The sequence below is a fragment of the Centropristis striata genome, chromosome 2 (assembly GCF_030273125.1).
Source record: "Centropristis striata isolate RG_2023a ecotype Rhode Island chromosome 2, C.striata_1.0, whole genome shotgun sequence".
Classification (NCBI taxonomy): Eukaryota; Metazoa; Chordata; class Actinopteri; order Perciformes; family Serranidae; genus Centropristis; species Centropristis striata.
In genome coordinates, this window is record NC_081518.1 from 23,103,545 (window position 1) to 23,247,723 (window position 144,179).

Here is a 144,179-nt window from a genome sequence, read left to right on the forward strand (position 1 = left end):
TAGCCAGAGAAATGGGGAACATGTAGAGGGATCAAGACTTTTCAATATGGTGGCCATTTTTTTAAAAAAATATGAAAATTCAGCTAAAAGCAGTTGTCACTGGCAGGCAATTTGGAAAATAAATTGCCAATTTGATCATTTATGAGGTTCTATATCTGTATTTTTTGTGTGTATTTGGCAATAACGGTACCAAATTTGATGCTTATATTACAAATTATCCATTGTTATTGTGAAATCTATTGGTGGCCATCTTGAAAATTTGTTGTGCCTCCACATCTAATTTTTGTCATATTGAAAAGTCTTGATACCTCCACATGTTCCCCGTGTCTTTGGCTATAACTGTACCAAAATTTGATGCTCCTATCACATATTATCTATTGTTAATGCGGAATTTCATCTAAAAACAGTTGTCACTGGCGGCCATCTTGAAAATTTGTTGTGCCTCCACATCTAATTTTTTTCTATATGCCTTTGGCTACAAGTGTACCAAATTTGACACTTCTAAAATAAAATTCACAATCCTTCTGGTTATCTGCCCCACTATTTGGTTTCCCGACCATCTGGGACAGGTTCAGAGCAGCAAAAGGGGTTAATTCAGCCCCAATTGATGATGAAAAGTAAATGTTAAAGAGTGGAGTTGTTCACACAGGCCAGTCTTGAGCAGGTGACATGAATTAACACAAATGTGATTCTGCGGTCAAACTACAGACCGCCAAATGAAAATGATAGGTCTCTGGCTGCCAGGCATGTCTGCAACTAACTTGCTCTTAGCTTGGTCAGTCGATTGCAGGAAATTAGTTTGCAATGTAACTGAAGCAGTTGTTGATCACTTGCAACCCCTATCGGTAGGAGGAGTCAGCTGTCAATAACATGAAACATTCAAACTGAGTGAAATATGGTCTCAAAACTTATTAAATGCAAGACTCCTGCAAAAACAATCCAAAGCACACTCCAGGATTTGTGCTAAATTATGTTTGAGGTTGTGAAAACAAAACACCTACCTTACCACCCAAATCTACCTTAATCATAATAATAATAAAAATAATAATACTATAGATGTTAATTTTCCTTTTTCTGCTCACTAACAAAGTACATTTTTAGCTACAGACGCCAACTTGTGTTATGCTATTAATATGCTAATCTTTTTAAAAGTGGGCCATGGTCCAAACAAAAATCAGACACTAGCACACAATCTGGTAAAATATCTATTGAAGCATTTTGATTGGGGAGGGATTGAAAAACAAACCAAATAACTGCAACAATTTTAGTTTCGTATCATACTGCTCTACCACAATGCTTCCTGTCTGCAGTTGCACTCTAAACTATCTAATAAAAGTCAAAATGCCCATAAAATACTCTTTAAAACATTTTTTTTTACATTTCAGAACAGGAAAAACACCCCACCTCCAAAATAGGAACTCTGATGTTTATTTTTTGTCAGGAAACCATGTGACTTACAATCAAGTCTGAATTAACCTGCATAAGGACTTTTGAAATGCAATAAATCAAGCTGTATGCCCACTGTACATCTTTCCCAAAAAGTTCAATCCAAAACACATCAAAATCAACAACTTCAGTAAACACAAATAAATAAAAAACATCAGGCTCAAAAAGAGGAGAAAGAAATCAAAGAACTTGTGTGCAGTCAGTGAAAAGTATAATGAGAACAGGAAGCGGACGGCTCGTCAGAACATGTAACACTGATGAATCTTTTTCAGAGTTAATGTTTACAGTAAGGACTCCCTGGACTCTGAGTTTATAAAACGTATGTTTCATGTGGGCTTAAAATGAAACAAACCATTAAATCAAGGATTCATTGTAAAACCTAAGTGTGCCAGAAAAAAAGCTGAAATATTTAATTCTGTTGTAATTTGCATGGTTTTGTAAATATTCAAAGCAGTAAGTGACTGACAGCTTCACCAAAGGCCCAGTGTTAGAAATGCACTTCTAAAAACATCAAACATCTCAATTTAAAACTGACAGTTAAAAGTTAAGAGCCACAGTGTTTTAATGCAAAGGCATCTGAAATAATGTCTATTGAATAGAGAACCATTAAAAGAGGAAACAAAAAAGTTACCCAATTTGAACATGAGATATCTTGTCTTTGTGCTGTATTCAGTTAAATGTAGGTCACCAAGGATTTGCATTATTGCATTTGTTTTTCATAACATCCCAATGTTTTGGAATGGGGTTGTATCTCTCATCTCACCAACAGAAAACAAATCAACTGAAAAATTAACATATTTCTGTTATTTCGGCAACCGCAGGCACGAACAGAAAACATAAATATGGACATCTTTAAGAGAATAATCATGACGGTTGAAGTTAAAGCACTGGATCGACCTGTTCTGTGTTTTCAGGTCACGTCCTTTCAAGAGTGAGTAGTCAAGCTGGTACAGAAAGATTTACAGGATCTGGAAGTTAACAGTTCACCCAGTTGAGGAATAAGGTGACCAGCACTCCAGCATCAGGTCAGTGTGAAGGAAGATGAGAAAAGGCAATTATAGGAAAAGAAAACCGCTTTATCCTGAAGTGGACAGCAGTTAGGGTGCGTGGAAAACAAAAGCGCTGAAGAGTTAGTTGACTTTCCTTTTCCTCGAGCGGTATCGTCTCCTCCTCTGCTTGTACAGGTGGCGGAAATTGATGAAGAGTCCTGGAGAGGAGAGGAGAAAGTGTCAGCATCACACTAGTTCTAATGTTTTGTTCATCTGAGGGCTGTACTACAAAGGGTGTGGTGAGTTAGCAAGGCGCAGTCTAAAGCCTGGTCCAGAGTTTCAGCTTTAACCCAACTTCTTCAACTCCTTTAGAAAAAACATCACTTCATAGTCACCCAGTTTATCTATGAGCAATGCAGATTTCAACTAATGAAAAAATTGTATCTTAACGTTAGCTCTGATGCATCCACATTGATTTTATATTTATTCAGCTTGGGTGCCCCCCCGGAGCTTTATAATGATGGGGAAAACCCTTAAATGCCTCAGAATGAAACTGTGCAATTACAGTAGCACTTACTCAATGTATCACATTGCATTTTTTTGCCATAGGAACTGACGTTAAATTCTGAGCAAAAATACAGTTTTCTTATATTCACAAGGTCGTTACTACTGAATATTTTGTTGCATTTTCTTTTTATTTACCCACACTGGCTCTAAAAAATGCCTTCTATAAAATTGCGAACATACATTATAGTTCACTATAATATCAGAATGAGATTTATTTGCATCTGAAATTAGGTATATTTTCCCTCAAACCATAACCATACCACTTTAGAATATGTTTTTATGCTTGGTCCTGATTTGCTGAAGTCTGTTTGATACTATAGTTTGTTTTACAGTTGACAAAGTCCAAATCAAAATAAATCATCTCCACTCAGCACCATCTAGTGGACTAAAAATTTAATTTGTATTTGCAATATTAATAATTTATATAATTAAAATAACAGTAAGTTGGCATCCATGTATTGATACCTAGTAAAAAATAAATAAATAAAAATAGACCAATTTACGAATTAGACCAGGAGTGGGCAATTAATTTTCCCAAGAGGCCACATGACCAATACCACAATGGTTACGGGGGCCGGACTAAAATTCTGAACTAAATTCTGCTCAGTATTAATTTAATCGCTTTATGAAATACAGTAAATTATCTGGTTTTGAGCTGCTACTGATAACAATACATATTATGATAAGATTAATGTGGAGTAAATTAAATATAGCAGTAAAAAGAAGTAAATACTCCAATCACTATATCACTTTTCCATTTATTTTAAACACAACTGTAAATGACATTTAGCAAGGTTCCTTTTGGTGTTTTTGTGTTGTATAGCTTGTTTTTCATGTTTGTACATTTTCTAGGTGTTTTACAATGTTGTGATGCTTTTATTTTTGAAAAGATGCTGTCCAGTCTGAAACGGGTGCTTCAATTTTGAAAGGTAGTGACAGGAAATAACAGGTGGAACGGTAAAATGAAAAACAAACGGTAAATAATAACGAGTGCGTTGTAATTCATATAAAGTTGACATAAAGTATGAAAAAGGCTTCTATAGTGGCTGGCTGACAGGACACAAGGTTGGTTAAAGTTTTTTTTCTTCTGTCATATATATTCAGGGCTTGAAGCAGAAAAAATTCCTGTGCCTGAATTTTTTTTATGCATGGGGGGGGGGCTCTGATGCATCATGTATGATGAAATATTAGCATTCAGTTAAAAGGAGATCCAGATCAAAGTCATTAATGATATGGTACTGACAATTAAAAGTATCGAACCAAACCATCTAGGGGGGTCCGGGGCCATGCCCCCCTGGGAGAAAATTTGTACATTTTTAAGTAAAATGAATCTATTTTGTGCACTTTGAGAGCTAAATGAGAGCAAACATGTAGAGGGCACCAAATCATTTTTTGCACAGTTTATCACGGGATCTCGCGGTCTTCCGTATGGTCAGGATTATCGCTTGTTCTCGTTATCTCGCGTGTATACGGCTGGCTCGCTACGCTGCTGTTACGCGCCTGGTGGGAACTGACGCCGGGCAGAGGACGGAGCAAACCCGCGGCGGAGCCGCTCTGCGCCCGGTGGAAATGTGGGAGAGCGCACGCACGGACCGTATTGCCGTGTTTCGACTACCACCGGGAAAGTCTCATGCCACACCCTCTCTAATGTCCGCTCACTCTGCGTGTCTCCACAACAAGTTAGCCCCCAGAGCGATTTAGAGACTCTGGACGTGACGTATGGTTTTCGCCGTCGTTAACTGTGCACAGCAAATTATCATAAACAAAGCAGCATGGCTAATTATTATGCACAGTGTCTCCGCTAATCATATAGTGATCGTGAATTAACGGTACGCGCTAACTGCGCACAGAGTGTCCGGTGCTTGTTGTAAACAAACAGATCGCTGTTTCTCCTGCAGCAGCAGCACATACAAACTACTGCTACAGAGCTAACTGCCGCTAACGGCGGCTCTTCTTAACGAGCCGGCCGTTAAAAAGAGAGTAAGAAGGAGTCGCTGGATTTGTCTCCAGTCACTTTCTTGAGAAATAGTAATGACGTGGGTCTAAAGGACGCTCGCCGATGAGCCACCTTCTTCTTCTCCGGCAGGATATACGCTATCCACCGTAATGCCGCCCTCCCCGGTCATACCCAGATCTAACTAACCAAGGGTTTTTTTTATTTTTTAAACATGATTAAAAAAAAAAAAAAAATCCCGAGCCGGATTTCCGGCACCGTGCCGGAGGTCTTCAAGCCCTGATTATATTAGTGGCTATATTTGTTGTCTTAACTATAGTAAAAGTGCTTGTTTGCTCAAGTGCTAATGCTAATGTTTGTTATTGTTTTCCCACCTCGTAGCTCTTACGGTGGATTCACAAGGTGACCAAGGAATTTATTAACTTGTTAATTTATTAACTTTATGCAAAAAGCAATAGGTGTTTTTGACAAGGTACCTCGGTAACTCGGGTAACTCAGTTATACGTAAATCGCCTTCAAAATAAAAGCACTGCGGTTGCATTGATTTTGAATTTCTTGGTAACCTTGGGCCGGACAAGGACAGCCAACGGGCCGGATGTGGCCCGCAGGCCGCCCAATGCCCAGGTCTGAACTAGACTGATCCTCAATCCCAGAGTAACAAAAAGATAAGCTGACTTAAAATGTGAAGTTCTAGTTGGCTGGAGGATGTGCAGTGTCTCACCCAGGAACATGATGACCAGGTAGAGCTGCAGAGTGTAGGAGAAGCTTAAAGAGTGTCCAAGCAGCGCCGGGAGGGGGAAGCTGAACATACGCGTCTCATCAAAGATGGGCAGGGACTGGATCACTGCCACCGCTGCAAACAGAACACAGTCAGGAGCAACTAACATGTGTTGCTTTTACATTATTGTTTATGCCATCATCTCCTCAGTAAACTAATCACTCACCTTCAGCCACGACCCCCAGCGGGTACAGAGGGATCCAGAGGCTGTATCTCAGCCAGGTTAACAGCGTCCACTCTGTGCTTATGCAGGCAAGCATGTAGAAAGGATACCTGATGTGCAGAAGGAAGAGTTGATGTTACAGAAGTTACAACACTACATGTTAACTGCAGAGAGGAGAGGAAGGTGATCTGAGCCGACCTGAAGATCTCGATGGTGCTCCACAGGTAGAACACGAAGAAGACAACAGGTTTGTTCTGCATCTCTTCCAGACAGCCGAAGATAACAAACAGGATGACGTTCCTGCCCGCCACCTGGCACAATAAGAAGACAGCTCAGATTAACCACACTATAGTTCAAATTAGGTTGAAGCAGTGCACAAAGTCCATAAAGAAATGGTTTTAAGACTTGACTGGCCTTCACAGAGCCCAGATCCTCAAACCTCATTCGACACCTTTAAGGGGCCATGAAACTCCATCACAAAGCTTTTTATTTTTGTTAGATAACAATTTCTTATCTGATTAACTTGAATGCTTCCTGGGCAGACAACCCCATATTTCTCTCCATGACGGACAGCATTATCCCACACCTTCAAGTGTAGGACAATACATCCTACACACCACTTTTTTCCCCACATAACAAGAATGAACTGAACAATTGTGTGACTGTGAGCTTGGTCACTAATGCTCTTGTTTCAAAATAGGAGTAAATCCCTGCAGCCAGGTTCCAACATCTGGTGGAAAGACTGAAACCTGAAGAGTTGAGGTTGTTACAACAGCAGATTAAAGGACGGGTCTATTTTTGTTTTTTAAATCATTCTGTAGCCTCCCAGTGCTGTTCTTTATGTATTCAAATCCAAACACTTCCCATCTAAAAACTTTTTCCCCCTGGCATAGGTTTCCGTGTGATCATGTTGCTAAATGTATATCTTTATTCATAGCCAGAGTGTATTATAAAGTTGGTACGTTCCTTATTTGGAGAAGCAGATTACCTGCACAGAAACTAAGCAATGGACTGCTGTGGACACCACGCTAATGCAGGGAAAAAAACTAAAAGATTGAGGCATTGGCAGATCAACAACTCCTGGGTTCTGCCAGGCAAAGGTAGTGTTTGGTGGCTTTAAAGAGAGCAATGTGGGAATTTTAGATGCATTAAAAAGGGCCACATTATAAAAAAAAACATCACTATCACATATGGGTGTAATATTTTGATGTCAACATACTTTTGTCTCATAGTTTGTGTCAATACTCTGTCCCATAATATATTTTTTTGTTTCAGGTATTGCTGGAGTTTTCCTCATCAGCCTTGAAATCACAGTAAAATGGTAAGTGACCGTCTCCCCTGTATTACCTGTATCATAGCAGGAAAAAATCCAGTCTTAACCAGACCCAACAAGGGATTAATGACCTCCAGCACGGCCATCATCTGACAGAAATACATCATATCAGCTGTGGTGTGGAAAGTATCATAGAACGAATCTGCGGAGGGACAGAGAGAAACAAACATAATTAAAGAGCACACTGCATGAGCCACTATCCATAATCCTCATCATTTGCAAAACAAATCCCTGCTGTGTTCCTGTTTCAATTCAAATGAGCTCATCTGAAAAGATCCTCACAAACAAAACACAGACCTCTCTCTCTCTCTCTCTCTTTATTTTACTGCACAATTATGCTAATAACATTACATATAACATCTGTTTTTGTGTCTCATAACACCCCAAAACTGCAGATTTATTTAATAATTTAGTCTGTACAATTAAAAAGCTCCTGTTTTAATCTTTATTTATCCCCTTAAAGGCTGACAATACTACTTTTACTCAAAGGTTTCACATTGAGTGTCTTTGTTTTTCATTTTGACAAACATTCTTGTGATGTCTTGTGTGTACTGAATAAAGCACCAGAACAATGTTACTGACATTAAAGTGACTAAAAATAAACTGATGGATTCACGTGCAGGTCTTATGTCTCTGCAAGCAGCTGTTTATGGCATACTGAGCTGCCTGGAAGGTGGGAAATCATTCCTAAAACATAAATCTAAACAATCTTTGGAAATGGTTTAAAGTAATGTTACACAATTTGAAGACTAAAAAGATACAAAACAACACTTACTGTTCTTAAAATAAATGGTTATAAATGGGATTCAAAATAAGAACTGACTCATTGTTTTGGATCTTGTATTAATAGTTTTGGCCATCTGTTCTCTCAGATATGATAACTCTGTACTCTCTGTACTCTGGGAACATGAAGAAACTAGACGGGTTAATTCGAGCAGTCATCAACCAGACAACTGGTGGTCGCACAAGCTTTAGTGAATCTTTAATTAATATGCACGTTGTATTATTTCCTTTGGCTTGTGAAAATGACTCTCTGTGGGTAGCTGAATGTGGCAAATGAATTGAACATAAACTTCACTTCAACAGTTTTTCTACAAACCTTGACCAAGAATGAAGAGTCGAACTGTCATGTTGACAAAGATCCAGGAGAATCCCAGGAACTGCACCAGGTTGTACATAAACAGGTAGCCTTTCTTCAGCCCGAGGTAGGCTGAGGACACAGGAGACAATAACTCAAACTAGAAAATTTCCTCTGGGGGAAATTTTGAAAGGGCCACGGGGGCTACTGCCGGTGTGTGTACACTATGATGAGATTCTTCAGAGATTTCAAACAATTAATACTAGTAATGTTATGATACTATTCCTCTTCAAGTATTTATTTATACAGCAACCTATGCCCTTTAACCTCAAAATGTGTGAGTGTGTGAAACATTTGTATCTGGAGGAGTGTGCGCGCTTACGCGCGCATATGTGTGTGTGTGTGTGTGTGTGTGTGTGTGTGTGTGTGTGTGTGTGCGTGCGTGCGTGTATCTTTAACTGTTATTACATTAAATGACCAGTGTGTGTGTGCGTGCGTGTATCTTTAACTGTTATTACATTAAATGACCAGTGTGTGTGTGTGTGTGTAACTTTAACTGATATTACATTAAATGACCAGTGTGTGTGTGTGCGTGCGTGTATCTTTAACTGTTATTACATTAAATGACCAGTGTGTGTGTGTGTGTGTGTGTGTGTGTGTGTGTGCGCGTGCGTGTATCTGTAACTGTAATCACATCAAAACATCAAAGCGTGGGTTCGACCAATCAGAGCAGAGCAATCAACGGAATTAACAGCTGTGGAATCTTCTGGCAGAGTGAAAGCAGCCAGAGGTGGGCAGAGTTAAATTTCTGGCCTCGAACAGAAAGCATTTTTGGCAAAACCATAATACCTATCATTGATCCGACTTCACTTTGAGCGTCCTGAGTTCTTCCTGAACCTCTACATATGTTTTTTTTTTTAAGAAAAATGAAAAAATAGCTTTGTTAGAGCGATCTAAAAAAAACAGTTAAATCTCACTTTTTCCGAAATCTTCCTGCGTTTTTAATATGGGACCCAATGAGGCTGTTGGTGGTTTTGGTGGCGCATCTTTGCGTCGTACGCCCAAATTATAACTCTGACAGCTTTACCAGAGGATTGCGAGGGAGAAGACAAATTTTACTACATTTCTATGTATAAATTATTTCTGTAGAGTGGAATTTGCGGCCTGGAGTGCAGTTTTCAAATGTATTTTTTGACAGTTTTACCTCTCCCTCTACACTCTGAGCGATGACATCACACACTCTGACACGAACATTCCGTGCAATACACACCCATTATAATCTCAGAATTTCTCCAAAAATGATCATGGTCATTGAACAGGGATTGATAAAAAACTATATGACCTATCGAAACGCAAAGTAATACACCAATACACAAGACTTGTGTCTACTGTTTAAAGTTTAAATGGAGTCTCTAGGTGAAATTCTGCCGGAGAAGTAGACGTCTGAAAATCTTCAATTAATGTTCTTTTTTGCTCATTTTCTTTCGGCCGTCCCATTCATTTCAATGCAAAATTTTGGGCAGTTTTTCGCGACTTACGTCGCGAAAAATTCGTATTCCGTAGAGAAAAGTAATAGCACACCGATCCCGATCAAACCGCACGTTTTGATATATAATTTGTCTAGTAGCGGGACGAAATTGCGTCCGGAAGAGGAATAAGAAGAAATCCACAGTATAACAGTAGTGCTCGGTGCGATTGCCCCGAGGCCCTAATTAACTCATGCAATCGTTCCTAAAACCCCTCCTACAATGTAGCACACGTCGACATTATGACACATCTGTGAGTCTTTGATGTTTGCAGGTGAAGAGCTCAGTGTGACTCACGGTCTTTACGAATTCTTGACTCTACACTGATCTTGTTTATCCTCTCCTCCTCCTGAAATAAAGCACACCATCAGATTTTCAATTTGCAACAAAAACATGTTCTACAATGGTTTGTATTTGCAATCTTCACTTGGTTTAATATACTGAATTTGAATTATGAACTCTCAAAAGCTCTGGGTGTTTTGAAATTCATTGTGTATTCACAAGCTACTGCAATTTCAGAAGCAGTAAGTGAAATTCACAGTGAAATCAACTACACATTATAAGGTGTTTTTATTTGACTGCAAACTTGAAATGGAAAAACACAATTAGAATCCTCATTGATCTCATGGGAAATTAAAGAAAATGAAAGAGTCTACCAAATAACAAAAACAATACTGTAGGACAGAACAGACTCTTTTGGGTTTTATCAGAAAATTATGAGGCAAAAATAAAACAACTGAGAAACAAAAACACCAAAAAACATTGTTTGAAATAATCAAAGCACAAAGTAGGCTTGGTTAATACTGCAAGCTCAGTTATTTGTACACATATTTTGGCCTGAAAAACATCAGAGTCCACCAACACGACGCATAAATATTGGAGAATTTAGGAAACTTTGCACAGCATTCCCCTAATAGTTGCTAACATCCCAACAACACAGAGCTGCTGATTTAAAAATTACACCTATCCGATGTTGAGTTTTGCCAAAACCACAACGAGCAATGCAAATGTTTTGTTTGTGTTGTTCTGCGGCCCAGAGACGATGATAATCCAATAAAACCTGTTTTCACTGACAAAAATTTGCATTGCATTAACAGTCAAAGCCTTGTCCATTGAAGACAACATTTTACTTTTTCCTACCTTAGCCTGAAGCTCCATCTCTGCGTCCGACTCGTCCAGCCAGCGGTCGAAGTCTGGAGCCAGAAACAGAGGCTTCTTCTCCTGCATGGTCAGCCGGTCCCACCAGCGCTCCTCCTGCTTCTTGATCTTGATGTCCACCTGACGCTGGGTGGACTTGTGGTTGATCTGAAAAACACAGTATTTGAAGAAAAGGTAATGCTATGATGTCACAACTGCAGATCCCACTGTTCTGATTGCTTAAAAAAGTTAATATTTTTACTCAGATTTTGTGTATATAGGTGTGTTTCCTAAAAGTAGATTAAACATGAAATATATTGCCTTGCTTACAGTATTGCACTATGTTAACCCCTGTATCATAATACATTTTGTATCGCCAGATTCTTGCCAAAGTCCTGTTGCCTTCATATCTTGTATTAATATGTAGGTATCTGTTTATAGAGATTAAAAAAACAACTGTGTGAAAAATGCACTGTAGTTGAGGGTGGATTAAAAAGCAGCAGCTGTTTGTGTCAGAAAATTAAATAAAGTGGCTGAAAGTCCCAGGCTACAACGTTAATCAAGAGTCTCTTCAGCAGGGAACCATTTTTCAATCAGAGTTCACCTTGACTTAATGGCAGTAATGCTAGCTTCTAGTACACTCCCTCAATCAGCACCATGACGCATTGTCATGCAGTCATCCTGCATTGCAGTTTTGATAAAAATGATTATTTTTATCTGAACAGCAAGAAGACATGTGCTATGTATTGTGCAACAAGTTTATATTCAAAATAAAATAAAAATATTTCCAGTTATCTGTCAGTAATGCTGGAAGGTGTGGGCTGACCACATTTGCATCTGCCCCTTGGCAGGGTCTGACATTTACACCAATTATACTAATTATTCTCTGGAAAATAACAGTCAGGGATAATAGAATGTACAACTAAAAGTGTGCAAATTAGTAAAACCCAGACATTGGAGGAAAATAAATCAATAACTGCCCTTCTACACACTGGCATTTAATTAAGATTATATTAAATGAAGCAAACACAATACATTTCAAAATAACAATTTTACCACTGATTAGTACAGGATGAATAAAAGATGACTACCTCAGGTCTGACAGGTTCCAGGAACTCCAAACTGAACTCATACTCATTATCTCCTTTAGCTCCGTGGCCCTGTGCTGTGGAAAAATATTAAAATCGTATTTTTAAATCATAACATTAGACTTTATAATGTGTTCCATGCAAAAAAAATACTACAATAACAGATGGCGTACATAATGTGAATGTTTGTTGAATATTTTACAATGTTTCCCTTTGAAATTGTGATCATGTAACTTTGCTTCAATGTTTTTTACATGCACCAATGTAAATACCAACCTCTGAACTGAAGTGTGTTGTTTTCTTGCAGACTGATGTCGAGATTCTGAAAAACACAAAGGCAGAATGGAAATCAAAGGATAAGTCAGGTGATATTCCATATTTTACAAATCCCATAAGAAGACCATAACCAACTGTGTCCTATTATCTACACTTTTCGTAGCACTAAACTCTATCAATTTATTATTAGGAAAATGTAGAATATCCCCAGATGTATCTTTTAAAATAAGTACCAGTTTATTAGATACACCTAGCTAAAAGTAAGGCAGTCTAATACAGTAGCCCTGCAATGAATCTTACCCTCATTAAGGTGTTGTTTCTACTTTATTGGCATTTAAGGGGCTCTAATGTGGTGCAAAATTAATTTTACTGAAGTAGGTTTAGTCTTTTCTCATTAATACATGGGCAGCATGACAGGTGTTTCTTTGTTAGCCTGTTTCAGTTCCCAAAAAGCCATTACCCTGAAGGCAAAACAAGATCCAGAACAACCATTAAGAGTCATGCATCTTTTATAAGACATTTGTCTAACAGATGCAGGATGAGGACGAAGGAGTTACTAATGCAAACAAACAGGCAGCAGAATGAAATTAAAGTTGCCAGTTATAGGCTCAGTCATGAGAAGTCATCACCCACCCAAATTAACCAAAATAATTGTATTATACAGGTTTTGACTGTTTGACAACTCATAATACCCAATAATTTGTATTGAGCTGGGCTTAGTATCTTAAATACTTGCTTCTGATGGCTTTTTTTGTCCACCTGCCACTGCGGCGAACATCTGTTCTACTTCTCTATTTTTTCCCTCCTTTTATCTCTTTAATTTGGCCCCTTCTGTGAGTCTGAATAAGGATAGATAGATGGATTGATATAGCATGTGGAGACCCATTTAAAGTAATTTATCAGAGAAATTCACCTTGCTGTTTTTTTAATGATTTTTGTCATGACTTTTATTCTGCTCAAAAGGCCTTTTTGAGTCCTCCTTACTTCTAGCCATGATTGTGCCGATTCCATAGAGCTGCACAACTTATATATACATATATTTTATATGCTACAGTGAAACACTTGGCCATAATGAGAAAAATGTAAAATGAGCAACAACAAAAAACGCCCTGAAACGGCTTGTTGGTGTTCAGAGGGTTAACAAGGATCAGCTTTATTGATCAAATATATGGGCAAGTTAATATATAATTTAGAGGTAAAGTTACAGAGTGAAGTAGAACTGATGTTTGGGGTTACAGAGTTATTAGCACTATAGCTAGTATTATGTTGACAGTTGGTCAGGGTTATTTGTTTTAAGCAGCTGTAGTAGTTGATAAGTAGTTGTGGAGTACAAGGAAGTAAAACTAAAGCAGTCATTTTCAACCGTTATTCCTCAATTAGAAACCGTTAGTGTTAATCTAAACCAACTTCTTTATGACATTTAAAAAAACGTTGGTGTTGTATAACGACAGACAATAATCTGCTCTAAATGTCCGTTAAATAGTGTTATTTCGAATGGAAACCCCACAAATAGACACTTTATTAGAACATGTGATAAATTAGTTTTAGCATTAGTTGTTTTCTGACCATCACTTATAACCGTTAGAGGTCAATTTAGCCATCTTAACTGAACGCCATCACTCCGGCTAGCTGATCGTTAGACTAGCCGTTAGACTACGGAGAATAAGCCAAACAAGAGTTAGAAACCATTGCATCCACAGCTTTAATATCATATATTTTAGGGGGATTAAAATGTATTATTTGAGCATTAAACGATAAGTGTGTGTGAGTGAAGCTGCTGTGTACTAAGGTTACCTTCGCGTCGCTCAGTTCCACCCGGAGATAGATCTCTCCGTGCCGCTGAGCCCAGTAAACATGCGGGGTGAGGATCTGCATGGTCATTCGGTGTCTTCTGATAGCGACATGCCATAAAAAAGAGGAAGATTTAACTCAAAGTGATGAACACCAAGTCTTCATCTGACAGTCCGCTGACAACCCCCCCACACACAAACCAGATGATGGAGCACACTTCCGGGAGGAGGGCGCTCACGGACTTCAAAATAAGAATCCGAAAGCGCAAAATTGGCAATTTCAAAATAAAAGTCCTCAAACTACGGTATTTCTACAAACATGTCATCAAGGTGATGCAAAACTTTCGCAGGAAACACAAAAAACTTCACCAAAGTGTAACATATGACATTTATTGATCATTTCACTAAAAAATTATTATTATTATTACACATTACACATTACATCCTCAGTTGATCAGATCATGTGATTTTACACCTTTAAGATAATGGCCTATGTCAAGTGTGTGACTTAAGCAGATTTATTATGCCTAAGTCAAAATAAAATGTGACTTAGGCATTTTTTAAACATGCCTTTGTGACTTAAGTAAGATATGGTAACACTTTATTTTGAAGGTGTCTACATGAGAGATTTGATGGAAAGATTTTAGGGCTTCTAATATCTCATTATAATGTATTTTACTATGTTTTATGTATAACCATATTCACTATTTACATGTTATTTTATTGTTTATTATATATTTTAGTTATATTTAATTATTTTGCTGTCAATAATTTGACAGTGACAGAATATTTTATGTCTGTTGTATACTTAAGGTTTTTGAAATTGATTTTATTTGCTTCTTATCATTTTTTAAATTTAATTTTTTTAAATCATTTTTTCTTTTTATATATACTATTTAGTGTTCCCTTTAGTGTGTTTTTTTATGTTATATTTTGTTACTATGTTTCATTTTCTCATGTTTTATATTTATTTTTTATATTTACGGTTGCTTCTTACATTTGGCTATTACATTAAATGTTATTGTATTTTATATGTCTTTTTATATTTACTGTTTTCCTTTAATGGGCATTTATTGCTTCTAATATTTTGTCATTATCTATTTTATACAATCTATGGTTATTATATATAGTTTTTATTAAAACGAGCTGATTAAAGAGGGCTTAAAGAGACAGGCACTTAAAAGTAGCGTTTCAGACAGTAAAAATCCAGTATGAGGATAATAATGTGTTTTTTGAACATCGAAGCATGTAAACATGTTCTAGACCAAACCTAAAATACAAACATGAACCTAAAAAATATATGTCCCCTTTAAATACAATTTAAAAAAAGTGAGGATATATAAACTGCTCTTCACAAAAGCTTGAAAGTACGACCTTAATCAGAGCTCATGAATGCATCAGTGCAGCAACCTTCCATTTCTTCGGTCGGACTTCATTTAAGAGGCGTTTAATTGCACTCAGCTCGTAATTAAGCTACAATAATGTGTAATTGTAATGAAATTAGACAGGCCTAACTGTTTCAGTGAATAATATTGATATTTTGTATACATTTTTGTAACTTTTTATCTAACATGTACTCTGGTAACGCCTCCTTGTCGCTTTCTGTTTGATACCAAAGTCCAAACGTCAGATTAGCTCGTCGAGAGTTCACCGGGTCAAAGTGTCTTTTACCGGACAGCTCACACCTTGATTTAACCACAGTCTGATTCCCACCGACTGTTAACGCATTACGGGATTAACGTAAGAGTAAAAAAAGTGTTTTCTACGGGGAGCAAAATGAGTGGAAGAGGAGAAACAACCGAGGGAACATCCAGAGCTTCAGTTTCCTCCCCGGCTAACGCTACAGATCAACCAAAGAAGATGAAAATCATTAATATAGTTTACCTAATCGCTGCTTTGGATATTACATGGATGTTTTTACAGTTTTCTGTCACACCTGTGAGTATTTCTGTTATGTCAGCAGGAGGAAAGTGAGATTTCCGAGCCTACCGTGAACGTAAAAACACTGCCGGAAATGCTCGAAATGTCTTTATATCACTGTTTGTTTTTTGGCCTGTCATATTTATTATGAGTGTCGGATTGATCATGTGTATTATATGACACAGTAACAGTAGCCTGTCATCCCCAAATCCTCTGTTATAAGCAGGTAGATCCTCCAAAACCACATTAAAAACTAAATTCAAAGTCAAAGTTTGAATTAACCTATATAGGTTATATATGCATTATAAGCAGCATGCACTTCAATTTAAGCGATGTTATCAAAAGTTCTCATTCTTGCAGGCAAATTAGCTTATGTCATTGTTATATAGCCCTAAGTTATACAAAGATCTTCAGTGGTGCAGGAAGTATTCAGGTACTTTACCAAGTAGAAGTACTAATTCTACACGCTTGGAAATACTTGTGTATAATCAGGAAAATCTACTTAAAGTGTTAAAAGTAAAAGAACTTGCCACCCATGTGTTTAAACATACATTTTATAACATGTATACAGTCTTAATTTGTAGCCTTAGCTATGCTTGTATGCAAATAATATGTCAATTTAGTAACTAAAGCTGTCAAAAAATGTAACAAAAAAATAAATAATAGAGTAATAGAGTTAAGTTATAGTGTAACATACCAGGAAACACATAAAGTACAAGTACCTTAAATTTGTATTTAAGTACAGTAACATTTCACCCCTGATAACATTGGATTATGACTTTACTGATGCTTTTATCAATATAGGGCCATAAATGTATATGTACATTAGACCTGAAATGATTAGTCTATTAATCAATTAGTCGATACAAAATAATAAAATACAAAATAATTAGCAACATTTTTAATAATCGATGAAACATTCAAGATTTCTGATAATAAATAGAATATTTATTGTGCAAAACAACACATTTTGAAGATATTATCTTTGACCCTATGAAACTTTGATATTTTGTCGATTGAATGACTAATCAGTTATTAAGAAAATAATCAGCAGGTTTATTAATGATAAAATCTGCCATGTGCACATGTACATCACTGCAGCAGCATCAAAAGGTCCCCCTAAAAGCAATAAAGAAAATAATTACAGTAGTATGATGTTTGGTCTGGAGCAAATTATAAACATGGGAATCTTTTCCATGGCTGATTTATTTCCCTCATGACATAAATAAATGTGGCTTAATGTACATAATATCCAGTGATAACAGGCGTCACCCAAATAAAGTTGAAGCAGAGGTGGTTTTCTTATGTGACCAGGCTATACATTAATTTAATCTGTATTTCCATTATGTTTCTTTACAGTATTTGGCAAAGAAACTTGGCTTCGACACCTTGTGGTTTGGTTATTTACAAACCACGGTCGGTGTAATCCAGCTGATTGGGGGTCCAATGTTTGGAAGGTGAGTGCAACATGATAAAGTTTCTGTTTAGATACTTTTACATACAGGCACAGAGGTTATTCAGAGTCTGCTGTGTTTAATATTAGAAAATATGTGATCTCTGTTGTTGTTGGCAGGTTTGGAGATATCTTCGGAGCGCGAGCAGCTTTATCTCTGGCGTGTTCTGCAACAGTTGTTTTCTTTCTGCTGCTCGCCATCGCAGAGAATCCGGCCATGCTGTTCATCCACAAGCTCCCCACAGTCTTCATGCACGTTTTACCTGGTGAGCAACACTCATCTACAGTCCTCCTCATTCAGGTTAACATTTTAAACCTCAAATCTTGATCTAGATGAATAATTTACTGTTATTCAAGCATTCCTTCTCCCTGTTTTGCTTTGCTGACTTTGTGGCTAAACTATGTGTAATAATTGTTAATTATTACATATCCTAAATTTAACGACATTCCCATCACATCCCAATGGTGAAACAGTAACTATTGTCCATTTAAAACATGCTCCAGCTTTATAAGTAAATTCTACATTGACATAATTTTTTTAAATTTAAAAAGTGACAATTTAACTGTATATTGTAATAAATAACAGGAATTTGTCTGGAACTTACCGAAACATATCAAGTGGTTGTGAATTTTATAAACAATATGCAGAAACTTTGAAATATTAAGGATAGTTAAAGGTTTCACTGCTCTACTTTCTGACCTAAACTCTCTGATCGAACAACATTTGATCCCAACTTTATTTGTATTTATTATCATGAAAATAGATGCAATTTCACTCTTATTTCTGCATCCCTCTTCTGTCTTCAGCGTCTCAGATGGTCGTCGCTGACCTAACAGAACCTGACAAACGGGCAGACGCTTTATCCAAACTTGGTCTGTGTTTTGGCGTCGGTATGATCGTTGGCTCCACGTTGGGCGGCCATCTGAACACACAATATGGGTTAGTTTTACTGTATGTGTGTCATTGGAGAATGAGTTTACACTGTGGCTACATTTTACCACCCTACGAGGTTGACTTAAGATCAGCGGATAAGTTGTTCTGATTTGAATTTTTTCTGTACATGAACATGATGCAGTGAGGACCAGCAGTATGTTTATATCCAGATTAAAGCTGCACTAATCAATTTATTACATGGAGAGTTAGAAAGTTATTTTACCACCTAAAGCTTGGGACATACTACACAACTTCCACAGTATTTACACATTTTGAAAAGACTTGGAGTACACAGTACATGATTGTTTCAGCAGATTACAACTAGTTTTTTCTTATCCATGTTAAGGTTATGATAGTTTTGGATTTATCATTAGTTTTCATTTCGTTGTGAATTTTTGTTTTCAAATTCAGTTAGTTTTTTAGAGTGAGTTTGATAGTTTTTATTTTTTTATTAAATGCTTAGTTTTTGGTTTAGTTTTTATTAGTTTTAGTTTTTCTGTAATGGGGTATTTTTTGGGTGCCAGATTCAAAAAGGTCACAATAAATGTTGCCTTTATTTCCTTTTATTATCCATCTCAGCCCCAATAAGATTATTAACTCGTTAAACCAGATAGATGAAATGGATTCATATCAACCAAAAAGGTTTATGTATGAAAAAAGTTGACTAAGATGAAAACAAAGAACATTTTCACTATAATTTAGTTAGTTTTAGGTTAATTTGTAACCACACCATACAGTTTCAGTTAGTTTTCGTTTTTTTAAAAACTCTAGTTTTTATTTTTATTTCAGTTAACGAAAAAGTTTTTTCAATTCTAGTTTTCGTTATTCCATTAGTTTTTGTTAACTTTAACAAGCTTGGTCCATGTTTGTTTATGTCTTCTTCCTCCTCTTCTTCTTCTTCTTCTTGGAGGTTGGCAAACAACAAATTGGTGCATTATCGGCACCAATTGGTCTGTTTGTTTACCCTGTAAACTGTTGCCCTCATGAGAGTTTGAAGCGTTCAGTTGTTTTAGTCAGTTTGACAGATCATGCAAGCTGTGATCATCAGGCAAAGTTGTTAAGTGTGTGATCCCATGTCTTTCAGTCTTTCGGTCATTATACAAAAATCTGCTGAAACCATCATGAAGTGTGTACTCCAAGTCTTTTCAAAAATCTGTAAAGACTGTAAACGTTGTGTGGTGTGTCCCCAGCTTATGTCAGGTCTGTTCCCCTCATACACTTTCAGATTTTTGACTGTCCCAAACTAGTCCAGACTAGTACAGACTTCAGAATCGTGGGTAAAATCTGGCAAGAAAAATTTTGTAGTGTGTCCTCAGCTTAACACTGCTTTTACTTTGTGTTTCTCAGGGAGAGATTTACTGCATGTTTCGGTGCTGTGGGGAGTGCCTTCAGTCTACTATTGGTTTTAAAGTTTATCCCAAAAACCACCAAAAGTCAAGCCCCAAAAACCAACACAGACAGTAAGACAACCTTCTACACCTAACTGTATTGCTATCTTTTTCTCTTTGAAAAAAATCTGTATAAAATGTTCAGGCTGATGGCATACAGGCACTCTATCTATCTATCTATCTATCTATCTATCTATCTATCTATCTATCTATCTATCTATCTATCTATCTATCTATCTATCTATCTATCTATCTATCTATCCATCTACCCATCTACACATCTATCTATCTATCTATCTATCTATCCATCTATCCATCTATCCATCTATCCATCTACCCATCTATCTATCTATCTATCTATCTATCTATCTATCTATCTATCTATCTATCTATCTATCTATCTATCTATCTATCCATCCATCCATCCATCCAATTTACTGTTTACCAACAATGATGACATATTTTGTGGGTGGAGCCTAACCGTGGGCAGAAAGTTAGCTGCTGGTCCTAGCGGTGCGAGCGGTACAGTTGTCAAAAAATATGAATCGTCCAGATCTTTTTCCTGATTATTTTCATGTTTTATTATCAAATGACAGATTATTTTACATAAGTAAGCTAACCCTTAACAATGCTGTGAGATTTCCTGACCCGTATTCACTGTCTGGATTATAAAGTGCCCAAAATAGCATTAAATGGCCAAAGTTTGAGTGGTTGAACATCAACAACATAGATTTACTGCTATATGTATGTAAATGTTACTTTAAGTCGGCAGAAACTCAAAGGGAAACAACTACTATTAACCACCGATCGATGAAAACAATAAGGAAATAGAGGGAAACAGAGGAGTTTCAGGGGTAACGATGTCTGGCTGTGCCGTTGGATGTCAGAAAAGGAATAGTAAAAAAAAAACTGTCCTTCATTCTTATAAATTACTTTGTCAATCATCTTAAATTCTCAGATATATATATATTAATTGCATATGTGATTGTCTTGAGCTATTGTTGACTTCAGATTCCTGCTCTAATGTCTAATGTCTAATGTAATGTAGCTGATCATCACAGATTGCGGCCGCACTGCTTTTAAATATAGCAGTAAATCTTGATGTTCAACCACTCAAACTTTGGCCATTTAATGCTATTTTGAGTCCTTTACCCGACTCAGAATATCTCACAGCATTGATCAGGGTTAGCTTACTCAAGTCATTTGATAAAAAAATTATGAAAATAATCAGGAAAAATGTCTAGATAGGCCTGTCACGATGATTACTATATCAAAATATCGTTCGATATATAAAAATGGACCTGATAGTTTTTTCTGGACTTAATATATTAACGGTTACATGCGTGACTTTTGTGCTTTTATGTGATGTGTTTAAAGTTATGCTGCAAATGTTTGACAGGAATTGCTGAAAAAAAAACTATATTTCCCAAGCAGCCATTCTAGCTGTTAATTTGTTATATTAATAATAAAATAATATAATACATCATGATTATCTCATTGCACTGTTTAGTGCTGGGACCAGCACCTAACTGTCACTTTCTGCCAACAGTTAAGCTCCGCCCACAAAGTCCCTCATCATTATTGGTAAACAATGGTAAATTGGTCTTGTAGAATAGAATGTTCAGCTGAAGAATGTTGGTGTTCCGCGATGATGTCATTATGGATTGTTGTTCCAACCCTGAGAGTAAAACGTTTCATTTGCAATCTGACTGAGACTCAGACTGGTTGTTAGACTGAAGAAAACAGCAGAAAAAGATGGAGAACTTCCCGTTAGCGACATCAAACACTGATGACAAGAATCCGCACAAGGCAGGCCTGATGTCAGAGTATCATCACTACGTCCTTGCATCAATCCTCCCCAATGCCGAGCAGGAATATCTCAGCATGAAGAAAAACAACAAAGCGCTCGAGAAGGAAAACGAGGTCCTCAAGAAGAAAGTGATGGTTTTGACGACCGACACCGAGCAGTTCAAGGCGGAGCGGCAGAGAATCCACATGGTGATCAAAAACCGAGACCACCAGAGGAACCAGCTGCTGCACTGCAAGAGTGAACTGTCCGTGGCGGGAAAGAAGCTGGGGATCCAGCAAACTGAACTGAGGAGGGGCAATAAGCAGAATGAGGTCCTCAAGGAGGAGCTGGAGTCAGTAAAGAAGGAGCTGCAGACAGTGAAGCAGGGCGCTGTCGGTCAGAGGGCCGAGCAGCTGCACCTGAAGGAGCAACTGGAGCTGTTGATGAAGGAGAGAGACGGCCTCAACGACACGCTGCTGTGCTGTAAAAACGAATGCTCAGAGCTGCAGGACAAGTTCAGCAACCTGCAATCGAGCGTGAACAAGAAGGAGAGTCAGTGCAAAGAGCAGATGAAGCAAATCCACCTGCTGAAGCTGGAGAAGCAGAAGCTGGAGAAGGAGAGAAGCATCATAGAAAGTGATAAAGAGGAGCACAGGCAGGAGCTCCTTAAGTGTGAAGACAAGCTCCACGTGCAGAAGGAGAAGTTCAATGAGAGCAGAAGGATCCGCGCTCTCGAGGATAAAATAGGGAAAAAAATCCTTATCATCCAACAAAGATCTCCCTCGTTCAGAAGACCCTGCCAGGAAGTGCCCCACAGGAAGCTCGAGTCCTTACAGAAAGAGCTGCGGGCTCAGACTGAAGAGCTGAGGAGGACTCAGCAGCAGTGTGAGCAGCTGAAGCAGAAGCTCACACATGTGGCGGTGCAGTTCCAGCAGTGCCAGGTGACCCTCAGAGACCAGAAAGAAAAGCTGAAAGCAGTCACGGCTGAGAGGAACATGTTCAAGAGTCTCACTGAGAAACTGGGGGGTGAATTAGCAGAAGTCAAGAAGAGCCGACGAAGTGAAAAACTGCGCAGTAGAGCCGCCAAGAGGACAAAAAAGGTCACGCTGCAGTCTGGAGACAAAACAAACCAGTCTCAGATCTCACCTGCGTTCCCAAAGCACCACATGAAGACCGGAGACAAGTTAAAGGCATCACATCTCCAACCAACCAGTAAAGTCCAGATGCAGTCTGAGTTAAGGATTGTCGGGACAAAAATTTAAGGAGCTCTTGGATCTCTGTCTCAACGTCTCTTCACAAGTTTTTCCTGCTGGGACATTGTCCTCTGAGACATTTATTATACAAATAAACTGACTTAACTTTATACTGATGTAGTTCTTTGTGGTTTTTGTTGTTAATGTTTGTGGAACAATAACATATTTTATTATGAATAAATGTTTAAATGTTAATATTTTGATTTTAAATGCTGCTAACACACAGCAGGACATACAAAATGTGTGTTTTATTTTGTATTTCTTTAGTTTTCTTCCCTGTATTTCTTCAACTGATTTGGAATCTTAATCTGAACTGGAGATTTGAGATTTTCCACTGACAGTGAAACTAGTACTTGTACGTTTTACTGCTTCTTCTTGATAACTTTGACTTTATTGAAGCTAATAAAAACATTTAATATTTGTTGGTTACAGCTTATCAAATGCTTGGATTTCTTCCATTTCTCCTTTTCATACTAAACAACTATACATTGTGTTTTTTGCTTTTTTTGTTTTGGTCCTAATGTTGTCTGGTTTCATGATGGGGAAAGAGCAATTAAAATGGTGCTTAAAAAATAAAACATGTTGGTTAGAGAATGATGATTTACAGTCAATTTAGTTTCAATTTTCATCTCAGAACCTGAAAACTGAACAGAAATGGAAAATGGTTAATTTGTATTAAAAAACACCGTATTTGATTTTACACTTGTACACTTATTTATGCCTGTGTGCCTTATCCTCAGTTTTCACAGTTCACAAATCTCTTGTCTGTTAGAAATTATGCAGTACGATCAGTAAAAGGCTGTTTGTGGAGTTGTACAATCTGTTTAATACATTTCCTTTGAATTAGCTGCAGGTGACAACCAGAGCAAATCTGTGTTCAACCTGAGAGAAATCACAAGACTGATGAAGTTTCCAGGTGTGACGAGGACTTTTATTGTGAAAATAGTTGCAGGTTTTCCATCAGGTGAGACTGAAAATGATATATTTTTCATTTTATATTTCAAATCATTCCTATATTCATCAACAAAGAGCTGCAATTAAATTAACTGATTAGTTGTCAACTATTAAATTAATTGCTAACTGTTTATTTATAACTGAAAAATAAGTTAAAAGTCTCTGATAAGTGTATTATATTTGAATATTTTCTGGTTTAGTTTCCTCTCTGAAAGTATTTGAATTGTGAGCAAAGACAAAACATTTGAGGACGTCATCTCTGATTGACATTTTTGCACCATTTCAGACATTTTACAGATAGCAACAGAAAACACAGATTCTGTGATTTACAAATATATATATATATATATATATATATATATATATATATATTTATTTATTTTTTTAAAGATTTTTTTTGAGCATTTTGTAGCTTTATTGAGAGAGAGAGAGAGAGAGAGAGAGAGAGAGAGAGAGAGATATTGAGAGTGAAAGGGGAAGACAGAGGGGAAGACATGCGGGAAAGGGCTCCGAGCCGGATTCGAACCCGGGCCGCCCACTTATGAGGACTGGGCCTCTGTGGTACGCCCTCTACCAGGTGTGCCACCAGGAACGCCGACAAATATAATATAATAATTGCAAAATATGGGTTATCAATACTCAGTTTTGCTGTTTTATAATGTTAATAAGTATACTTTATAAAGTGATTTACTGGACTGAAAATACTGTTTTTTTCCCCGCTGCACAGTTGATCATTTATTTATGTTTTTGGAGAACACATTTTTATTAAATTATTATTAAAGCACTAAATCTCTGCAAATCAAACTCTTCTCCTTCTTCAGGAATTTTTCAGGTGATGTTCTCCATCATTGCTTTGGAATTCTTCAAGCTGGAACCGCAGGAGAACGGTTATCTGTTGGCTTACTTTGGCATCGCCTCAATGGTAAACTTTCCTCAGGTTAAACTATAAGACAGGTGGATTTAATGAGCTGCAGATCAGGATGATGTCATGGTGATGTCAGACTGTAACAGACGAAGGCAGTAAACGTCTGGATGTTTGTTCAGGTCATTCAGGGCGGAGTCATCGGGCGTATGACGGCGAGATACTCTGAGAACTCGCTTTTACTTCTGTCCATCGCAGTCTCTTCTTTAGTGGGACTGGCTCAGGTACACACACACACACACACACACAAATTCATTCTCAACCTTTACAGGACTTTCTGTGTTTTTCATTCCTTTTTTTAAACATTTTTTTCCTTAATTTAGTACCATGTTTTATTTAGTTTTTCTTTCTTTTTCTCCCTCATATTTCTTCAAATGATCTGAAAGCTGATCCTGAACTGGAGATTTTTGATTTTCTACTGACAGTGAAACTAGATTACTCTTCACCACGAGTACTTTTACATTTGTATTGTACATTTTCAACAGCTTTTACTTGATTACTTTGACTTTAATGCAGCTATAAAAAAAATATTTATTTTATTCCTCCTTTTCAAACTTATGTCAACACAGATGTTTTTACATGTACAAAATAGATTAGAACTGATCTGTATTCGTTGTTTTTTAGTAAATGAATTACTGTGATGACTGAAAAATGACAATTATTCCTATTTGTGTCCTCTGCTCAGATATTTTTTTCTTAATATATTTCTTTCTCTCTGCAGGCTTACATGCAGAACGTGTTCCAGTTCTGCCTCACTGTCGTCCCGATGATGTTTTCTCTCAGTATGTTCGGAGTCATCACAGACAGCATGCTCACCAAGAGCGTCCCGTCCTCCGACACAGGTGAGCTCATCCTAACATTCACACACAAAACACACAACTTGACAGTTACCAGTAGAGCCCGACCGATGTAGGACTTTTGAGACTGATGCTGATGCTGATTTTAGAGGAGAATATTCATTAATAACCAATATGGTGGCCGATAAGGTCATTTGTTGAGCTGGAATTAAAATCGACCTTTTTTTATGTGGATTGTGCACTGATTTTGCAATAAAGCTACTTTCTCAAACATAAACTTTAAGAAATAATATTTAACATTGTTATATATATTTTTTTTTATTATTATCATTATCATTATCATTATTATTATTTTTATTATTATTATTATTATTATACTGACAATGTTTTACATTGTCAAGGCAAGGCAAGGCAAGGCAAGTTTATTTGTATAGCACAATTCAACACAAGGTAATTCAAAGTGCTTTACATACACATTAAAAACAGCAAGACACAATTGAAAACAGTAAAAACAGTCAATTAAAACAGGGAAGATACAGCAGGATAAAAAAAGAGATAAAATAATAAAAAGCACAAGTCAAACATTGCGTAGTTAAAAAGTAAGGGCAGTAGAGTAGAGCAGATAAGTGTTAAAGTTAAGAGTACGCTGCAGTAAACAATAGTGTTTTTAGTCCTGATTCAAAGGAGCTGACCATTTGGGCAGACCTCAGATCTGCAGGTAGTTTGTTCCACAGGTGAGGAGCATAATAACTGAAAGCTGCCTCACCCCGCTTAGTTCTTGTTTTTGGGACACGCAACAAGCCAGTTCCAGATGACCTAAGGGGTCTGGATGCTTCGTAGAGAGGTAGCAGATCAAGCATGTAATTTGGTCCGAGACCATTCAGTGCTTTGTAGACCAGCAGTAAGATTTTAAAATCTATCCTCTGACTCACAGGAAGCCAGTGTAGTGATTTAAGGACCGGTGTAATATGGTCCAGTTTCCTGGTGTTTGTGAGGACTCTGGCGGCAGCGTTCTGGATCAGCTGCAGCTGCCTGATTGATTTTTTGTTAAGATGAATAGAAGATGCCATTGCAGTAATCCACCCTACTAAAAATAAATGCATGGATAAGTTTTTCCATGTCTTGTTTGGACAGAAGACCCTTAATTCTAGCTATGTTTTTCAGATGGTAATAGGCAGATTTAGTGATAAGCTTTAGATGGCTGTTGAAGTTCAGGTTTGAGTCAATAATTACACCAAGATTTCTGGCTTGATTTGTAGCTGTCAACGACATAGAGCCAAGGTGAGCGCTGATCTTAGATCTTTCATTTTTAGGGCCGAAAATGATCACCTCTGTCTTCTCTGCATTTAGCTGGAGAAAGTTCTGGCACATCCACTCATTGATTTGATGAATACAGTTACTCAATGAGAGTAAGGGACTGTAGTCGTGTGAGGACACTGAAATGTAGAGTTGTGTGTCATCGGCATAAGTATGGTAGGAGATGTTGTGATGTTCCATAATCTGAGCTAGCGGTAGCATATAGATGTTGAATAGAAGCGGCCCGAGAATGGACCCTTGAGGAACCCCACATGTGATATAAGTTCGCTCAGACTCATGGTTTCCAATTGACACAAAAAAGTCCCTATCTTGTAAGTAAGATTTGAACCATTGTAGCACAGTGCCAGTGAGCCCCACCCACTGTTCCAGTCTGCTGACTAGTATGTTATGATCAACTGTGTCAAATGCAGCACTGAGATCCAGTAAAACCAGAGGATTTGCCTGCATCAGTGTTCAGATGAATATCATTTAAGACTTTGATAAGTACAGTCTCAGTGCTGTGGTGTCGCCGAAATCCAGACTGAAATGTGTTAAAAAGATTATTTTGCATCATAAAAGCATGAATTTGCTCAAAAACAACCTTTTCAATGATTTTCCCCAGAAATGGCAGATTTGATATTGGCCTATAGTTACTAATTGTTGTGGAATACAGATTAGATTTTTTTTAGGAGAGGTTTTATTACTGCAGTTTTCAAAGTCTGTGGAAACTGTCCTGCTTGGAGAGAAGAATTTATTATCTGCAGTACATCCGGAGCTATGCAGTTGAAAACAGTTTTTAAAAAGTTTGAAGGCAGAATATCAAGGCAGCAGGTTGTGGGCTTTAATTTTGAAATCGTTTCCGTGAGTGTTGTGTAATCTAGGAGGCTAAAATGTCCTAGCTTGACTAGAGGATGGGAAGGCACCAGTGTTATCATTCCTGAGCTGGAGCTGCACACTGCTTGTCTTATCTGTAATATTTTGTTTGTGAAGAAGGCTGCAAAGTCATTGCATGACTTGTTAGACAGCAGTTCAGGAGGGACTGATGCTGTGGGATTTGTCAGTCTGTCTACTACAGAAAAAAGTGTGCGGGCATTATTACTGTTTCTATTGATAATCTCTGAAAAATATGACTGCCTTGCATTCTTCAGTTCCTGACTATAGTTGCGAAGACCCTCTTTATAAATATCGTAATATACTTGGAGTTTGTTCTTTCGCCACCTGCGTTCAGCTTGTCTACATACTTTTTTCTGCACTTTAACCAGTTTGGCGTTTCTCCAGGGTGACTTTTTCCTCCCCGACAGAATTTTGGTCTTAATTGGGGCGATAGAGTCGATAACAGTCATAACATTGGAACTAAAACTGTTAACAAGGTCATCAACTAGAGCTGAGGGCAGGGTTGGTGATGGTGTAAAATCCTGGGTGTATAATGCACAAGTGTTTTCATTTATATAGCGCTTACTGATTGTCAGCCAGTTCTGTAAATGACAACTGACATAATAAAGAATAAATAGGAATAAAATAAATAGATAAATAAATAATCATCATTACTGTTCAGTTTCAGTCATCATGACTATTTTTTAAAAAATGAATAGCTAACATTACTAAATCATGCAAAGCAACATTTTCTGCATTATATATTATGTAAAAAAATGTTTTTATAACGGCACATTTCAGACAGCATAAACACTGATACTGATATCAAAATCAGCTGATAATATCTGTCAAACGATATGTCTGTCTGACTCTAGTTAGTTACAGACAAAGCCACATTTATGCAAACTTCCAAAACTAAAAAATGTTTCAGTGTCAGGTATTAAAATACTGACAACAAAAAAACTAGGGTAAAACTAAAATAATCTGAAAACTGCAGAATAAAGTGATTTAAGCCACTCTGCTCTCGTACTCAGGCACCATGATGGGTCTGTGTGCATCCGTCCAGTCTCTGCTGCGAACATTCGGGCCTACTGCTGGCGGCTTCCTGTACGTGAACTACGGCATCTCCTCCATCGGTTTAACTCAGTTTGTCGTGAACATCGGCGTGTTTGTGCACCTGCTGCAGCGTCACCTCAGGAGGACGGACGAGCACAAGGAATGAACTCACTTAGTATTCAAAAAAACCTTCTTTTTTCATCTCTAATGTGTCCGGAAACTGACAGACGAGATGGAACTTCAAATGATTTTAAATAATGGGAAAAGGTCTTCATCATTATTCACATGTTGCTTTGTTTTATCTGTGGAGGAGATGCAGGACTGAACCACTAGATGGCAGCAAACCCTCCAGTTTCCAGGGTTCATCATACACATTAATTACACATTAAAAATCAATTCAACTCTAAAAATGATTTTATTAAACATAATCAATGAAAGATTAAATATAAGACCAATCAAAATCACTCCTAATTGCACATAGTTATATCAGAAAAGCTTATTTTCTTAAATGCATTGTTTTTCATTAAATCTTTTAATAAACATTTATATTTTTTTACAAGTTCAATTAAAAGGCAGTGAAGTATTCCAGACTTCACTTTATCTTAAAGAGCTGCTGCTTCAACTCACTCTTAGTGAGTTTTAGTGTCTCATGATGATCTAAATGCTTCTTCAGAAAGTCTTTTTTCTCTCTTTCTATTCTCAGAATATTTCAGCCACTTCAGCACAGTGATACACTGTAGTCCATTAAAAAAAAAAACTCCTGCAGCTTTATTCAGCTCATTAAAACTACTATATTGTACCAGAGTTGTGCAGTTGAGAAGACATACTCCTGTTTTGTCTTTGCTACTTGCAACCAGCAAGGTGGTGGACTTTATTTTGTTATTACGCACAGTAGTAGAAGTAAAAGATGTTGCATTATTGACATTGACAAGGGTTTATATAAGCATGCAAAATTAATAAAAAAAAAAAATGAATGCATTCTGTATCAAAGTAAATTTTACCTGTATGAGCTGTAAATGGTGTCAATGGCCAATAATTCAAAATCTCTTGACTCTTTTTAACAATAAAAAGTCAAAGACTGAGGGACTTGAATATTTTACTGAAACTAATTTATTTACAATCAAAAAACAGCCAGGTCACGTGTTGTTGTTGGAATGTTTGTCTGGGATTAGTGTTTTGTTAAGCCTTATCCTGTTACTTTTACCTAACATTTGTGCCTAACCTGAACCAAAGTGCTTGATCATGTTTGGCGGTCATCACATGCCAATATTTATTATGACAATTTGGTTGAAAATGATCCGGTATTGCACAAGAAAATCTCAAATATTAAGACAATTTTGTGTAGCAGAACTTTCTTTCTTCTTCTTCTTTATTTCCTACCCTCAGATCCCATTTTTGGAACCACTGGAGTACTTATGTAAAGTAGACAAATTACCTTTACAATAGTCAAATTCTGCTTGAGTGCCAATGCTTAATATTTAAATTATGTAATCTATAATAATGTAGCTGTTTCAGGGGGTATTAGTTCTGCAGAATGAGTAAATGCAGGATTTTTACTGTACTGTAGTACTTTTTCATTGTTGTATTGTTACTTTTAGTAAATTAAAGGACTTAATTACTCCCAACGGTCAACAACGCTAATATGTATTAACAAATATTAAATCACCAGCGCAGGAAAACAAATGACGCCATCCTTCAGTGTTAATCACAGTCTCAGTTGTTCTCTCTCATATTTATTTACAGTTTTCTGCTTCCTTTAGTTGCCAAGTCGCAGCGTGAAGTGATGTCACGAAATCTGCAGCAGGTGTCTTCATTGTTTTTTTAAAAATTACTCTGTTTATTTTAATATTATATTCAGCAATCCGGGATAAATATGATCTTTTTTGAACAGTAGGGGGTCCGTGTTGTTCAGTAGTTCAGCAGATGTCACTCTGTGTGGTTTCTTTGCCAGTTTGTTGAGCCAAAATATATCTGATGACAGCAGCCATAAACATTCAGATTACATCTTTAACACTGCAACAAATGAATGTGCTTTGTTTGTTTATTTTCAGAAATGTTCAGTGTTTTTCTTCAGGGTCTTTAGGAGACATCCTGAAGCAAAGAAATCAACATTTTCTTCAAGATTAAGGTACTACAAACTCAATCAACATTTTAAAGCAACTAAAGGAACTTTCATTTGTGTTGATTTTGGCCACCTCTGTGGACAAAAGTGGTACTGTTTCTGTGATAGCTGTGTTTACGTTTGCAAACATAATTCCATTCATTCCTATGAGAAACTCTAAGATCTCCTGTGTGTTTGTGAAACTTCTGGTTATTCTTCTGTCTGGAATTTGCTTCCAGTCTGTTGAAAATGTTCCACACATCTCTTCCCCTCTTCTCATCACATCTGTGCAATAACGTTGGCTCCCGTCATTACTTCTATTAACAACCATCATTTCATATATCTACATCGTGCTTGCCTAATTTCTGCACTGATCTTTAATCTTAAACTTGTTTCTTTGTATTCATTTGAAAGGTGAAAAATTTCTTCAAGGAAATATTTGATTTTTTTCCCAACCATATTATTTTCCTTTCCTTCAAACGTCTTATTTACTCTATTTATTCTAATTTTACAGTCATTAGTTGTGCACTATAAAACATTTGCAGGAATACAAGTTTGAAGAACATGATATATAAACAAATGTAATTTTCTATACCATATTGCAATTTCCTTTTGCAAATAGCATAAAAGTGTATATTTTTCTTTCTGAACAGCCTAAAAGTTAATTCTGTTGAAAAATTTAAAGAGAGCGTATTGAAAGGATATATTTAGTAACTCTTTATCTGCCAGGCTCTGTTTAGACAGACTGCACCTTTTAATGTGATCAGCCGTCTCAGTGACAATCCCATCATCTGAGCCTGATCCCAAACCTGCACTTACTCGTTTCTCACCGTGGTCAGAGTCATCAAACGTTTTCTGCACAAACACACGTTATTCGATGTGAAACACTACAGACAGAAACATCTTTTTTTTCATTCACTGGTCAATTTTGAGGTTTTGAGCTGTTTCTCTCCCATAACCTGTCTTCTTTCAGAATAGTGGGAAGAAAACATCCGATTAGATTTCTCCTAAATTCAGCCTCGAGGCAACTCCCACTCTACTGCACAATATTATGTGTTTTACATGTTCTATATTGTTGTTGCTGTGAATTAGATTTAATATTTTGTCTTCAATTAGTCATTTCCATTAAGAATGTATAAAAACTTATAAAGGCCGTTTGCTCAAAATTAGTTTTTGCTCATAAATCTCAGCTTCACTCACAGACACCAAACTGACCAGTTTTATTCCTGAATATATTCTGAAAATTTTTACAGAGGGGTTTGTCTATATATCATTCATTCTCCTATTTTATAGCACATTTTGTTCTAAAAAGAAAAACATGACCAAAATAGATTTTTTAATGGCTTTTTACAGTGTTTTCTGATGTATGAAATTATAAAAGGAGATATCCCAATATCCTTCTGTAAAACAAAACTTTGAATCTAATATATCAACAAAATAAAATATTAACTTTGAAATTTGCTTCATCCAATGTTCATATTCATGACCTGGAAATCTATGCAAATTAGCACATATTTAAAGCCCCGTATGCATATCTAAACATATAATTTCAGAAAACTTGAAATGCAAAAATAACATTGTGTAATTTATGTAAATTGAAAACTGGGGGAAGATTCATGATGATGTATGAGGTGTATAAGTTGAAAAAAATCACCCTATTCACCTGTCGTGTCTCCCCTTAAAACAAAATAATCCTCTTGCTCTTGAATCTTCTTCTCTGTATCTGACTCCCAGAGACTCAAAAGGAGCTGCAGATGGATTTGAAGGGTGTCACTGTATCTGCGGCCCCAGGGGGGGCGGCCCTGACCACTGGAGGGGGTGCCCTGTTACACTTGGCCCTTTGAGTCAGGGGGAGCCGGGACAATGCTGCTGTTAACACTCCTGACGGGGACCTTTGGGTTCTCTGAAAGTTTAATGTGACTCTGCGAGCGACCTGCGCTCGCTGAGGTCAGAGATGAGCGCGGCCCGGCGTCGCTCCAAGGTTTGCCCTGTGTTGTCGGTGCATTGGAAACTAAACGCCAGCGGCGGGGGGGCCTACCGGGTCCCGGGCTTGTTTTGTCCCCTGTGGCATGGATAATGAGGCATCTGTCTCCACCTGCCGCATGGAGAGATGAGGCTCACTGTCCCACTTAAAAAGAGCACAGGTTACCTATCTGATTTGTCCACGGCAGGCCAGGGACATGATCTGAAGCAGAGGAGCCTTCGGTCTAAATGTTTTATACCGCGGCTTTCTTATTTCTGTGTGTGCTGCACCACACGAAGCTCCTTATCAGAACACTTTGTCCTGTTCGGTGCATCTTGGAAATGAAGATCCGAATCAGACAAACATGAGCCACCAAAATGACTCTTCCCCAAGAAAGTGGGACTTCTTGCATTGATAGCACAGAACTAATATTCTTTTAATCTAAAATTGTGCTGATTCTTCCTCAGAAATAATACCGTGCAGCTCAACATTGCCACTAACCCCCTCCCCCCATCCCGCCATCGTCCTCCTCCTCTCAGGCGGACCTCGTGGAGCTCGTGGAGTTGGCCACAGGAACGAAAGGTGATCTTAGAGAGGTTTTGTCTTGGTGTAATCAGACAGCGACATCATCAATCATGAGAGGGTGAATTACAGGCGGGTTACAATGGGAGATAAGATAATGAGTGGGGCCTCAGCGACCTGCTGAGGGACAGCTCGAGTTCCCGTCCTGATTACATGGCAGCGGCAGGACGCTGCTGCAGAACCTCACTGAGGACGCAGCTGCTGCACAGATCCAAGAGGGAAAAACTGTTTTGTACACTGTAGTGAAAGCAGCAAAGGAGAGCACGTAGGTGGAATGAACTCTTCTGTATTTCATCCTCATGGTTGCAGCTTGTGCCATTTAAAGAGAGAAATATGCACCAACCCGACACGGCAAAGATCAGGGTTCAGACCCAGCAGTGACACTGGTGTCTCAGTCCATAAAACATAATTAAAAGCATCCTGCAAACAAACTACATTTGGCTATTCTTGGAGCGTAACACTTCTTCCAATTGTCATTTATACTACGAGCAATATCCCAACTTAAGGAGAGAATAAGGTTGTCGTTATTTTGGCAATGGTAGCCTACGCTGGATAAGTAAAAAAAGATAAGTTATTTGTTCTTAACTAATGTAAATATAAAAAGGGTGTGGATCTGGACGTTATCAAACTATTAAATGGGTGTTTATCAGCTGTTATCATCGCATAAGTAAGGGAAAGTATGGGCCTGCCCCAACTTTTAGTCTGTACAAAAGGTTGTTATCAGCTCATTCAATGGCCGGTTGCTGTTTTAATTCATTTTACTTTCAGTTTTTTACGTTTAGGCACCAAAAAACGACACTGTTTAGTTCAGTTACGGCTACAAAACCTCTTCTCTAAGGTTAAGGTTAGGTGTTGTAAAAGTTTGAAAATAAAATAAATGCATGTAAATGCATAAAACTTAAGTAGTTACAAGGACAAATTTAATACCCGAGGTGACGTTAGTTATGTGATGCACTGAATTTAAGTGACATTTCTTCAAATAACATTATTTTCTTGTGGTTTCACACAGACCCGATCTCCTGGCTGAACGTCCTGGTGTGCTTGACCTATCCACAATCCCTTCTGCCTGTCTAAACTACATTCCCTTACTTCCCTCTTCACTTTCACACTCTGTAAAGGCCTTTCTACCTTTGGTCACTAGAGGGGCCACAAACAATACATGATTATATAGTCCATTCAATAAGCTAGAATAGGCCCCAAGTTGCCCATACTTATGGTATGGTAACTGTTAATAAATGCCCATTCAATAGTCTGATAACAGCTGAATCGGCTGGACTTGGAATAGAAATTGTGATAATGATATTACAGTGCAAACACAGCTGTAAAGTTACAATAAAATAGGTTGATCATAAGTTACCTCATTTCAAAAACTGGAAAATGTATAGAAATAGGGTTAGACTGTTTGACAAGTTTGTTGGTGATTAACGTCACAGAGTCAATATATCATGAGAAATTTACGTTCACTGTTTTGGCCATTTGATCATTAAGATCTTGGCCAACATTGCCATCTAAATACCAATATGCACTCACTGGCCAATTTTACCTGTGCAACTGCTCGTTAACTAGTATCTAATCAGCCAATCACATGACAGCAACTCAATGCATTTATAATGTAGACATGGTGAAGACTAGCTGATGGAGTTAAAAGTGAGTGTCAGAATGAGGAAGAAAGGTGTGTAACGCCCGCAAATGTAATCATGTCTACAAAAGTAATAAACCACAAACATAATAAAAATCTGCAGCTTTTAAACGAAATACTTTTTCCACAAACGTAATAACCGCTGCCTACTACAAATGTAACACACGATTTCCCTGAAAAGTAATAACTATTAAGTTTGCAGGGACTTATTACGTTTGTGGGGAAGTAAAAAATCTTCAACTTTCAATATTGTAATAACTTCCCACAAATGTAATAACGGAATGAATAATGGTCATTGTGGTTGTTGTTGTTTGTTTGTTTTGGCAGGGTTGATTTTGCACCCGTGGTCAGTATTAGTAGTGTGTGTATAGGCAAACAAACAAACGAACAAACAAAAAAGTTATTACAATATTGATAGTTGAAGATTTTCACTTCCCCACAAACATAATTAGTCCCTGCAAACGTAATAGTTATTACATTTGTGGGAAATCGCATGTTACGTTTGTAGTAGGCAGCGTCTATTACGTTTGTGAGATTATTGCATTAAAAGCTGCAGATTTTTATTACGTTTGTGGTTTATTACGTTTGTGGGCATTATTACATTCGTATGCATTACAAGGTGATTCAACATTGAACGTGGCATGGTTGTTGGTCTGAGTGTTTCACAAACTGATCTACCAACCATCTCTAGGCTTTACAGAGAACGGTCCCAGGAAGAGAAAATATCCAGTGAACCTCGATGCCAGAGGTCAGAGGAGAATGACCAGACTGGTTCGAGATGATAGAAAGTTAACCAAACTCTGCAGAAGAGCATCTCTGAGCGCACAACATGTCCAACCTTGGAGCAGATGGACTACAGCAGCAGAAGACTACATCGCCACTTTATTAGGTACACACTTCACACTACTGGTGCAAACTGATTGAACTTTCTTTACCCTGTTATCAGTTTACGTGTCGCTCGTCTGCAGCTACACGTGTGCAGAAACCACAAGCTGTGTGATGAATCACCAGACATCTTAATACTCGAGCGGCCTCTCCTCTGTGTCTGTGGCTGCCATGAAGCGTGCCTCGGCCGTGTGTCAGCAGCTCTGAGCCCCATGACGCCCGGTCGAGTCCACACTCTCACTCCCTAACATGTGCCACGGCTGGCTAATCCTCCTCTGACGCTCCTCTCAAACAGAACAATAAATGACCACTGCGCTGACCTCAGAGGGATCCTCTGTTGGAAGACCAGACTGGTTTTCTTTACAGTTTGATTTAATACAAAGTCGTGCTGCATGTTAGCCGATTAGCTTACATGTTTCTTTTTAGTGTCCATGCTGCTGCACGGAAGTCAATTGTTCTCTTCAGTTGCAGATTTGAAGATATTATGTTTAAAAAGAGAGGATGTGGATATCATTTTAATTATGCCTGAGCCGATTAGATAACAATATGATGCATTAGTGAAAAGGCGGGAAAACAAGCGAGCCAGACCAGACATCTGTTTGAATTAGCGGCTGTAAGCTCTGCATGTTATTTGCATGACTCATATGGAGCAGCATCTGTGTTCCTCTAAGATAAATCTGACCATTATTGGTCATATTGGTCAGATTAGAGAGGAGCAAGTATAATGCAACCCAAGGGTTCATACTGGAGGGTCTGAGTTATCCATAAAATCAATTACAGAGAGGTTCAGACTGAGCTGGATCATTTATCTGCATCTGGAGAGTTTGAGGTGTTCATTATCAAAACTGTCATGTGGCTTAAGTGTATGTTAATAATGTTTATTATATTTAAGTCTTGCAATATGACATTTTATAGAGTATAAAAATGCACAAAAATAAATTCATTCATTCTCACAAAATCAATTTAGATTTAAAATGTTCCTGAGAAAACTATATAAAGTGAGTATTTTTTAGTAATATAGTGAGATAATTTTCCCATTTTTTTATAGAAATGTATCGGCATGCTGAAACAATGTTTATTCCCAAGAATTCTTGAAAGAAGTTGCTTTGTATTGAAAGCAGGTGAAATACTCTTTATACTCTACAATCATTTAAAGGAACTTTCAAACTGGAATTTGCAATTGGGGGAAAAAAACATGTGTCTCTCTTCACTCAGCAACTCTTTGGACTTCATTTTATTTAAGTATGAAGTATATATTTTTCTGGATATATAACTGCACGGAAATAAAAATGTATTCATTACTAGTTCACAAAACCATTTTAGACTCAAAACTTTATGCTTTTAGCATGTGGAGAGATCATTTCAGAAAGAGTCAAAATCTCACAACAATGTACTACAAAAACTTGTAAGAAAAATGTATACAAAAATATGAAGACAAAACAAGGTACACTTAAAACATATAGAGCAAACTCAATGAACAACATAATTATTAAATTAGTATTTTATTTCTGAAAAGGAGTAGGAAGAAGTGAATACTTTTTTACTTAAGTATTTTTTCAATAAACTATAAATGTTAAACATGAATAACTTTATGCCCCACCATGCACACATTGATGAAATCAATTAAATAAACATGAAATAAAATGTTAAAAACAAAACATAACAGTTCAATCAGAATACAGAGAAAAAACAACACAAATCATGATTATATTTTTTGTGATTAACCTGAATCTGGAAAGTAACTTTTATCTAAAGTTATCAAATAAATGTAGAGGAGTAAAAAGTCAAACATTTAACACTGCTTTGTTGTGAAGAAGAAGTTCAAAAGTTCATACTGAAATATATAATATAAATGACAAAGGAGAACTTAGCGATTGTGATTTTATTTCTACTACTTTTACAGTTTCATGTCATTTTAATATAATTATGTGTACATATGTTATTTTATTACAGCACTTTGGTGAACTCTGGTTGTTTTTAAAATGTTCTTTATAAATTAAATTGATTTGATTTGATCATATTTAGGACAAAAATAACCCAATAACTGAGTGAAAACCTGCTCCTTCAGCTCTCAGAGTAGAGTTAGCTCTTTTATACCTGTGATATTTACTCAGTCAATTGATTTCCTCACTCTGATGATTATTTTGGTGGCAGATGGCGGGTCGGTGGTAATCCCAGCTGCCCATTGGCCTGACCCCGTGCACTCCACCCAACACGCGACTCCCCCTCAGTCCACCCTCCACCCTCCACCCTGCACCCTCCACCCGAAATCTTAACGAACCCGCTGAGCCGCACGGCCAAAGAGCTGCTTTACAGTGTGAGTAATGTGTGCGTCAGCAGTCAGTAGATGAGGCAGAGGGTGAGGGGATGAGCGAGGAATTAGAGCCCCATTAAAGCTGGTTCTATTGTTATGAAATAATGTATTGTAAACACTACAATTACTGTACACTGAGACTCACAATCAGGGAAAATCACATTTTTATTTTTATTTATTTATTTATTTTTTGTTGTTGCTACACACATGGATGATTTTGTGGAGAATACTAACCTAAAGCAACAAATATTTATGTTTGAGCACAATGTTTATAGTAGTAATAAAACTAAAATAAGTAATAAAAATAAAATATATTTTATTTCTATAGCCACTTTCATGGATGACATGCAGCACAAATGCTTTACAATAAGGATATTACATGCATAAATTATGTTAAAAAATGTTTTAACATAAAAACAGAAATAGAATCAAGTAAATAATTCTATGGAAAATAAAACACACTTGAGAAAAATAACAAAATAAGAATTATGATAAAATGCATAACATAAGGAGGAAGAAATGCCACTGAAGAAAAAAAATAAATAAATAAAAATAATAATAATAATAAAAAATATTTTTGTGTCTGTATTTGCAGCATTAGTGGTGGAGATTTACATTTTAGGAGTTTTTTTAAATCTAAAATGTCAAACATTATGACTCAAGCAAATCACATGTCACCAAAATATAAACAGATTATATCATCAAAAAAAATTGAATGAACCAGTTCATCCTGTCTCCATATGACAAAAGACATAAATCAATTTCCCAAATGAAAACTTGCACAAAGTTATCAGATGACCATTTAGAAAGTGTGACGCTCCTCAAACATTTCCTCCATCTGTTAAAATAGAACAGTTTTGAAGCTCTCAATATTGTAACAATGCTCATTTCAGTTAGCTCATTCACTTTAATCTGGTTGCTTCCTCTGTGTTTCCACAGTAATCTAATCTGAAGTCATCTGAGCTAATCCAGCAGCAGCGGCAGCGGCGGTGGTGGTGGTGGTGGTCGAGGTGAGTCAGGCCTTTGACTGACAGCCATCTGCCACACATGTGTCCAATTAGTCTGTTTCACTAAAAAATGAAATTTAGAGGTAAGAAGTGGACGAGGGGTTGTGTAAAATCTGTTAAAATCAGTTTATTTTTGCAGTAAGAACACTAAGTAGTTTGGTGCAGGAAGAAAATGGAAAAATCTTAAATATATTACAACTGAATTGGGCTGAAACTCAAGAAACATTTTCTTATTTTCCATATTTTCTTTCCTGGTGCAGTATTACCTGAATGTTTTAATCCTACTCTTTGATAACTCTTTGACATTCAAAAGGATTATTTAAATCTTCTTAAGTTTTTTGTTTACCTGAACTCTCTGTGTCGTCAGAGACATAATAAGAAATTGTACCTTTTATTTTGTTATTTAACAGCCTCGGTTAGCTGGAAAGCTTAATATAATAATACCAACATTTGCATATTAAACAAAGTTATTCTCCGGGCTTATATGTTGCATCATGTTTATCTGTCAGAGACAGAGATGGACACATTCAGGAGGAAACATGATGTGTGAGCTGTACCAAGTGGGAAATAATTGCCCGTTAGCAGGTAAGAGCTGGGTTAGACGAAATAACTTTTTGTTTTTTTGATTTGATGTCGTTCTGGCCGTGTTTAAGCCACATGCTAAACAGGAACAACTGCAGGAACTAGTAGATATGACCTTTCAAATGGAGCCTCATTTATGTTTTGGCGTCACAGTTAATCTGTTAAATATCTAACTATCTTCATATCTATGAACCAAAAATAGGTTGAATATGGACGTTGGTGACTGCAAATCGCTCTCAATGTGACATGTGACTCCCATCGCTAAAAAACACGTTATTACATGTGAAACTGCTGTTTTAAACACTTAAAATAAGACTTTGACGTCCTGAGTTTATTAGTACTATCCACCTCCCCTCCCACCTGCCTGATGGGGAATGTATATGCTATAATATTTATGTATATGGCTACGTCACCAGACATGAAAAAAAGGTTGCTGTTGCGTAACATATCTATGGTTTCCAGATAAGTTTTGTGGCTACGTTTTTGGCTGGCAAAAGCATTGCAGAATGTTTCTGGTTTTCAGTGAAGTGGAGCTTTAAACCCTGAAATATTTAGATATGGAGACGTTATTTTTACCTAAAGTTTCAAGTAATTTGTCACGTACTCCTAATATCTCTATACAGCACATTGTTAACGAAAGAAAAGTAATTTCCACCAAGTCTTATTAAAATCAAACATGTTTTTTTCCCCTTTAATCCTGAACTGAAAACTTTACCTCCTCGGTGGAGTGAACAAAAGGCTGCAGACAGATCTGAAAGTTGCAAAGATATTGTGCAGAAAGTAAAAGTTGAATCAGTTGGAGGAAACCAGCCAAAACCAAAAAGCTCAGCTGTGTTCAAAATACAACCTAAACAAGTTGTTTGTATGCAGAAACCCAACCAGATCAAAAAATTATTATAGAAATTATGATACAAACAATTAATTTTGCTAATTTTCAGGACTTATTGGATACTCTTTAAATGAAGGATAAAACACCGCAATAAACTTTGAAAGTGTTTTTAATCTCCACCATATATGGAAAACAGGAAATCCTTTATGTTTGATTGTGCAAAGTGCTTGAAAACGTTACTGTATGAACCATTCATTTAAATATTTGTGTTCTGTAAAGCAGCTTAGTGACGACATGATTTCATAGACGACATGATAGATTTCAATCAAATGATTTCTTCTGTTGCCGTCAGTCAGAAACTGGACATTAGACGCTCATTAAAGCAAAAACAAGGTCTCCTTTTTGTATGCTTTCAATGCAAACAGTGTTGATTAAAACAAAAGAAACAAAGCCAGCAACAGCAGCAGTTGGCTGCTTAGTGTCTGTGGCTCTGCTGAACAAACCACGGGGCCCTGAGCTGCATCAAGAGGCTCAGCCCAGCTCCAATCTGACATTTATCTCTCGGGGCCGTTCTGCTGATGGCAGCACGACGTCGCTTTGGGAAGCAGCTGTTTACTGTCAGAGATCTAGGTCAGGACGGGGAGAGCTGGACACACACGGCCGGCCATGCTCCTGACAGCAGTTGACACACACACACACACACACACACACACACACACACACACACACACACACCGCACAGCCTCCGGTACATCTGGAACGACCCTGAACAAGACCTGTTTCACCCTGTTTTTAATCCTTTAATTCTGCCTGTAGATAAACTTAAAAAATGTTTTAACATGCAATTTTGGCATCATTTATTTCAGCACAATCTCACCTATATGACCTGATAATTGTTTTAATTTTTTTCACTTTGACTTACTGGATCAACATTTTGAACACAAAAAAAAAGCACATAAAAAATTGAAAATTTAAAAATTATGGTTTTTTTACTTTAAAAATACATATTCAATGAAGAATGAATTGTTATTTATTAATTGTTATAGATTATTGTTGCAAATGTTGCAACACAGGTTGCAGATATAACATATAAAAGGTAACCACACTGCAGAATTACTCCACTACAGTAAATGTCCTTAATTCAAAACTTAATGGAGTAAAAGTACAAAAGTATCAGCATCAAAATGTACTTAAACCATGAAATGTTAAAGTACTCGTTATGCAGAATGGACCCACTCAAATTGTTTTTTATATTCTAAATATATTATTGGATTATTATTCTTGATGCACATATGTAAACAGCATTTTTATTTTTGCGTCTAAAGTGTAGTGGAGTTGAAGTATAAAGTTGCATAAAATGGAGATACTCAAGTTCAGTACAGGTACCTCAAAAGTGTACTTAAGTACAGTACGTGAGTAAATATACTTAGTTACAATCTGCCACTGCATCTAGTGGTATAATTTAATAAACATCATGGTTTATTAAAGAAGACCTTGAAACTAACAATTGAGAAAACTTAAACATTTTTTTAGTAAGGTAATAAATCTAGTGAGGAGTAGGTTCTCTTCTTTACAAACTGACTTTTTTTTTGCAGCCAGCTGAGTCGCCCACTGCTGAACATTAGAAATAATGCAGGTTTATGGCACTTTTCAGACCAATCACAAACAGATATTCAAACTATTTCAATAAGAATATAAACATTTAAAATAAATATATTCAGTAACCATAAATATACATATAATATTACCTTAACACACAAACAACAAACGTCACCGACTTTCTTTAAAAAAAACTTGTGTGTATCTGTGTGTGAGACAGAGATGAAGCTCTGAGTTTTCCACCTGACACACACACACACACACACACACACAGGTAAGAGGCTCAGCAGCCACAGTCAAATCCCAAAGACAGCTTTATCAAACTGTTATATAACACACACACACACGCGCGCGCACACACACACACTGTGATGCAGGGCTGATTTGAGGACGCAGCCACACTGCCGTCGTCAGCACTGGTCAGATCAGATTTAACAGCCCTCACACACGCACACACACACTCACACACACACACACACACACACACACACACACACACACACACACCTCCTCATCTCCACCCTCCTCCTTGAGTTTCCTTCATGATCCATGGTCCCCCCCCCCCCCCCCCCCCCCCCCCCCCGTGTGTGTGTGTGTGTGTGTGTGTGTTTGTGTGTGTGTGTTCTTATCCTCTCTCATATGTGTGGTCTGTTCAGGCCGCAGAGGTTACTGATTGTGAGGGCGGTGATGATGTAAACAACAACAGATGTGATAATTGACATTTAAACAGAAACATGTTCAAATTTTTTTACATCAAATTAAAAAAAATTTATTCATTTTTTGGTCGTCTGATATTAGAAACAAAGATTTTTTAACAACACCTGATAATGTATGGGAATTATTGTTCAATGTAGCAACAGGTAAATCTATACCTTTAACTTAAATAATCTATAAGGAACTTTGATTTTTTTGTTGATTTTGGTGCCCCCTGTGGACAAAAGTGGTAAACACATTTGAGAAGCTGGAACCATGAAATAATTTTATTATTATTGATAATATTTATTTATTTATTTGTGTGCACTGATTAAGTGACTTATAGTGTCAGTTGCACTTCAGGCTTTTTATGCATATATTAATTAGTGACTGGTAGCTGAAGCTGTCAGATAAATGTAGTGGAGTAAAAGTACAATATTTAAAGAGAAGTAGAAAGTGGCCTAAGATTTAAGAGACTGTATCCCAAATCGGACGTATCTGCAATGCCGCACTTTCCGGTGTTTTCACTGTCATTTGGATATAATTAATTTATACATATTTAACAATCTACATGTGAAATTTAATTTATGTACATGGAGATTTGTATGTCTCATTTCAAAACGAAAGTAACTCTGATGAGAGAAAGCAGTAAGAACGATTGGGCAACACTCAGGCGACGATCTTAAAAGTGCATCTTTATGTTTACTCTACTGTATTTTATTGTGAAGGACAGAAGTACGGTCCGGGTGTGTTGATAACGATGGTTGATAACGGTGATATTTATTTGGTTTACCCAGAAACATCCAATTTCCCCCGAAAAACTCAGCAGCCCCCATTGTTTTACAGCGAGGAGATCCAAGTGTCCGATTTGGGATCCAGTTAGCGCACGGCTAATTCACCGGCGTTAGCGTCCTTTTGCTGACTCTGGTAAACCCGAGCCTAACGTACACGGATAAAACAATATACGGTTCGAAAGATAAGTTAGACTTTAGTTTCACACCATTTAATTAATTGGAAGCATAACATGATCATTTATATTAGTAGTTAATGTGAAATTTTGATGTGTCCGATTTGGGATACAGTCGCGTTAAAATTCTCATGTAGAGTACAATTTGTTGTTGAGTGAATGTACTTAGTTACTTTTCACCTCTGTGTATTGGCGGTGAATATCTGTCTATATGAAGATGCTGCAGCTTGGTCAGACCTGTTGATGGAGTTTGTTCGTGTCGTCTCGAGTTTTCAGAGACTCGTTAGCGTCATTGCATAACTCGGCTCCTCTAATCATTCTTTGAATCCTCATATAAGGAGCTGCTTCCATGCTAATCTAATCTATGGTCTGCTCGTGTCAGCAAGTCTTCTCCTAAAACTTGATGGTGTCACTGTGTACCGAGGCTTATTAATTATTATGTAAACCGTAAACAGGCTGCAGCCGGTCGGAGTCATCGTCTAAACATAGAGAGCAGATCTGATCTGCAGCTCACACTCCTGCAGCAGGCGTCACGTTTATACCACACAGGTCGAGATAACCAAGGGAACAAATGACTGCAGTGGCGGTTCTACACAGGGGCCTACAGGGGCCACTGCCCCTGTGAAGAAGCCCTTACACATTGTGTAATAGTTTAATTGTGCAATAAAAGCTTGTGTAAATAAAAAAAGATCATGCTCACTGTACTGCACTTTAAAAAATAATAATAATAATAATTGTGCACAAAAATTAGAAATGTCATTGTTGTACAAAAATAACTGTTGTTGGTAAGTCTCATTTTTTCAATCAATGTATTTTTATCTTCCAAATAGACTTAAATGAGCCAAAATAAAGGTTTTGAATGCTTAAATATCATCTTTGCTGTTTTTTAAAGTGCCCCTCTGATAAAACACTGGCCCCTCCTTGGCCCCCACAGTAAAATTGGTCTAGAACCGCCACTGAATGACTGATTGATTAGTTTGAAACATCTACTGTGTAATCAGTGTTTCTTTCACTTTTTGTATGTCTTTCATTCATCTTTCTTGGTGAAAACTGAATATTTTCAGTCAATTTCCTTAATTGCTCCCTGTTAGTAAGAAAGTAAGATATCACATTAATTAAAAAAAAAAGAGCAGAATGCAAGTGAAATTTGGTGAAAATTTGGACCAAAAAAAGTGATTTGTTTTAATGAAGACCCCAAAATATAATAAAACCTAATATAAGTGTCAGTACTTGTTTTTGGCACTTCAGTCATGCCAATTTTGTCAGATATTTTTAAAAATATATTCTTAGTTCTGCTTTAAACATCATTGATATTTTTTAAAATCATGTTTACTCAACGTCATCCGGCTTTTTTGTCGTTAAGTTTTAAGTTTTAGCCATAGAAAACTGTATTATTTCAGTCCATTTTAATAAAAATTGTTGAAATTTCAGTCTTTTTTAGTCGTCAGATCACACTGAACATTTCAATCTAGTCTCGCCAAATTTGATCAAAACTTATAGCTTCATATAGGACTTTATCATTTCTTTATTTAATGAAAAATATAAGTTAAATGATCAAAAAATCAGCTTCAGTCAAAAGGCTTACAACACAAACTTACTTCTCTCAGGTTTTGGAAAAACTATTTCAGGGTAGGTAGTTAAAAAAAAGTAAAAGAAATTCACATTAATACCAAAAGTGAGTAAGTATTTCTTTAAGGTCTGGACCAAAAGTTTCTGGTTATGCATTATTTAAGTTAGTTTAAAAAGTAAAATAAATGTAAGTAATTGCAAAACAAGTCAAAGAAATTTACCTGACACGTGACCCTAAACCAAAAATAAAGTTTGCTTATAAAAAATTAAAAAAAATTAAAAAACCTATGGAGATTTAGCAGTTCTAATAAGTACACCCTTTATGTTAGAAATAATAAACTGATCAACAAAACTAGAGGTTGAAAATTGCTGCAGCTGTAAAGTAAAAGAGCAGAAATGTCCTAAAATGTTTCACCCCCTTTCCATCCTCTTTTATTTTTATTTCATGCTTGATGTTAATAATCGAGAGTTTGCAATCGCTGACCCCGACCCTGTTTGCATATGATTTAATTGGATAATACTGGTGATTTCAATAAATAATAAAGCAATAATGCTTTCACTCATGAGGTCCTTTTGCTCATGAGATATTAAAAGGCAGCACCATCACATTATAAGTAAATTAAAGCTGCATAATACATGAAGAAGAGATGAGATGAACTCACATTAGTTGGTTCTGCTCTGAACACGTCTGAGGCCTTTTAACAAGAACGTATCAGTGATAGACTGAGAGCCTGATGGCATCACTGCAGTTTGTTTTAAGTGATTATGCTTAAAACTTAAAGTAAAATAAATAATTCAGAAATTCAAAAAGTAAGTTTTTATATAGTCTTACCAAATGACTGTTGTTATGAGCCTGCCATTGGTCTCATTCTCAAATAAAAACCATGAATGAATAAATGTGACTGTTAAAAAAAATCTGAGATAAATAAATTTGGCAATAAATACAGAAATAAGAATGAGCTATTTCAGGATATTATATAATATGCATGTTTATTTGTTAATATAGTTATGTAATATTGACTTAAATGGCTTGACTTAATACTATAGGACACCTATGTAGGACACAAACAGCAGCAGGATCTTCTGATGTGTTGATGTTGAGATTGAGTTTTGTTGACATTCAATTAGCTGACAAATCCGCTGACTTGTTTCATCATGAAGCCTTCGTCAGAGCATGTATGACAGCAGTGAGCACTCCTTTTTTTATTTCATTTGCTCTTTATGTGTTTGATGATTGTATTTTCTGTCTGTTGTATTTTATTGCTTTTTTTTAACTGTAAATGTTGTGCTGTCTTGGCCAGGTCTCCCTCAGAGAAAAGGGAATTTCCTGGTTAAATAGATACAATTTTTAAAAATAATTTAATTTTAATTAATTATATTAAACATAAATATATAAATACATATGACAAAAAAAATAAATCCTTAAATCAATAAATGAGGCAATAAATCAGGATGAATTATTTCAGTGTTTTTTCCATTATTTCACATTTTCTTCTTCTTCTTCTTGTTCTTTATAATAATAATAATAATAATAGTAATAAGTATTATTATTATTATTATTATTATTATTATTAATAATAATAATAATAATAATAATAATAATAATAATACATATTATTATTATATTTTAATTTATTTATGTTTCTTTTTTAAATGTATTTATTTTTATTTTATTTCTTATTTTTTTAATTTGATATCAACCTAAATTACTCCATATTTTTAAAGGAAACATCATGTAATCACCAAGTTTCATGTCAGGAGTAGCACACCTATTTACTCATGACGTCATGTCATGTTTTTGCATCTTATAATTTTTATAATGAAATAATTTGTCTTCTGATGTTGTTTTTCTTGGTGACAGAGATGGGGGACGACCTGCAACAAGGACCCTGTCCGGACTCAAATCTGTGACGCAGAGGTACCAATCACACTGTTTTTATTCTTTATTTTGTAGGTTTTTACAACTTTTATTAAACTTCAACATTGTTTTTGCAGAAATTAAAATTCTGCATAAAATCAGGTGGATATAAAACTACCCAACATGTTTCAGACTCTTCTCAGAAACATGAATGAGGTATGAGTATTAGGATTAGTAGTCGGTGTGTAATTCGGTGAATCAGGCAGAAATCCTGCAGGAACGATGCCCTCAGAAGACTAATTATCAGTTAAATCTTCCAAAGGTCAACAGTGTGTTGGCAGGGATGAAGAGAGTAGCCACCATATGGCTAAAGATGCCCACAAGAAGTGTGTCTTCACTGCTCTTTTAATCTTTTGAGCTAATTGTGGGTCTTCCCCCCTCGTCTTCACGGAGCCCCGGCAGACAAAATGTGGTCAAACTCTAATCTCCTTAACTGCTTTCCACTTTGTTTTTCCAATTACGGCTGGGGCTTTGTTATCGCGGGGCTCAAAGTCGCTGACATCAACATTAAATTTGCCCTCCAAGGCAAATTTTCTACTTAGAGTTAAACGGACATGAAATGGTTCTCGTTTTGAAGGCAGATGTTTAGATTCTGTTATTCTGTTAAAATATCCAGATTAACACTAAATAACCAATTGTTTTACATAAATCAGTCAACTGTGTAATAAGTGACTTATTGTCAAGATTTAAGCAGGATTTAAAAACTACTGAGGTTAAAAGGTCCACAACCCCATCCCCCAAAAGAAACCTGTCCCCCGTTTACTGAGAATTGGGGCTTGTGGGCAGTGGATTTTTAGGGGGAGATAGCAGGTCAATAATAAATGACACATAGAAATGGTGAACATCATCTGAAAGCTGGGACCTGAAATTGAGAAACTCAGCACTGTGTCAAGTTGTTCTTGTCCTAAATCTTATAAATAAAATAAATATGACTTAGTTAATTCATCAATTAAGCCATATAATGGTTCAGATAATCAATGTTTGGCTCTCTGAAGTTCATTTCCATCTCAACTTGTTTTGAACAATTTTTGGATTGATACCAGAAGGACTAGAAATATTGTTACTTTTAAACATAAACTAAAAACCTTAAAAAATCTGTTTAATCTGTTTTTTATGTAGTGTCATAATAGCAGCGTCATATTATCTTATTAACATTTTTTATTATACTTGTTTTACTTATTAGCTTTGATCTGTTTTACATATATGTTATTGTTTATATAAAAAGTTCATTTAATTCTAATTGTTCAAATTATCTAATATATAATAATAATAACATATACTAATATAATTTTACATACTTGTTTGAAAGGTAATATATAAATACATTTTGATTGATTGATTGATTGATTGATTGATTGATAGATTGATTGTTACACACATTTGGTGCTGAATTAGGCCTTTTTACTCAGGAATGGATAAAAATGGTCACAAATCCCTCCAGAATATTATGATATAAATACACTGAGACCTTTAGAACAACACAGAAAAATCTATGCTGCAGTCATAAACTTTTAACATGAAATTTCTATATTTTGTCATGTTGAGCTTTTCTGTTGTGTTGCCTGCTGAGAAACCCCTTATTGTGTCTATACTGTTGAAAGCCACACATCCTCTGAATGCTCTAGGTCTCTAGTTTGTGGTTGTAAGTTTCATGAGGCTGTGATTATCCTAGAGGTCACAGCAGCTCATTTTATACAGTGAGGTCGAGATTAAAGAAATGCCCTCACTGCAATGAACTGGCTACTACTGATGACTAACATCATCCCACATGAAGAAAACTGGGCTCATTGAATCCACAGGACTCTCAGCTTTCCAGTCAGAGCAGATTTATGTAATTCACACACTGGTTAGTGACCCCAGGATGCAGAAATATTCAAGCACAATAGGCAAAAATAATGCATGAGAAAAACTTTTGCCTTAAACTGTGTCTTATCAACATAGCGGGCATGTCTGTTAAGAGGCCTTGTGGGCCATAGAGCCCATTTTCCTCACTAAAATAGCCTAACTTTAGCGACATGATATCATGGCATGGTTGGTGCCAATGGGTTCCTATCAGTATCTTTTCTATAGCCTTAAATCCTGTTTCAGCCTCTGAAAGGGGAAAAAACGTTAAGGGGGTCCAAGCTGTGATGCCGCCAAAACTCAAATAATGCATACAGTTCATATGTCCAATCTAAGGTCAGTGCAGAATGCATGTTATTAACAAACAGCAAACAGACAAACAAACAGACAACACTACAGATGCACAGATGTCAGAAACGCGGCAGCTTGCGTCCTTTTTCAGGCTGAGATCATTCACTCAACGATGAAACAAACTGAGCAGAAAGTTCATACGGTCATTAACAGCAGAGGGGTTATTTGACAGCTGCTTCAAATTTATGAACTGAAACATTTTGTCCTCTGTTTTCTCCAGTTTTTATTTTCACAGTCAGGTATTTTTTACCCTCTGAACTCAGAGCTGTTTTAGAGAGCTGGGTGGTTTTTTGCTCCTAGAAATCACATTTTACTCACTGTGGCCTCATATTTCACAACAACTATAAGTCCTCTATGAAACCAGCATAATTATGGCTAGAAGAGGGAAGAACTCAGAAATGTCTAGTGTGCAGAATATTTTCAGAATTTGTCTGGCAAAGTATAAATGAGACTTAATAAAGTAATTTTGATGAAATTACAAGCTTAAATTTGGTGAATTTTCCTAATGGAAGTGTTCGACATACATGATTTGTTCAGAACCTTCTGAAATGGGAAAATCTGAAGATAATTTCTGTTTTTACAGCTTATTTTTTATGATAGATGGTGTAATTTTGGCATTTTTTTCCTTGCTTTTCTTAATCATTGTTCATACAAACTGTTTGTTTAAACATTCAAACTAAAGTGAGTTTATTGAAATATCACTATTTTAAGATTAGATTTGATGATTTTTCCCGACAGAAGCCTTTATCACACATAATTTGTTCAAAAATTGTCAGAAATGGGGAAATCTGAAGATAACTTCTGTTTTTACACTTTATTTTAATGATAAACAGTGTAATCTTGGCAATATTTTTCAAAAGAAAACATGCCTTTCAAACTAGTCTTCAGAGAATAATGACTAATTTATCTTTGTATTTAGGTAATTCATGTCTTGAACTTTTTTTTAACAGAAATTAAAGTGATTTTGATGAATCACCTTCAGGAACTGTGCAAAATGGTTTTTATATTTTATTTTTATGATAAATAGCGTAATTTTTGCCATTTGTAAATAGAAAACATGCCCTTTAAACCAAAAATATCACTATTTTTAATTTAGGTTTGGTGATTTTTCCTGAAGGAAGCATTGCTCACATACAATTTGTTCAAGATTTTCTGAAATGTGAAAATTTGACGATAATTTCTCCTTTTACAGTTTATTTTTATGATAAATAATGTAATTTTGGCATTTTTAAAACTCAAAACATGCCTTTAAAACCTGCTTTCATACTTGTTCATCTTCATATTGAGGTTTTTCATTCCTTCATCACACCAGTATCATTAACTTTGCTCCAGACTGTCTGTTATTTTGGTCGTTCTTTGGTCCTCCCGTCTTCCTATGTAAATGCCACATGTATGATGATTCTATCTGTTTAATAATAAATGTGGGACCCTCATGAATGACCTAAATTAGTGTCAGCCAAAACATTCAACCATTCAAAACTCCATTATTCGCTCTGCGACCTTTTTTTTCCTTCTTCTTCTGGCAGGCAGGAGGAAGCGGATGATCTCTAGTTTTGTCAAAAAAAAAAAAGAGAGTGAAATGGGAGTTAATAGGCAGCTCCTCCACAAACACTGGGGGTCATTATGAACGGGAGGCAATCACACAGATCAAATATACAGCAGCAGAGGAAATGGAGCTGGAATTCGGAGGGGAAATACAAATCGAAGAAGCTGGTAAATATAATAATGCGCCTCATGTAATCATCCCTTTAAATGCAGATACCGAAGAGGAGCACTGAGTGATGGATGCCCTGGAGGAGCAGCATGGGAACCGTCTAAAGTTACACCACCGAGCGCAGGAGAGTTTTAGCACTCATCCTTCTGTTTTTCTGCTTTTTTTATGTTTGCACACAACTCTGAGCTGCACCAATGTTCCAGCAATGTGACTGATTGATCCAGTAGATGAACAGTAAAGATTAAGAGGATGACAAATAAGCATGCTGCTTACACAGCGCGTGGGGCTAATCCCCCCCACCACCCCCACCCTCTGACACCCTCCACCCCCAGGAGTCCCTTTTGAGGAGCTGCCACTGAGGAAGCACCCACAGACAGTGACACGGACCCCAGAGCGAGGACCTGTTGACGTGCAACAAGTGTGAAGCTGCAGCTCATGGCAGGACCCCGGCCCATCTGCAACCACACACAGTAGAGGCTCAGCAGCCATCTGGAGGCCCCACTTATCTCATATTTAGCTGTTTTTGTTGCAGCAAACCTAAAGGGAACTTGAACTTTTGGACGCTAAGAGGATTTTGCAGCAGTTTTTTGTTATCTGCATTATCATCACTTCAAGAGGCGTTTTTTTAATAAAGAAATGATGGAGGATCACCTGCTGAAGATCCCCATGATGTCCTCATCGTCCCCCAGCGAGTCTTCAGGCAGCGGCGGGACGGACGACAGCAGAGGAGGTAAGAGTCTCACAGGACCACCAGCAGCCACAGGTGTCCATTCAGGATGCAACTAATGAGCATTTTATTATTTCTGTCAATGTCAATGTGTTTTCTCGATAAATAATGTTTTTTCATGTATAAAATGTCAGAAAATGTTGAAAAAATCTGTGCTTCCCAAAGCCCAAGTTTAAGCCCTGAAATGTCTTATTTTGTCCATAACTCAAATATATTCAGTTTATTATCATAGAGGAGTAAATAAACCAGGAATATTGACATTTAAGAAGCTGGATTCAGTGAATTTTTTCGTCTTTTTTCTTAGAAAAATTAGATCAAAAGTTGGCAGCTTGGTTATTTTCTTGATCAATCAATTAGTTGTTTGGTCTATAAAATGTCCATTTGAGCCCAAGATGAAGCACTTAAATGCCTAATTTTGTCCATAACTCAAAGAGATTCAGTTTATTATCATAGAAGAGTAAATAAACTAGAAATATTAACATTTAAGAAGCTGAATTTGGGGACTTGTCAACTTTTTATTTCTTTGAAAAATCACTCGAATTGATCAAAAGTTGGCAGCTAGGTTATTTTCTTGATTAAGTTGTTTGGTCTATAAAATGTCCATTTGAGACCAAGATGAAATCAATTTACTCTTATAGAGTAGTAAAGAAACTAGAAATATAAACATTTAAGAAGCTGAAAACCTGTTTTTTATCCAAGAAATGACTCAAACTGATTAATCAATTTCCCAAAAAGTTGCTGATTCATTTAACAGTTGACAACTAATTTATTAATCGGTTAAACCTTGCAGCTCTTGTGTTCATGAAGGCTAAAAGATGAGACGCAAACTTGTAGGCATGAAAGAAACAGACTTTTTGAATATACATCAACTTGAGTTATGCATTTTCTGTACTTGAGATTACCAGATTTGACGTCCTGGGTGCGAAAAACAGTTTTGTGCTTTCTATCTGTTCAAATATTTAACTCAGAAATTCTCAAAAGAGTTAATCAATTGATAAATTAAATAACCTTTGCAGCTCTAGAGTCCCCAAACTCTAAACGATGAGACGGAAACTTAGCCTGGAGTCAAAAACAAATTAAGCTTACGTAGGTTTTTTGATTTTTTTTTTTGTGTTTGAGACCTTTTTTCTACATTCTATCTGTTTAAATATTTAACTTAAAAAAACAACAACATCTGTTTAATTAACTGAAACTTACCAGAGTAAAGCAAAACTCAAAGATCAGAAATGTGCACAAAATTTTTACAAAATCTATTTTTATTGCGCATATTTTACAGAACAGGGCCTAAATAAATATACTGTAAGCAATACTGTCTGAGTTAATGTTTAATTAAGAGGTTTATTTGGATTAATATCAGGATCTGTGCATCGTTTATTCTAGCTGTTAATCCGCCTGCAGCCATTTGATTGTTTTTATTTCATAATCGTGCACTAAATGAGATTTTCAGGCCTAAACGTCTGCTGCAGTCCACTGAGCTGACAGTGCAGATGGCAGGCACACGTATGAAACAATACCAGTGTTCATGAATGCTGCTAACCGCCTGGCCCCTCTGTGTGTGTGTGTGTGTGTGTGTGTGTGTGTCTCTGTGTTTTGACTCACAGCCAAGAGTCCGTCCCCGGGTAAAGCCCTGAGCCCAGCTCTGGTCTGCAAAGTGTGCGGGGACACCAGCAGCGGGAAACACTACGGCATCTACGCCTGCAACGGCTGCAGCGGCTTCTTCAAACGCAGCGTGAGGAGGAGGCTCATTTACAGGCAAGAGGAGGCTGCAACTCACACCTACATGTCCCCCATCCCATTAAAACCAGAATAACTTTAATACAGATTAAGTTGCTGTTAAAATTGTGAAAAGAAATATCCAGTGTCCACTTTAAATATTGACGGTTTGTTTGTTTTCATTTAAATCAAACTTGTAGGTTGTGTCTCAGAGTTTTGTTATTTCTGACAAATATTACGATAAAAGTATGAAAGTTTTCGGTCAGAGTGGCTTTCATTTTCGTATAAATAGGAATATTTCACCATAAATCTGTATTTTTGTCAATTTTACATGCAGTGTTTCTGATGTGTGTTTCTTGAGTGGACTGTCCCTTTAATGACCTGTGTGTTACCGTGGTAACAGGTGTCAAGCAGGTACCGGCATGTGTCCCGTGGACAAAGCTCATCGCAACCAGTGTCAGGCGTGTCGGCTGAAGAAGTGTCTGCAGGCGGGAATGAACAAAGACGGTGAGATAAAAATGACACCGTTTATCATAAATAAAAACAGAAAATATCCACAGATGTCACATTTCAGATCGTTCTTGAATGCATCATGTGTGATGAACACCTCTGTCTGGAAAAATAAACAAATTTTAAGTTAAACAATGCTCGTTTTGGTCCCTGCAGCAGTTCAGAACGAGCGGCAGCCGCGCAGCACGGCTCAGGTCCGCCTCGACTCCATCGACGTGGACCCCGACAAGGAGCACCTGGCCACCACACGGGAGCCCACCTGCTCCTCATCATCCTCCTCGTCCTCCTCTTCCTCGTCCTCCTCCGTCATCACTTGGCCCCACATCACCTCCTCCATGACCATCACCTCCTCGGTGGCCCCCCAGCGCTGCATCAGTCCCCAGAATAACCACCGCTTCATGGCCAGCCTCATGACGGCCGAGACCTGCGCCAAGCTGGAGCCTGAGGACGGTGAGCACATCAGACAGGAGGGAAGCTTTAACTTAAACATTTAACACTCAAAAACAACTTCTTTTCTCTCATAAAATGATAGAAAACTGTCTTTATGACAAGGTTAGGGCCTCAAAAACAACATAAAACATCCAGTATGAAAGACACATACAAAAACATTAAAACACAAATAATAAAAACATTAAATAAATTAATGTAATTAATAATAAATAAATACTGTTGTCTCATTACATGAGGCGCATTAAGTGTGCAAAGGTGCATAAAAAAGTAGTAAAAGGTTATTTGACATTGTTTAAAATGGATATTGCAGTGAAAATAATAAAATGTCTGCTTTAACATATTAACATTTGTACATAAACTAGAGTTCTGCATGAGTCTGATCTTGTTTTTTTCTGTATTTCCAGTTGACGAGAACATTGACGTAACGAGTAACGAGCCGGAACGAGCGTCCTCGGAGTACCACATGGCGCTTTACCCATCTAGCTCTGAAAACGTGTACGAGACGTCGGCGCGGCTGCTCTTCATGTCGGTGAAATGGGCGAAGAACCTGCCGGTGTTCTCCAACCTGCCCTTCAGAGACCAGGTCAGACTCACAACCACACTCTAGGGTTACAGTGTTATAGTTTCAAAATAGTTCATTTGAATTTCGAAAGTCAGTTCTAAAACTTAATAAAACAGTTACTGTCAGGCAATTAAACATATTTCATAAAGTTATACAATATATATAAAATAGCTGTGAGAAAAAAAAATCTTTTGATGAAAATATTTATTGCTTTTTGTCAAATTCAAGTCTGTAGTTATTTTTAAGAAGTAATTTGATTAGAAGCGTTAGTATATTTATAGCCAAGAAATATATTCAAAAGATTTTTTTTGTAATTTTAGTTATACATTTTTATTAATTTTTTATATATGTTTGTTTATTTATTTGTTTATTTATTGTATTACAAATGTAACTTTTTTAAAAAACTTTTTGCTTTTCAACTTTTCTTGTCACAAATTTTTGTTATCTGTACTCATTGACAAAAATAATACAAACATCAAAAATTAGAAATAATATTGACTTTTTTTAGATCAAAAAGTATGCATAAAATATAAAAAACAATTCAATTTTACAATAAATCATACCAGCTTGTCTCAAACACATAAATATGAGTCACATTATTGAATTTTTTGTGAAAAATAAGTGAAAATAACTCATAATTTTGAGTTCCTGCTTTTATTTTATAAATTATATATTTTCCAATTATCAGCATGTTACTTTTTGGCAGTAATGAGCTTCCATATAAACAGCTTTGACTGAAAACAAATATCCATCAGCTCCTGAAACAGTTTTATGTTAACGTCTCTCCTCGTGTCCCACCAGGTGATCCTGCTGGAGGAGGCGTGGAGCGAGCTCTTCCTGCTCTGTGCCATCCAGTGGTCTCTCCCTCTGGACAGCTGCCCGCTGCTCTCTCTGCCCGACCTCTGCCCCGGCATGCAGGGCAAGACCAGCTACACCAGCCTGGACCTGCGCCTCCTGCAGGAGGTCTTCAGCCGCTTCAAGGCGCTCGCCGTCGACCCCACAGAGTTCGCCTGCCTCAAGGCCATCGTGCTCTTCAAGCCAGGTGAGTCCAACATCTGGATATTGATGGGGTGGTAGTGTATAAAAACAAATATTTTCTGTGTTTTTACAGTCAGATTATAAGAGTTTAAGGCTCTAAGGGATCAATAAATCTTGACTGTTATTTGTGTGACTCACGCTGTTGTTCTCCTCCACAGAGACTCGAGGTCTGAAAGATCCAGAACAGGTGGAGAATCTGCAGGATCAGTCTCAGGTGATGCTGGGACAACACATCCGCTCACACTACCCGAGTCAACCAGCCAGGTGTGTTACCTGCTTAATGACATCACTGCCTCAGAGCTGCATGGATTAGATCAGATTAGATTCACTTTATTGTCCACCTCAGTGGAAATTTGTCTTCAGATTCATACAAAAAACAATGCATTGTTAAATACATAAAATAAACTTAAAAATAAAACAGCTTTTCAACATTTTTATTGACTTTCGTTTTGGACTCATAACACATGGTAAAATAAAATGTACTCGAAGCTGCAAGAGGAGCCTCCAAAACATGCAAGTTACGAAACCAAAGTCCTGTTTTTTATTTGTCAAAGTAATTTATGTATTTTGTGTAAGTTCTGCCAGTTTGAAGACAAACTCCCCAAATATATTTTCTTTCTTTCACTGATTTATATTCCTTGGTAACTGGTTGTGCAAATTTGCAGGGTTGAATAAAAATCAAGTTTTACTTTCTCAGGTATCACTCATCAGTGTAGCTTCTGGTAGTGATTTGACTATTCCCTTTTTCTTTAAACCTTCAAGTTATTCATAGAATTAATAAAAATGCACCATCAAATAACAAAATATGCCCAGACAGCAGAGCTGTAAACTTAAGATTTTTGTTTAAATAAAGGTTTTCCACTAATGAAAGCACTTTTACAATATTATAAACCATAAATATAAATAAAAATAATCATACACACAGTTAGTGACTGTTTTAACTAATTTGTGTATGAAGAAATGTAATGGGGTTTTTTTCCAATCCCTGCTTGCATTCCAAGTAAACTGTTACTATGGCTGAGCAACTAAAAAAAACAACACTACAGACAATTAAACTTCTAAAACTAGTGAAAGTGAGAACCAACAACACACCTGCAGTTATATGTTATCCCCTGTAGGTGTCATTAAAGAGAACAAAAAAGAGATTGTAGTTTTAAGTCAGATTTCTGTCACAGAGATTGGGAATTAACTTGAATTTAGAGACTTTAAAATGAAAACATTCAATCTCAATCAGTTAAAATAACTTGAGCTAATAATAAGTAAATAAATAAAAGTTAAAGGCAAGCTTTGCATAGCCTCACAGGAGCTTGAAAAACAGTAATAAAACAGTTTTAAAATGATATTCAAATGTTATTATGAGCCAATTGTTAATTCATGCTGCAAAACGTTCTCTTGTATTCAGAAATTGATAATATCTTGTTTTTTTGTGTTTATTCAGGTTTGGAAAGCTGCTTCTTCTTCTCCCCTCGCTGCGTTTTGTGAACTCGGAGCGGATAGAGCTGCTGTTCTTCCACAGGACCATCGGAAACACTCCCATGGAGAAACTGTTGTGTGACATGTTCAAAAACTAAAAAAAAAAAACACAAACCCCCCATGCAGTCATCAGTAACCTCCAGCTGTGGAGGGACGATATCCGACAGATATTCGCTTTGTATTCCTGTACACATATCAGAGATTCTGCGTGCTGTTATTTTTTTAAAGGCCACTTTATTATTCTTTATTGTTGGTTGTTTCCACATTCAGGTCAGTCTGAACATGATTTTCAGATCTTATCATCATGCTTGCTGTCTATTTGTATCATACTTAGATTCGTGTCTGAAGTGACGAACGATCACATTTCATCCTCTAGTGTTTCATTATGTTTTTTTGTGACATTTACAATGCAGATGTTTATTTGTTTGGTGATAGATGGATTGTTTATCCCTGCTGTCATTATTATGACTGTTTTATTCTTGTTGTCATGCCTTGATGAAGTAAAAAATGCTTTAAAATGCTTTTTTTAAATGTCTGTTTTTATAAGTTTCCACAAGCTTATGCAGCCTTTAGACATTTACCAATAAGGATAAATAAACCATAGCTTGATTTTAGAGATACATATTTATAGAGAGAGAAAAAATAAATTTTTACATATAATGTGTCTGCTGTAGCACACTGTAGATGAAAATTGAGTTTACTGAGACCCAGACACACACTTTAATGTGGAGAATAATTGAAACAATGCCCTCTTCTGTTTAGTTTCAAACACAAAACCCTCAACACACAGAGACACACAAATTTTACTCACTGTGGCCTTGTATTTCACTGCAACATATGATCATGCACTTCTATGGAATTGGCACAATCATTTCCCTAATAAATTCTTGTTTAAAAATTTGAATAGAATTGAATTTATGTAGACAACACTTTTCCAAGTGCCAAGAAGTGTCACCAATATTGGATAATATGCTATTTTGCATTTTTACAACCTCTCCTGTCCTCTCCTCTCTGCTCTGTGTAAACCGATTTTCAGTTAATATTTGTCACATTACCGTTCGTCTCATCAGAATAACTTAACAGGATCTAGTTATTCCAAAATGGTTAAATTTATGGTGTGATTTTAACAGAAATATCACAATGTAAAGCTTCGGCTTGGTTACTTTCGTAATCAATGATCCGTCCAAGGACTGTCAGAAAGTTCAAACTCTTATCGTAATGGCTGTTTTAACAGTTTCTTTCTATAATAAACAATGTATTTTTGGCGATCTCATAAAGAAAGCATACTGTTTTAAGGTGGGCTTTATGGGGATTAGAGGGTTAAATATCTTTGTTGACATGTTTATAAAGCCTTGTGTCTACAAAATAGGTGCACAATTTCAAACAACCATAGGAGGTTGTTAACGTTGTGAATAAAATATAAATATCATGAGCAGAGTACCAGCCAATCACAGCACACTCTATAATGTCGTCACGCAGAAGTGGGCGTGGTTGGTTCTAACGGTCCACCTGCAGACCAAGCGACTTGTCTGTTTAACCTGCTTTCCACAGCAATCCACTCTGTTCACTGGCAGAGACAATTTTCTTTAAAGGTTTGTATGGGCTTTTCATAACATTACCTACCAGCTCACTGACGTAGAGACAGTAAAAACACCAGTCTGTAGGCTGACAGTAGCGTTAAGGAGCGCCTGAATGGCTTGTAGCTGTCACCTCATCTAGCTAGCTTTGACTGTGCTACTAGCTAACCTATTAGCCAGCTTTCCTAGTTTATACCACAGACAACCACTGGTTTGTGTAATAAATATTTAAATGTATTCATTTTTAAGATAAAAATCCAATTAAACTTTAACATTCACGCTGCATCGAACAGCTTTCCCCACACAATAGCAACCGCCGGTGTTACGGTTTAACTTGTGACTGTGTTATTTACCGGTAAAACACCGTTTTACCTTTTTATCTTCAAAAAGGTTGAATAGCTCATCTACAACTCCAAAGATCAAAGATGAATTTTAACATTGTAGTAAAAAGCTAAACAAATAGCAGGAGGTCAGGTAGCCTACGTTATTTTTGGCTGAAAGACGCCAGTTAACAGGGTCATCAGTCAAACCGTAACACCATGTCTGTGATTGCCGTAGTTAACGGGATATATCAGATATTTTTAAGTGGGGTTGTATGAGATACTTACCTACAGTCAGTGTATATTACCTGTAGTAAGTGATGGTCTGCGCGTTCCCAGTTTAGAGAACCAGACGCGCGCTCCAGACAGATAACAAATGAATGGTGTGTGACTGTTTTTTATAAGATTTTACAAGATTCCTGATGCTTTGTTTTGTATCTTTATGTCTTCCAGATCATGCAGTGGACTAGGAGAGTTCCCCACTGTCAGATGAGGGGACCATGGATGGTAAAGAGCTGTTATGTTTGTTTTTTGGTCTTGTTACTGTCCAGATTAATAGTAAAAACTCATGTGGATTTAATGTTTAAAATTAATTACAGTTATTTGTAAATTGTATCACCAAATGATAAGTGCATTTTGGATTTGTATCTACTTATGTAGCGTCGATTTTTACAGGTTGTAATGCTTTTCATTTGGAAATGAAAATAATTATGACTTGTGAGGTAAAATGAACCCAGCATTGTCATCAATATGAACCCATCTTTGAGTATAAGTACACACACACACACACACACACACACACACATTCATCATAATCTTAAAGTATAAAAATGTAAATCTAGGTTCAGAAGTTCAAATGCACTGTTAGAGACAAGAAGGCCAATTTCTTGCTTCATGCTTATTATATACTCCAATTACTTAATGGAACAGACATTAAGTTGGTTCAGAGTTTCTTCTTTGATACAAACAGTCCAGAGTCCTATTTTTATGCTCAGAGAGGCTCTTGTTAAGAGATGCAATGATACAGTGAAAGAAAGGTTGCTTTTGTTTGGAACTAGAGCTTTGTTTCCACAGACATGCTGCTTTTTTTTTTTTAATTTATGAAGTATTTAGGAAATTGGTGGTTGCTGGTCTGGGACTTTGAGAACAGACCTCACAAGAAAAATTAGTCTGTATTAAAAGGAAAAGTAGCATGAGGCTACTTTCTCACGTCATTTATGACCTCAGTAAACATTCTCATAATGTCAAACGTTAGTTTCAAGTCTTATTTTAATACAGCATGATGTTTATTTTGTAAATTATGGTCCAATTTAGAGTAAAATAGATGATAAAGCAGGGGATGCTTTTGGGTGGGGCTACTGTATGATTGACAGATCACTACCACAGTGCACTGTGAACTTTTAACCTTTCAGTGTGTGTTTTCTCTCCATCAAAGTTAACTGGAACATTTTGGTCGCTTTATAATGTATAATGTCCGGTTCAGTTGGACTTAATTCACAGTGACGACATCCACTATTACTTTGCAGTCTGTGTTCTGTGGTTGGGTCAACAAAGTGTGTATCCTCAACATGAGTTCTCTGTTTGCATCGGACAACAAACAGTCCACATTTATTTCTTTTAACCATTGTTTTAATTTGTATGTAACCATAACAAAAATCAAAGCTCCCCCTAGAGGCCTGGATGACTTCTGTTGGGTTGGCTGGATGTGCAGTGTTTTGCTGTTGTTGCTGTTGCATTTATTTTAAAGGTTTATTGTTATGATTTTGCAGCCTTGCTGTATTTGCACTGCTAATGCATTTGTTTTGGCTTTCTGCAGCATGTTTTTTCATGTACGCCATGTTTCCATTGTTGTATTGTTTTGGACGGAGGGGGATTGAAGCGTCAAGCTTAAAAAACAACTCACACTCCTTTATATTTCATTGTCCCATTTCTTTATGGTAAAGGGACCAATTTTTTTCACTTATGTGAAGTGCTCTCTACGTTGAAATGAGATGTAAAAGCAGGCAGTTGTAGCTGAAGCGAGTGTTGGTGTTCCTCATCTAAATGTCAAGTCTGATAAGAGCCGTCACTCAGTATTACTTCACCTTCTGATTCAAACACATGAAAAACATCAGACACCTCAAACACTTAGTTTCATACTGTGAGCCGCTGATGCAAGAGAAAATCATCAAAGATTATTCTGGGCAAGAGAAGAGAATTCACAGCTTTGCTTTTAGTCATTTATTAATATCAAGAGCTTTAAGAGCATCCAGCACATTTGTCTTTACATCCTTTGTGGCCTTTTTATGTTGAAATAGCAGCAGCTGAGGGTTCCAGGTCCCGTGTGAAGCCCTCTGTAAGAAAATCCTGGGATCAGATCAGATCAGCTCGCCCTCTGCGGCCTCTGTCATATGAGCGGGCTCACACATCCAGATTAACAAACTTTGAACTCTCAAGCGGAGATTCATTTGAATTCACAGCAAAGTGCGCAGTGAAAAATCTCTATAATGGCTGAAAATATACTTTTAGATATTATTTATGATGCACAAAATAAACATAGACAATGTGACTTTTTATACTCCAGTTTTTGAAGGTTTGTGGTCTGTTTGGCCTCTGATGTGCTGGAACTTGACCTTCTTATTATGTTTCCTTAATTTCTTATTTTAATATCATGAAAATGAAACAAGATTGGAGTGAATTCTTACCTCACGTGTCAAACGTTCAGCATTCTCACTTTGGCCTTTTTCTGAGCTCTTTTCACACAAAGGTTTGCTCTGTTTAAATGAGAGATTTTCATCTTATTATAAGATTAGGCTCTTAAGTAACAGGCAGAGGGAAGCAAACAGGTTAACGCCACGTTGCAGCACAAAAACGACGTCACCTAATCTCAACAGGAGTGCTTTTATTTCAACATTAATACACCAAGCACACAATATTAATAATGTATTAAACATAATCTTAATCACACAAAGCAAATCAATGGTTTATTGTTTTTACTTTTGGTTTTGGGAAGGTTTGGGAAGGTCCATTTCTGCTCCTTTTTGGTCATGGAGTTGTATATTAATTGTGAATAATCTTTTATTTGTATTTTTTTTTTTGCAAATAATAATTAATACATTTGAGAAGCTGGAACCATGAAACGTTTGATTTTTTTCCGTTTGATGAGAAATAACTATAAAAGTTGTTGCCAATTGTCATTTGAATGATTGATTAATTAATTAATTAAGTAATTGTTTTAGCACTACTTATATATATTTGAGTAATTTAAAAGGTAAAAAAGCATGATATTTAATGAGTTTACCAGTTGTTTTGTAAAGTAATTGTTAAATACAGCTGATCATAATGATATTTTAAAAAATAAATTAAAGACCTATGTTTTTAATTTGGATTTTAATCTGGGTTCACTTTAGAATTATTTTGTTTTATATGTTTTCTTGCATGGTGAACAAACTTTTTTTTTCTTTCTCATGTATAGCTTTTCCTTTAATTTAGTGTTATTTAAAAACTTAGCTTTTAATCTGGGTGAATTTTTACTGGTATTGTCTTTAATGTGTTGTTATATAAATCCACAGTTGTTGTTTTTGCTCTTTATCGATATTGATTGCTTTTTATCTGATCTTGTTTTGTGAAACACTTCTGGCTTCATCTTTGCATGAAATTTGCGATACAAAAACATGCATGCAAAAGTTATTCCTTTACAATATGAAGTATACAATTGAAATGATGAAACCATGTTTAGAAGATAAACTATCACATAGAGAATAATTAATATCTCTCAAAATGAGCCCCAGAGGTCACTTTAAGTCAGTTTCTTTCTTCACTTCTTCTCTAATTCACTGTACTGTTGACCCTCTCTCTTTCCTCTGATCCCCCTCTGTGCAGCTGTTAATCTGCAGTGTGGAGTTGAACTGGAATGTGTCTGGGTGTTTGGGCCAAACTGTCCCGACACGTTACAGCACCAGCAGAGCGCAGAGCCAGGCTACCTGACTGAAGGAGGAGGATCTGGTCTCCTCTGGATCTTTAATTGTCCCGCTTCTTCTTCTTCCTGTCCTGGACTTTGACTGAACAGCTGAGATGAATCACAGCAAGGTCGAATATGCGCCTTTTGAATATTCCTACTATGATTATTCAGACTGGTACTCGGAAAACGCAGAGCCAACCAAACCACCCAAAGAGTGAGTAGAAAACCCCTCTGAAGATAATTTCATGTTCAAGTCAGAGCGGAAGGTCTCACAGAGTTTTGTAGTATAGATTTTATGTTCAAATACAGTGTGGGAATTGATTAGTTGATTTGTGGTGACTTAATTTGGTTATTTTAGGTAATTTTGCTTGTTATTGTGCTTAATTTGAACAATTTAAGAGATGAAAGCAGCTGTTTTGGCACCTTTTGTAACTTTTGAGCATCTTGAAACCAGTATTAGCTAATTAGAAAAAAAACAATTAAATCATATGGATTACTTATTTAATAGCAATCATAGTTGTTAGTTGTGCAAATCATGAAAGTGTGGCAACATATTTGCACAACAACATTAACCCGTCTGTTGTTAGACAGATTTTTGCATTTCATAAATCTTCTGCAAAGAATTCAGCTTTTCTTTTTTAAATTTTCTGTTTTGTCACAGAGTTATTTTACCATGTGACCCCACAGCGGATGAAAAGCTCTACCACATATGTATGCTCTCCATATCTGTAAGTATACTATTAAAAAATGTGATTGTACATCTGAAAAGTAAATCACATTTGTGTGAGTGTCCCTGTAGATTGGTCTTGTAACCAGTAGGGCATTTGAGGGTGGAGCCATCCCTCTTTGTTAGCAAAATGAACTAAAATGCATGAACATTGTTAACTTGCAGAGGGGTTGTTTGGTTCAATTAATAGTCTAGTTGACTCATTGATACTCTATCTGACTGCAGTTTGTGCAAATTAGAGTCTGTGACCCCGACCATGACTCTGAGATATTATTAGTCTGTATTGACTGTTGCATGAGTGAGTCCCAAAACCCGGAAATTAGTCATCACTAGAGTTGCAAAAAGTTGGAAACTTTCCATGGAAATTAACGGGGATCTATGGGAATATACCGTGAATGAGGATGAGTAATATTAAATTCAACATTCATGTTTTTGTTGTTCAATAAAATAATTAAAACTTGATGAAGTTCTACTTACAAATAGTTGAAATGTCATGTTTTTTATTGTATAATTTTGCATGGATGACAAAACAAAATGTTTATATCTATGTTTGGATATGATACAGTTTGTTTAAATTGACCCCATTTTCTAGTTTATTCCCAAAAATGTCCATTCCCATTTGGAATATTTTGAAAATTCCCAAGCTTAACTTCCCATGGAAAGTTTCAGGAAATTTACTGCCATTTTCCACCCCTTTGCCACCCTAGTTAGCATTATCGCAGTTTGGGTTCCCTCGTCGCAAAGTCAATAGGTATTTTGGTTATTTGCCTGAAAAAGGACTTTGGTTAACACAAGCCTAAGATAATTTTCATATATACAATATATAACATACAATACATAACATCCCACTCGTGTCTTAATAACAGAGGTTGCCTACAAGTCGCTAAACTTCAGCAGGTTGTTGTGGACATTTCCATCTTTGCCGGCTTAGTGGTGGAGACGCTGAAGTCTTGCCACCGTGCTGTCGTTTGTTTACAGCCTAATAGTAGCTTCTTTTCCTGGCGATTGCAATTACCCTTCAAAAATCATAAATGTGGTGTATATGAAGATTATCAGGCTGAAAAAAAGTATCAAACTTTGATTGCCACAGAGCTTATTTTCTGCAATAATCCCAAATCCAATCAGATCTACCTACGTCATCCCTGCAGCACTTTGTATTGATAAATCCATGGAGCTGTCTGTGCTGCAGAAATAACAAACAGATTTCTAAATGCGGCTTTTCTCTGAGTCCCGCCCTTCAGTCAGTTTTGTCTTGGATCTATAATATTCTCTGAACTATACACCACAGTTATTTAACAGTTACTTAAAATGTTGTATCAGCAACAGTTTATCCTCTGACAGATAGCAGACTGGCTTTCATAGTGTTCATCAAAGTTTTTGTATCTTCCAGAAAATCTTTCAGTGCTTTTCTTTTAAATCCATCAGCTGCTTCAGACAGACATTCAATGTAATGATGCTCGCCATCATTCTGTCCTCAATTACAAGTAAAGACTGCTCTACCTCTGTCAGAAAACTGTACTCGTACTGTACACACAGAATGGACAGTGACCAATTATCCTCCTCAGAGAATAATGTGTAATAAACTGGGACAGAAGATCAGAAATAACAGGACACTGCAGTCTGAGGAATGTTCTTTGAAAAATGAGGTTATTTATGTATGTTCTCATGACTGATTGGCTGATTTATCCCAGCCTCCAATTGCATCTTTGCTTTGGTATTTGCTTAGTTTCAGTGAGATTCTGTTGTAAATGCTATGAAAATGTATTATTTACTAGAAAAGTTCACTTTTGTGCCCTGAAAAGGAACAGTACAATATGACTTACAGATTGTGGTACTAAAATATGACAAAAATAGCAGCAAATCAAGACAAATGTTTAAGGTAAGGTCACAAAAAGAGGCTACTAGGATTTAAAGTCAAGCATGTGTTTTTCTTTCAGATTAATGTTTAAATGTAGATAAACGTATTTATTCCGCTTCACATATAAAAAGCACAAAACAACTGTTTCAAGGCAAGTTATTTGTCAATATTTCATCAAGATTTTACAAAATTACAACAACAGAATCAAGATTAAGATTTCCTTAATTTCCCACAATGGGGACATTTTCAGAGTTACAGCAGTGGATAGCAAAATAACGATAAATAGTAAACAGCAGTATAAACTAGAAATATAAGAAAGATATTAGCAAATAATCAAGTAAAAATATAAAAAATAATCAAGTATAAACAAGCAGAGTCTTCTTTGCATTAAGCTAACATGATGAAACCTGATCAGATGAGAATGTTGTTTGTCACAATATAACATTAAACTGAATCATAATCATCGTCTTTCTCTGCAGCTGGTGGTTATGTTGATCCTGGCAGTTCTCAGCAGGAAAAACAAACTCTGCCAAGGATTTACCAGAGGATCCTCCAGTATCTTCAGGTTGGGATTCCAGATATAAACTTCAGAGACTTCAATCAGCAGGTTTGTCTCTTTATATTAACTTAATATTCCTGTTCCATGATCTCACAGTCCAGCCAACTTCCTGGACCAGACTCAGCAGAAAGGACTAGTCATGGCGGTGTTTGGACTGGTGTTCAGCAAGCTGGCAATGCTGGTGATCGCCCCGGACCCGCTGCCTTTCTCCAAAGATACTCCAGCTGAGATTAAAGGTGGATATTTGTATTTTAAATGTATAATGAAGAGTGCAATTGCATCTAAACATTCATCTTGATTTTTTGTTAAAATGTCCTGTCATAGTGCAAGTAATCAAGGACAAACATATTCACTGAAACATTTCAACTTTTAGATATAATTAGACCACTTTTTGCACAATCTCATTGAGTAATAGGTTATTAGGATAAATAGCGATGAAAGAACCGACTTTGTTCACTCACAGACCAATGTCAAGACTAAATGTTGTCAATGCTGCTCAGGCAAACCTGATCTGTATTTATTAAAAGGTTGGACTTGAAGCCACAATGTGCTTTAATTTGAAGACTTGATGGTTTTGTTGACCCCTGCGGTTATATCAAAAAACATACTGTGATTTAATTAAATGATGTTTACCTGCATTATCCAAAAACTTACCAACCCTGCTGGTTTTCCTGGGAGACGTTTTTTATGCCCTCTCCCAGTTTCCTGTCGGAGCCACAATTCTCCAGCTTTTCTCCCAATTTATGACAAATTCTCACACCTTCTTTTCCTTTTTGTCTCCACAGCGATACAGCTATACCTCATCCTCCTCATTGAGTGGGGAATGGAGAGTAGTAACAGAAAGAAATACTCTTAAGAGTTATATTCTATGTTATATTATCTTCATCAATAAAGGCACAACCTTCAGCTACACCACTACCTCTTGAATATTTAATTTTTATCTCTAAAAGTCACCAGCGGTCTGTGGGAAATAAATCCCACAGACCGCTGCCAGGATTACTCATTTACTAAAATAAAGATTGTGCACAAAGTGGCTTTAATTTAAGTTTAAGTAAGCTGAGAAAAATACATTTTAGGGATCCTCAATGAATTTAAATTCATTAGAAAGTGCTGATAATAAGCAATGTGTTGGACATGAGGAAATTACGCCTTCCTATCTTTCTTTCTACCTTGTTTTCCAGAGTACATGAAGATAATCGCCATCTTCTACTACCCCATCCTGTTTTATCCTCTGCTGGCCTGTTGCACTCTGCAGCACAAAGTGGGTTATGTGTTCGGGTCGCTGCTCTCCTTCAGTCACTTCGGGGTCCTGGTGTGGCAGAAGTTTGACTGTCCGAAGACTCCAGAGGTGAGACTCCAACAACACTAACGTTTTCATAATGAGGTTATCACAAAGGTTTTATGTTTCAGCGTTTAAAAATATAATTACATAACCAGACACGAATATCTGCTTCTGCGTAATCCAGTGATTTTAATCATCACATAAATTGAATTTTTAAAAATAAAAAGCGAAATATCTGTTTTTAAGATTCTGTTTTTATGAATTAATTGACTCTTTTTTGACCACATGTGGGCAGCAGAGTAAACTGTAAGTTAGTGAACAGCTTACAATTAACATATGCAGCAGACGCAACATGTTTCTATCCACCTGACGTCTATTATTTGCACTAATTTTTGCTTTTTTTTGGTCTCTACCAACTCCCAAGGAAAAAAGTTGGCTTGCTTAGTTTATCCGTCTGTTGTTTGGTACTGAGCAGGTTGTTTAAAGTAGATTTATTAGATGTTTTTTTCTGTTTAAACCCGCTTTCTGCTTTGGCTACAAAAAACGCTGATTAGAGCTCTCAAGTCCAATGCTCACTCTTTTAAGACCCTTTACTCACACGTCTCACGGATCAAATAGGATTCCATTCTTTTAAATGTGTCAGTCCCCACTGAAAGCGTGAGGCGTGCTTGTTTTCCACATAGACGGCTGTTCAAATCACAGAAATATCCAGTTGTATAAGTGTTGTGAACGTATTAGCCGCATCTACGTTCATCGATCAGAGACAACGATGAAGTTCCAGGTTATAAAACCACAAGAAAGCGTTGAAAGATGCTAATATGGTCAGAAGAAAGAGTGTAATGTCTGTGGTATCATTATAATGAGCAACCACTTTGGCGTTATACATATAAAAACATATATATATATCCTAAGTGTGGATATAGGAACTAAAAACAAAATTGCATTCACCTTAATTATCAGTTTCAACAATTACAACCACATACCTCAAAACCCAAAGAAATGAAAACAGCTGTTTTATTTTTAGATTTTATGTGAATAGATCCTTTAAAGTCTTTCTTTTCCCTCCTCAGATCTATAAATACTACGCTCTGCTGGCCAGTCTGCCTCAGCTGGCCTGCCTCGCGTATCTCTGTGTCCAGTTCTTTCTGCTGTTTCTCAAAGGCCCGAAGAACGACGAGGTGAGACGAGTTCAGCCGAAACAAAAGTAACATTTGTCTTGTTTTTCCCTTCTTCCGATATCTGTGTAAAAACCGACATGGAAACTAATCTCTGCTGCAACTGAAGAAAGAAAAATGTAAACTATGTAAAACATAACCGTGATTACTGTAAGCAGCTTGTGCAGAGCAGAGTGGGTTTAACTCGGCGTCCTTGAGCAGATTATGACGAGGAAGGTGATATTTTTGTTCCCTTTCAAACATAATAATACAACAGAGTTTTTGATTCAACAGCAGGTTTAATCTCTACAGTTAATATTCATGATTTAGAAGGTAGATCTGTACTGAGAATCAATAGAACTAAAGGAAAAGCAGCACTTTCAGTCACTACTCTTTTATTTTACCTTCTTGTATATATATACATATATATATATAAGTTCTAAATGAATTGTCATAACTCATTACACAGAATCAAACAGTATAATTTCTGTTTCCCTGAAATTATACTGAACCTTATTACGAGTCATTTTACCAATTATTAAGGAAATTAAACCTGTGACCTTCCAATAATGACAAGCCACATTAACATAGAGTGACTCATCATAAGCGATAATTTGATGTGAAATATGATTTTTATTTGCCCACAGGACCTCGACAGCAGCTACTACTCTGACTATGTGAAGTTACTGCTCAAGAAAAAGTCCTCAGCTGCCAGGTGAATGGAGATAAAGCAATAATATGATGTTTTTCTCCCTCAAAACTTGTTTATATCACATCACACAGAGCAAATTAACCAAAACCACACATTTGTTCCATCATTGGTACAGAAAATACAACGTACAGAACTTTTATGACACATTCAGTTAAATTAATACATTAAATATTAACAAAGAAAACATAAGTTTATACAGTCATGGAAAAATGATTAGACCACCATTGTTTTCTTCACTTTATTGTTCATTTTAATGCCAGGTACAACTAAATTTACATTTGTTTGGGCAAATATAGTGATAACAACACAAATAGCTGATAAGAGTTTAATTTAGGAGCTGATATCAAGACATATTCCATGGTTTTCTTAAAAATGAGTTTGTTTAATATCAAGAAAACCATGGAAAATGTCTAGATATCTGCTCTTAAATTAAACTCTTATTTCTTCTAGAGGTCTTATTTAAACTCTCTTGTCCAAACAAATGTACTTTTAGTTCTACCAGGCATTAAAATGAACAAGAAAGTGAAGTAAAGGGGTGGTCTAATAATTTTTCCCATGACTGTATTTATAATAATAAAGGTAAGCAGATAGAAAAAATAAGCCTGCATTTGGAAATATTAACCCTTGTGCCTCACTTTAAATAAGTCGCTTTGATATTCTTAGAGGACAAACATGTCTGCATCAAAAAACTGCCATAAAAGTATACAGTACAAATAAAATTAACATAATTTGTTCTCTGTGTATTTCGCAGCTCTACATCTACAGATAAACCAACGCTAGTAGAGAGAATACTGGAGGTGCCTAAGAGTTATATTTATATACCAGCAAAAGGTCTGTGCACTCATACAAGTTTATTCTTTTATTAAATATATATTTATTTCTAAACCATTTTGTATCCAGCTCATCTAAACATGATTTAAAGGTTAAAACTTAAATTAAGTGGCTGAGTTGTTTTGTCTTTCAGTGTTTCGTTTTCCACTCAAATTGGCTGTGACAGCATTTGTTGCCCTCGTGGCGATATATCATGTAAGTGTTCTATAGATCATGATCTTTCACTTATTAAATCAGGCAGTTTGCCTTTGTGGAGCATAAATAGATCATGTGAATGTGTTTCAGACGGCGTTGTTGTTGGTGGTCCTGGTGGTTCCCACTCTCCATATTGTCCGAGCCGGTATCGATGAGAACATCGCCTTCCTGTTGCTGGGTTTTGGGATCGTCCTATCAGACGACAGGATGGAGGTTGTCAAAATTGTGACCTTCTATACTTGGCTGCTGGAAGGTATGCCGGGAACCTCTTTTTTGCGAGTGTGACAATATAAAATAAGAAACTCATAGTTTTTTCTTTTCCACCACGTTGTGTTTCAGTGTGCTACCTCTGTGCGATGACCCTGTCCTGTCTGGTCAGTCTCATCATGCTCATGAGGTCCATGATACTTCATAGGTAAGTGCAGTAAAACCTTTTGTTCTTCTGTTATCAAACTATGATGGGCTATCTACTTAGTCAGAGGCAGGATGTTAGTTTGAACTATTTGACAAATAATCCAGACTTTAATTAATAGGTGGAAGGTGCAGGTGTATTATTAACAGTTGCCTAATTACACATCCAACAGACACAGAACAGCTTTAGCATTCATGTTGTCATGTTTTTGGCTCTTTGGTTTGTTTGTTTGTCTGTTTGTCTTTATCAGCAGGATGAGAGAAAAAGTATTGGTCAGAATTTCATTAAATTTTGAACTATGAAGTGTGGGCTGAGGAGAAAAAAAACCCATTACATTTTGGAGGAGATCTGAATCATGGGGCGGACACACACATTTATTTTCACTTTCCTTAACATTGCAAGATTGCAAGTGCATTTGTGCTGTATTCATACTGTGTCGTAATAGTTGGAAAAATGTGTTCCCAAACATTTTGGTGCATATTTCATGGCTGAAATGATCTGTTTTTGTTCATCTTTGTTGTCACATAAATGCAAACTGCTTTCAGCTTTTTGTTTTATCACTCTGAGGAATAAAATACGACGTGTCTTCTTCGTAGTTTCATATGTTGCTTCAACATTACAACTTAAAGCTCACGAACACACCAAAGTCGGAACAAAGACTTTGTAACCGTCTGAGGAGCTTGTGAATGCACCGCTGGCCTTGATGCAGGTCATTCTAGTTTGGAAACATGTCTCTGGTGTTTTTTGCTCTGCTTTGGTCTACACCAACTGGTAACAGAATTTTAAGCATGCAATGTTCCTTGGGACTTATTGAATCTATTTTTCAGCACATTTTTCATGGTTTTGTTACTTTTTTATAGCACCTATTTCATGGTTTGTCCTGATGATTCAACCAAAAGTGTTATGTCCATCCACAACCAGTCACCTCACGTTTTCTGCCACTTGATAAAAACCCTGACGACTCCTTTGTGTTGCTTCACATTAGGTTCCCATGACTTCCTGTCTGCAACTGATGCATCTCTGGTTTTAATTTGTTTCAGGTCAAACCTGAAAGGGCTGTATAAAGGAGACATTTACAGCATTTATAACAGCCAGAAGACGATCCGTCCATCTAAACCTGGAATCGTCTGCTGGATGGGTTTGACAGGGTACCAGGCTGCGATCATCTGCCTCGGTAGACTGTTACATCACAAAGCATTTCTTAATTCACTGCTTTATCAAAGAATGCTTTGAAGAAATTTTGTTTAAAATGGGTAATTTCTGTGTTTTTTCTGCAGGAATGGCGATTCAGACGGTCGTGTTTTTCATCTGCTTCGTGTTTTTCGTCTTTATGATCATCATCCCTGTTTTTTACGGTCGTAATATCATCGTCTTTGAAGTCGCGGGGAAGGCATGGTGAGTCTCCAACCTTTTCATGCTTAGCTCTTTTTTATTGTTGTGATAAATAATCAAAACAGAGATTAAATGTATTTATTTGTGTGCTGTCTCAGGCCGGGCTGGGTCACACTGCTCCTCGTCACGGCACTCCAACATGTGACCGCTAAGTTTGCTTTCATTAAAAAAGAAGCTGGAACAAGAGACTTGAACAACAGGTCTGTAAAGCTTGTTAATGTAGTGTGTGTAAAGTGTTTTGATTAAAGCAAATAATTATAGTGATACCATACTATGACTACCTTATTTATATATATATATATATATAGTTAAATGACATTATCGGGATAAAACTGATCATTTGTGGATACTTGTGTATTTATTTTTTATTTATTGCAGTTTTCAAGAGTAAATTATTAATTTATCTTACAAAATGAATTAATATTAAAATATATACAGTATATTTTCATCAATATGTTCTCCAACTCTGCTTCTCCACTCACCTAACTGCTTCATTCCCAGTGCTGCAGGGTTTGCAAGATCCAAAAACTTGAAAAAAAAAAAAGTGTTGAATATTAGAAAAATGGCTTTCTCACCGGGGTATTATACTTATTTTATTATTATTAATAGGTTTTGCAGCAGATGTACAACCTTTAAGGACACTGAGGTCATAGCTACTGTATTTTTTCTTGCAATTTGGAGGAGCTATAGGCACTTAAAGGGCTGGGGTGATATTATTTTAGTTATTTTTCCTGAAATATTTTGATGTTATTTCCAGAGAGAGTCTGTTCCTCCTGACCTACCTGCTGTTCCTCATCAACACTGTGGTTGGACTGGTGGTCGGAATATGGAGAATGGTGATAACGGCTCTGTACAACATCGTCCATCTGGGTCGCATCGACATCAGTCTGCTGCACCGCACCGCAGAGTCCTGGGACCCAGGTCTGATCTTTTATAGGTTTCACTACATAGTCAGTATTTGTTAGTCTGGTAACTTTATTACTAGAGATAAATATTAAAGAAAATCTGCAGGCAGAGACAGTAAAATATGTTTTTGCGAACCTGGTCTCGCAGGAATCCGTGAAATAGCCACGGAATCACTCAAATTTCCGTGAAACTGACACGGATTTCGCTACAATGCAAGTTAATGACAGTCATATCCCGTGGCTATTCCATGGATATTTTTTCCTATTGGTTTGTTCCAAGTCACGTGACTTTCAAGGTCCCGGCGGTCAGAACAAAAAACATGGTGGACAGTTCTGTCATTTTTAGTGAAAAATCAATATTTTGACTTCGTTTCTGCATAAAAATGGATTTTGATCACATTTCTAGCGAGAAATATATGTTTTATTTTTTAAATATTCACTCAGTGAATGTACATAATCACTTTGTATGTTGGAATAGCCACGGGATATGACATCATGAACTTGCATTGTAGTGAAATCCGTGTCAGTTTCACGGAAATTTGAGTGATTCCGTGGCTATTCCACGGATTTTGAGTTAAGAGAATCCGTGGCTGTTTCACGGATTCCTGTGAGACCATGTTGGTTTTTGCCAAGCTCTCCGTCTGACTTTAGCTTCTTTCTGTGACCCTTGACCCCCTCCAGCCTACCGATACTACGTCCACTCCCTGAAGGTGGAGGTCAGCCAGGCTCACCCGGTGCTGAAGGCGTTCTGCGGGCTGCTGCTGGACATGATGGTGGAGGGCGGCAGAGTCGGACAGAAAATAAGAGACGCAGAGGAAGGTAGAGACCCTGAGCTGCTGATACAGTTCCTCACATAGTACATGCAGCTTTACATTCAACCTCCAGTATCCACATCCAATGTCTAAATAACCACTTAGAACAGGGGTTGGCAACTGTTACTAACAGAAGAGCCATTGTTGGAAGAAAAAAAGAGAAAAAATGTTGGAATGGAGCCACAAACCTTATTTTAAACCTTTGTAATGAAGAAAAACACAGCCACAAGTCTAAATTAGCCTACCAACATTACCAATGTAGGTCCTAATGAGCATTTATTAATGTTTTTGTCAGAATGCAGCAAGGACCCAGGTACAAATGAAAGGCTAAGAAATACCGAAAGCTAGCCTGCTAAAGAAACTCAAAACTAGACTTGAAGTTGGCAAAATTTAGAGGTTAAGGTGCCAGGCCGTAGACTTTCCTGAGCTATAACGCACATTTTATTTGACTAAGATGTAAAAAAAGTTGATATATATAAGCTACACAGGATACAAATAGCTTTAGGCCTACTCCAATGATAAATGAAAGTTAAAGAAATAGCTGTTGCATTTCGTAAACTTTTTTGTCCAGCCTGAAAGAGCCGCATGTGGCTCCAGATGATTATTTCTCCAAAATACATATATACTTTTCAACAGGGAAGATGCACCTTGTTTTAATCCTCCACAGGAGTTTTTCATTCTGTACATGCACAGCGACATGCATTACATCCATTCATCCGTCCCTCAGTCTGGTGTCTCGTTCTGGCCTGACAGCCTGCTCCTCCATGCTTTCAGGGATTCAGGAGAACAGGCCGAACAAGGCGACCAGCCGGCAGAGGATCCGCTGTCGCTGGCAGCTGCTGTACACGCTGGTCAACAACCCGTCCCTGCTGGGCTCCAGGAAGCACTTCCAGACGCTGCAGACCTCGGAGAGCGTCCTGAATGGGACGCCCAACCGCAGCTCCAAGATCAGCAGCAAGAAGGAATCCATCAAATCAGACGCCGAGCCGATCCCGTCCACTGAGACCCCGACAAACCAAGACAAAACCGATTAAAATTCTTCATCTGTCAAGTGTGGTTGGCAGTATACTCCAAACAAAATCATATCTAGCCAGTTTCCTATAGATCAGGGGGGTCAAACTGATCCATGAAAGATCGGCTGTTGGTTTTTTGTTGATCAGTTTGACACTCTGGCTAGAGATCAAGTTTATGCTTTACACCCAATGCCAATGTGTTAAAGAAAGTCATATTTTCTCACATCTGCAACTCATTCGTGCTTCAGGTTAGAGAAAGATTGTGGTAATGGCACCTACACTATAAAGTATGGTTAGAGTTAGGGGGCTAAAACATTTGGTTGAGATTGCAGAAAGTTTTTTGGGTTTTGTTTTTCTTGCAAGTTTTCCAGCCCTGTATGTTCCCATGCTATAAAACTGCATTGTCAATTACATTTCGAGGGATGTTTTTTGTCCCTGATCATCTTTGACCTTTCACAAATACTTTTATTCAAAGCCTAGGCAAGTCTACTTTCACCTGTTTGTATCCTGTGTGAAACCAAAAGTAAACAATGATATATCAAGTAACTGAAAGTAAGCAACATTTGAATGGGCAAAGATTCTACATACTGGAAGGTAGAACAAGGTCCCAACTCGCCAATAGTTATTACGTCCATTCAAAAAATGTTTCCCTCAAAACTTAATTGAGAATGCAGTTTGTTTTTTACACTGTCCATGAGATACTAGAAAAAAAGGTGCAGGCTTTAGAGTTTCCACCACCTGACATATTTGGGGTTTGTCCTTCATCATAAATTCTAAAAAAAAAAGTTTCACATGTAAATAAAACACAGAGAAACTAACAAGGCCCCATGTCCAAAACTTAAACCACTAATATGAGACCCCAAAAAGCTCCGACAAGACAATGATTATGAACTATATGAAAATGTATTTGTGTTCTGCCTTTGCAGTTCTGTTGAAGCCTTTTATTACTGCGTTGCTGTGCACAATATCCAGAGTCGGAGCAGATCAATGGCTGCAGCAGAACCAGGTCAGGGAGTTAATGAGAGGTTGTGGTCCATTTGTACCGCGGGTTGATGCGGTTATGCCGACACACGCTCTCAGAATAATAAAAGGAGAGCACAGTGAACTGAGAGCACACTGAGGCCATCCAGTGAGGTTAGAGAGCTTTGTAAAATGATCAACAAATATTTAAGTCATTTAAAGATCAAAATACAGCACTCTTGTGACTATATTTTGTACAACTACAAAATAAAGTCACAAGAGTTTAATAAGAGAATAACAAGATGCTCTGCTGTTTCCTGTGGGTTTCATACTGTTCATTACTGTACAATTTAATATCTTAATATTCTTGTTAGAAGTTTGTGTGTGCAACAGTTTCTACTTCTGGTTCATCTTCAGAATTATTATGGGATGAATTACATGTTAATCATATCACTTATTCCACTTAAACAGGTTATACTTTGCTGTTTCTGAATATGATGATCAACTGTTTTTTTTTCATAACATTTGAAAAGTCAAATAAAGAGTACAGTTATGGTGTTAAATATCCTGTGTTAAAATAATAAAATGATAATGCATCAAAATATATTGCTTTTATATTGAATAGTGATAAATGTGTATACGTTGTACTAATTTTCAGTTACTGAATAGATTTATAATATGCAGTAATTGACACTGAAAAGAGTTTTTGCTCCAATTTTTTCAAAAGTTGGAATAAAAGAGCTGAGACTTTTTCTATACAGACACAAAGATTATTTTGTCTGTTTTTTCCTGTAAATTTGAAAAAGCTTTTAATGAATTCCTCTATCTACCCAACTAGTATTGGATGCAAATGATTGCTTTGTTATTTGTACTGATATGGATAATTTCACTTTCATTTGATTTATTTTCCATTCCATGAAAAGATAATTCATTTCAATATTTATAATAATTTGTATTTATTATCTTATAATTAAATTAAATTAAGTTAGTACTGAAAGTATATTTGGAAAGTTTACAACTTACAGGACTTGCGTATAAGGACTTTTATTTTGTCCTTATTGTAGGTCACTGGTGTTTAACCCATTGACGCCGGGAAAGCATTACCACATTTCTACCATTAAAACCGGGAGCGCTGTTGCGTCACTCTACCATTAAGGCCGGGACAGCGGATATGTCATTTTGTAGTATTTGTATTTTTTTCCACCTATTTTCGGTCCCCTGGCCAATGAAATGCATCAGAATACATGCGGGAGTGTCGCAATGCAACATCGGACTTTTCCAGAACTTTGAAATCATGGAGGAAGACCATAGACGACTATAGCGGAGGAGCTCAGCAGTAAGTGACGGAAGAGATCTGATTAAAACAGCGCCGATGATTTAATTGCTGATCTGGACTTTGAACCCTCGGAACCAATCGACCGGCATTTATGGATGAGGAATATGTTTTTAGACGACATATTTTCACCGAAGAACAGACAGATTTGTGGCCATCTGGAGATAATAATAATAATGTTATTAATAATATATTAATATTAATAATAATAATAGGCTAATTGATTGTGATGATGATATAAGAAATCATGACTGTTTATGTCTTATATTACTTTATGCGTCGTTGAGAAAAGTGCAATATATAAAATGTATTATTATTATTATTATTTATTATTATTATTATTATTATTATTATTATTATTATTATTATTATTATGATAATTTTTTTATTACAGTAGGCTAATGAGAACTATGTCTTGTTCTTCCAGTGGTCATATCATGTTTGCATCTTGCTAATGGGCATGTATTAGTATTATGCATAGGATTTTTTATTCAGTCAAATGTAACATTTGCTGAGTTTGTTGATTTTAAAAAAAACTTTATTGAAGGTTTGGACAAATAAACTCAACTCAGCCATGGGTATAAGCTCTCAAATACTTTTTGAATTTCATTTTTATCTGCTACAGAGGCTGAAAAATCTATTATTTAGTAGGTGTTGAATTTCCAGAAAAACTTCAGGTTTTAGGGGGTCATTTGAAAATCGCCCATAGGTTTTCCAGGCATTCTTTTCCAGGTGCTTTAGGCCTTAATGGGTTAAAATACAGTGTTTAACAAATTTATTAGACCACCTGTCATAAAAATGAGAAAACAAATATTTTAGGAATCTCGAAAGCTTCTTTAGAAAACTAAAATGGTATTGTTATTTATTTGGCAAATAACAAACTGAATTCACCTTTTTATAGCCAAATTTGAGCCCAAGTCAAATTTATCAAGCAGAACATTCAACCACAAAAATTATTTTTTCTGTTCAGGAATGCATAAATAACTAATTTGACATTGGAATCAAGAAATAATAATGCGCTTTACTACTTTTACAGTTTTTTTGTAAAACGGTAAATTTGAAATTTCATGGATAACAATAATAATTATATTTTACATAAAAAAATATAATTTAGGTTAAAGAGCTTCTTCATGCTGCTGTATTAACCATTACAGAAACATAAAAAAATATTTTGGTAATTAGTAATGCTGATAACTTAGGACAGCTGTAGCACAAACCGGTAGTAGTCTTGTTAGCACTATATATATAGTGCTAACAAGACTACCGTATATATAAATGTTTTTATATATATATAGCCTATATATATATATCACATATAGCTCTGGTTTCCTCCTGAGACCAATACAAAAAGCTAATAAAGTGTCTTTATTTCATATTTAATGTTAAATATGAAGTATTCCCATGTATGAAAATGCCAAATGTGGCCAAATTATTCAATTAAATTCAATAAAAAACAAGCCAGCTAACTAACAACTTGTAATGTTGAATCTTGAGGTTTTGAGAGAACAAGAGTAACAGATAAAGGAGCAATGACTCAGTTTTCCTTTGATGAAACTTTATTGAGGCACATAGGATGAGGAGAGTCAGTGAGGATATGGAAACACTTTGGTAAATCCTACTACTTCCTTTATCACAGGGGTATAAAACAGAAACAGGAGACAAAAACACGGACCCAAAGCTACTCTTTAAGTCGAGAATATTTCCACGAGAAAGCATACTGCGACTCACGACAACAGGCAGCATGCAGGTCCTCTAACACAGCACTCTGACGGACACGAGAAGAACTGCTACTGCTACACCGTACGCAGCAGACCGGTGGGATAATACTGAACTAACTCGTCCACACATTTACCAGCGAGACAGAGAGCTTATTAACTGTTTAACACCCAGTATAATTTAACAAATAACAGGTTTTATCCATAAGAAATGTTCACAGTTTAACTGGACGACGACCTCGTAGCTGCAGGACACAAAGTTAATCTCTTTGAAACGACACAGTTTCTCTAAACATTTAATGATACGTTTCTGTATTTTTTCTACTGCACTCCTAATACGGCTGCACAGATTAACTGCAAGTAGTTTGAAGCAGAATATTGCAATCTTAAATTACAGTTTGCCCATTTATTATAATCTACAGCTAGTTGAAAGCCACTTATCATTTTGCAGTTTATGTCACGTGTCACTTAAGCTTTGTTACATTTGATTTCATGTCTTTTTTGGGGGTAAAACCTTGAAAGTCCTCCTGATAACAGAAATCATTAGCTGCTTATTCTTACTTTTTTTTTTTACAAATATGCTTTTAATAAAAAGAAAGAGGCAGTAATTAAGTTTATAATGGTACTATTTTGTAAGATTTGCTGACAGAAATTCCAATTTCTTTCTCGAGGTGTTTTCTCTGTTGAAAAAACATACTTTTAAAGGAATTAAGGCTATTTTTTGTTTATTTCATGGTTGACGTTATGCCCATTTGAGCAATTAAATCATGCGAGCTGATCAAACTGAATATTGCTCATTATCTTACTGTTAAAATTACCAAAAAAAGGCACAAATGAACAAATACACATTTGTGTTTATTGTGATCTTCCCCTTTTCCTGTTTTTCTGTCACTTAGGTGGGATTTTATTCATCAGATTTGGTAGAAAGTTGGACCAAAGATCACAACCATTCAGGACTTTTGAAGGTATATTTTAAATGTTTTCTTCTGAACTACTGCACTGCCTAAAATACACTAAAAATATCTGGTTCATGCATCCCATGATTGTCTACCACTATGTTTCATTTGCTGCAGATCTGGATCCAGGTGCACTTTTTAAAATTCTTTGCACCTTCTACAATTCAAATAAAATGTAAAAAAAAAAGAAGACATTATGCAGCTGTGGTGAAGCTGCTCGCTTTCTATGTGCTTTCCTGTTTATCCATGCTTCCACTCTTTGTGCGAAGCGAAGCGACTGCTGGCTGACAAGTTGTTTTAAATTTTTTTATCTAACGCACTGCAAGCAAAGCAAATAAGCATATTTCCCTTAATGTCAAACTATTACTTCAAAAACTGGTCGTGCTCTAAACACGCCTCTGGAAGAAGTCCTACAAACCAAAAGACCTCACATGTCATTTGTTCCAAGCCAGAAATACAAACCCACAGGAGCATTTATAAAATGATTGGTCCTACTGTCCTCTAAACTAAACACTGTTACCATTTAGAAACAGTCACAGTTTCATCAGGTTTAGGAAACAAAACTACTTCCATGAGATTAGGCCAAACTAAAAAGCCCAAAGTAGAGGTTAAGGGAATGTTTCCCAAACATGGTTTCTGTCTTTTTAGGATCTTCCTATCATGCTGTTTGTTCAAGTGTTTGCTTTTCTGATAAGTTTGGTTTGAATTAGTTATTTGAGTCTATAAAACAGGACTGTAACGATAGACTGTATATAAATAGTGGATTTATTCACTGTGACGTCAACCATTGGTTTGTGGACTGAAGCTTGGAATTCAGCATTATGGCTGTTGACATCTTTGCTTTTTGAAATCAAAAGAGACCATATTTGGACTGGGGAGGAGCTTGCGGTGGATCTGCCTGAGCCACGCCCAAAATCATAAGCTTCTTTATCATCAATTTAATTCTAAATGGGACAAATATTTACACAATTCAGTCACCACCAGTGATATCTTCATTAAATATGAATCTGCACAAAAACCTTGAAACACTTTGATGGACTGTCACTACGATAAAACAGACCTACTTTCTCTCCCTCTCTGGAACAGAAGCTGCTTGATTTTTCTTATTACTTTCTAATAATGTTTATGGAAGCTGTTTTCCAAATGTGTACATGAATGTATCATGCAAAGGAAATTGGTTATTTTGAAAGGAGAGGGGGAAACAAGCTGTGATATTCCTGGCTACAAAAATAAATATGGGTAACAAGGTTACTCTGGATAACATCTACTGACAATCAATGAAGCCTTGCAGCTGGTAGCCTGTGTACTGTTTGTGTGTTTGTGCACTGAGAGATGCAGCTCTGCAGGGAGAGTGATTGAATGTGTTTTGAGTCATCGCTGTGGAACAAAACAAAATGTCTGGGCTGCTTATGCAAGGCTAAAAAACAAACCTAAACCCATTGGCACAAAGCAAATGCAAACTGCAAATACATGATACAGACATTTACTGATTTGGATATTTGTAGTTGCTTGTAATATTCACAGCTTCAGCTCCTAAAGGTAACCGGTCGCTGTACTCTGAGCCAACCTCGCAGTTGTCTAGATTCCCCCGGCACTGAGATAGAGAGAACGACTCGGTCATGACACTTTCTTCCGTGTCCGCCTCTTTGTCTCCGTCCCTGCTCTCCATCTCGCCCTCCTCCTCGTCCAGCTGGCTGCCGTTAATCTTCCTCTGGGACTCGGTGTGCGGCGCTCGGATGTTGAAATTGGCGGTGAGGTTCCTCTCCATGTGGTACTGGTCTTTGGCCTTCAGGATCAACTTGTAGGTCTTACTGCGGTACTTGTACACCAGGTGGAAGCACGTGGCACCCAGGAGCGGCACAGTGGAAACGGTGAGGAGGCAGATGCTGACAGAGATGATGATCAGCAGGTTGGGCACCCGCCTCCTGGTGGTGAACAGCACCTGCACCTCGCAGTCCTCGCCGCGGTATGTCAGGCACAGCGAGTAGTTGGTGCCGGGGCGCAAACCGCTGAACAGATACGTGTTCACACCTTCTCTGATCCTCGACCACTGCACTGCTGAGTGTTTACGGTCGGCCGTGAGGCAGAGATACAACCCGTTGACGTGAACTTTTTCAGACACGACCTCGAGGCGCTCCTCACTGTCAGCATTTTCATCAGAAGTGACGGAGGCGGTGTTGGTGGCCTGGTTGCTGTCTCTGGGTATCAGAAGAGGATTGAGCCGCACTGTCGCCTCTGTTTCCGACACCCCCAACGCAATGACGCCAAAGTCAAATGTGTACTGCTTGATGTCATCTATGCTCCCGTTAAACACGTGGCTGGAAATGTATCTCGTGTTCGCTGTTACGCCACATTTGCTCCCACGTGATAGATGCACCAGCTCCTCGGAAGGCTTGATCTCTGCAGTGGGTGGGAAAGTTGGTACGACATCTGTGACATCTTCTCTCTTTAAATCAGGCACAGGATCCGAAACAGTTTTGTCTGTTGCTTGGTGGATAAACGGGTGAGTTTTAGTGAAAGCAGGCATTGTGGTCGTCTGTTTTGCAGGTGTTAGTTTTGGTAAGGCCGCCACCTCGAGTGACACAGAATCCTCAGCTCTTCCAAACTCATTTGTGGCCGAGCAGCTGTAGTTGCCGCCGTCTTCCCTCCTGAGTCGTGAAATAATAAGAGTGCCATTATTATAAACTTTGACAGGATTATAGGACAGTAAAGAGCCCTTGCTTGATTCCGCCGTGTCGTCCTCGGTGAAGGACAAAACCAGCTCCTGCTTCCGGCTTTTCGTGCGAATATTCCACATGACCAGCGGCTTCGGGTTCCCGGTGAAGTCACACGTTAAGACCAGTGCCGCTCCTTCGTAGATGGTCGTGTTGTGAATGTTCGGCTCGGCTCGTATCGTCACGTTCGCGCTTGTGCATTTTGACTCGGGCAACTTTCGGATCACTTCCCCTCTGAGTTTCTGTGGCATCGCACAAACAATCAGACTCTGCTCGGGGACTAAGATGGTGGTTTTTGACAACCAGTCCCGGAGCCAGTCCAGAGAGCAGGTGCACGCGAAAGGATTTTTATAAATCTGCAAGTGAGACAAAGACACCAAACCATCAAACGTCCCTTCGGCTATGGTTATGAACTTGTTGTTGTTGAGTCGGAGGGACTTCAGGTCTTTGAGGTTGGCGAAGGCGTCCCTTGGCAGGTGGACCATCTCGTTGTGGTTCATCTTCAGCAGCTCCAGGCTTGTGAGGTTCTGCAGATCCTCCCACGGAAAGTCCACAATCCTGTTGTGGCTGATGTCAAAGTTGCGCAGGTGAACCAGCGGCGTCAGGCTCCCTTCTTCTACGGAGACGATCTCGTTGTGGGCCATCCACAGCGACCTCACTCCGGTGACATTCTCGAAGCTCCCCAGCGGTATCAGACTGATCTTGTTTGCAGAGAGACTCACGGTTGTGGCGTTCGGAGGCAAACCATCCGGGATTTCAGCCAAGTCTTTGTAGGAGCACTCAGCAAAATGTCGGTCGTATTTGTCTGAGCAGGTGCAAAGCTCCGGGCACGTGAGTCCACTGCTGAAGATTGTGGAGAGCCACAAAGAGAAGCAGAGGATGTGTGTCGCCGCCATTTTCTGCTCCTGTAAAACAGCAGATTAAACATGTTAACATTTGTTTGGACATATAATAATGATAACAACAAAAATAGCTCCTAACAGTTCAATTTAAGAGCTGATATCTAGACATTTTCCATGTCCAGATATCAGCTCTTAAATTAAACTCTTTTGAGCTGTTGTTGTTATCATTATATTTGTCCAAACAAATATACCTTTAGTTTTACCAGACATTAAAATGAACAATAAATTAAAGAAAAAATGTTTTTTCCATGAATGTTTATGGACATGAGGAAGGATAATTGTGTCTGAGCTTGATATCTCCGGTTGTGTTTCCTGCAGGCTTGTTTACTTACATTATTTACAAACAGCAGCTTTTACAGACTGTTATAAGAGCTGGGTGCAGAGCCTGAGCATGCTATTTGAAATGGTGTATGAGTATTATAATCATAATATATATATCATAATCATCATTATATCAGTGGCATAAATTGGTCTTACAATAATATAGTTAATGTAATAATTTCTGGGACAATACATTATATTACAAAAAACGTTATCGTGACAGGCCTAGTTGGACGTCTCCCAAGATCTATATTCATCATATATGTTTGCATCTGTCTACTTAATATTGCCATTCTGATTTTCCATCTTGTCATTTTGCTGATTTAGGTTGTCTATCCTGGAAAGGGATCCGCCCTCTGCTCCTCCTAAGGTTTTTTTTTTCTAAGGATAAAAAGTGTTCCATGCTGTGCAGATTGTTGAGTCCTTTGGGACAAATTTGTGATTTTGGCCTACATAAATACAAGACTGACTCATCTTATCAGCTCATCCTCACACTCTTCTGTTCATAACATGACAGTTTGACTATTTGATTCCTATTCTCTGCCTGGCTGTAGTGACAAGTCTGTGAGTTAATCTGTTGGATGGGAGAATACAGAAGTCCCAGTGGTGTCTGGAGAAAAACTGGTGCACAAACAATCTCTCCGCTCCTCCTAAAAGAGATAAATTCTGCAGATGCATTCGTTGATTAACTGACGTCAGGCGTCAGGAGCTGTTTATTCTACTTTATCTTCTTTTCAGGAGGCTCAAGGTTGTGTTGAGTTTCCCATTATACTGAGAGCTGTTTCGAATATTCAGTCTACCCTCTTTCATTGCCTGTAATTGGGGTGTCTGCTATATTAACCTGTAACAATCTTACCATACCTTGTAAATATTAAACTGGCACTCTGTAATTTAAATATAATTGAGCCATTACGCCAAATTGGTGCCTTTTCATGCAAAAATATTCATGAAAAGTAGCTGTATAATACATGATTTTTTCAAGAAATGTGTCATGATTGCATTTTAAAGATATACAATGTAGGTACTTAATAAAAAAAATACCTAAAAACACTGAGAAAATAGGATTTTAGCCACTTCACCATGAGAACTTGGAGATGAACTAACAGATACATGCATACAAATACATTTTTTCTTCATTTGAAATTCACAATATGTTTGTTAAATGACATATTTTTGTCCTGTTAGGAAGCATTATTTAAGTGTCCTGAAGGTCATTAGAGAAACAAAAGAAAGTTCTCTCGCTCTATTTTCTGTCATTTAAGTCATATTGTAACTGAGAATGTCAACATTATCGTCCAATCCTGCAACTTAAAATTATTTCATCCATGTATAAGCAATTTCGAATGGTTAAACTAAACTAAAACGCAAGTGTTCCCATGTCATCAGAACTGATGTTATGTGGCTTCATTTCATGCCAAAAACTCATTCGTGTTTCTTTCAGTCCTGTGAAATGGAACCATCTTCTATTTAGAAAACTACATAACAAAATAAATTAAATGGCCTGACATTAAGCATCACATATTTAAAATAGTTAAAGATTTGTGTAATTTCTAGGTATTTCTAGTATGCAACTGTTTCCATTTTTATAGTTGTATTGTATTTATGCTGCTAATTTGAATGGATTTATTCCAAAGCACTATAAATACGATTTTTAAAAAAAGCATCTTATTCACAGAGGAAACAATAATGTTTGTCTTCCAAAATATATAAAAAATAAAATAAAATAGCCTGACACTGACCATCACATATTTCAAATAGTTATATATGTGTGTTATTAGATACAATGCTGAAAAATATAATTAATAAAGTTTACTTTTGTATTTTTTTTTTTTAGTTTCTTGGTGGACTGGATTTCTTCCATACCGCTATAAATGCAACAATGAAGCATATTTATTGTAGAAAATAGTTTAAATTTGCAGAGGAAACAATACTGTTTGTGTTCCATTAAAAAAACATATAAAAAAATATATATTTCTATTTATTTATTTATACTGCTAAGTGGAGTGGATTGTTGCCAAACCACTTTAAATAAAATACTAAAGCATCTTATTTTAGTCAATGTTTTTAATTCACAGAGGAAACGACTGTCTTTGTTCCATTAAAAAAACATGAAAAATAGAAATTGACCATCAAATATTTTTAAATAGTTAAAGGTGTGTGTAATTAAATACAGTGCTGGAAAATTATAAATAATGAAGTTTATTTTAAAGTATTGGGCAGCATAGCCCACTTATGTCCACTATACTACTATAAATAAAATATTAAAAATATATATTTATCTTAGTCATGGTTTTTAATTCCCAGAGGAAACAATAATGTTTGTCTATCAAAATATATATATAAAAAATAAATAAAAATAGCCTGTGTGTTATTAGATACAGTGCTGAACAATTATAAATAATTAAGTTTATTTTTACTATTTGAGGGCAGAATGGCCCACTTAGTGTAATTTCTATGTATGAACCATATATAACTATTTACATTTATACATTTATATTTATATATATTTATTTATGCCATGTGTCATGTATTAGTGCCAAGCACATAAGCACATTTATCTTAGTCATGGTTTTTAATTTCCGGAGAAAACAATGTTTGTCTAACAAAATATATAAAAAATTAAATAATATAGTCAGACACTGACATTCAGACATTTTAAATAGTTAGAGGTATGTGTTACAATAATACAGTGTTGAAAAAATTATAAATAATTAAGTCTATTTTTTTACACATTTGAGGGCAGAATGGCCCACTTAGTGCCATTTCTATGTATGTACCAAATATAACTATTTACAATTTTACATTTATTTTTTTATATATTTATTCATGCTATTTGAAGTGTATTGCTGCCAAACCATATAAATAAAATTAAAAGATCATATTTATCTTAGTCATGGTTTTTAATTCAGAGAGGAAACAATGTTTGTCTGCCAAAATATATAATGAAATAAATAAAATAGCCTGCCACTGACCATCATATATTTTAAATAGTTAAAAATGTTTGTCATTAGATACAGTACAAGTTTATCTTTACACATTTGAGGGAAGAATGGCCCACTTAGTGCAATTTCTATGTATGTACCGGATAAAACTATTTACATTTTTATATATGTATATATCTATTTATGCTGCTAAGTGGATTGGATTGCTTCCAACCATTATAAATAAAATAATAAAGCATGTTATCTTGTGGTGTCAGTGGCAGAAGCTTCTGATTTGAAACTACGCAGCAGCCTCCGGTGCAGCTCTGCTGTTTGTTTACAGCGGTGTGAGCTGCTGCATGGCATGCATACCGCTGGAATCCACTCTCTGATTCTCTTCATGGAGTAAGAAAATAAACTGTCTGTAATGTGACGCTACAGATCCTCCTACAGAAAGAGCTCGATGGTCGCACATGAATGATTGATGAGGGAAGAGGAGCCCTGGCTCACCTCAGCGGGGAAGTGGGTGACAAGCTTACCTGCGGTTTTTGTTTTTATCCCTGCGGAGAAAACACGTCAGCCGGAGTCTCGGTCACAGAAACACTGATGCTGCCTTCAAGTTTGAGATGAAGTCCGTCTGTTTCTGCTGCTACATGGTGGAAACGTGCGTGTGTCCTGATGCGGGTTTCTCCTGCTGCTGCTGTCTGCGCTGTGCATGTGTGTCACTTATCTCTCCTCTCCTCTTCTCCTCTCCTCCTCCTCCTCCTTCTCCCCTCCTCACAGCTCTGGACAGATCAGCATCGACGTTTCCACCACATTTTTTTAAAGGAGAAACGACCTTCAGCATGACTCAGAAAATGATGACCTATGTAAGAGATCGTTCCTTCAATAATAATAATAATAATAATAATAATAATATTAACTAGAAAATTTCCTCTGGGGAAATTTTGAAAGGGCCACAGGGGCTACTGCCGGTATGTGTACACTATGAAGAGATTCTTCATAGATTTCAAACTATGCCCTTTAACCTCAAAATGTGTGTGTGTGTGTGTGTGTGTGTAGCGAAAATCGCATAAAGTTACCTGTGTGTGTGTTTGAAGCATATGTATGCATGTGTGAGGAGTGTGCGCGCTTACGTGCATGTGTGTGTGTGTGTATCTGTAACTGTAATCACATCAAAGATCAAAGGCAATCAGATCAAAGCAATCAACAGAATTAAGTGGCACCTGTTCCGGCTCAGTGACAGCAGAATAAGACTGCTGAAGAATTCCAGACTGGAATTTCTGGCCTCGAACAGAAAGCATTTTTGGCAAAACCATAATACCTATCATTGATCCGACTTCACTTTGAGCGTCCTCAGTTCTTCCTGAACGTCTACATATGTTTGTTTTTTTTTTGAGAAAAATGAAAAAATAGCTTTGTTAGAGCGATCTAAAAAAACTGTTGAATCTCCCTTTTTCCGAAATCTTCCTGCGTTTTTAATATGGGAGCCATTGAGGCTGTTGGTGCATGTTGGTGGCGAATCTGTGCGTCCCACGCCCAAACTATAACTCTGACAGTTTTACCAGAGGATTGTGAGTGAGAAGACAAATTTTCCTACGTTTCTATGTAGAGATTATCTCTGTAGAGTGGGATTTGCGGCCTGGAGCGCAGTTTTCAAATTTATTTTTTGACAATTTATTCTCTCCCTCTACACTCTGGCGATGATGTCACACACTGTGACACGAACACTCCGTGCAATACACACCCATTATAATCTCAGAATTTCTCCAAAAATGATCATGGTCATTGAACAGGGATTGATAAAAAACTATATGACCTATCGAAACGTGGATTAATACACCGATACACAAGACTTGTGTCTACCGTTTAAAGTTTAAATGGAGTCCATCCATCCATCCATTTTCTTCCGCTTATCCGGGGCCGGGTCGTGGGGGCAGCAGGCTAAGCAGGGCATTCCAGACGTCCCTCTCCCCAGCCACAACGTCCAGCTCCTCCTGGGGGACCCCGAGGCGTTCCCAGGCCAGGAGAGAGATATAATCCCTCCACCGTGTTCTGGGTCTTCCCCGGGGGCCTCCTACCAGTTGGACGTGCCCGGAACACCTCTAATGGGAGGTGCCCGGGAGGCATCCTTACTAGATGCCCAAACCACCTCAGCTGACTCCTTTCGACGCGAAGGAGCAGCGACTCTACTCCGAGCTCCCTCCGGATGTCTGAGCTCCTCACCCTATCTCTAAGGCTGAGCCCAGCCACCCTACGGAGGAAGCTCATTTCAGCCGCTTGTATCCGCGATCTTGCTCTTTCGGTCACTACCCAAAGTTCGTGACCATAGGTGAGTGTTACGGCCCCAGCCGTATAGTCTGTAGTTGTGCGTGTGTCTGTGCGCATGCGTGCGTGTGTGTGTTTGCTCCCTCCCCTCAGGCTGCTGGAGAAGGATGATTGGAGCGTTCCGGCGACCACGGGAGCCAATCAGATTCGGCAACTAGGGATTCAGATCTTTCAAAAGGCTGGATGGAGCTTCAGTCAGGAGCGGCTGGATCTGTTGTGAACCGTCGCCCAAACCCTTGTCTGTGCTCGGCATTTCGTAGTATTGAATACTGTGTTTCATTGTAGTTGTACTTTTGTACTGTGTAACAGTACTGGGATTAGTGGTAGTTGTTATTTTGTACTGTGTAACAGTTAGAACTGACCCTGTTTTTTTTGTTGTTATTTCATTTTGTCAAACCTTAAGCCTGAAGGGTCCTTTTGTTTGTATATCTTACTGCTATTTTATTTCTTATTAAAACACCTCTGTTAAAACCACTACATCTGGTTTATGTTATCTCCTTTTACCCCTTTAAGAGCTGGTGGACGTAACATAATTGGGGGCTCGTCCGGGATCACTTTAAAAGTTCCCGAGGAGGTATTATAAAAAGAGAAAAAAATTGTAGTATGATTTGTTTGGATGTGTAAAATGTGCGGAGAATGGAGAAATTTGACATTGACTCATTTCTGGCTGAGCCTTCGCTTTCACAAGTTGAAAGCTGTAGAAAAGATGATCTCATTCAAATTGCTGATCATTTACAAATTGCCTACTCCCGGCAAGCTCTCAAGAAGGAGCTCAAAGCCTTAGTTACTTGTAAATTGGTGGAACAGGGGTTGATTGAAGCATCCGCGGTGCCTGCGGGTGACACCCTGAGCGAAGGGGCTGGTAGTATCAAGGTGGATAGTGAGCCTCTCACTGGAGCTGAGAAAGGGAGTGGTGCGCGGCCGAAAGGGCCAGACACACGCTCTCGCTCAGGCTCCTCCTCGTCCTCCTCAGCAAGCTCTGGCTCCGTGAGCGAAGCCCGGCTTAAAGTCAGGCTTGCCCGGTTAAAGCTAGACGCTCGAGAAAAAGCTGAGAGCAGGGATGCCCAGCTCAAGTATCAACTTGAAATCAGAAAGCTGGAGATTGAGGCTGAAACTGCTGTCCGCATACGCCAGCTCGAGCTGGAGTCTCAGAGGGAGACTCATACGCTCACTTCGCCAACCGGTATGTATCCTCCTACCACCAGTTTAAATCACACTGCCTTTGACATTAGTAAGTATATAAGTTTAGTTCCTACATTCAGAGAGTCGGAGGTTGATTGTTATTTCAGCGCGTTTGAGCGCATTGCCTCCGCACTTAAGTGGCCACAAGAGGCCTGGCCTTTGTTAGTGCAATGTAAAATACACGGTAAAGCCCAAGAAGCTATTTCTGCGCTTCCTTTGGAGGAAAGCTTGAAATATGACAGTGTTAAAGCCGCCATTCTCCGCGCATACGAGTTGGTTCCCGAAGCCTACCGGCAGAAATTTAGGAACAGGAAAAAAGCGCCGAGCCAGACATTTAGTGAGTTTGCCAGGGACAAGGGAACCTTGTTTGATAAGTGGCTTGTGTCGAGCAAAGTAAATGATTTTGAATCTCTGAGAGAACTGCTGTTGCTAGAAGAGTTCAAAAATTGTATGTCAGATCGTATTGTTGTGCATTTGAATGAGCAAAAAGCAAATTCGCTCTCTGCTGCTGCTGTCTTGGCAGATGAATATGTTCTCACACACAAATCTGCCTTTCTTTCTGAGAAACCTCGCGGCTCCCCGGTTAGTACCGGCAATATGTCCAAGCCTCTGAGCCAAAATAAAGAGGAGCGCGAGTGTTTTTATTGTCATAAAGCTGGACATGTTATCGCTGACTGCTTTACTCTAAAAAGAAAAGAGCAAATGGGTAAAAATGTGCCGCAGCAAAAAGGTGTCGGCTTGATAAATTCTAAAGTAAATGCTTTAGAACCCGAGTTTATTGATGACAAGCCGGATGCTTGTTTTGAGCCCTTTATTTTGAAAGGGAATGTGTCGCTACCAGGTGAGCCTGCAGATCAGCGCCCGGTGCGCATCCTGCGAGACACCGCCTGCTCGCAATCGGTCATTCTCGCCAGTGTGTTGCCTTTTTCCGACAAATCAGCCTGCGGTTATGGTGCGGTGTTGCATGGCATTGAGTTGGGTTATGTTCCGCGTCCTATGCATTACGTGCATGTCGCAACTGAACTAGTAACTGGTGTGTTTCCCGTAGCTGTTTGCCCTGCCCTCCCAATTAAAGGTGTTGCATTTTTACTGGGAAACGACATCGCTGGGGGCAAAGTGACTCCCACTTTAGAGGTGCTGGAAGTGCCGCAGCACCATGAGTCAGGTAATGTAGGCACAAGTAATGATTCTGATCTGTTCCCGTCATGTGCTATCACCCGGTCTCAGTCAATGAAAGAAAACACTGTGGCGCTGTCTGACAGTTTTCTCATGTCAGAGTTTACAGAACAATCTGAGACTGAGAGCAAACCAAAAACACAGAGTAAAGTGAAAGACAACACTGCGGCTGCCCAGGCGCGCTCGACCAGCACTACGTCACCATCGGACAGTGCGTCTCTGCCCGTCTCCAGAGAGCGCCTGTGCGCAGCGCAGGGGATGGACCCAACGTTGAAGACCTGCTTCGCTAATGTGGTGAGTGCTGACAGAGCAAGAGGTGAGCAAGTAGCCTACACGATCGATGATGGTGTTTTACTGCGTCAATGGTGTCCTCGTAGTAAGGTTGACTGTGATTGGAGTGTTGTACACCAGGTGGTTATCCCTACGGTGTATCGTTCACATGTGCTGTCTTTGGCACATGAGAGTCCGTGGTCCGGACATTTAGGAGTAACAAAAACCTACCAGCGTGTTCTCAAACATTTCTTTTGGCCTGGTTTAAAGTCTGATGTTGTTAATTACTGTCGCTCTTGTCATGTGTGTCAGATTACAGGTAAGCCCAACCAGGTTATCCCTGCTGCGCCGTTGCATCCCATACCTGCTGTAGGTGAGCCTTTTGATCGTGTTATCATAGACTGTGTTGGTCCGTTGCCAAGAACCAAGAGTGGAAATCAATTTTTACTCACCCTGATGTGCGCTTCCACCCAATTCCCTGAAGCTGTGCCGCTGCGTAAAATAACATCCAGTTCCATTGTAAAGGCATTGACAAAGTTCTTTTCCACATTCGGTCTTCCGCGCACAATACAAACTGACCAAGGCACAAACTTCCAGTCAAAACTTTTCAATCAGGTCCTCCAGACATTAAACATCCAGCACGTAGTATCCAGCGCGTATCATCCTGAGTCACAGGGCGCGCTGGAGCGGTGGCACCAAACATTGAAAGCCATGCTGCGTAAGTATTGTTTAGAAACAGAGAAAAACTGGGATGAAGGTCTCCCATTCGTTTTATTCGCTGCCCGTGAGGCTGTCCAGGAATCCTTAGGATTCAGCCCCGCGGAGCTTGTTTTTGGCCACACTCCTCGCGGTCCGTTAAAATCTCTCCAGGAGCAGTTTCTGGCATGTGAGTCTTCCGCAGAGGAAGGTGTGCTGGATTATGTATGTAAATTCCGTGAGAGATTGCATCGGGCAAATAAATTGGCAAAAGAGACTCTGTCCTCTTCGCAAAAAGTCATGAAGCGCTACTATGACCGTTCCGCTGTTCTCCGGCGTTTCCAGGTAGGTGAAAAAGTTTTGGTCCTGTTGCCGGTGCCCGGTTCCGCTCTCTCCGCCAAATTCGCCGGCCCTTATGAAGTTTGTGAGTGTTTGAGTGACACTGATTATGTTGTTCGCACCCCCGAGAGGAGGCGTAAGACTCGCGTGTGTCATATTAATATGCTTAAAAAGTATCACACGAGAGACGTGACAAAAACTGAGCCTGCCTTAATACACGGTCCGTGCGCCCTAATCGTGGCAGACTCCCAGAGTCCTCCAGAGGACTTAGTTATGCGCCATTCGGCACTTCACAGTGCTCGCTTGCCAAATTCAGAAATGTTAGAGAAACTCCCCTCAGTGTTGAGTCATCTGACGCCTGACCAGCAGCATGATGTCCGCAGTCTTGTAAATGGTTTCCGGTGTTTGTTTAATGATGTGCCCACAAAAACCAACGTGCTAAAGCATGATATAGATGTAGGAAATGCTCGGCCCATTAAGCAACATCCCTACCGCGTAAATCCAGTAAAGTGGGAGCTAATGAAGAAAGAGACAAAGTATCTTTTAGAAAACGGCTTGGCTAAGCCTAGTATGAGTGCTTGGAGTTCTCCGTGCCTTCTAGAGGCAAAATCCGATGGATCACCACGGTTCATCACCGACTTTAGGAAAGTGAATGCTGTCACTGTTCCAGATTCGTATCCTCTTCCTCGGATGGAAGACTGTGTTGACAGTTTGGGGACTGCTAAATTTGTGTCAAAACTAGACCTGTTGAAGGGTTATTGGCAGGTGCCTTTGACAAAGCGTGCTTCTGAAGTATCTGCGTTTGTGACTCCAGATCAATTTTTGGAGTATAATGTAATGGCGTTTGGCATGTGTAATGCACCAGCAACCTTCCAAAGGTTAGTGAATATTGTGTTGGCTGGGATTGATAATTGCAACGCCTATCTAGATGACCTCATTGTGTACACCGTAACCTGGGAGGAACACATGCAGGTCCTTACAAAGGTTTTTCGCAGGCTGGCCGACGCATCACTCACTCTGAACTTAGCAAAATGTGAGTTTGGCAAAGCTACCGTGACCTATCTTGGCCGACAGGTAGGCCAGGGCCAGGTTCGTCCCATAGAGGCTAAGATAGCTGCCATCGCAGCGTTTCCTTCCCCCTCCACCCGGAGATCTCTGAGGAGTTTCCTTGGCTTGGCGGGTTATTATAGGAGTTTTTGTAGAAACTTTTCCATTGTTGTTCAGCCCTTAACTAACCTGCTTAGCCCCAAAGTTGATTTTGTGTGGACCCAGGCGTGTCAGCATGCTTTTGAAAGCATCAAGGCTCTGTTAAGCCACGCCCCCGTGCTCGCTGCTCCTGACCTTGCTCGCCCATTTAAACTGGAGGTTGATGCAAGTGCAGTCGGAGCCGGGGCAGTTCTGCTGCAGGAGGATGTCTGTGGGGTTGACCACCCGGTGTGTTACTACTCCAGGAAGTTCAACAAACACCAGGTAAATTACTCCACCATCGAGAAGGAGGCTCTTGCTCTGTTGTTGGCACTCCAACATTTTGAAGTTTATGTTGGGTCCAGTCCCCTGCCAGTTGTTGTTTTCACAGATCATGATCCGCTCAGATTCCTTGCGCGCATGTACAATCACAACCAAAGGCTGATGCGGTGGGCGTTGATCGTGCAGGACTTCAACCTGGTAATCCGTCACAAAAAGGGTAAAGAAAACATCATTGCAGATGCCTTGTCCAGGCTTTGACTTGTTTTGTTGTTTTGTGTGTATAAACTTGTAAAATGTCAACAACCACGGGTTGTTGATTTAAGGGGAGGGGTGTTACGGCCCCAGCCGTATAGTCTGTAGTTGTGCGTGTGTCTGTGCGCATGCGTGCGTGTGTGTGTTTGCTCCCTCCCCTCAGGCTGCTGGAGAAGGATGATTGGAGCGTTCCGGCGACCACGGGAGCCAATCAGATTCGGCAACTAGGGATTCAGATCTTTCAAAAGGCTGGATGGAGCTTCAGTCAGGAGCGGCTGGATCTGTTGTGAACCGTCGCCCAAACCCTTGTCTGTGCTCGGCATTTCGTAGTATTGAATACTGTGTTTCATTGTAGTTGTACTTTTGTACTGTGTAACAGTACTGGGATTAGTGGTAGTTGTTATTTTGTACTGTGTAACAGTTAGAACTGACCCTGTTTTTTTTGTTGTTATTTCATTTTGTCAAACCTTAAGCCTGAAGGGTCCTTTTGTTTGTATATCTTACTGCTATTTTATTTCTTATTAAAACACCTCTGTTAAAACCACTACATCTGGTTTATGTTATCTCCTTTTACCCCTTTAAGAGCTGGTGGACGTAACATAATTGGGGGCTCGTCCGGGATCACTTTAAAAGTTCCCGAGGAGGTATTATAAAAAGAGAAAAAAATTGTAGTATGATTTGTTTGGATGTGTAAAATGTGCGGAGAATGGAGAAATTTGACATTGACTCATTTCTGGCTGAGCCTTCGCTTTCACAAGTTGAAAGCTGTAGAAAAGATGATCTCATTCAAATTGCTGATCATTTACAAATTGCCTACTCCCGGCAAGCTCTCAAGAAGGAGCTCAAAGCCTTAGTTACTTGTAAATTGGTGGAACAGGGGTTGATTGAAGCATCCGCGGTGCCTGCGGGTGACACCCTGAGCGAAGGGGCTGGTAGTATCAAGGTGGATAGTGAGCCTCTCACTGGAGCTGAGAAAGGGAGTGGTGCCTAATGGGAGGTGCCCGGGAGGCATCCTTACTAGATGCCCAAACCACCTCAGCTGACTCCTTTCGACGCGAAGGAGCAGCGACTCTACTCCGAGCTCCCTCCGGATGTCTGAGCTCCTCACCCTATCTCTAAGGCTGAGCCCAGCCACCCTACGGAGGAAGCTCATTTCAGCCGCTTGTATCCGCGATCTTGCTCTTTCGGTCACTACCCAAAGTTCGTGACCATAGGTGAGGGTTGGAACGTAGATGGACCGGTAAATCGAGAGCTTTGCCTTCCGGCTCAGCTCCTTCTTCACCACGACGGTCCGGTACAACGCCCGCATCACTGCTGACGCTGCACCAAACCGACTGTCCATCTCACGCTCCGTTCTACCCTCACTCGTGAACAAGACCCCGAGATACTTGAACTCCTTCGCTTGAGGCAGTACCTCTCTCCCCACCCAGAGGGGGCAGTCCACCGTTTTCCGGCAGAGAACCATGGCCTCAGACTTGGAGGTGCTAACTCTCATCCCAACCGCTTCGCACTCGGCTGCAAACCGCCCCAATGAGTGCTGGAGGTCCCGGCTTGATGAAGCCAAAAGAACCACATCATCTGCAAAAAGCAGAGATGCAATTCTTAGGTCACCAAACCGAATCCCTTCCTCCCCCCGGCTGCGCCTTGAGATCCTGTCCATGAAAACCACAAACAGAATCGGAGACAAGGGGCAACCCTGGCGGAGGCCAACACCCACTGGGAACGTGTTTGACGTTGTGCCGAGTATGCTGACACAGCTCTCACTTTGGTTATATAGGGACCGGATAGCTCGTAGCAACGAGCCCGGTGCCCCATATTCCCGCAGTACCCCCCACAAGACTCCCCGAGGGACACGGTCGTAGGCCTTCTCCAAGTCCACAAAACACATGTAGACTGGATGGGCAAACTCCCATGCCCCCTCCAGAAGTCTCGCAAGGGTAAAGAGCTGATCCGTTGTTCCACGGCCAGGACGGAAGCCGCATTGTTCCTCCTGAATCCGAGGTTCGACAATCGGCCGGAGCCTCCTTTCCAGCACCCTGGAGTAGACTTTTCCGGGGAGGCGGAGGAGGAGTGTGATTCCACGATAATTGGAACACACCCTCCGGTCCCCCTTTTTGAAAATGGGAACCACCACCCCAGTCTGCCACTCCACTGGCACTGTCCCAGACCTCCACGCGACACTGAAGAGGCGTGTCAACCATGACAGCCCAACAGTGTCCAGAGCCTTCAGCATCTCAGGGCGAATCTCATCCAACCCTGGCGCCTTTCCGCCGGGTAGCTTTTTGACTACCTCGGCGACCTCTGCCAGGGTTACTGGTGAGTCTTCCCCTGAGTCTTCAGACTCTGCCTCCTCTACAGAGGACGTGTTGGCTGGATTAAGGAGTTCCTCAAAGTGCTCTTTCCACCGTCCGACGACATCCACAGGTCGGGTCAGCAGGTCTCCGCCCCCGCTGAACACAGCTTGGGCCAAGCCCTGGTTTCCCTTCCTGAGACGCCCGACGGTTTTCCAGAACCTCTTTGAGGCCGACCGAAAGTCCTCCTCCATGGCCTCCCCGAATTCCTCCCATACCCGAGTTTTTGCTTCCGCGACTGCCGCAGCTGCAGCCCTTCTGGCCGAACGGTACCTGTCTGCTGATTCCAGAGACCCCTCGGCCAGCCAAGACCGAAAGGCCTCCTTCTTCAGCCTGACGTCCTCCCTCACCGCTGGTGTCTACCAGCGGGTTCTTGGGTTGCCGCCACGACAGGCACCGACGGCCTTCAGGCCACAGCTCCTACCAGCCGCATCAACAATTGAGGCTTTGACCATGGCCCATTCGGACTCCATGTTCCCAACCTCACCCGGGATGTTGGAGAAATTCTTCCAGAGGTGTGAGTTGAAGACCCTGCGGACAGGGGCCTCCGCTAGACGTTCCCAGTTCACCCTCACTACACGTTTGGGTTTGCCAGGTCTGTCCAGCATCCTCCCCCGCCACCTGATCCAATTCACCACCAGGTGGTGATCAGTTGACAGCTCTGCTCCTCTCTTCACCCGAGTGTCCAGAACATGCGGCCGCAGATCTGACGATACGATAATGAAATCGATCATCGATCTTTGGCCTAGAGTGCTCTGGTACCAGGTACACTTATGAGCAACTCTATGTTCGAACATGGTGTTTGTTATGGACAATCCATGACTAGCACAGAAGTCCAATAACAAAACACCGCTCGGGTTCAGATCGGGCAGGCCGTTCCTCCCAATCACCCCCCTCCAGGTACCGTCATCGTTGCCCACGTGAGCGTTGAAGTCTCCCAGAAGAACTACAGAGTCTCCAGGCGGTACCCCTTCCAGGACACCACCCAGAGACTCCAAGAAGGCCGGGTACTCCGAACTGCTGTTCGGTGCGTAGGCACAAACAACAGTCAGAGACCTTCTCCTCGCGACTTGCAGCCGCAAGGAGACGACCCTCTCGTTCCTTGGGGAGAACTCCAACACAGCGGCGCTCAGCCGGGGGCTTGTGAGTATCCCCACACCCGCCCGGCGCCTCTCACCCTGGGCAACTCCGGAAAAGGAGAGAGTCCAGCCTCTCTCCAGGAGTTTGGTTCCAGAGCCCACGCTATGTGTGGAGGTGAGCCCAACTATTTCTAGCTGGTACCGCTCCACCTCCCGCACAAGCTCGGGCTCCTTCCCCGCCAGCGAGGTGACGTTCCACGTCCCCAGAGCTAGCCGCTGGAGCCGGGGGTCAGCACGCCCAGGTACCCGCCTTCGCCTGCTGCCCGACTCCCACTGCACCCGACCCCTATGCCCTACTCTGCGGGGGGTGGGCCCACAGGTCGGCGGATCCACGTCGCTTCTTCGGGCTGAGCCCGGCCGGGCCCCGTTGACAACAGCCCGGCCACCAGACGCTCGCCTGCGTGCTCCCCTCCCGGGTCTGGCTCCAGGAGGGGGCCCCGGTTTACCCGTGCCGGGCGAGGTACACAGATTTCCCGTGATCCGCTTCATAGACCTCTTAAATGGAGTCTCTAGGTGAAATTATGCCGGAGAAGTAGATGTTTAAAAATCTCCAATTATTGTTCTTTTTCCCTCATTTTTTGTCGGCGGTCCCATTCATTTCAATACAAAATTTTGGGCAGTTAAGTTAAGGGGACTCAGACAGAACAAGATCCATCTGTAAATTGCAACATAAATTTTCAGCCATTTGGCAAAAATGACATCCTGGACCTGTGCCACTGATTTTCTCACTCACTTTAATACATTTCTTGAATCCCTATAAAAATCAAATGCATTTCTCAAAACACTGAACTGTCCTCATTATGTAAAGTTTGACCTATTATCTTCATTTTCTGCAAGCTGACAAAAGATAAAACAGGTTTATCAAAGGTCAATACAGGGCATCCAGCCAGACGAGACAGAAAACATACAGGTGTGTGTGTGTGTGTAGTTTATGTGTCCATTCCTCCTTTTATCATTTTTGCAGCTACACAGTAAAATCATTAGTGTTACTTTAACCCAGTGAGGGAAAACACTTTATCACAGCGGACACCAGAGTTTGCTTGTTAGCGAGCTGTTTTTAACTGCAAAGGACAAACAACTTATAGGAATTTATGAAAAAAGATTTTATTTAATTATTTCAATTAACTGCATTAATTTAAAACACCCCAGACAAAACAACCAAACCAAGGAGTTTAAATAAATATACTTTATTGCAAGATTCAATAGAGATGTAATTCATTTATTTATTTTTTTACATATAATGTTATACTTAGAAATGTACATGTTTTATAGTGAGTAACTAATAATTGCAAAATTAGAATAAATAATGGTGTAAATAAGTAAATTAAGGGGGTTGGAAAAAGGAGAAAGAAAGAAGTAGAGTAGATTAGTGTAATGATGTTCATATCTTTATATATTTACATAGTCATGGCTATCCCATATTCACATACTTATATATATCCACATATAGATCTGCTCTTACCTACACATATACATAAAAAATATTTAAAAAAACATGAAGACATTAGATTATTTGCTTCCCTTTTATATTAACTGATTATTTTTACTAACTGATATGACTTTTGATCTGATTGATGTGTTCTATATGTGTGTGTTTTGCTTTTGTTTGATTTATTTATAATTCTTTAACTATTTTATTTTTTCCTCCCTCGCCATTCAAATATGAATAATGAATGTTTGTACACTGGATATTAATGTTCTTGCTTAATGAGCACCACTGCCCACTTTCAAACTCGGACTCTGTCTGGATATTGTTGGGATGCCAAACTCCATGGACTACCTCTACCCCATGTACACCTGTGCTGTTTCTTTGAATTTGTGAATGTATGACTGCACCTGGAAAAAAGGAAATAAAACGAAGTTAAAAAAAAAAATTAAATTAACTGATTATATTTTTAATTTGTAGTCAAATAGTTTAGCAAGCTCACAAAACCCCCCACAAAACTTCAATGTAACAGTTGATAATTAACAAAAATGAATGCAATGAACAATGAACACAACCTTGCGACTGTGAATATTACAGCCGCAAGATTGAAATATAAACTTACCATAACATGAAAAATGTATGAATTACAATGCAATAATATCCTCTAGTATGGAGATAGAATTGGTGTCCAAGATTTACTTTTCAATAAAATGAAGAAATTAATGAAACTGGGCCTTTAATGTTTATTAATATGCCTATGCAAAAAGCCAACATACAAAGACATGAAGCGATTTAAATAGAGCACCTTTAAGCTTTCACCGTGGTTCTCAAAATAAATTTTCAAACAAATGACTTAGACTTAGACGGACTTTATAGTAATTCAGTTAAACATAGAAATGTAAACATTGGCTCACAGTCCATGATAAAAAAAGTAAAAATATAAAAATGTAAAAAAATATATTGCAGAGTGTAGCAGCATATACATATAAATATAGGTACAATATAAATAGAGACAAATAAAGACATATAAAGACAATAAAGACATATAAATGAATCTAGAACTTCCAGAAACTGCAGATATGTTAAATGCATTTCTAATGTCGTTTTAATACATTTATCTTTTATTGTTCTTATACATAGTCTAAGACTAAGTCATAAGACTATCGAGGTTCCTGCACCTTTTCCAAAAGCACTTTTCAAGGATTTACTAGCTGCATTTTCAAGCTTTTCCAGCCGTTGTGGCAAATAAATATATTTACAGTACATACAGTACATAGAGTAGCATGGGATATGTTTTTTTAAAGTTTTGGGCCAGGTTCTATTTTGTGTCCAATAGTTACTAAATATAATTAAAAAACGAGTATCAAGTACAAAAGTATCAGCATCAAAATATCAAAACCATTTCCGAATTACTTACGTCCTTGCTAACTAATTTTCTTCATGCCAAATGTAACTGTTGACTGTGTGAATATCTGATTTTAGCAAAAGAGAATATAAATAAATCATTCTTGACGTTTACAATACTTCGAGTGGCGGGAGAAGAGACCACGCCCACTGAGCAGACAAGAAGTGTGTGCGATTTAATAGCATCGGCGAAGCTTGTAATGGGACATCTCCCTTATATCCAGTATCTTTGAACACGCAGCGTACGTCGAAATGGGAACCAATCAATGCGTTACTTAATTTTAAAACTAGAAAATTTCAAAAGAAATTTTGATTGTGTGCTTGCCTCTGGACCGTCATTCTCGTGGCTTAAATCAACAGTTAAACAGGGACTCTGTCTTGAGTTCACAGACACCTCAAACAAGTATCTAGGACAAACGGTTCATTAGTTAATAAAGGGGGCGTGGCTAATCAAAAGGGGCAGGACTTTATGAAATATTGTTTTGTAGAACTGGTCAGTGATAAACCATCATCATGCATGACAAGTTTGAGGCAGATTGGACAATGTATGGTCAAGTTATAAGTTCTCATGTTTTATGAAAAAACGCCATGTCTGTTGAGTTAGAGGTTTCCACTCGTCTTTTCACCCCACTAACACCGCTCACTCCGGTGCTTGTTGTAAGAGATCGCTAAGTGAACACCTCCTGCAGCAGCAGCACATACACACTGTACACCTCAACCTGACTGAGAGAAGTCGCTGCTAATTCATGTTAGCATTAACTGGAGCATTAACTGGGATGTTAGTTTTGGCTAGCAAAAAAACAAAAACAAAATGTAAAACTGAGCAGCGACTCCTTGGAGTGTCTGTTAGTCCAACCAAACGCTGAACAAGACATTTATACTGAACAAAACGTTCAAATAAACATTATCGTCATTAAGTGAAAATACAGTGAAAGGGTCAAAGTTATGAGACCAAATCGGTAAACGTCCTTTTTTCTATCTATATAACGTTATATATAACTTTATTGACACGTTGCCGTGGATATGCATTCTAATACTTCTCTCCTGATGACGGCTCGCCTTGTTAGCCACCTGTCAATCAAAGGTAGCCACGCCCCAAATCATACAATTCTTTATCTTCTATTTTCTTCTAAATGGGGCCATTATTAGAACTATTGACATCAAATTGTCTTGAAGATGATTTACTAGTGATTGAGACCATAATGTTGTGCTGAAAAAAAATTCTGAGGTAATAAATCAAGTCAGAAGTTTTCAAATTTTGCACTGAAATGAAGGCAGATTTTTTTTTTGCAGCCAAATTTAACGCCCCCTGCTGGAATTTTCGGTAGATTGCAGGCTTAAGGCACTTCCTGGTTGGCCTCCATGCTCAGACACGGAGATTGCCGCCTGGTTTTCATAGAAAACCTGCATATTAGTGTGACAAGGGCCTCAGTCAGAGTAGAAGGTTCAAAGACATGACAGATGTGCATAAAAGTGTTAACCTTACACAGTCATTGAGTAACAAAGTAATATACAAACAGAATTGTGATTCTGACATACAGTAACCTGCTGATTAATGTGTTTCAGTGTGCACTTTTAATCAATGAGGAAATGAAACTGTGTGTCTGTCTCAAAAGAGGGAGGAGACAGAGAGAAACCCCGAGTTTGTTCAAGAAAACCTGCTCATGAGCAGGTTATGTTCTCAGGGTCAGTTACTGCAGCAACTCAGCCAGAGTTAATCTTACCTAGAGTTTCCCTCATTTCCAGGTTAACATACAGACCCCTGAAACTGAAGAGCAGCAGAATGCAAAAAACTGTCTCCATAGAAGTTTTTTAAAAATATGTTTCCTCTGACCATCTGATGAAACTTTATGGCTCCACATGTTTTGTCACTATAACAACTCAGAACAATCGCCATTTTGTTTTGTATATATATGTCATGTTTGTCTGATCAATAGATAAATAAATACATTAAATTGAAGATGTTATGCTTTTCATTTTTTCTTTTGATAACAGTTGATAGTGTGAGTATTTCTTTGCTATAGAAATGACAATAGTAAAGTAACTGTAGTAAACTAAGGATTGTGTCTTCAAACTTACTTTGATCCGTGTGTTTCCGTGTGTCAGAGTGTTTGCTATGTAACCGATGTCTTCCCATTTATTTATTTTTTCAATAATGCAACATAGTAAAATTATTCTTCTGTAGACAATCATGATTAATCACTGATGAGCACAATTTCACTTATATGGTCTGAATATATTAAAACTTTCACTACATGCCAAAATAAAAAAGCCATGGAAAACAGCAGAGGTGCTAAGCTGCTTTTTCAATCTGCCAGGTCTGCACTGGAAAAATTTGCATATGAAGAGGAAATACAGGGACACCTCTGTTATGCAGGAGACACTAGGAGTATGTGGCAGGGAATTCAAACACTGACGGGGTTCAATACAAGGCAGCAGGAATGTGCTGGTGAGTTAGCAGATGTGCTAACAGACATTTCAAATCAAATCAAATCAAACTTTATTTATATACCGCTTTTCATACATAAAAATGCAACACAAAGTGCTATACAAAAAATAAGGATAAAAACAGACAATAAAAATGACAAAACCCACCCCTCCCTCCCCCACATACACATCTGTATGTATACATACACAGACATGCACACACACGCATTTAGTCATGCACGCACACAAACACACACTCAGACTCACACACAGCACATATTGATTGAAATGATTTTCAACATCTCGCTTAGTTAAGCCAATGTCCCCACTTGCTTCAAAACATACACAATAAGCCCATAGAAATCAGTTGTGGCCAGCCTGAATGATTACTGTAACGTTGCACTGACCCCCATAGTAATAAAGTGCTTTGAACACCTCGTTGAACCTCACATCACTGCCACCTTCCCCTCATCGTTAGAACACCCTCCATTTCCCCTATTACCCCAACCGTTTTACACAGGATGCCATCTCGACTACGTTGCACTGATACTTGATTACTTGGAAAACAAAAACACCATTGCCCACATCCACTTCAGCTCAGCTTTTTTTCCCCCAACATTGTTGATTTCTTTTCTCAACAAAAACAGATAACACACGAAAGACCATACTGAAAAAAGTTAAAGTGAAACAATTGAAACCATTTTCAGCTCAGCTTTTAATAAGATCATCCCACAGTGACTTGTGGAGAAACTAACTCTGCTGGGCCTAAACACCATCCTTTGTCACTAGATCCTGGACTTTCTGTCACAGGGGCCACAGTCAGTCTGTGTTGGCAAGAACACCTCAGACTTGATCATGCTGAGCACCAGCTCCACTCAAGGTTGTGTGCTCAGTCTGCTGCTCTGCTCACACAAGACTGTGTTGCCAGATTCAGTGATTCAAGTTTACGAATTTGCAGATGACACCACTGTTGTGGTCATCAGGTAAGAGATACTGCAGCATTAAAGACCAGACAACCAGACTGCTAAACATCTTCCTTCTAGGCTGTGCAGCTTCTGATTCTACTTTAATAACAACTGGCACTGGCCACATTTAACCCTTTGGAGTCTTGGGCGATTTTGTCCATTTTTTAAATACTTTTCATTCTGCCACTTGGAGAGAAAAAAGCATGCATATTTAGCATATTTAACATCGCTATCATACTTAAATTTTTTGCACAATCTCATTAATGTAACCTGATAATTATTTTTTCATTTTGACTTAAAACAACAAACATTAAAAAATGAGTCTGAAGATGATGTTTTTTCCCTCTTTTGAAACAATAACGCTCAATGAATTTTAAATGTTGCAAATGTGTTTGTAACCGGTGGAGGCTACTCTGCGTTGTGTAAAATTGACGCTCATACCAGATTTCCTGTTGGAGGCGATCTCCGTTTATTCTGACAGCCTGACAGATACAATTTAACAAAAACAATCTCCAGTTAGTCCTTCCCTCAACTTCAGCTCCTAAACAAGTGTACAAAAGTATATTACAGAACATTTAAGCATAACGGTCAATTAACGGACATACACAGGAAGAAATGCAGCTTACCTCTGCCATTAACAGTCACAAACGGGCAGAGGTACGCGCGATGACCCAATATATATACAATAAACGGACACACAAAAATGACGTGGATTACAGGAGCTTAATGAAACACAAGCACAAGCAGACTAAAGAGGATAACATGTCAGGTAAGAACTATATATACAGATTTTGGGAAATTATAATACAAGAAATCAAAACTAAATATTAACTATCCTATTTGCAATATTTCTGTACAATATTCTATATTCTATATTAGCCTTGTTACATGTTTAGAGGTTGCAAATATAACATATGTTTATATTTTTATACTAAATATATTTGACCTTATCTCTGTTTTACTTGGGTTATCATCATTAAACTAATACTTCAGTACTTCAGTACTTCAATACTTCAGAACTTCAGTACTTCAATGCTTCAGTACTTCAATACTTCAATACTTCAGTACTTCAGTACTTCAATACTTCAGTACTTCAATACTTTAATACAGGGGGTGCGCGAGCTGCCGCTAGGGGGTGCGCGAGATGAAAAATGTAATGGCGGTCTGATAATTACACAATTACATTTTTTCCCCCACACAATAAAGAAGTGTAAATAAACATTTCCTTTGTAAAATGTAAAATCAAAAACTGTAATATTAATTAATGAATAAATGCAGACTCTTCAAAATGCACTTCATCTTAAAATGAACCGTAGAAGTTATCTTCTTCCATTTTTCCAACCTGTGTTATGATGACGGCTCAAAATATTATAACATTTTCCCCAACTTATGTGCTTTCTGCCTCTGACCCTGAGCCTGTCATCATCCTCTTTGCTCTTAAAAGTGTAAGCTTGCGCATAACTTTGTTGCATTATATTGAAACTGTGTTCAGGTTAATTCAAATGCGAGACGCATTGTTGTGATGGTGATTATTTAATTATATGTGTTTTCTCATTTGAGCATGATTAAACATGCCGCCTTTAATATGGCTATAAAAACGCTTATTGCATTTTGTTTTTTTTGAAGGTGTGGGGGATTGGGGGTGCGTCAACACGGTTGGGACAGTTTTGTTAATAGCACACTTGTCATGGGCGAGCCGGTCGATTTGATACCTTTTTTGTGTATGTGCGACCAAAACTCTGGGAGGAGTTGTCGACCGAAAAAACACCACGGAAGAATAAGAATAAGCCCACGGAATAACAATTAGTGTATTTTTGCAAGCAAAATAAGACGAATATTCTGATTGGTTGCTGGGTGTGTCATGATGATGACGACATTGACAGGTGGCTAGCGGGACTTTTGCGGGAGACAAACTGCTGATATTAGCGTTTATTCCCAACACAGCGGGATTAAAGCATAACTGAGAAGTGGGAAAGATAAGTCAACAACGCTTGGACTCTATAAATACTGGCAATACAGTCTGAACTGGATTTTACGCATGTTTCTGAGCAGTTTTTCGAGGAGAAAGAAGACCTCCACAAAAGGTAGGCCGGTGTTTTCTCAATGAGTTTTTAATAACAGCAGCTTGGTTATGCTAGCTGGCTATTTTTGGTCTAAAACAGCAAAAATAATCCAATTCAGTGCCAAATGTCGCCGTTTGCAAACTACTGTTGCTATTTCGCTGGAACCGTTGGAGCTGTGTTGCTACGGTAACGCAGCCGTCAAAGCTCCCAGTGTGTCGTAACTCTGTCTGAAGGAGAACATGCTGAATTATCTGTTGGTTATGTGGTTTTCATGGCTTTGTGAGTTATTAAAGTCACATTAACGTGGAGATAGTGATGTGTAATGGCAACATATTTCACAAAACTCTTAAGCAGCTGCTGTTTATAACGGAAATACTGTAGGTTTTCTCCTATATTACCTGTGCACTATGAACTATTCTTGTCCTCAAGCTGTTGTGTGATACAGTAAGAAGTTATAGTTGACATTGGTTGTTTTTAGAGAACTTTAGGCTGTTGTGTCTTCATGTGATACTTAGACCCGTCACAATTTTTGTTCAACGATATATATTGTCCCAGAAATGATTGCAATAAATTCTGTCATTGTAATATTAAGAACCATTGCCATGTAAATAATGCTTTGTTTAACAGTTTTGTTCAGCTTTAACTGCTTGCACACACATCGCCATAATGTTCGAAGTACTGTGGACTTTTGATGGGCTGGACCGTGGTTGATATATGTGTTCCAGGACCTCCTGCTCTACAAATTAAGCACTAAATATAACATATGAAAAAGTTTTGCTTTGAAAAATTTGTGCTTTTATGTTTTGAATGCAGGACTACTATTGGAGTAATTTCCCAGAGCGGTACTAATACTTGTACTGAATTAAGGTCTACCTACTTGAGCAGTGTGAGTCAGTCACTGTGTGAGTGTGAATATGAGTGTGTGGTAAAATTAATCTGAATCATAAAATTATAAAGTAGGGGGGGGAGGTATATATTGAGACATTGAGCTACAGATTGTGTGCTAATTTGATATTGTTGCCAGTGTAAAGTATTGTTGCAATCATGTGGTGTAAATCCTGTATGATACCAGATATCTACAGGTGTTTTATATTGGCCTTCAGGTTGTGATCATAGGCTGAAGCCGGTAAGTGTAAATCCTGTATAATATACAGGTGTTTTCAACAGATAGTAGCTAAAGACCTGTAGCCTATGATGTTTGAAGTTTTTGTTTAATGCCAATTTAACAGACAATAAAGTAATCTGAATCTGAATCTTTGACTTATCCCCCATAGGAGTACAAAGCACCAATATGTATCACACATTAAATAATACAAAGTAAATCTTCTGGTAACACATGTGCAAATCTAGAAGAAAAAACAGCCTTAACTATATTCTATATATTTGTATATACTTTCAAAAACACATTTTTGTGATTATTGTCAAATAAATTGTACACCAAATACAATGTGCATGCAGGTTTAAAAAGACTGCACTGCACCAGCACATAAAATGAATGCACCTTTTACAGAAAGTACTAATTAAAGCCACTGCAAGGTGATTAACATACTGGACAGAATGGTTGCCCGAAAGGATAAAACAAAACAACTGCTCTAAAAATGTCTGGCAGCAATTCAGACGAAATTTTTTCTGAGGTCAGTAGGGACAGGTCTGCTTTCTGCCCCAAGAGTCAAAACTAAAGATGGAGAAGCAGTATTATGTTTTTTTGCACCATATATCTGTGACGAACACGCACCTCTCTGTTCTTTTTTTTATCATGGCCATAGACTTTCCTTTGTGTTGCTACCTTTTATAAAATCAAGCAATTATGAATCTCTTGCACTGCACTGTAACTTTTACTCTTTTATTTTAAACCAATCTCATTCTTCCTTGATTTTCTTGTCTCTTCAAGTGTATATAAATTGTCCTTTTTATTGTTTCCTGAAAGCACTTTGCATTGCCTTTGAATCCAGATCATCTGCTGCTTCTGTCATGAGCCTGATTCTCCAGCAGGTGTCACTGCAGTCCCTAAAGATACATAAGGAACATTGCAGTTCAGGAGCAACAAGATCATCTAATCAATAGAGAAAGGGTTAGGGTTTCACTTGTCAGAAAAACTTTACCACCAACAATAACCTCACAGTGAAGCACAGCTCTTTCCTGCTGTGCTGTTATCCTTTCTTTTCTCCAAATTCTGCAGGACACACATTAGAAGAAGATAAATGAAGTACTGAGGAACATACTGTATAATAAAAAATATGTATATTGTGTTTTGTATTTCTAGAGAGGAGTCTGAACTTTTTAAATGCAGTCACACGTTTCTGTCACCAGCAGCCAGTGGTAATTAGTTGTCCTGCTGCTTAAAGGATGTTGCATTGACTTCATCTTTGATAACAGACTGAGGCAGACTGAGAGCTGTACCAAGATCAGACCAATTTCTGTTAAATGTGAGATCACTCTGTTTGTGTAAACCCATTTATGTTTGACTTGAACAGCCTCTTTGACCCACCAGGGGTCAGTCTTTGCAAACTCATATGATGCAGACAAACGTTCTCACCCACAGAAGTTTATTTGAAGTTCTGGCTCAAATCTCAAATGTTCCAATAACAAAGTAGTCAGGGTCACCTTATAAAGAAGAATAACAGTGTCTTATTTCTAGCAGATACTGAGCAACATTGGCATTCATTTGGAGCTGTTTTTTTGTGTCCACCTGATGAATGTGAGGCAATATTCACCATTCTTTCTCCAGAAAATATCTGGATCTTTAGCGGTTTAATGCTCCATTATATTCATCAGATATTTATTTACTTTGCCTGTAGTTTGCTTCTGAGCAGCATACAGTTGGTATACCAGTTACCAGATACTGTAAAGGAGGTTGATGAGAGCGGTGAGACTGAACCAAAACAATGACCTGAAAGACATTGAAATTGTGGATATTTCCGAGTGGTTCTGCTCATTGATAATTCTATCTGGGTTAGTGACTTACACCTCAAACCTCAAACCCCGAACCCCAACACCCATACTTTCTGTCTCGACACCTCCTGATTTTGTTACTGAAATTTGGCACTGGATTTAAATCATGAGCTGCAGAATTGTCCAATCTAAATATAATTCTCAATCTAAATTTCTTGAAACAGAAATCTGTACATGAAGGCAGAATCTGTCCGAGCAGAACTGACCAATCTCGTTTCAGCAGGCTTTGGTTGCAATTAGGTAAACAGTGGACGCGCTCCTTTTCAGGCAGCCGGCTCACAATCTGGCGAGAAATGATGATGAGCAGCGTGGGAGGAGTCTATCTCTGAAAATTAAGGGAGAAGATGAGCCAATGGGAGGAGGCGTCACCTTAAAAATACATCGATCTGTTAAGAGATCAAGGCTTATTGTGTCATTAATTGTTGATAAGATAATGCTACAGTTAAAATATGAGACCCGCTGGCTGCTTTGCAACATAGTTGTTAATGTACAGCCTGGCATGAAACACAAGCAGATAAACTGACTTTTAATCAATGTTAGATTGCACTGTCATTGTGTTTGTATCAGTCATGTGATTGAAGTAGACGTACACTCGAAATGAGCGGGGCACCTGGGGTGTGCACCGGCTAAGACCCCTTTTAAATGTGCAGACTCTGCCTACTTAGTGCACCGCAGGCTTATGCTGGCGCGTTAACAGAGTGGCCTAAGCTGTGTGGAGACCAGATGAGGCGGAATTGGACTGTGGACTTTTGGTGAGTTGGACCATGGGTTGGTCTGTGAATTAAGGAAAGCTACCAAAAACACACAGCAATATAAAAACAATTCCCCACTGAGTGAATGCCCAACAGTTGTTGAGACATTCACTCAGAAACACTGAAGTCAACTTCATGGCGTCACTAGAGGAAGAATCTGGGGATCACCAACGTCAATAAGGTTTGTCCTCTGGGGAACATGAATGTCTGCACAAAATATTTTGGCAATCCATCAAATGGTTGTTGAGATTTCAGTCTGGACCCAAAGTGACAGACAGGAGCCATTAAGGTACTATAGCAAATAGTGTCCTGCTGGTCAATAAAAGTCCCAGATTGATGAAATGAAACGGTGTCAGACAGTCTGAAGGAGCATTTCTACCTTTAACACACTTGAACTCACGAATGCACATGAAGTGGCTTTCACAGCCAGGCTCTGTACGCTGCTTTGCATCCATCCGCGGCAGAATTTAATCAAGCCATTTTCCATATTTCACACAGCCAGAAAATTAAAAAGAGATCACACGTGTCAAAGCAAATTGTAGAGAGCCTCACCTCCACCACCCCCACCCTCACCACCTCTCCCCCTGTGTGCTCCATCCATTTCCCCGGTAACTTACACCCCTCAGTAGCAATGTGATTTCAGCAGTAATGTGTTTCTATTGCTCTTCCTGTGATGCCCCGCGGTATCTCTGTGCCGCTGTATGGAGAGCTTGGAGGGCTTTGGAGAGCCTCGTTTCCCTCCATAATCTTTCACAGTCATCGACATGCTAGCATGGTGTAATGCACTCATGCACACATAATGGAGAGAGGCAGAATAAGTCCTAAACACAAAAAAGAGCCCTTGTATATGGCTGAGTTGAGGGGGAATTAACATAGTGAAGACGCTGCATTATGCAAATGTGTTATGGTTCCTCTCTGACAGTGCTGGCAAATTGGATGATGTTTTATGATGATGTAAGAGTGAGTTAAGGCACGACGGATCGGTGCATTTTAATACCTCTTTGATGTGTGTCTTCCTCCCTGAGAGAGCCCCTCCTCGACTTGTCCTGCTCCGAGATGCCGAATTCGTCAGCTCGCCTTCTTGACGCTTCCCACAAGCTGTTACGGTTCTTGGCGTTCGAGCTCAGAGAGTCAATAAGACAATAAAACAGTGTTGGGATTAGTCTGCGGATGAGCAGGGGACGAGGCCGACTGTAGGAGCTGAGAGTGTTAAACCTTACTAAGGGGATAAAAGGATTGCAAATGTGTTTTGGCTGCCGAGTGGCTCACCCAGCAGTCGTTTTATATAGTTAAAAATGAAAAAAGATTTTTTTTTGGTGAGGTTTGCAGTCATGAGGAGAAAGTATGGATAAAGGGATCATCAGGAAGGTCAGGCGCTCAGAAATAAACAAGAATTAATCCTGTTATGGCCGCTAAGGTGGAGTGATATTAGGGAGCCTGAGTGTTGCAGTGATACACACAAACACACGCATACACAGCAACACACACAGGATGGCGGCCTTGGCTTTGTTCTGGAGCTCTTAGCCGTTTGTCTAGTGTTACACAGGCTCCATTTACTCCTGATTGCCTGTGACTGGTGACCTCTGAACCCAATCCACACAGGTGCTGCAGGACGAACCATCAATACTGGCAGCAGGTTGTTTTTGCCTCTGGGCTGCTGGATAAATGATGCCCTTGGTGCGCGCACACACACAATTCAAAAGAGAAACACAATCGCACACACTTGTACAAAGGAGGAATCGCGTCCCTGGTAGTGCATGTTTTAGTGCATTTACTGCAAATCACTACTGCACCCACTGATTTCAAGTAATTTCTATATGATGTAGAAAAATCTCTTCATAGACTTTTGTTACGAGTTAATTGAGCCTGGCACAAAAACTATTTTCGTTTGACAATATATTTTCCCAGAAATGATTGCAATAAACAATATTGTAGACCAATTTATGCCACTGATATAATGCTAATATAACAGGATTATAATGCAGGTACATACACCCAAAAAGCAACTTTTAAATCTTAAAAATATATTGAAATATCCTAAATAAATAAAAAAACATAGCAGAAATTGTGTTTCAATTCTGTTCACTGGGCTTAGGCGCTGTGGAAAAAAGCTTATGTGCTGCGCCCAGGTCTTATAATCGTCAGTAAAACCTGTCAAATATCATGTTGGCTGTGTTGCTGACATTTTTAAGTAAACAAACCTGCATGGAAACACAACGAGGGATATCATGGTCATGTCCATATATCATACAAGAAGACAAGATCGTAGAGGTGGGGGGGAAAAAATCATTACAGCATATTATTGCAATATTTTGTGTGGCAATATTATATTGATTCATGGCCACCAAGTATCGATATTTAGCTTTCCGGCGGGCCATCAGTATTTTCACAGTTTTTTTTTCTTCCGGAGGCCATAATGGGCTCACTTTTAGGGATATACTGGAGATACTGGTATCATATAGAACTAGAAGATCTAAGGACCCTAGGCACCATGTCCGTCAGGATATTACTTAAAGTTTTTGAAAGTTTGATAAAATGCTGCAGTTGTTGTCGTCCATACATGTTTGATATCAGTTCAGTTCAGTTTGACTGAATACTTTGTTGGTCAGTCTGTGGGTTTGACTCTCATTGTGGAGAAATAAAACGACTAAAGTGAGATGAATAGACTGAGAAATTCAATTCTTAAGTGAATTTAATTTTGTGGACACAAAATGCAGTTAACCCATTGACGCCGGGAAAGCATTACCGCATTTCTATCATTAAAACCGGGAGCGCTGTTGCGTCACTCTGCCATTAAGGCCGGGACAGCGGATATGTCATTTTGTAGTATTTGTATTTTTTTCCACCTATTTTCGGCCTCTTGGCCAATGAAATGCATCAGAATCATGATCAGAATACATGCGGGAGTGTCGCAATGCAACATCGGACTTTTCCAGAACTTTGAAATCATGGAGGAAGACGACTATAGCGGAGGAGCTCAGCAGTAAGTGACGGAAGCGATCTGATGAAAACAGCGCCGATGATTTAATTGCTGATACGGACTTTGAACCCTCGGAACCAATCGACCAGCATTTATGGATGAGGAATATGTTTTTAGACGACATATTTTCACCGAAGATCAGACAGATTTGTGGCCATCTGGAGATAATAATAACATTATTATTAATAATATATTAATATTAATAATAATAATAATAATTGATTGTGATGATGATATAAGAAATCATGACTGTTTATGTCTTATATTACTTTATGCGTCGTTGAGTACCCTGAAAAGTGCAATATATAAAATGTATTATTATTATTTATTATTATTATTTTTTATTACAGTAGGCTAATGAGAACTATGTCTTGTTCTTCCAGTGGTCATATCATGTTTGCATCTTGCTAATGGGCATGTATTAGTATTATGCATAGGATTTTTTATTCAGTCAAATGTAACATTTGCTGAGTTTGTTGATTTAAAAAAAAACTTTATTGAAGGTTTGGACAAATAAACTCAACTCAGCCATGGGTATAAGCTCTCAAATACTTTTTGAATTTCATTTTTATCTGCTACAGAGGCTGAAAAATCTATTATTTAGTAGGTGTTGAATTTCCAGAAAAACTTCAGGTTTTAGGGGGTCATTTGAAAATCGCCCATAGGTTTTCCAGGCATTTTTTTCCAGGCGCTTTAGGCCTTAATGGGTTAAACAGTTAAATTGCAATATATTGTATCACAATACTCACCATATCACAAAATGCTTAAAAAAAAAAAAAAAAATTGGATCATGACTCAAGTATCTGGATAAAATCATATCATAGGGCCTCTGGGGATTCACAACTCTACCAGATTGTAATTAACGTGACATATTTTCAAAGTAATCAGCACAAAAGGCAATAAATCAATGCAGACTTGATGTTCAAGCAAGCCTCAGTAGTTCCCAACCTGGAGGCATGTTAGAACTATTTTATATATAGGAGTGCTGTTTCATCCCTCACATTGTTTTGGCTTCCTTCGTGGTTCTCCACCCTAGACAGCACTGTCCAACACTGCCTGCTGATTGGAGTTATTTGTGCTATGTTTTTGCGTGTATGTAATTGCTGTTATATCGAGTTGTGAACTTAAAACCTCGATATATATCTATCATTTTAATCAAAGAACGTCATCTGGGTCTTAAGTTATCAGAGAAACAAGATGAGCAAACATTAGCGGCAGCTCAGCTTACCGCTGCTTGACGACATCCTGTCTGCCGAACTTTTTTGAGAATAAGACATCTGCTGATTTTCATTTCTTGTACAGTATTAAATACACACTTCAACAAGTGTTTAAAATAACATATTCATCACCCGTTTCCTCTCCTCTTTTTGAGGAGACCTCTTAGAAAAGTTATTATCATAGCTTTGTCAAGTGTTACAAGCCAATTTCCAGTGAAAATTATAAATGCAATAGATGCATGAACCTTCTTACAGTTTGTGTGCATTGAAAAACAAAGAAATACAACCGAGATGCAGACAGACATTAATAACATCAGCATACACACAAATACAGTATATACTGTACTGTACACACAGACACTCTTACTCTCTCTTTCAAACACACGCATGCACGTGTGCGCAAACATCAATTCAGCGTGATGAATCGTGGCCTCGTGGCAGGAGGCCTTGATTTTGGGACATCATCCAATATCAGGCCTTGGGGAAAAGACGAGACGATACACACTCATATATATACACACCAGCCCTTCCCCCTCCTCCTCCATCCTCCTCCATCCTCCCCCTCCCCGTTCCTGCCGTCTGAAGCCCTCGTTACAGATACAGCAGATTTAGTTGGGGGGGCCAGGCACCCAGGGACGGCACACACCGGCTCCCTCCTCCTCTCCTTCCTCTCAGCCCTCCCGCCCCAGCCTCCCATCACACAGAGACTAAATGTATTCATCTCATCCTCTCCGGCCAGAGAGGTCACAGCCTTATCTAGCCCTCTGCTGTAGCGCTGTCAGCTCACCAGCCACAAACCATAACTTCTAACTGCTAGCAAGAGCGCCGTGTGGTCGGGAGGCTGGCGAGGAAGACAGGGAGGCAGTGACGGAGGGGAGAGGGACGAACAAAGAGGAGGAAGGACAGGGGAAGAAGAGAAGGAGAAAGGGACAGGGGAGAGGAAGAGAGGCGTGTCGGAGGTGAGAAAGGATGAAGCACGAAAAAATTTGAAAGCATCCATAAAAGATAAAAGAATCTAACATCTAATCTTTCTGTTAATACCATGCAGGAATTAGCCTCGTTATGTCTCATTTAAAGGTACAATCAGCAATGTCTTGCAGCTCGAAACTGGGTATTTACTGGGAAAGCTCCTCACCTTCATGTTCTCCAAACGACTCTTATTGCCTCTGTGTATTTACTGGTAAAACTCCATGTATCCCAGTCCTGTAAACTACTAATGGTCTGTGTTTATTTAGTGGAAAACCTCACCTGTCCCAATCCTGTACTATACCCATGGGCTCTGTGTATGTGTGTATGTGTAAAACACCACATAAAAAGATCCCACAAACTATAACCTGGCTCTATATATTTACTGGGAGTAGTCGACCTCTTCCAGTTCCATATACTACCAATGGATGTGTATGGATGTGTATAGGCTCCTTGTATTTACTTTGTATTTACTGGTAAAAACAGCACATAGCCATAATTTCCAAAAATAAAGTTTTGAGCCTGTTTCAACTGATTTAGTTTAAGTTGCATTGTGGCTTCATGCTAAACAAGCACATTTTTTAGAAACTAGAAGACGTTTCCTCATTTGTGCATTATGGTCTCAAAGTTCTTCTGATCAAATAGCTGATAATTGCAAAAAAAGGGTGGATGTTAAAGGATAAACTACACACTGGCTCACAGTATTTGCTGTTAAAGCTCCACATTTCAAGGCTCCCTGAAGGATCACTGTTTGTTTTAAACTTGTTTTACATTGACAAAATCTTACTGAATGCTTCAACACTGATGCACAATTAAGATTGTATTTGTTTGACAGTTAAACAACCGATTTTATCTTTAAAGTTAGGAAAAAGTTGTACACTTGAGAAGAATATGTATGTCTTACAAGGAACAAACAGAATTTGAGAAGGACACGCATTTTACAGCTGTAGTTTCCTGCAGCTGCCACTAGACGTTACTAAAGAGCCTCGGTTAGTGCTAAAGATGCTGACATTTCTAGGAAATACTTTAAAAAGAGAAGTTGCAGTGCATGGAGTGATCCTGTTGGGAGATTCTCGGCTCTAAAGCCTGAAAATTAGCCTCAAAGACTTGTTAAAGAAGATGAGTTTTGTAGTGAATTTAGAGAGAAATAAAGATTGTGTGAAGAGGGGGAGGGGAGCGGGGGAGGGAGACAGTGGGGGTGCTGGTGGCGGCGGTATTACATGCAGCGCCGCTCCTCTCGACGGGAAGTGTTTTACAATGCAGCCGTCAGATGTAGAGGAAGCCACTTCCACCAGAGTCCAGTTAATTAACCACATCAGTTTCTTAATGTGATCAGTTTTAATTAAAACGGAATTTAATCGGGAGTAGTAACAGGAGGGTAGCGGCTGTGACAGCCGGGGGAGGGAGAGGGTGAGGGGGTGCGAGGAGGTTACGCCACAGTGGGCAGGTTGCTTAAATGTGTGTATGTGTGTGCGTGTTTGTGTGTGCTGCAGCAGCCCCGGTTTCCCTCACTTCAGATTTGTGGGCGTCTAATTAATATGGATGGAGCATTAAGCCTTTTGGACTCTGGTGCCTCTCATTTCATGACTATTAATGATTTTAATGAACTGGGCTAATAAGGCCGTTTTTCTCTGCTGAGCTCTGGAAGGGCTATCCGACACACGCCAGGGTCAGGAGGACGGGCTCCCCCGGCCTCCACATGGGAAATTAAAACAGCACTCACAAACCCATTAACGCTACATCGTCCGTGCGTTCATCAGACGCTCAAACACTGAGAGTGCCGTGTGAAACTCTGTTTATCATGAAGGGAGACAGAGGAGGCAGGGCATGTGCAATGCTAGTTCTAATGGGGGACAAAGGGGGGCCAGTGCCCCTGTAATATTAATCCTGGGCAAATATTTCTGGACATTTTTTACCCCATATTTATCCTCAGAGAGGGGAAATTCTAATTATTCATGGAAATCGATGAATAGGAATGAGTATTCTTGTGTTTATTGTTGTTAGTCTTTTGGAACACCAAACCTCTGAGAGTGGTATGGAACAGTTCAGTGCTTAATATGTTTAGTGCTGTTAAAATTTCATGCAACTCAACAAATTAGCTTAAAATAGCATTAGGTGACAAAACACTCATGCTTCTCGCCCTGCTGGTCTTCATTGACTCTTCTCATGTTTTATTGTTGGGATCCTGAAGATTTCCAGCACACTTCTGTCCAAGTGAGGAATAACACTTTCATGCACAGTAACAAAAAACAGGCTTTCTCTGGGTTGTCGTCTGTGACAGCATCGAACCAAAATTTCCCACACTGACGCAGGAGAATTATTCTGTTTCTGTTGCTATTGGAGGGCAATTTTAGCAAAGGCACCAGCAGTCAATGATCGCTCTCAGAGGCTCAGGTTCTGAATAAATACGACTGAATATCCGAGTTAGCCAAAATACTGTAAATTGCATCCTCATCTATAACATCCTCTGCACTCTGCACTTATATTTTGGGATTACATTTTTGCTATTGGAAACCGTTTGCAATTCAAGTGTAGAGAACGATGAAGTTCAGTTTTTGAGCTGCAACTTTAGCGTACCCACAGAAATCCAAACTGAAGTAGCACTCTATGGCTTTTCCTCGCCTCCAACTACGTCAATGTCACGTCAAATGAGGAACTGGATTGAGGAAGAACAACAGAGCAGCAGGAAAACTCAATTTTTTCAGGCAATATAGCACACACTTGCTTCAATGGAATGCATTTACCATCAACACTGGACATCCACATAAGAAGTGACTAATTTCTCCAATATTTAATGACATTGTGAGAATTATGGTGATAAATTTAAGACATCAGTTTCACCACTGATGTGTGTCTGACAGAGCACAAACATAGACTGACAAGATGTTATGCTGTCTGCAAAGTATTTTGCTGGATATTTAACATTTCATCTGTAGTTGGCACCATGTTTTTTTAGCCCCCCCAGTGGCCTTAAGGATGTCAATGTCTCTCAGTCCGTCCAGACTAAAATAACAACTATTGGTTGGATTGTCATGAAAGTTTATGCAGACATTTATGATTTCCAGACAATGAACCCCACTGACTTTGGTGATCCCCTGATTGATGTTGATATGTAGATTGGGGTGAAATGTTTCCACAACTCCTGGTTGGATTGCGATAGAATTTGGTGCAGAAGTTTCCCCCTCTTAGGATACTTGTAATAACTTTGTTGATGAACTTACTTTTCATTATCACGTCAAACCTTTAATCTATCCCACCTTATAACCACCTGCTGAACACTTTGGACCTGCACTTTGAGAGTAAAAGTATATGAAAAGACTGATTTTACATCCCCTAAGCATCTTTATATTTTCAGTGCTTTGAGGTTAAACTGGTTTTATTTTCTTTGCACATTAGCAATACTAAATTCAATCTCTCTGCATGAATATTTAACCTTGTAGTGATGCAGCTTTTACATGAAACTGATGGTATTCAGCTGAGATATGTGCTGTGTTGAAAGAGTTGTGACAATTTTACCAGGTCCAACCTACTTCAAGTTTTTAGCTTTTGAATCTTTTTGTGAGACTTTTACATGAAAGTGCCAGGAGTGCTTGATCACATGTCAGTACAACAAGTAAAACTGGCAGAGAATTTATTAAACGAGGTGAAACTTTACTTCAAATTCTCAATAAAACTCCGCCAGAACTCCAGACAAAAACACAATCTGATCTGATTCAATAATGACAAGCCATTTTACATGAGCAGGAAAAAGCAACCTTGATGCATGAGGATTTTTTTTTACTTCTGTTAAAGCTCCAGTCAGTGATTCTCCTCTGGAGAGCTTTTGTCCTGTCTTGTGGGAATGAATGTGTCTCATCTCATTTTAGTTCATTGAATCAACTCGGAAACAGTGAAACACAATAAAGCTGCTGTGCTGCAGAAGCGGCTTCGGGGATGAAATAAGAAACAGCGTATTGTGTGACCATAGAGTGTGTTGTATTCACAGCAAAATAACAAGGTGAATTTATTTTCCTTCTTTCGTGTCTGCAATCACGAGGTGGGATTCTGTGCTTACTTACTTATCAACTTCAAGGTCTGGGTTAAAAAGGAGCTGTGACTTGTTCCCCATGCATGAAAGCTTGTGACCTTTGCTGCCATTTCACAATGAACGCTATCCCTGACCGCTGCTCTTTACAACACTCTCTTCCCCACACTGGGCCTCAGAAATCCTCTCCCCCCACGCTGATAGACAGGCATTGATTATCGCTTCACTGCAGCAACAAACAACGCCGTTGAACTGGAGCCCACCAATCACAGCCTCGGCCTAAACCGAGCGAGGAGCACACTCATCCTTGACTTCATCCTCCTCCATCTTCCCTCCCCGCATTCTGCTTGCCGGCTGGGTCACATCATGGCAGAGTTGCCGGCCTTGTGTGAGGAAATTTACAGCCCGATGCAACCATCTGTTATGTAGCAAACGCATTATGCTCGAGCTCCTTCACCTTCTTGAACGCGCTGCTTTGTATTGTAAATGTGCTATTAGCATTCATGAAGGTATTTACATGCATTCACAAGCCGCGCTGCCGGTATTTATATCGCACGCTGCACACAGGCAAAAGTTATGGCACTCTCCCAAGTTATGATGGCTCTCCTTAAAGGGACAATTCACCAAATAACTCTTAAGTAATGTGAAAAAGACGAGCGGTGCACTTTTAATTTGTGCATTTCTATTCTGCCTCTGTGTGAATGGCAATTGTGGAATAAGCACATATACTCAAGTTACATTTTGAGATACTTGAACTTTTATTGACCATTTCCAAATTATGCTACTTTATACTTCTACAACACTACCCTCCTGAGACCTGCCAAGTGATATTCACATCTTCACACATCAAGAGTCACACTTCAAGTCAATGAACAGACTCAGTAATGTCAGATACACAGCAATATCTATCAAAATTTTGCCATCATTAGCTAACTAACATCAGCCACCATAAGCGTCTGGTTGTACAAGGCAAAATAAGGCTGCTGCAGAAAAAAGCACAATGCATCCTTTTACTTGCTCATGAATCCAACTTGGCACTTGTGGATGTAGTGTGTTTTCTGGTCTTTCAAAAGTTACATCTGTCTTGTTTTAAAATGTAAATTTTGTATTATAAGTTCTCTATAACTGTTTTGTTTAAATATGCAAATTATGCATTATTCAATCGTATTAAATATGTGCTAATTTGCATACATTTCAACCAGAATAGAATTCAACCATCATTGAGTTAATAATGTACTCCTGTGCTTTTTCCTTTTAGGACAGAGCTTCAATCATTGGTTTGTGGAGCCTTTGATCCTTTTTAAGCCTTGAGTTCGGCATTTTGGCCATAGATATTTCCCTAAAGATATTTGGTTAGCAAGGCTCAGATGGTAGAGTAGTCACCCACTGATTGGAAGGTCGGTGGTTTGATCTCTGACCATGGCAGCTGTCACAGCTGGCTCTAAGCCATGACAAAAACGGGAGACGCACGGCTTCAAATGAATAAAGTTTAACATATTTATTTAACATAAATAATAAATGATACAATAAAATTAGGTGTGAAAGTCAGTAAGATCAGTGGTGTAGGATGTGCATGTATGAAAAGTATGGTGTGTGTGTGGATGTTGTGTGGAACATAACAGAATAACACACAGGCCTCCACACAGCCTACATGTTGAAGTATCCTTGGATAACATACTGAATGGTGTGTGAATGAATACTGATGGTGGCAGGTGGCACCATGTAGGGTAAACTCGACCTCACAGTGTATGTGTGTGTGTGTGTGTGTGAATGGATGAACAATGATATGTAGTGTTAGTGTAGTGTCGCTATGACTAGAAAAGTGATATAAAGGTGCAGCCAATTTAATTTTATCAGGGGAAAAAAGATCTTAAAAACAGAATGCACTTGCAGCAAAACATGAAAAGCCGACTTCTTAGAGTGTCATTGAGTACAACCGAATGCTTAAAAAGACATCTTTTTCCCTAAGGCATACACTGGGTTATCGTCTATTTTACTCTATAAGGGACGATAATCTACAAGTTTACACAATGAACATCATGACATCAAGACTTGAAACTAGTGACTGAGTCTTCTATACAAACGGACTTCTTTTTGGAACCAGTGGAGTTGCCCCCTGCTGGACGTTAGAAAGAATGCAGGTTTACGTACTTCCTCATTGGCTACACATTTTCAGACCTGGATATTGCTGCTTAGTTGTAATTCATTCAAACATTTATATTCTTTCCAACTGTTAATCTGTGTGTGATCATGTTGTTTCAGACGGTTAGAAATCTGACTGTACACGACATCATTAAACGTGTGAGTCTTTTTCACCGGATCTTAAATGTCTTCCAGTTTGTTCGCATCTTGAAGGGGAACAGGGTCAAACATTTGACAATTATCATCGAGAGCTCGACACTTGACAATTTTACAAACCATCTGACACCGCTGAACTCTCAAATCTGTGCATCACAGTGTCCGAATGAGCATAATAACAGTCGTGAAACATTATGGGGAGATAAATGACTGTGGCCCGCTGGCATTTTCCTGGATGCTTCTCTGTATTCTGGAGACGTGCTCTCCACTCCTCAAGGCCTTTAGCGGCTGATATTCGGCTCGGCTCTTGATGGGTGAGGGAGCAGAGCTAATACGGCCGTGGTAGCTTTTACTGCCACATCTATTACAGCCACTAACTATCTCATTTGTCCTCCTGACCAAACAACAATGGCGGCCGGCTGAAGGTTCTGCAGGTCCGCCTGCAGTCGAGGTGGACTGGATGTATGGAGGACTGTCTCAGTACAAGCATAAGTATTTCATTTGGTCATTATTGGGTCCCACACTGACATAGTCATTATTTTTCGTCACCATTAAAGGCTTATTGCCTCTTTTTTAATTAAGCAAGTTTCTTAATTAGATGTGCAGCATTCAGGCCTACAAACGGCCTGTCGAGGTAATGAAGTAAAGGCCTAGGTTTATGGAGGGAGAGTGGATAAGGAGAGAGAGTGTGTATGTGTGTGTAGGGGGGGGCGGTGAGTCTCTGCTGTAGAGAGTGATGGTGTTTGTTCGCTTATTGTGTTGCTCTGTGATGAATGCGCTTGCAAGGCGAACAGAGCCAAAAAAAAAAAGCTTTGCCACGAGGCAAATAGTTTCTTCATATTAGTCACCATTGACATCCTATTTTAGTGCGGCTTGATCCAGTTAGTGCTGCTGCAGTCAGACATTTGGCTGCCAAACATTAGCCTCATCTCTGCGAGGCATCACACGCCGCCTCACAATGAGGACGTGCCCTGAACGGCAACAACCCGCCGTCACAAATGGAAGGACAGAACCTATCCGTTTCTGCAAGATGTTTTGTGCGCTTGCATCTTTTAGCAGGGTAATTCACGGTGCGCACGTCAATACATCATAGGCCTCTCTAAATTGAGCTTTGCAACACAAAGGGAAGGGCAAACAAGATGGACACAGAAATCAATCTCCCGCCTGATAACACAGAGTGAACGCACATGCTGCCGCTCAGAGAATTGACAAGGAGTCGGCATACGGCAGTATCTGTCTATCTGCCTGTGATGTCCTCCCAAAACAATCGTCTCTGACACGCCGTACACAAGGCGCGAGGCATGCTCAGATAAGGCTATTTAGTCCTGACCAAGCTTGAAGAATACCATACATGAATTGCCTCACAGAAATTGAAAGAAGAAAAAGAAGAAAAGACAATCAATGTGGACATTTGAGAGAAAATATGTCACGCTGAAAACCATCAGAGCAAATCAAAAATGCACCTATTCTCAGTGGGTTTTTTTCTTTCAGTGGACTTTTATTTGAAGCTTTAAAAACCTTTTGAAACTCAGATTAAACACAGGAAGTCTGAAGCAACCCCCCCTGCATTTGTCTCTGTTGGTGTGAGAGAGAAGGGGTGGCATGGTGAGAGCACAGTGGCCATGTTTCTGTTGCTGTTGTGCAGACTTCATCTCAGCCCTGCCTCTGAGCCACTATTGATCTGAAGCACATTAGTTCTGCACTAGGGGACTAAACAAGGCCTACAGAGCTCTGCCACTATCACGCAGCAGGCTAAAGATAGGCTTTTGACCGGAGACCTCTGCAGAAAAGGCTGGAGCTCAGGCTCAAACACATGCTGGTCTGCTTAGAGGAAAACTCATGTTTTTTTAACCCGCAGCTCTTATTTTCATATAGGTTCATAACATTCCTGTTTATAATAATAACATGCTAATCAAGGTACATCAAAAAGACTTTAGACATGTGGACTCTGTGCAACTACATGAACATTCTTAAAACTTTTTTTATAATGTCCAACCTAACTACAATTATCTGAACCACACTTTTGGCTGATAGATAAAGTAGGGCTGTGACAAGTTATTATTTCATTATCAATTAATCCCAGGATGGAGTCTTCAGATTGCTGTTTTTATGCAACCTATCCAAAATGTAAAGGTAATCATTCTACAGTGAATTAAAACACAGAAAAGCCCCAAATCGTCACATTTGAAAGGGTGAAACCAGAACATGTTTCACATTTTTCCTTATTAAATCACTTAAACTGCTGACTCATTGTTTTAGCACTCAAGTTACCATCAAGGGCCCTATTTAAATGATCTATAGTGCATGATCTAAAATGTGTGGCGCAAGTGCATTTAGGGGGAGTGAAACTCTACTTTTGCAAGTTAAACGGTGCATAAATTGGATGCAAAGTAAGATGTAAAGGTGTTTTATTTAGTTTCTTAATTCATTTTAGATATTTGGTAGATGTGGCATTTTCTATTTAAATGAGGAAACAGACTTGCTCATACACAAAGTGAAAGCGTGTGAGTAGAGCATCTACGAGAGCATCATGAATCTACTAAAGCTTCTGGAGGTGAAGCAGGTGTGGGTGGAGGGAGCTCGGTGTCTTCTGGCATTGCAACACATTCTCACTCCCAACTCGTCAGATACTTGGTTGTTGTCTGTGCCCCTTGCCGTCCAATAGAGACACACAAGAAACTGTTTAGCATCAGTTTTGGACGTATCAGAGACAGCATGTAAGTTTCCTCCTTTTAATGCATTGACTTTTCAAAATAAACCTCAGAGGCAACAAAAACACTTGATTTAGGTTAGGAAAAAAGAACAGAATTGGGCTTAAAAACAATTATTTCTGCACTTGGCACCTTATGCAGGTTGACTCAAATTTAAAACATTGTCTTTGGTTTCAGACAGAATAGGAACAACAGACACCTGGGTCAAAGTCTGTTGTTTGTTTGACCTGTCCAACTGACGGACCTTTGCTTTATTGATAGATTAATCTGGAAATTCAATGACAATTCTTTCTTCTGGTTCAATCTATCCGCCGTATTCACAACTATCTGCAGGCACAAGGACAGTCATCCCAAGAAAACGTATCCCAAAATTGGACATGTATGTTTATGTTTGATTGACAAAGCCCAGCGACATCAGGTTAGGGAGATGGGTCAAGAAAACATTGGACATTGGACTGACACTGGAGGCTGCTGTTAATTTCCTGCTTTCTGTTAAGATTGGTTTCTTTTAACCATGACCCCGATTGTTCCCAGAACCTCAGTTTTTTTAAAACCCAAACTCTGATCTTCCCTAACCCCAACCAAATTGTGTTTGTGCCTTAACCACACATTAATCTTAGCGTTGTCCAGTCAAAAGAAAGATTCAATTTAGCGTTTATGCAGCAGAAATACAAAAGATGTATTTTAAATTCAAGGACCTGTTCAGCCCAGGTAATGCAGTAGAGTCAGAATTTGGTTTAAAGGTTTGTGTTGATTGCTCTCACGGCTGTTCATGTAAAGCTGTATTTAGTGAACTCTGCACCTCCAAAATGTAATTTCATGGACAAAACGTAGCCTGATGAAGCCTTTGTTGGTCGAAATGTTGCATCAAGAAAAAATTTTGTGTACACAACCTCTCCTTTTTCTTTGTCTGCTGTTTTTTCCCCTGCACCCAGCTGGGGCTGCACACAATCCTCCTCTCTGCCATGTAGAAATACTGCATACTGCACACATACTGCATTATGTATATTCATGTTGCCGTGCCTTGTTCACATGTCACTGTGTCTGTACTTAGGGAAGTCTGAATGTCACAGGTTATGTTGGGAGCTGTTCGCTATATGCAGAGACTTTCCAGGCTGGATGCTTGAACTCAGCTTCGGCTTTCGAGAGTACGGATGCCTTCCAGAGCCAGATTCCCCGAGTGTCCCTGGAGAGAGACCTGACAGAGAAAAGCCATAAGACAAGCTTCAAAGGACACACAGAGATTGCCTGCCTCTCCTCCACCACATCATCCTTTCTCCTCCTCCCCCCTTCCTCATCTCGCCCCCCTCTCTCCTGCTCGGCTTCATTCATACATCAGATGGAGTAGATGGAGGCATGCTAGTAGGAAGGAGGGAATGGGTACATTTGCAAGCCATTCCCTTGAGGGGCTGTAAGATTGCCTCCATTTGGATGGACTGTCAGCGGCCAGGGGGCTCTTCTCCCCAGACGGGCCCAGCACCCTGCTTCGCATCTCTCTGATTTTCCTCACCAGCTCCTGCCCCGGGCCTCCCGGTTCGCTGTGTGCCATCTGTGCCCGCCAGAAACCCGGGCTGGAGCGATCCCTCCGTGGGTAATCTTCCTGCCGGAGCCCCTTTGATCAGAGTCAATACACCAGGCGTGGCCACAGGGAGGCCTGCTGCACCGAGCAGCCACCCTGGAGAACCAACAAGCGGGTTGGAGGCAGCGGAGTGAGCAAGAGCTGAGTTTACATGATATTATTTAACTCATTCAGTCAGAATACAAACATAGTGCACCACATTTAACCAGGTGAAACTGCAGATTCTGTAACATAGACCTTTGATAACTCAGTGCATGGAAACCTTGTCATATAAATGCTTTTTACTCATCACTCATTGCTGAAATATCTTTCCAGCTCCTGCACATGCTTGCTCATATAATGTCCTAGTTGAGAGTGAATCTTTTAGCATTTGTGAGTTTTCTTGCAACATTTTGCTGCACAGTCAGGGGGATAAAGAGGTGATATTCCTTCCAGAAATTGCAACACTGTAGATGATTTGCCACACAAAATTAGCACTCATTTTGGAAAGAAAGCAGTTTTTTTAAAACCGTAGATTTTGTCAGCATGTCGTGAACAGATTTCATCAGCATAAAGCGTTTTCTGTGCAAGCAACATATTACGACCCATATTTGCAAACATTGCTAGTAGCTGACCTCTAGTGGCTGCATTTATTATGACATCAGCAATGTCAGGTAAGATGACGTAGCAATAAGAAGCAACAATATGAACATTACAGTCTGCATGCGGAGGAATACAAATACAAGACTTTCACCCAGGAGACAATGGTTTGTGTCCTGTGTGACACCAAAAGCCAACGTTGAGTTATTTTAACTTACCTATGCAGCTGTGTTAGAACGTAACCATGTTCAGTATGTAACTACATCATACACCAACGTACTTTGCATAATATGTATAAGAAATGTCAATTTTTCTTAAAAAGGGAACAAATTGGTTGTTATTAAATGATCTGTCTTGTTTTTTAATTGGGCTTTAATTAAGCAAAAGTATGTTTTTTCCGATTACTTGATTAATCGATGGAATATTCTATAGAATACTCAATTACCAAAATATTCAATAGCTGCAGCCAGAGAGCAAGTTCAGTGTCACAACATTAACCACGTGATTAAAACTATGACTGTATCAAAACATTCAATGAAACAGTCCTACATGTCATTTTGAGAGTGAGGCATGAGGATGTGTTAAATCTGAGAGTTGGTTAAAGTTTCTCAAGTTTCACAGTTTGGTTTAAAAAGGGGAGCACTGGCATACAGTAAATGATCAAGCTCTTTGTCCCAGTCAAAAAGAAAAAAAACATCCTCACAAGATAATAATTATAATACATGTGAGTAAATGAGCCGCATTATTTATGTATTGCAGAGTATTTTTATTAACAGTCTATGGGTAGACCTAGATCATAGTACAGCATTTTAAATATAAATGTCATTAAAATTCTAACAAACCCCTTGTTTAAAGGCTTACTATAGCAAAACATACTTTGAGGAGCAGTCCAATAGTTTTATTTATGCTTTAATGTTCAGATTGTCAAACAGTAGGCTTTACTTTTTCAAGGATTTAGGGATGAGGAATAAACAAATAACACAATTTAGGCAGGAATTACTGGAGTATAAACTTCCCCAAAACCAATTAAAGAGCCTTACAGAGCTGCCACCCTAAACTTCTTGTTTTGAGGATTATAAACACAGCAAATTTCAAATCTTGTCTAAACGCAAGCAGCCATTTCAGATCTTTATATGAGTAGAATAAAGTGTTTTGATTTAAATCAGGCACCACACAATTTATTCTCATTAACATTACATTTTTTTACAAAAATGTATGCAACACGGTTCATCTGAAATCCTACAAAATGATGGTTGCTGTTTTAAAAATTCTGTTGGATCGCTAGAGTTAATTGCATTTATTTTGTGTGAATAACAACGAACCGTCCACGAGAACAGCCTGGATCACACAGTCCAAGCAAGCGTTTATTTTCAGTTGATACAAGCCTGAGATTCCATTAAGTCTTTCCACTGCACATTTTCATCTTCAAAGAACTTCTAGTTTCGAGCTGCATCTCCTTCACATTCTTACTCTGTGACGTGATTATATTCCTAAATTATCTGCAGAGTTATCAGCAGCCCAGTTTGGGTGGCGGAGAGGTTCTTGCAGCAGTGTCGCTCTCTCTCTCTGTCTCTGTCTCTCTCTCTGTCTCTCTCTCTCTCTCTCATCAGTCTTATCCCTGCTCTCTGCCATCAGCGTTTGCCATGTTGCTGGAGATGATCAGAGGACTGGAGAGGATTTGGTGAGAGGAGAGGAGGCAGTGCAGATGCCAAAATACTGCATGTGATCTTCTGTCTCACAGCTTTTTCATGCATTTTACATTTTCCCTCCAAGGAACCACAAAAAAAGGGAAAGGAGATCCAGGCTTGTGTTTGTTTTACACTCTCCCGCTCAAAGGGAAATATTCATTAGGTCCTTCCTCGGAAATAAGAGTGCCTGAGAGGGACGAGGAGAGGAGGGAGACGGGTAGACGGAGAGACAGAAGGGAGGAGAGGAGTTTGTGTTTCTCCTTCTGTGAGTGTTAATCTGCCCGCACATTCCTGTTACCAAACATGATGAGAGAACATCAGTATGCTGGCAAATAATGGCCATATTATGGAGCAGCAGGCAACATTAGGCCTTGGTGATAGTGTATCTGGGCTGGGTGGGTACATTAGTTTGTAAGTAATGCACGCCCTGAGCACTGGCAAGCTTTCCAGTGATGTAATATGAGAACCAAATGAGAGTTATAATCACTGTGCGGACTGAGGGGAGGGGAAATGCATCACCATCACCGATGGATGCCTCCGATTTACAATCGCTCATTCTGACAAATGGAGAATCATTTACAAGTCTCCCCGCTGTTCTTCATCCGAAGAGGTCAGCATGACTTATTGTGAATCAGAACAGATGGAGTGGAAGTGGATTATTTTGGCTTTAGAATTGTACTTGTTTAGGTGGTGGCTCAGTGGTTCAGTAGATTAAAACAGTTTATGTTTGATTCCTGGGTATAATTCTTCTTCTCTGTGGAGGATGATGCTTGATTCTTTTCTCCTTTTCAGAGTCTGAACACACGTAGGCGCTGTAAACTGCTCATAGTCTCTGCCAACAAAGTCATCCAAGGCACAGTAAGCAAATGGGCGACCAGCTGGCTGGGCCTCACCAATGGCTTTTATAGCATCATAAAAATTATATGTAATTAAAATGTATAAATTTGAGTAATTTGACATCAAAGAATAAAAGTATATACCTTCCATGCTTGTTGATTGAATTCCAGGGGTGTGTCCTGATTGGCCACCCCAGACGCCACCTCATTGTCTTTAACTATGATTGGCTATCTGTCCTTTCAGAGGCGGGACCTTAGTTTGAATCAACTGTTTGGTGAGTTAACTTAAAGTTTTAAACACAGGAATGTAAGAAACTTTAAGATACTGTTATATTAGTAGTTATAGTGGAGACAGTAATAAGAAGTCAAGTATAAAGAGCAACAAAGTCCACGTCGAGATGAGGTTGGGGTGGATGGATGAGTCCAAAAACACAGGACTTCATCCTCTTTATATAATTTATTGTGTAGCTTTCCAAAAATGACAAAGAGTCTACATCCACACTGGGAACTCTGTGAAACTGTACTTACAGCTGAATACTAACATGAGCATGCTGATCTTCAGCAGGTGTAATGTTTATGTTCACCAATGTGATCAGTTTTGCTGGTTGTTGGTCATAAATAACAAATTAAATACATTTAACCTAATGGTTCTAGATAAAAAAAATTGGTGAAAGTAATTATGATTCATCCTAAAGGAGACATGAATGTACAAGATTCCATGGCTGTCAATCTAAAAGTTGTTGAAATATTTGCAATATTTCTTCAGAGACACAGCCCTAGACACATGACTAAAAAAGCCACAGGATCAGGAACTTTAGTCCTGTTTTCTTGAATAATCAAAGAGTTTGCAGCTCTGACAGTTGGAGAAGTGTAGTGTTGGCGGAGGATTACGCTGCATTAATGAATATAAGTGTTTGTTTGCTGTACTAGCGCAGTACCTGTAGGAAGTATGTATTTGTATAATGGGAGATTAGGTAGATTTTTCAATTATGGCCAAATGAGGTTGTGTGTGAAAGTGGGATGTATAATACTCTTGCGTAATGTTAATATACAAAGTGTATATTGGGTAATACATGGATGTACACTGAGATATAAAGACACACAGAAATAGTTTTTTTTTTAAGAAAAAGAAACTTAATCATTCAACATGGTTAGACATACAGACACAGATACAGGAGGGAATAAGTTTACATGCAGCACAAACAGATGGATGTGAATAATGTGAGTAAGGGTTATTAGTTGTGTTGTGGAATGTGTAAATTGATTGATAATTAATGTGTTTAATATATTGTGGCTATGCAGACCACTACAACGTCTGCAACTCTATAAAACACTTACTTTTCATAAGGTACGCACACCATCCAACACATACACATTGAACATTGATATTCGCTGGAAACTATTTGAATATTATTGGAAAATCAAACCTTGTAGCACGCTTTAAAACTCCGAAAGATAGGTCGGCTAAATAGACTTACAGATGAGATGAGTCAGGCGTGGAAATCCAGAGTGAATTGGGTCACTGACCAGTTGTAGGCCTATCACACAATGGGGTGGAGCTCCCCTAAAAGGCGTCCGATCGGAAACAGTGCAATGCTGCAAGACATCGTAAGTGAATAATGATATTTTGAAAAATGAATGCAAAAATCTTCAAAATCGAGGATGAACATCTTCATGCCATGCGCAATTCACATACGAAATCTGAGGTCAGTGAGTTATGCCCTAGAAACACATACACACACACACACACACACACACACACACACACACAGACGCTTCTTGCTTGTATAGATAGATGTTTTCTCTTGCCTTTTGTTGCATGATGGGATCTCCTCACCATCCTTCTAACCCTGAATGGGAACAAGCGGGTAAATAAAATAAATCAATCACAGCTTTTTTTTCCCGATGAACAAATGGCTTTCTTTCTGCTCTGTTGAGGACGTGACTTCACCACAATAGTCAAGGACACTGGGACCCAGAGTGACGATTGACAGATCAACTTGTTTTCGTTTGTGGCATGCTATCACCTTGAAAAAATAAATCGTTGACAAAACGATTGTCTGCCTCTTTTCTCATGGACAATGAGGCGGATGGAGTGTCACAATTGTGAGTTCCTGAGCGAGTTTTCAGATCAGAAGAGGGGGAAAATGGACAGGTCTCAATAACAGAGGAAGTCCGTCTCTGGTAAAGTCTGAAAGCCCTGACCCCCAAATGTCTCAGAAGGCGTGTTGGTCACCTCTGGGATCCGCTGTCCTGCCCCAACGTCTCACGCCATCTCCATCGATACGTTTCTAGTGATGGCCATCACCGTCAGTGCCCTAAGCTACTCCGCAATCTCTCAAACGCCACCTCCTCCCCAGCCCCCAAATCCCATCCACATCATCCTTCAATCTTCATCCTCCTGCTCCCCCGGCTTATCGATTTTCTATTTTCCCTTTTCCACCCCTCCTCCTCTTCCCCCCGTCCTCCAGCTCTCTCCATCTTCTCAAACACACTTCCCACAGTTCAGCCCGTCTCTCTCTGAGGTTTTTATTCCGTCTTTTTCTCTCTTCTCTCTCTTTCTCAATCTGGTCAGAGTTTCTCCTCTTTGACAAGGTCGAAGCCCCAGCCGTGCTCGGAGCTGCTTAAGGTCCGTAAATGGAGATGTAATGTAATAGAGTGGTTGGGTAATAGAATCTATGAGGGCTGGGTCTGATCTTGTTAGAGAGGGACGGCCTGGAAAGGCTCCATCGGGATCCTGGGGGCATCAGCGGCCTGAATGGAGGCTTTGTTCAAGACGTTCACACCAAGAGAAACTATTTCAGGCAGCAAAATTTTCCTAAAATTATGATAAAAATCTACAGAATTAAGTCATTGCAATGGCGTGATTTTTGTACATATAAAGACCCGATCCAGTTAGGTCCAAAGAGGTTCAGTTTAATGATGCATTTAGGTTCCTTGTTGACTCAGAAAACGAGGAAAGTCTGATAGGTAAAACTTCAGTAACTCTTGTAGTATGAAGAAAAGCTCAAATGTTAGACCAATGCTTTTAGTCCCACAGTCTTCATAAAACATATTATAAAGAACATTTAAAGGGGCAGATACAGAGCCAAAAGGAAAAAGAAATATAAAAGACAACCAATCATATACAAACAAACAAATCTTAGCCAAAGGGGTGCACATAGGTGGTATATATGGTCATGGTCATTACATTTCCAGACTTGTTTGTTCACATAAACAAAAAATCTTTGACATTTTCAACATTGTATATAGTGTTGAAGGACAAGCTTATGAAAGCTGCTCAGTGGTGCACAAAAGCCAAATATAAGCACTCTACTAACTTTAATGTGAATGTGAATAAAACCATTTAATATCTCCGCTCTTTTAGACTTTCCAAACATCAGACCTCGTGGTTTGTCGGAAAAGTCCCACATGACACACCCAGAAATTGTGATTCCATCGTTTCACCGATATGTCAAGTTGATGTCAAAGGCTTGTGCTTTTCCTGGGGTCTTGGTTTAAGCTTCTACAAACAGGTGACAAAGTCCTTCAAAAGAATCTAGGGGTATTGAAACATATTACTTTCAATATGAGGAACATATTTATTATACTATATATAATAATTTGTCAAGTAATTCCCAAATATGGTTAATAAGGAGTTGACATACTGATGTAGGATAAACAGTCAAACAGTAATTTTCATTACAAGGTAGTCATAAATAATAATAATAATAACTTATATATATAGCGCCCTTTTAAGAAACAAGGACGCTTTACAATACAATACAATACAGTAGGATGACTAAAAAATTGGGCACTGATGATAAATGGTAATACAAAACAAAAGAGATCATACATCAGCCGGCAACCATATCAATAATATAATAAATCAAACAACAACAATTGATTATTGAATTGATAATACAGATGCCTGTGTTTTCCCCTTGTGTGAGGAAGGTATCTGATTGCAAATTACGTTGCGGAGGACGGCAAAAAGTTACAAGATTGTAACTTTGGACAGCAATGCTGCTCACTTCACGTCCACAAAAATGAAGTCTGGTTTGCTGTCTCCCTGATTGCATTTAAATGCACCATGAGTGATCGGATCTCAATGCTTCTTAGGTGCATTCACACCTGAACTTAGAGCTAAGTTGTTTCCAAAATTCTTGCTGAACTGTTTTTTTTTGTAACTTTACCCCCTCCTCTGTGTCTGCATCCTTCTTTGGCTGTTTATTCTCACCAGTTTGGACACAGTAACACAGAAATGTCTTTTTCTTTTTCTTCACTGAAAGCATAGTTAATCACGAACCTCTTCATAGCTCCTGCATTTGGCTGCTCCTTCTCTTTCTCCGTTGTCCTTCATATTGTTTAGAAAACGTCTCCGTACTGGAATTGCCTCTATGGGAACAACAAGGTTGAAATAATTTTGAAGACCTTTTGAAAATGAAGTATGCTTCACATTTTTTTGTTGTTGCATACCTTCCCTTATACATACCTTTTCTCCCACTTACAATATATGAAGGAAATATTCCAATAACTCCCAGTTATTGTATCAATTCAATGAATTAATTCCCCAGAATACGAAGCACATTTACTCACAAAGCAACTTAGAGAAATTTTATTTAATTTTGAGATGGAGAAAATCATTAAACTTCATGATAACATGAGACCTTCAGGTAAAGCACAAAGGACTTTGAATGCTGCTAATTCAGAGTTTAGTCTGGAAATATTTTTCACGTTTACTTTTGTCTACGGTACATTCCTTTGTGAAATGAATAACAAACAGAATAATAGGAAAATGCCTTAATAACAGGAAAGTGAAACAGTATTTACAGAACAAATCTATCAATAGGAATTCTTGTGAAGTTCTCAAGGCTGTTTTTGATTAAACCAACTTATTCAGACCAAATATGCCCGCAGACGGTTCAACAACAGCCACAAAATGAAGCTCTGGGTTACTTATTGTTCTTCTCCCCGCCTCCTCACCCCTGTAGCCTTGTTAAACCAGTGTCCCATCCCAGGATGGATCGCTGCTAGTTCCTCTGTCCCATCAGTGGTGACCTTCAGCGGGGACTCTGATGCAGTGGGACATCACCCAGCTTGGCAGCGCCAGACGGGCCACCGCTAAGGCAAGGACGCAACTGCTGTGGATCTATCACGCAAACAAACGGCCACTTCCTCGTGCAGCGGCGCAGGAATACATCAAACTCCAACACAACAGCAGGTCACTGCTGCAGGTGTTCTGCCCACCGAGTCTCCCCTCACACAGGAACAAAAGCTTGGCAATCTAAAATTTTGTGAAATGAGTCCATGCCTTCATTAGTCAGAAAGGCTCAGGTGGAGGAGACATGACTATACGAGTAAAAGAAGTTCCAGCACCAACTTCTATTGCAAGTTCCCTATAGAGAGTGAAGTTTGTATTTAACTTAAGACAAGACTTTTCTAAACTTAAAGCCCTCCTCCTCTCACAAAGGTGTTTGTGTGTCCTAAGCTGTCGACTGAAGGGTAGGGGTGTAAATCACTAATCTCAGGATACGATACGATATAGATTATAGACAACAGTAGGATATGTGCTGATATCAGTCTTCCACAATACGGTTTCAGTTCAGTTCCATTCAGAGGCCTGAAATATGATTTCACAATTGTATTACTGAGCTCTGCCAGACACTTAAATGATAAACAATCTATTATTTTTAATCACAGAAATACATTTAAAGTGGTGATCTAAAAAATATAGAAGTATCTTGTAGGGTTGTCAAAAGTATCGATACTAAAACGTTCTAATACTAAACGTTCAAAACTATCGGGTATCTGAAGCTTGTTATCAATTGCTTTTCATTATAAATATTTAACCTGTGGTTCTGTTAATTTTTACATGTTGCATTTTTCTTGTTAATAAAAATATTTCTGTTAAATTTTGGGGTCTTTGTTTTTATCCTTGTGGTATCGAAAATGGTATCGTGTATAGAATATTTTCCTGAGTATTGGTATCGAGTTGAAAATTTTTGTATCGTGACAAGCCTAGTATCTTGACATAAAAGCAAAGCAGCATGAAGCTCTGGCGTTAGATTCCCTCTAAGGGTGTGCAAACTCCACACAGAAGATCCCCAAACCGAATTCGAACTCACAACTCTTTTGCTGTGCTAAATACTATGTGTCGCCCATGCTCCATTAAGTATTTGAGAAATGAATGCATCATAAAGGAACTTACACAATGTGTAACAAACATTAACTGAGCTGCAGTATTTTGTGGATTAAATATTTAAACTGTAATGTAGAAATAAAATGGACAGTAAAAATAGAGTAAGCTACAATGTCAATTGTAGCTTGTTGTTTCTTTTGTTTATTTCTGAGGTAAAAACCAACCATGACCCTCTTTCTCACCTTATTTTTTATATATTTATCTATGAGTGCCCCCTCCATTTGTGTTGCATTTTCATTGTCAGACAAAAGTGCGTCCATCAACACCGCACTCAAAAATCAAGAGATTTTGGAAACATGCTGGTGTTTTTAAGTGCACTTCACATTGTCATATGCTCCTACACACTCAAAAACCATGGTCAGAGTGTGTGGTGGGCAAGTGATAAGCAACACAGGTGCTGTTAAGGAAATAAAGACAGATATGACACACACACACACACACATACACACACACACACACACACACACACACACACACACATATATCCAGCCATAAAGAGGACGGGATCCCTGACATTTCTGCAAACACAGTCCTTGTGTTCTCTCAGTTAGCCTCGCAGCCTCTCGGTTCAGCCGGCATTTGATAAACTTCCCTTGACGCTGCGTATGATTAATGATGGTTAACCGAATTGAATTAAGGTTAAGAAAGACATGGCTGCGGCGGGAGGGGCGGTCAGAGGGGAGAGAGAGGGGGCATCGCTGGGTTGAAGGTAGCAAGTGCGGTAAATAACTTCTTTAGAGGAAATATACAGCGGCCCCTCCTCTGCGCCATGCCAAGTAATTACTCGCCCCGGCCTCCTGTAATAATTCCTATTACAAGCAGAACGGAAGAGTCGGTAACTCAGCACGCAGGACAAGGTGAAGGCAAGGCCACGGAGCAGCGGATCAATATTTCATTTACTCACCCTGCTCCACCATCCCGGGCCTGGATCAAATTCAGCAACAGAGGCGTACGGAGGGAGAGAGAGGGAAGGAAGGAAGGAAGAAGAAAAGAAAAGAAACAAGGTCCATTGAAAACAACGACACAAGGCTTCTAATTTCCTCTGGGTTTTGGCAGGAGGAGGGAGGGAAGCACAGGCTCTGGAGATGGTGTGTGTGGAGGTCAGGTGTGTGTGTGTGTGTCTGTGTTCGTGCCGTAATGTATAGAGATGCTCCCACAAGGTCGTCAATCGTCAGAGAAAAGAATATAGGGAAAAAAAGACTAAAAACACATTTTTGCCCTTGTGCATGAAAGGTTTCTTTTTTCTCGATTTGATTAAACATTTACACTAAAAAAGGTTAGAAGACCCTCTTTATGTGGGAGTCTTTCAGGCCTTGGAAAAGTTCTGTTTAAAGTTTCCATCTCTGACTTTATGTTATTGAGAAAGCGTACAGATGAAGCTGTTGATTTCTTCTTCACTTCGCATATCTGAGTCCACTGTCTGTCTGATACTCCTGGATCAGCTGTGTCTGCATTGATTATCACTGAGTGGGGGGGTCACATCAGCAATTTATTCCGTCAGATTAACCTGCTGTTAAGAATCCACCTCTAATAATCTGCAGCCATCATCAAAGCCTCAAAGCTGGAGTGGTTGAGGTTAGACGACATCCCTTTACCTTAGATTTCCTCTTAAGTACCTTTTTAAAGCTGCAATAATCAATATTTTCATATCAAAAATGGCTCACATATCTATGTGTAACATAAAAGGTGGCGCTCATAGTGACAGATCTACAAAGAGCTATCACTCTACTCTGCCATTTGCTTCAGATCTACAGACTTTAATGTTGTTCAGGTCATTGTTTTGAATTTTATGGCTCCTTTTTACTCATCTTTTCATCTCCTTTCCTGCTCTGATAAACCCACTGTACTTTCAGTCTGTCCAGCATCAAATGACAGGCAGACGGTGGTGTTTGTAGACCATTTGAAGTGGGGGGTCGGGGGCATTTTAAGATATCAAACATAGCACCCCTACACCCCATTGAGTTGCTATGTACATACTATTGCAATTCTCATGCTCAGTTGTGTTTCATAGCAGCAATATTTGGGTTGATACTGTTTGTAACACAGATTCAGCCCCAAATTTGGCATTCGAAAAGTTAAAAATGATCAAAAGTCCCTCCAACTTTTGACATTTTGGAGATTTCCGCAAGAATTCCATTTTTTTGGGCAATTGCACTTGTCTCTGATCCTTATTGTCAATATATGTAGGAAAGCCATCCATCCTCTGAATGCTCTGAGGTTGTGATTATCCTAGAGGTCACAGCAGCTCATTTTATACATTGATGTCTAAACTTGATATATTGTAAAGCAAAATATTTTGTTGTGTATTTTGGTGAAACTCAAGGCTGCCCTCTCAAGGAAGTCATCACCCAAAAGAACTTACAGGATATTCATGATCCACGTGATTTAGTTATTCTAAACCAAACCAATATCTTTCTTTTATCGGACCAGGTTTTGTTTTAGCTGTATATGATCAGAAAACAGTTTTGAGTTTTGAAACAGATTTGAAACTGTTTTGGAAAGCAGTCAGATCAGAAATCATACGAATATGGAGGACTTGTTGGAACTTTTTGCGCAGTTTAACCTTTTTAAAAAAATACTGCAGGTGTTTGTGATTTAAGATGCACCTCTGATGTTAGAAAATAAATCAGAATTGCCCCTTTATGCCCTGCAGGGCGACCACAGCAGTGTAAAAAATATTCCACAGTGACTCGCTTCCTCTCCAAAACCAAAGCAAGTCGTCTTGTGCTGCAGAGCTGACGGGGGCTCGGATCAATAAGCGAGAACACTCCTGACTTCCCCCGGTCTTCTCTCGCAATCGTTTCAGTCCTGTCCGAACCACAAAGGTCAGATTACCTGAAGAAAGGACAGGAGAGCGAGGGGCAGCTCATGCATTAAAGACTGAGGAGTTATGGGGTTTGGGGGCGAAGAAGGTGGAGGAGTGAATTTAATAAATAACAAATTCCCCTCAGCTCCACAGAGCCATGCTTTGTGTTTAATTGCGCTGTATTGATTTTTCTCTCTCTTTTTCTTTTCGTTCTTGGGTCGGGCATTGCTCTCATTTTGGAACAATCAGGTGGCCAAGGTGGACCTTAGAGCCGAATGTCATTTATTCTCCCTCCTCCTCCTCCTCCTCCTCCTCCTCCTCCTCCTCCTCCTCCTCCTCCTCCTCGTTCTTCACCCTCTCACTCTCCTGTTCTTCCTCTCCTCATGATGCCTTTTGTGTTCGGAGCTTTTTGTGGCTTCTCAACTGTCAAGGTTATCTTTAAAATGACTTTGAACACTTTCCGGCTGTTTGTGAAGGATTTTGATGAATACAGGAGATTGTATCAACGGCCATAAACGGTCTTTTTACTCACAGGCATATTGTATTCTTGTGAAGACAGATGAAAAGGAGAAGAAATAAGGCATTGGCTACGAGATCTAACGCTCTAAGAGAAACCTATGCAATGAGGCTGTGAAAATTGGATGTGTTGCTTTTCTTTACAAATAATCAAAAACGTCATAAGCCATAGGGCTGCAGCAACTAATGGAATAAATGGATTAAGTTATTTTTTAAAAACATTTGGCAGCCAGATTCATTGTTGCATGCTGTGTCGCGGAGCTGGATACACTTCAAGATAAATAAAAGAAGAAAGAGAAGAAACAGTTTAACCAAAATCATCTGTAGTAATGCAACACTTCATATTCAACCTGCAGTGAGGAACTTGCTTAGAGGTGAGCTAGCTCCACCTCTGTTGCCTGTGCAAGCGCTCTCTTCAAGTCTGCCAGTGCAAATAATGAGCATTGCACTAGAATTTTACAAATACCAACCAGTCCAAGAGCAGTAATTAACAATTAACACATTTTTATATAAAGTGAGATAGGGTTAGGCTGCAACAAGCTAAGGGATACAGTAACAAATGGCAACATCTCTGCAAAAGTTTGATTGGGAGGTGGAACAACATGTTCTACATGATAAGCTGACTGCTTGAGCAAAGGTGACCTGGAACAGCAACTCTGTCTGACTCTTTGTTCAAACAGAGGGACAAAATGTATCTGGATTTGAAACCAGATCAGTTGAGCCCACAGAAAAGGGAAAAGGCAGGAGCTACTGAAGTCCGCCCATTCCCCTTTTTTGACCAAGGCAGTGTGAGAGCTGATTCAGAGCCTAATCTCAAACCAGTACCTTATGTTTCGAGAGCCAAAGAACCAACTCTTGGTTAGGAAAACTGGCTCCAGAGCAGTGCCGACTCTTTATTGGTCGCAAACCATAACCTGCTTATGCCAGGGGCTAGGGGTGGGATTATTCTGACCAACAAGACCAACGAAAACGTTGTGACTTCCATTATTAAAAACTTCAAAAATCAAAGCAGTGGTCTGTGAAGAATGATGCAGTCTGCCATATTATGCTTGAAATTGTCACGTTTCTGGGAAAAGGCAGACGTATACAGACATATACAGTGAACTAATGAAATGGCTTTCTAGCCTGTGAAAGAGCAAAGAAGGTTCTGAGAAGCTTTACATGTTGTACCAACTGCTAACCAGCACTCGAACTAGGTTTGCGTTGGTTTAAAAGGTATCCCAGAGTGCTGATGTAGTCCGCCATTGTTGTTATTATGCTTGAAGTTGGTGCTAGTGTTTCAGGGAAAGAGCAGACGTATAAAGACGTATACAGTGACTTAATGACGTTCTGAGAAGGTTGCGTTGGTCGAAAAGGGGTACCAGGGTGCTGGCTTCAAGTCAGTCCAGGTGCAGGCATTCTAACTTACTGCTATGGAGAAACTAAACCATTGATGAAGAGGGAGACTTTCTCACACATGGCACCAAATAACAGACTGAAAAGACCTAAGTATCTAAAATCTGATGAAGTCATGAACGTGCGCTTCAATGTGCTGGCACTCAGTGTGAGAAGGGAGATGGATGAGCAGCAGCACCAAACCAGTGCCACATCCACCATCACGACTGCAACCCTCAGCTCCTGTCTCTTTACTCTTACTCATGCCTCTATTCTGACACCACAAGAGAATAGAAAGCGACAGCTGAGGATCAGAACAGCCAAGTGAGGAATGCGGTCCTTACATACTTTGGAGAGAAGCTCCTTGCCAATAAAGAAAGTCCTTTAGATTTGGAGGATGTATATCACATCTTGGCAAGGCTGGTAAAGTCCTTCTTATGCATTTCTGGCACCTCGACAACATGTGAGCGGCTGTTCTCTGCAGCAAGAAGAGAAGAGCATGTGGACCGCCTAACATTTTTTACATTGCAATGCAAAGTAGAGGATGACATGTATTGGCAAATCCTGTTGGTCACAGGATTCCTGCGGGATTCCCCCAAGGGGGGAGTCAATTTTACCATTTATCAGGGGACTGGGACAGGACGGAAAAAGTAAACGTGAGGACGGGAATAAAAATATAAGAGGTCACTTTTTAAATATAAAGAAATATAGCCTCCAGCTTTCCAAAAGTGTTAGAAACAGGGATCTAGAAACTTCCCCCTCATTATAAGAAGTATAGGAAAGAGCCCACCTCTGCGGAAAATACAATTAACAGTTTATAATTTAAGATTTTTTTTTTAAATTATGTATAATTGTTTAAACAGCTCAGCTCCATTCAAGCAACCTGAAGAAAAAAAACAACCTGTTTATTGTGTACTTTATTAAAAATTTAACTAAATCAGACCTATATTTCTTTTGCACACATTGTACAACATACATTTAGGTATGTTTTTTTGTGTTAGTCCATGGCCTGTTGTTAACACAGTTTAATGTAGCAAAGCCTGTTCGCACTGATACAGTTAGTGTTTTACATTAGTCTTTTGAAAAATAACAATTATTATAATAAAAGCTCAGGTCCATTTAAAAACCATAAAGTGTATTTTTTGTACACAAAAAAATTGTTTTGCACATGATGTATGGCATAGATTATATAATTATGGCAATTAAGAATAATATCTTTCTTTTCAAATAAACTGACGCAATAACATGAAATAATCAATTATCACTTTGAGTCACTCATTTACTGAGTGACAGTCTTTAATTACATCTTATTCAGTACTTGAGCTCATGTTCTACAAGTGTTTATTATCATAATTTCTTTGTCCTTTTCCTGCTTCAGCATCATCGCTCATGTTAATCAAAGCGTCGAAAAGTTTGGTAAAATACTTCAAAAGGTGACACAAAGCGCAGCTGGAGCACGAAACACAAAATAGCATGAAAATCCATCATGAAAAATAATAAAAGTCAGTTGATCTAACTTGGCATGTCAGCAGCCCTCACCTTTAAATAAGAGCGTCTGGTAAATTATGTGTTTTGAGCCGATGGGGGTTCAAGTTAAATGCCATGAATAAAGCTACAGTAGCACAACCTCTGCTTTGATGAATCAGGGAGAAAATCACACATGTCAACAGTGCCATCATGCTGCTCCGAGCCCCGTCCGTGGACGGAGGTGTATATTTTCATCTAAAAGGAAAGCTATTTGCAGGGATCCTCCCCTTTAAAAGCTGACTTGACATTTCCTGCCATTATGAGCACAATGTGCTCTATTATAGAATGAATGGCAATTAAGCGCATGTGAAAATGTCAGGTGAATTAATGCTCGCTGAGGTGAACCTGGTGACACGCGGTCACCATCACCCGTTTCAATCCTCCCCTGCACAAACACATCACCACTTCATCTTTGTCTCCTCCAACTACCTAATGAGGGGAAGGCTTTTACTCCACAAGAAGAAACTTTATGGGCTCAAGTTGACAAAGGAAAGAAAACAAATGCACTCAGTAATTCTGTGTTTAGACCAACAGGAAGAAGGACTCAGTTCTTATACTTAAAGCTACTTTGTTTTTAACTGGTTATGAAACGGTCTCCATTTAATACTGATTTCTCTATATAAACTACATAAGCAAGGACATTGTTCTTAATGCCTATCAATTTACAGCATTCATAGTAGAGCTGGGGGAAAAATCTATACAGCATAGTATCGCAATATTTTGCGTGGCAATATTATATCGATTCAAGGCTGCCAAGTATCGAAATTTAGCGTTCCTGCAGCTGTCAGTATTTTCACCATTTTTGTTTTTATCCGGAGGCCGTAGCGGGCTCACTTTTAGGAATATACTGGAGATACTGGTATCATATGAAACTAAAAGATCAAAGGAACCTATAGGCACCATGTGCATCAGGATATCGTCGGGAAGTTGTCGGAATAATGCTGCAAAGTTAGGCCGTTTTTAGGTTTCATTCCAAAAAAATCAGAGCAGTGAAGCTTAAAGTTTTTGAAAGTTTGATAAAATGCTGCAGTTGTTGTCATCTATACATGTTTGATATCAGTTCAGAACGGTTTGACTGAATACTTTGTTGGTCAGTCTGTTGGTTTGACTCGTGGAGAAATAAAAAGACTGAAGTTAGATGAACAGACAGAACAGAATTTTCTCTTATTTGACAAAACAATTCTCGATTGAATTTTATTTTGTGGACACAAATATATATTGTACAATATATATTGGACAAATGTATATATATTGTATCGCAGTATTCACCATATCGTGAAATGCTTAAAATCGCAATAATATCGTATCATGACTCAAATATTGGGATAAAATCGAATTGTGGGGCCTCTGGGGATTCACACATCTAATTCATACATTGCATCACCGAGCTAATTTCTATTTGTCCACACAGTCTATGGTTTTTTTAGTATATGACACCAAAACAAAAAACTTGTCTGATTAAAAGGCACATGCTGATGTATAAACTTGGTCCAAACATTTAATTTTATTACATCAAATGCAGAAGATGTAGAGGTTTGCGCTCTTTGAGTTCTCTCTGTGATATCAGAAGAAGTGCGAGGCTGTCACGTAATAAAACATAAATCAGACTTTAGCTTCACAGACAGCACTGACAGCGCTCACACTGTCGATGTAACATATACGACTGAACAAAGCAGGCTGCAGCACACAGAGTGGAGCTGCTCCGAGTCTCTCCGGCAGAATGAAATCGGCATTCCACACTTCTCCACTCCACTTGGTTACTGTTGCTAAGGCTGGAAAACTTTATCCGGCGCTACCAGAGGGACGCCTGTGTCCATGTGATTTTCCCCCTCACAGCTCCAGTTGATTTGGAGCGAGTGGCTGTGAAGATGAGAGGGTGAACCTGAGTTTCTCTCAATCTCAAAGGGGTTTTCAGTTCTAAAGTTCTCATATTTTGATTCCTTGTGTTGTGTGAAACATAATTCATGTATCAACCCCTTGATTCAGATCTCCTCCAAAATTCAATGGGTTCTTTCTTGGCCCATGCAGGTTTCATGAAAATTGCATTAGAAGTTTTCCTGTAATCCTACAAAAATACAAACAAACTGAAAAAAATGCAATCTTGGTGGATGTTAGAGTCTACAGTTAAACACATGCTTCATGCATCACCCACTGTTAGTTAATTATGTTACAGTAATGAAGGCTGACTGAAAAAAGGAAGGACACACACACACACACACACACACACACACACACACAGACACATTGACACATTCACTGTGCCACATCTGCATTCTTAAAAATAGGCGATGCCTCTGTCCATGCCCTCTTACCTCATACTAACTCACTAATCATCAACGACAGATTTCCAATGCAATCTCCCCGAGGTCACGCCTCTTTAATTATCCAAACAGGTCAAAGGTCACAGAC

General features: G+C 38.8%; 5 protein-coding genes across 13 annotated transcripts; 3 read left to right on the plus strand and 2 right to left on the minus strand.

Annotated features, from left to right (window-relative positions):
- Nucleotides 1–1,412: 1,412 nt before the first annotated feature.
- On the minus strand, nt 1,413–14,350 carry LOC131982723 (very-long-chain (3R)-3-hydroxyacyl-CoA dehydratase-like). Its single transcript, XM_059347295.1, has 11 exons — nt 14,130–14,350; nt 12,336–12,381; nt 12,063–12,136; nt 10,975–11,139; nt 10,132–10,183; nt 8,330–8,440; nt 7,245–7,372; nt 6,096–6,208; nt 5,901–6,007; nt 5,678–5,809; nt 1,413–2,653 (listed from the first exon to the last, which is right to left on the minus strand). Exons 1-11 carry the CDS (start codon nt 14,214–14,216, stop codon nt 2,577–2,579), a joined length of 1,092 nt encoding a protein of 363 aa, XP_059203278.1. The 5' UTR covers nt 14,217–14,350; the 3' UTR covers nt 1,413–2,576.
- A 1,197-nt stretch (nt 14,351–15,547) lies between these two features.
- On the plus strand, nt 15,548–30,395 carry slc22a18 (solute carrier family 22 member 18). Its single transcript, XM_059347283.1, has 10 exons — nt 15,548–16,063; nt 17,405–17,502; nt 17,619–17,764; nt 18,306–18,438; nt 19,780–19,892; nt 23,710–23,826; nt 24,638–24,738; nt 24,861–24,962; nt 25,460–25,580; nt 28,739–30,395. The coding sequence occupies exons 1-10, from the start codon at nt 15,902–15,904 to the stop codon at nt 28,924–28,926; spliced, it is 1,281 nt and encodes a 426-aa protein (XP_059203266.1). The 5' UTR covers nt 15,548–15,901; the 3' UTR covers nt 28,927–30,395.
- A 357-nt stretch (nt 30,396–30,752) lies between these two features.
- LOC131982662 (photoreceptor-specific nuclear receptor-like) lies at nt 30,753–58,309 on the plus strand. Of its 9 annotated transcripts, none has more exons than XM_059347216.1 (15): nt 30,753–30,888; nt 32,596–33,406; nt 35,737–35,934; nt 38,085–38,247; nt 39,184–39,334; nt 39,761–39,836; nt 47,352–47,408; nt 51,360–52,045; nt 53,644–53,794; nt 54,159–54,262; nt 54,422–54,715; nt 55,120–55,298; nt 56,079–56,319; nt 56,474–56,579; nt 57,754–58,309. In XM_059347216.1, the coding sequence occupies exons 8-15, from the start codon at nt 51,952–51,954 to the stop codon at nt 57,884–57,886; spliced, it is 1,302 nt and encodes a 433-aa protein (XP_059203199.1). In that variant the 5' UTR covers nt 30,753–30,888; nt 32,596–33,406; nt 35,737–35,934; nt 38,085–38,247; nt 39,184–39,334; nt 39,761–39,836; nt 47,352–47,408; nt 51,360–51,951; the 3' UTR covers nt 57,887–58,309. The 9 variants fall into 9 exon arrangements, with proteins under 9 accessions (XP_059203199.1, XP_059203215.1, XP_059203208.1 ...); XM_059347232.1 differs by having other exon boundaries at nt 30,755–30,888; nt 33,292–33,406; XM_059347225.1 differs by lacking the exon at nt 30,753–30,888 and having other exon boundaries at nt 32,736–33,406; nt 51,128–52,045.
- Nucleotides 58,310–59,279: 970 nt separating this feature from the next.
- On the plus strand, nt 59,280–75,616 carry LOC131982658 (receptor for retinol uptake stra6-like). The gene is made up of 19 exons (XM_059347195.1): nt 59,280–59,380; nt 60,139–60,192; nt 63,547–63,839; nt 64,287–64,353; nt 66,690–66,775; nt 66,866–67,005; nt 67,951–68,117; nt 69,122–69,229; nt 69,853–69,920; nt 70,669–70,748; nt 70,882–70,943; nt 71,034–71,196; nt 71,283–71,358; nt 72,396–72,529; nt 72,633–72,750; nt 72,846–72,947; nt 73,505–73,668; nt 74,334–74,471; nt 75,239–75,616. The coding sequence occupies exons 3-19, from the start codon at nt 63,739–63,741 to the stop codon at nt 75,496–75,498; spliced, it is 2,034 nt and encodes a 677-aa protein (XP_059203178.1). The 5' UTR covers nt 59,280–59,380; nt 60,139–60,192; nt 63,547–63,738; the 3' UTR covers nt 75,499–75,616.
- Nucleotides 75,617–79,696: 4,080 nt separating this feature from the next.
- Nucleotides 79,697–88,102, minus strand: LOC131993440 (immunoglobulin superfamily containing leucine-rich repeat protein 2-like). Its single transcript, XM_059359356.1, has 2 exons — nt 87,839–88,102; nt 79,697–84,060 (listed from the first exon to the last, which is right to left on the minus strand). Exon 2 carries the CDS (start codon nt 84,049–84,051, stop codon nt 81,925–81,927), a length of 2,127 nt encoding a protein of 708 aa, XP_059215339.1. The 5' UTR covers nt 84,052–84,060; nt 87,839–88,102; the 3' UTR covers nt 79,697–81,924.
- Nucleotides 88,103–144,179: the final 56,077 nt, after the last annotated feature.

Excerpts from the sequence above, each read along its gene's own strand:
- LOC131982723 (XM_059347295.1), bottom strand. The coding sequence starts at position 14,216 with ATGACCATGCAGATCCTCACCCCGCATGTTTACTGGGCTCAGCGGCAC. Across the intron at positions 7,373-8,329 it reads ACTCTTCATTCTTGGTCAAG|ATTCGTTCTATGATACTTTC; the intron begins GTTTGTAGAAAA and ends GTCCCTCCGCAG. Across the intron at positions 6,008-6,095 it reads AGCACCATCGAGATCTTCAG|GTATCCTTTCTACATGCTTG; the intron begins GTCGGCTCAGAT and ends TCTGCACATCAG.
- slc22a18 (XM_059347283.1), top strand. The coding sequence starts at position 15,902 with ATGAGTGGAAGAGGAGAAACAACCGAGGGAACATCCAGAGCTTCAGTT. Across the intron at positions 16,064-17,404 it reads TACAGTTTTCTGTCACACCT|TATTTGGCAAAGAAACTTGG; the intron begins GTGAGTATTTCT and ends GTTTCTTTACAG. Across the intron at positions 24,739-24,860 it reads ACTTTGGCATCGCCTCAATG|GTCATTCAGGGCGGAGTCAT; the intron begins GTAAACTTTCCT and ends ATGTTTGTTCAG.
- LOC131982662 (XM_059347216.1), top strand. The coding sequence starts at position 51,952 with ATGATGGAGGATCACCTGCTGAAGATCCCCATGATGTCCTCATCGTCC. Across the intron at positions 54,263-54,421 it reads GGCGGGAATGAACAAAGACG|CAGTTCAGAACGAGCGGCAG; the intron begins GTGAGATAAAAA and ends TGGTCCCTGCAG. Across the intron at positions 54,716-55,119 it reads CAAGCTGGAGCCTGAGGACG|TTGACGAGAACATTGACGTA; the intron begins GTGAGCACATCA and ends CTGTATTTCCAG.
- LOC131982658 (XM_059347195.1), top strand. The coding sequence starts at position 63,739 with ATGAATCACAGCAAGGTCGAATATGCGCCTTTTGAATATTCCTACTAT. Across the intron at positions 63,840-64,286 it reads CCAACCAAACCACCCAAAGA|AGTTATTTTACCATGTGACC; the intron begins GTGAGTAGAAAA and ends GTTTTGTCACAG. Across the intron at positions 66,776-66,865 it reads GGATCCTCCAGTATCTTCAG|TCCAGCCAACTTCCTGGACC; the intron begins GTTGGGATTCCA and ends ATGATCTCACAG.
- LOC131993440 (XM_059359356.1), bottom strand. The coding sequence starts at position 84,051 with ATGGCGGCGACACACATCCTCTGCTTCTCTTTGTGGCTCTCCACAATC.